Here is a 113,125-nt window from a genome sequence, read left to right as displayed (position 1 = left end):
GTACCTCAGCCTCTGAGTAGCTGAGATTACAGGCATGCACCATTACACCCGGTTCATTTTTTATATTTTTAGTAGAGATGGGGTTTTGCCATGTTGGCCAGGCTGGTCTCGAATTCCTGGCGTGAAGTGAACCACCCCCCTCAGCCTCTCAAAGTGCTGAGATTACAGGCATGAGCCACCACAGCTGGCCTGCATTGTCTTTGTTGTGAGATTTTCTATTAATTCTTACATTAACACATTAATTTTCTACACAAATTTGTCATTTCCTCTATATTTTCATATGTATTGACAAGGTTTTAATGTCTACCACATTTGTAGTGATATCCTCTTTTTTATTCCATTTTTTTACTTTTGAAGAAAAAAACAGGTTTGCTGAGGTATTTACATACCATAAACAATATTTTGGCTGGGCGCGGTGGCTCACACCTGTAGTCCCAAAACTTTGGGAGGCCGAGGCAGGCAGATCACGAGGTCAGGAGTTCAAGACCAGCCTGACCAATATGGTGAAACCCTGTCTCTACTAAAAATACAAAAATCAGCTGGGTGTGGTGGCACGCATCTGTAGCCCCAACTATTCAGGAGGTTGAGACAGGAGAATTGCTTGAATCCAGGAGGTGGAGGTTGCAGTGAACCGAGATGATGCCACTACACTCCAGCCTGGGCGACAGAGCAGGTCTCTGTCTCAAAAAAAAAAAAAAAAAAAAAAAAGATGAGTGCACAGTTCTGAGTCTTTACAAATGTATGTAGCCATGTGACCACCACAATAAACAGACAGGATGGAACGTTCTACCACCCCAAAAGGTTTCATGTGCACTTTGAAATCAACCTGTGAAGACTGGCAACCACAGCTTTTCATTTTTTGAGGCAGATTCTCACTGTCACCCACGCTGGGGTGCAGTGGTACAATCTTGGCTAACTGCATCCTTGGTTTCCCAGGTTCAAGCAATTCTTCCGCCTCAGCCTCCCAGGTAGCTAAGGCTACAAGCTACACGCCACCATGCCAGGCTAATTTTTGTATTTTTACTAGAGACGGGGTTTCATCACACTGGCCAGGCTGGTCTTGAATACCCGACCTCAGGTGATCGCCCACCTTGCCTCCCAAAGTGCTGGGATTACAGGCGTGAGCCATCGTGCCCAGCACAACCAGTTTTGTCCCTGTAGTTGTGCTTTGGAAAAAATGTCACATAAATGAAGTCATGCTGTATGTAGCCTTCTGCGTCTGGCTTGAGAGCATAATATGATTGGGATTCATCTGTGGTTTTCCACGCACCAGTAGCTTGTTCCTTTTCATTGTATGGATGAGCCACAACTTGTGTGTTCACCAGTTGATGGACACTTGGGCTGTTTTGGGTTTTGGCAGATTATAAAGGCTGCCACAAACTTTTCAACAGGTCCTGGTGGGACAGGTATCTTCATTCCTCGAGTACACATCTAGGACTGGGATTGCTGGGTTGTATGGTGCTGAGCAAAACAAGTTCCCTTAGAGACAGGAATTTTTTCACTTTTTATTATTGATTTCTACCTTAACTGTATTATGATCAAGAACATAAAGGTACTGAGGCTTGCTTTATAGTAAAACATAGTCAACTCTATGTTCCACGTGTGTCTGAAGCATTCCCCGGGTGCACTGTTTTATCTATGCTCACAAGGCCAAGGCTGTTGCATATTTTCTTCAAGTCTCCCATATCTGCACTAATTTTCAGTCTGCTTGTCCTCTCATACACAAGTGGTATGTTTAAATCGCTCACTAAGTGGGGATCTGTATTTTCCTATATTCCCATCAATCTTTGCTTTAAATATGCCGAAGCTATTTTGTACATAGGGATGTATAGCTGAGAACTGCTATTTATTTTACGAGTTTTCTCTCATCTCTAGCAATGCTTTTGGCCTTAAAGTTATCTTAATATATTGAAAATATGGCCAGGCACAATGGCTCATGCCTGTAATTCTAGGCATGGGAGGCTGAGGTGGGAGGATCACTTGAGGCCAGGAGTTTGAGACCAGCCTGGGCGAGACTCTGTCTCTACCAAAAACGGGGAAAAAAAAAAAAAAAAATTAGTAAAGCATGGTGATGTGCCTAAGGCAGGAGGACTGTTGGAGACCAGGAGTTTGAGGCTGCAGTGAGCTATGACTGTGCCACTGCACAACAGCTTGAGCAACAGAGCAAGACCCTGTCAAGAAAAAAAAAAAAAAAAAAAGCTACACATTAGCTTTTAGTTAAAATTTGCATGATGTACCTTTTCCCATCTTCTTTTAACCTTTCTCTTGTCTATAAAGACAAAGTTCTAGACTGTTCTCTTGTAAACTACATACAGCTGCTTTTTTAGGAAACTTATTTTAAAAAATTGAGCATGTAATCCAAGTACTTATTGATACATTTGCGTCTAAATCTACCATATTACTACATGTGTTCTGATTGTCACACCTGTGCTATTTCCTGTAGTTTTTTTTTTTTTTTCTGTATTAGCATTTTAAAACCAGCTTTCCTACTATTAGCCTGGAAGTTACAAACGTCACCATGTTTCATGCTTACCTTAGAGACGGCGAGAAGCAATTCTGATTTACCTGTGTGACTGGGACTCCTAACCACTTCCCAGTTAATGTAAGAACCTGAGATCCCTCGATTTACCCCATTCCTAACTTTCTTGCCACTATTTTCTCATATTTTAATTCACTATGTATTTTCAAGTCCATAAGATGTTATAATTGTTTTATACAGGCTATTCATTTGCATTTATCCATACAGCTACCATTTTCATGACTATACATTCCTTTCTACATCAGTATTGTTTAAACACACCTTACGTGAGTCTATTGTATTTCCCTAAAAGGTTGGCCTGCCCCTGGCCCAGATGCCCCTGCCTGCCAATATCTCCTTCCCATAAACCCTGGAGAACACCTAACCTTGTGAGGCCAAGCCTTTCAATGGCTCCTACTGCCTGCCGGATAGGATTTTTAAACTCTTTCCTGACCCATTCCTTACCTGCTTCTGAAACCTGGCCCTTACCAGAGTCCCGCTCCTCACTGGTACTCTGATGTTGCTCAGCTACTTTCCAGTGCACACAACATGCTGTGCCTTGTACTAAGAATGCCTTCTTCTTTCACACTCTGGACAAACTGCTCCAGTCCTTCAGGACCAGTCACTTCCTTGGACGGCTCCTTGTGATCTGTGAGGAGAGGCAGACACCCTTTTGAGAGTGCCCTGCTCCAAACCCACTTGGTTGTCCAGCCTGCTCTGGCTGCTACGTGATGCATGGATGGCCTGAATCATGTGTGTGTCCCCATTTCCGGCCCAATAGGAACACGGGACCTACACTGAGTTCATCTACAATATAGTGATAATAACCCCTGTAATGCTTTTTCCTTGTGTTGCTTTGAAGTTCAAATCCTAGTCTATGTGAAAGAGCTTTAAAAATCGGAGGGAGTATGTACCAGGATTAATGGCTGTTAGTTAGAGACAACTGTTTCATAAGCTTAATGGGAAAAATTTTTACAAAACATGAGTAGCTTTATTTTATTCCCAGATTAATTTAAGCATCAGTGGATAATTCATTTTCTAATCATGTGCCTGATAATAAATTAGCTTTGTAATAAGAAGTCATTGTTAAAAAATTTCTTTGTTGTTGAACTCTTTTAAAATAAAATCTTATATGAGACCCAAATATATGAAATAAATTTAAAATTCACATTGTGGTTGAAGCAGGAGTGAGGCTTTCTCACAGCAGTCATCAGCAGTACAAAATGACCACCCTGCTGTTAAGTCCAGAGAGTCTTAGGCAGGTTTATTACGTTCTTTTCAACTAGAAACTTGAGTAACTGTTTATCATTCCAACAATCCATCTCACACTTCGAAGTACCTTCTTCAGAGTTAAGGAGAGCTGCTTTATAAACAGTGTGGTCAAATATAGCCACATAGGTAACAAACACTCCCGCAGTGTCACTGAGTCCCTCTGTGAACAGTCTGCTCAGCTGGCACTAAGTACTGTGGCGTGCTGGCCTGGCTCTGTACTTCAGGTCACCTACCGTCTAGGACTCCCTGCCTACCAGAACCCGGGTGTCACTGATCTTGCGAAGAAACTTCTGAGCTTGTTCTGTGACACATATAATTTACTGAAGTTTTTAAAGACTGAGAGATATCTATGAATTTCAAATACAAAAATAAAATTTAAAGTGTCCAGATAAATTGTGCTACGCAGTTTTATTTACAACTTGGATGACTTTATGATTGCTCAGAATCTGACACAGACTAATAAGTTTTATTGTCTGAAAATACTCATAAAATACCTCATCTCCAAAATAATTCAAATGAGTAATTAAATGAATGTTTTGAAAATGAGTTTTCAAAAAGGAAAATTAAACACATTTTAGTAAATATACATGTTTTATTTGTCAAGAGTAAATGTCAGTTTTATTTAGAATATTCAAGTACAAAAAATGAAAATTTATATATCTATGACTGTTAAGAAATGTTAGAAATAATTAAAATGTTCTGAGAATACTAGCAAGGCACTGAATGCAAATACCACCTGAAATATGAATTATGTGTATTTTCATATCTTTAATATTCAGATGTTCATAGTTATTTTCTCAAAATGTATTTTTAATAAAATGATTCAACCTTATTATTTTTCCCCTGGAAGACAGAGTTTAAACAAGTATGTAATGAAAAGTTTTCCTAATGAAAGCTGTGATACACTCATACTCAAAGGTACTTTATCATTAGGAAAAAAGAGTTTATATATTTGGATGTTTTAACTTTTAAAGATATTTTGTTCCACCAGAGTAATACATCAGCCATAATAAGGCATAATAAAGCATGAAGTCATATTAAATAATTTGACATAAAAGCTTAAGATCGTATCACCAACTGGGTAACTGTATCAAAAATTTTTAAGTTCTATAACACTATTAAGAGGTTAGAGTTTCAGCTCTATAATACATCCCAAAACATATTCCCCAAAATTTTTAGTATAAAAAAGGTTCATCTTGGAATATAAATGCAATCATATAGTCACGATATTAATGGGTTCTGTATTTTCAATGGCACTGACACTTGGCTCTTTGGTATAATGCACTGCAGTGACAATAGCTTGGGAGCAAGACAAAAGATTTAGATTCATCACAAAACAGCAACTTAAAAATTTCTAACAACAGTGAATATATATGAATATATAGGTACAAGCTGAGTATCCCTTATCTAAAATGCTAGGGACCAGAAGTGTTTTGGATTTCAGATTCTGGAATATCTGCATATACACAATGGGACCTGACTAATTACATAATTCATGTTTCACATCCACCTTATACATATAGCCTGAAAGTAATTTATACAACATTTTTAATAATTTTGTGCAAGAAACAAAATCCGTTTAAACTGAACCATCAGAAAGCAAAGGTGTCAGGTGGGGAATTTTCCGCTTGTGGGGTCAAGTCAGTGCTCAAAAAGATTGAGATTTTGAAGCTTCTGGATTTCAGATTTTTGAATTAGAGATGCTCAACTTGTAGTAGCATTCACTCTGGCTTATGTATTGACCTTGTACTTGAAAGTACTTTTCCATAAATATCAGTAACTGTGGCCGTTCACCAAATACAGAGTGATAAAACAAATAAAAACAGCAAAATCAAAGCACACTTCTAGTTTTTTTTTAATGAAGTTTGCTTGTGATGATGACCTTCTGTGCTCTGGAACTTCTGTTTTACAAAAAATTGGAGCTGGAAAGAAAAAGAACCTTTTGATTGGTACACTTTGAAAGAAAACATTCAACAAGTAAAAATTAGCAAATATGCATCTAGTATATTATAGGATTATCTGGCTATGGGACTTTGAAAAAGCAAAGAAAAAACCAAAAACACTAAACCATATTTTCCTGAAGATAAATTCCTCTAGAGAGCTCTCAAAAAATATGGGTTTGGCCCTGATTTTGCAAACAACAGCAGGGTTCTCAAGTGGAGCAGGGTGATAATTTTTACAAGGTAAATGTAAATTATCTTTCATATAGGCGAAAAAATGGGAAATCTAATTTTAGTAACACTGGGTTAAGATGAAAGGAAAAAAGGTATTAATAAAAGATCCATAAGCTTTAAAATCCAAAGCAGGTTGAAAAGCAGTAATAAATTTATAGTTTATCTTTTGAAATTCAATGCTTGAATAAAATACAGCTTTTATACTACTTATTCTTTAAAAAGTAATTGCATGCCTACTGTGTACCAGACAACTGCTCTAGGCTCTGGGGATGGTTATATCAAGGAACAAGATAAAGATCCATGCCCTTGGAGAGCTTACATTAAAAGATCATACATGCGAATTCCTTCCTCTTTTCCAAAAAAAAAAAAAAAAACCTGTAAAATATATAAGCCAATAAAACCTGCCAAAGTCCTGTGGTTTACTTCTCCATGTTTAAAAAATTGAAAGCCACCAATGGGCCAAGGTTATGTTTTACTATTTTAAAGTTGAGTTGCAATATTCTGAAAATGGGTCTGACATAGATGCAGTGAGAGCATTAAACCAGATGTGTTGCTCTGTGGGGAACATGGGAGCATGAAATGCTGCTAGCACAGAGGCAGCTAGAGTAAACTGAGGGAGAGTCCCCCAAATGAGCATTCTGAGCAGAACAAGGCATGATGAATTTCCTCAACAGCCAAAGAGTTAAACCGACAGGGACATCTTAAGTGGGAGAAATAAAACAAGGGATACAAAGTACAGAAGGAAATTATCAAAAAGGAAAAATAAACTTATTTTCTAAAACTTGGGTAACTGATTTTAACACATACCCCAAACCTACACGCCTTGTGATTATCAGCCACATGCTACTCATGGCCGCCCCCTTGCACTGTGGCCCTCTCTACCTTTCTCTGCATCTTTACGTCCACCACTGTTTTCACAAGTTCTGACATCAACGCACAGGAGTTCGAATCCACAGCCTGGTTCCCTTATTAAAATAAAAATTCTCACAAAATCAGTATCAGTAGAATTTGTTCTAAAAAAATGAACCTAAGAATTAGTTTAATAAAATACTATCTATGTCTCTAATTCCCCAACAAAGGGCACAGCTTCATTTAGACATGAAATTCAAAATAACTCATGGGGTCAGCAGCCATTAGCTGTGTACTAGGGTCACGGCTGGGCTATGAAATAAGAGCAGCCATTTTCCCCCAGCTAACTGATCCTTTCTACACTGTGATGTATTTTTATTTTGTTCATTCATTCATTTTGGCAAACACTGAACACATAACATGTGCCAGGTGCTCTTCTGGATGCTGGGGAAACCGCAGTGGACAAGAGAGACAAGGTCTCTCCTCTCCAAGAGCTGACATTTAGTTGGAGGAGGCAGACAAAGCATAAGGAAGCAGAAGTAAGAAGCGCAAGGAAGATCCGACGGGGCCATGTGACAAGTGCGGGCAGGGCTGCCAAGGAGGGTGGCGGGGTCTCTTACTTCTTACGGTCCTTGTCCTTCCTCAGGTTGCTGCCTGTTGCCAGAAAGGACTGGTTGTGAAATATCTCGGAGGTAGCTTTCTTTTTAGAGAAAGCAATTATTTCTTCTTCCAAAAGTCTTCTCTTTTCTTCAAGCTTCATTCTCTCTTCTTGGTGAACTCTCTTAAGGTGCTCAAATTTGGCCTGTAGCTGGAAACAAAAGTGCAATCCCCACTACTGACACAGCACGGCAGCAGAGGCACGCCCTCCAGCTCAGCAACACAAAGGCAGACCCCACAGCACAACACAGAATAACCTACACAGTCAAAGTCTTCCTAAAGTCTCAGCAGTTCACAGTTCAAGGAAAAGTTTACATATGGAATTCCCTTGGTAACTTTAATTCTAAATGAGTTCCCATGCAAAAAATGCTTAAACTAAATATAATAAAAATCATAGCTTTATGAACAAAACTGTTTTTAAAACACTGTGACCTTTTCCTAGAGTTTTTATTTTCTTGGTGTATATTTTCCCCACAAAACTTCTTAAAGTCTCTTAAGTCCATGCTCAATAAAAATAAGAGATGCAAAGTATAGAAAGAAGTCACCAGAAAGGAAAAAAACAACAACACTATTTTCCAAGTAAAATATGTGCAGTAAACAGTTATTGAAAACTGTACTGGTAAACATCACTGGAAAGCAAGTGTCAACTGTCAACTATGTCAAGAATGTCAAAACTGTATTCTATTTTTCCAGTCTTTCAATGTCTTGAGATCTAGGCTTAAAAAAATCCTAAACTCAGAGAAAGTTTTACATATAAAAATACTCATCATAGTAGAATTTACACTATCCAATAAAGATAAAGTCAAATAATACATTAATGCTAAACACATCTGATGAAGCTGTAGGAGAGCAGAATGTGCAGGACTGTTGAGCTGAGAGCAACTAAGCAGCAGCAGATACAGGAAAGCTCTCTGACCTCCCTTTAGGTGCCTAAAGGCAGGATATAGATATACAAAGACAAAAAGTATCCAGCCCCCTTCCCCAACCAGGGAGAACAAAGGTTAACCACCAAAGGCAACTTCAGACCCTTTTGGGCCTGGAGACTGGAACCAGACAGCTCTACATTAACTAGCTTTGCTGACTAGCCTTCCTCTGCCAGCTACGTGCCTTCCTCCAAGTTGCTGCCCCTAGAGACTCCAAGTCCTTTTCCTTTGTCTTGTCATTTTTGTAAAAATTAACTGTTCTTTGTTGAGGTTGCTATAGAAGGTAGAATGCGTCATCTCTTTGAGAACTACTCATTGACTGTATCACCCATGTATATGTGAAATACACATGTTAATAAACTTGTTTGTTTTTCTTTTGTTAATCTGAGAATAAGGGGTCATTCCAATGAAGAACCTATAGGGGTTATACTTCCCCTATACAACTGTTAAATGAGTTTCACAAAAGTTTATAACATTACAAGAGATTTCTCTTAAGTGAAAAAAGCAGAAAAAATTATTTAAAGAATAAAATTCAGTAGTTTTTCATCTCCTTGGGGCTGGAAATCACTTGATAAACCATACAAAGGGAGCAATGTCACCTTGGATGTCAACTTAGGGGCAGGTCTGTCTTTTACTTTATATTTTTCCACAATTTAAGGAATGCCCTATATGGATCATAGAAGGCATATTTCTCAAAGCTATGAAGGGCATAAAACTCTGGAAACTTACAAATAAAAAGGAAGCTTTAAAACAACTGGGATATACCAAAAGAAAAATTCTATCTAACGTTTTTACCAGGATGGCTGGCATTGAGTAAGCACTCAATAGATATTACCCATTGTTAATAACAAAAAATAGGAAACCTAGCTTGCTCCAACTGCCACCCTGGGTAGTTCTTTGTGCGCCCTGTGCTCTGTTATAGGTGCAAAAAAGAAACCCTTAGCACACATGTGCTGGGCTGTGGGAGCAACGTCTCCCTGAGGATTACTTAGGAGCTATGTCTTTTTTATTTTTATACCCCCAGCACAGCACACAATGCTGCTCATAAAAGAATTCTAAAAGATGTAGAAGAACTAGTAATGAGAAGAAATACAGATGAAAGTTATGTGAAGTTCTGCATGCAAGTTCAAAGAGACAAGGTCCAAGGAAGAATGTAGGTGGTCCTGGTTTAATTGTGGCTTACCTAAAAAAAAAAATCTAGGGTCTTAAGCCAGCTCCATACGAATCAGCTGTGTGCTGTGCCCTCTAACAACACAAACACAGTGTCTAGAATCTACATTTTAAAATATAACCTTATTTTTGGTCCTCTGATCTGGTTAGGTAAATCTAACATTAACGTTTTAGTTTCGGGTAGAAACCTAGCATTCATGCAAACAAAGCAGGACTTGGTGTCTAGAAAAAGATGACATAGCTGGACGTGGTGGCTCATGGAGGTTTACAGGCATGAGCCACCGCACCTGGCTATGTCATTAAGACACCAAGGTGTCTAGAAAGGGGGAGACCTTTGGGAGGTCAAGGCGGGTGGACTGCCTGAGCTCAAGAGTTCAAGACCAGCCTGGGCAACACGGTGAAACCCAGTTTCTACTAATACAAAAAAGTAACCAGGTGTGGCGGTGTGCACCTGTACTCCCAGCTACTCGGGAGGCTGAGATAGGAGAATTGCTTGAACCCGGGAGGCTGAGGTTGCAGTGAGCCAAGATAGCGCCATTATACTCCAGCCTGGGCGACAGAGTGAGGCTCCATCTCAAAAAAAAAAGATGACATACAACATTTGAGGAAATATTTCACTGAAAATCAGAGACTGAGGGAAGAAACCAGAGAGCTAAACTCTGGTCTAATAAAAGTGTTATGTTCCCAACACGGAACAGGTTGTCCTGTGAGCCAGCAAGCACCTGACAGGAGAAGTATTCCAAGGGAAACAAGGTTAAAACAGATAATCGAATAAGGCCCTTCTAACCTAAGATGCTTTTATTCCAGAGGATGTCTTTTCAGAGAAGCATCAGTTCCTTAGTATTTGTTTATTTAAATGGTTCCTGCTTTTAAAAAAGTTATATGCTAGGTACATGTGTGTGTTTCAAGGGCATGCTACCCAGATGTCATTCAAATCGGTGGCACAAACAGAGTGACAGTTTTCTGCACACGTGTGCACCGGTGATGTGGGAGAGGAGCAGGGGTGGGGTAAAGTCTGGAAAGGAAGCGGCAAGGGCAGGTTTCTATCACGTGACTAGAGATAGCTCTCTGGTTACTCAAATGGAGGTTGCGTACCTCATATGCATATTAAATACCTTGAAAGGTCACAGAGCCCTTCATACATCATTCATGAGGTTGACTAAAAATTTCCAGGAAAACTATAAAGAGGGAAACATTAAACAAGATGGTGGGGAGGTGTGAATGTGACTATTATTCACATTGTGTGGCATTTCCAGCTCTGGCTATCAACAACTATTCCATACACATGAAGCATGCATTCTTGGTTCCATTATTCACTATGACAGGCAGTTAATTCAAATACATTTTCAAATTCTCAAAAAATTAAAAACAAGGGATCTTTTGTGCTATCAATAGTCACCAATTCTCTTAAGAAGATTAAGTTATCAATATGGTACGACAGTCTCCCCTTTTCCATGGGGGATATATTCCAAGACTCCAGGAGGATGCCTGAAACCACAGGTAGTACCATACCCTATGTTTTTTCCTCTATATAGACACCTATGGTAAAGTTAAGGCACAGTGTAAGAGACTAAAAATAACAATTAATAATAAAATAGAACAATTATAACAATATATGTAATAAAAGTTATGTGAATGTGGTCTCTTTCTCTTTCTCTCTCAAAATATCTTATAGTAGTATTTTCAGACAGTGGTTGACCACAGGTAACTGAAACCTCAGAAAGCCAAACTGAGGATAAAGGGGGACTACTGTACAATGCTGTATCTTTTGTAAACACTACTTTTAAGGATACTACACATTCTGTCACTCAAAGATCCTTTTAAAAGTATCTTTTTTTCTTTGGGAGGCTGAGGTGGGCGGATCATGTGAGGTCAGGAGTTCGAGACCAGCCTGACCAACATGGAGAAACCCCGTCTCTACTAAAAATACAAAATTAGCCGGGCATGGCAGCGCATGCCTATAATCCCAGCTACTCGGGAGGCTGAGGCAGGAGAATTGCCTGAACACAAGAGGCAGAGGTTGCGGTGAGCCGAGATTGCGCCACTGCACTGTAGCCTGGGCAACAAGAGCGAGACTCCGTCTCAAACTTTTTTTTTTTTTTTTTTTGAGACGGAGTCTCGCTCTTGTTGCCCTAGCTGGAGTGCAGTGGCGCAATCTCGGCTCACTGCAACCTCTGCCTCTTGTGTGGAGTCTCACTCTGTTGCCCAAGCTGGAGTGCAGTGGCATAATCTCGGCTCATCGCAACCTCTGCCTCTTGTGTTCGGGCGATTCTCCTGCCTCAGCCTCCCGAGTAGCTGAGATTACAGGCATGCACCGCCATGCCTGGCTAATTTTTGTATTTTTAGTAGAGATAGGGTTTCACCATATTGGCCAGGTTGGTCTCGAACTCCTGAGCTCAAGTGATCCACCCGCCTTGGCCTCCCAAACTGCTAGGATTATAGGCATGAGCCACCACGCCTGGCCCCATTTTTAGAAATTAGAAATAAATACTAGGGAAAATATTTCTCTCTGCTGAGCTAGCACATGACTTCCATCTAAATTCTGTGTGGTCCCTTCTGCCCTGCCCGCCTAGAAGTTAGAACCTTAGAGCCCAGTCTTCGTGTTCACTTAAAAATTCCCTCGACCAGGGTTCTCAGCTGCCCTCTGTGCAAACCCCTTCTTCATACCCTGTATTATAAGGCTCCTGTTCTCCTCATGTTCATGGTTGTAACGTAGCTGCATTTTTAAATTGCAAATTACCGAGCATATTTTTGGAAATATGAGGGGCATAAATGTTAAATGAAAAAATTATCCCAAGATATAGACTGACATATCAAATTGGGTAGTAATAATAACTTAATGATGGTCATGTAACCTGAGGGATAAATATAAACTGTAGTTTTTCTTAAAGTGGGGAGGGTATATGAGAAATCTGTGTGTCACACGCAACATGCCTCATGAGTTCTTCTAGAATGTTGTCAATAAAGAAATAGGGAAGACAGAACGTCAACGATATTTGGAGACATCATTTGTTCTGTGCATCTCCCCACTCATCTAATGTTCACACACTATTATCTAAGCATACATCATTTTACTAACCTACCTATAAAAATCTAGATTTATACAAAAGATAAGGGATATTTGTTTCACAACAATATTGGCAAGGACATATTTAAATAACAGTCCTTTATTATAGAATTAAATAATGTTTTGAGTGGTATCTTTTTAATAGTGAACTGGTAAAACTAAGAGTCATGCTATATAAGAAACTCTTGAATAAAAGAAACTAAACAAACATAATACCCAAGTACAATATGTAATCAGTGATTGCATCCTGGTTCAAAAACAAAAACAGAAAAATCACCAAATAAAAAGGAACGATTTTGAAAGCCAATCTTGGGACAACTAGGGAAATCTGAATAAGGACTGAAGATTGGGTGAGACTATGGTATTCCTATTTTCTTAGGTAAGGGGAAGGACATAGGTATCCTATACTTTCACTTTTCTGGTGTTTGAACTTTTTCCAAATAAAACATCAAAATTCGAATTACAAATAAATTAGTAAACTATTACTTTTACAAAACCATTTCCTGCACAGCTCACTTACGCAGCAAGTACTATAAGTGTATCTGAAATAATAAACTAGCACAAGTGGATTACAGATTAACTCTTCAAGAAATCACATATTTCCAAGAAAATAGCTTTACTCAAAACCTAAACTGCTGCTTGAGAACTAGAAGCAAACCAAACTACGGAAGTTCAGTGGTGATTTTTTTGGTGCCAGGACTACCCCAAGGTCATCTAGACCAGGGGTCCCCAATCCCCAGGCTGCGGACCAGTACTGGTCCATGGCCTGTTAGGAACCGCTGCACACTATGGGGTGGGTGGTGGGCAAACAAGCAGTATTGCCTGAACTCTGCCTCCTGTTAGATCAGTGGTGGCATGAGATTCCCACAGGAGAGCAAACTGCGCATGTGAGGGATGCAGGTTGTGCGCTCCTTATGAGAATCTGATGCCTGAGGATGTGAGGTGGAACAGTTTCGTTCCGAAACCATCTCCCCTGGTCCGTGAAAAAACTGTCTTCAGGAAACTGGTCCCTGGTGCCAAAAAGATTGGGACCACTGATCTAGATCACCTAACTACACCCTGAGAGACTGAGAGACTGGGTTCAAATGGGAAGTAAAGCTACTTCACAGCCTTCACAAATCCCCATTTCAGGGCAAACAACCACCCCAGTAACACTCAAAAAAGGCTTTATTAAGCCATAGAAAAAATGTTTATGGCTCATGGTTAAGACACTTCTCAGTAACCTAGTCCATTACAAGCCCTTGATAAACTATTTCAAATGGAAGAATATTTGCTCAAAAGGCCAAAATTCTCTTTGGTCTCAGTTAAAGGAGTGAGATGACAAAGGGAAGGTCATTGTTTGGAAAGCATCACAGTAAGACGCATACACTGTGTTGCCACTGTGGCTATGAGGCCTACCACCTTCAGGAGTTGGCCTGTGGCAAATGTGGCTTGCCCTGCCAGGCACAAGAAAACATCCAGTGGTGTTTCTTCTTTTAGCTTTGGCACTAACAAAGACAAACCACCACTGAGACTGGTTCAATGAGGCACCTAAAAATTGTATACTGTGGATTCAAGGCATGATGGATTTCATGAAAGAAAAATGTCTGCACCCAAGAGGGTAGCTGCTGCAGCTTCCAGTTCATTATAAGAATTTCAACGATTAGTCACTCCATAAATGCACTACTTTTAAAAAAAAGAAGGCCAAAGTTTTCATTTAATTTCAGGCTATGATTTTAAGTCAATATTCAAATACTATGTGTTGGAAAAGCTACTCTTTAAAGAACAAATAGCCTACAAAAGCATCTCAAGCGAATTCTTGGAATAAATCCTCCAAATTAATAGGACATCTAAAAAATAAATGCAAATCACATCAAACCAGCATACTTGCCTCTCTCTCAGTTTCTTTCAATATGGCTTCTTTCTCCTTTACTCGCTGCACAAACATCTGCTTCATTTCTTCTTCCTTCCTCTGACGTTCACCATGGAACTCATGTCTTTTGGCTTCATAGGTCTCTTGAAGACTAAAAAGTTATTTGTGTTACTCTCCTGTTAAAAAGTGATATAGGCCGGGTATGGTGGCTAATGCCTGTAATCCCAACACTCTGGGAGGCCAAGGCAGGTGGATCACCTAATGTCAGGAGTTCAAGACCAGCCAGACCAACATGGTGAAACCCTGTCTCTACAAAAATACAAAAATTAGCTGGGCATGATGGCAGGTGCCTGTAATCTCAGCTACTTGGGAGGCTGAGGTGAGAGAATTGCTTGAACCCAGGAGGCAGAGACTGCAGTGAGCCGAGATCACGCCATTGCACTCCAGCCTGGGTGACAAAGCAAGACTCCGTCTCAAAAAAAAAGTGGTATAATTGGCCGGGCCTGGTGACTCACACCTGTAATCCCAACACTTTGGGAGGCTGAGGTGGGAGGATCACCTGAGGTACGGAGTTCAAGACCAGCCTGGCCAACATGGTGAAACCCTGTCTCTATTAAAAATACAAAAAATTAGTCAGGCATGGTGGTGTGCACCTGTAGTCCTAGCTACATGGGAGGCCGAGGCAGGAGAATTGCTTGGGCCCAGGAGGTGGAGGTTGTAGTGAGCCAAGACCATACCACTGCATTCCAGCCTGGGCGACAGAGTAAGACTCCGTTTCAAAAAAAAAAAAAAAGTGATATAATAAACTTTAAAAAATACAAGTGCTCACCTAATGCCATTAACAGGTTCTTGAAAACTGTAACTTTTAAGTGAAGCGACGTATAATTAAACCGATTTTTACCGTAGAGTAATTGATATAAACAAGAATTAAGTTCCTATGGCATATTTCTGGTCACAAAAACACTACCACACTTGTAAGTAAAGACTCAAAACCTTCCTAATATTAAACATAGAAATAAATGTTAGCTATATACACATTTAAGAAAAAAACAAGTAGGACAATTAATTACCCAATTTTTGGTGCATCAGTGAGTGATGGCAGTCATCGTGGTAGAGGCGAAATCAGGGAATAAATGTTTGCAAAGGGAAAACGGTAAAGATCATCTCCTACCACAATGTAATTCAAAAACAAATAACAACAAATACGGCAGGCTCACTGAGTTCTTTCACACCACATTGCTTACTGTCCTACATTTGTGTACTGTATAATTAATAAATTTTTATGTTATAATAATATGTATTCATTCATTCTTTCTCCAACCTGCTTACTCCAGTTCAGGGTCATGGATGGCTGGAGCCTATCCTGGAAGCTAAGTGGGAATCAGCCCTGGACAGCACGCCATTCCATTGCAGGGCACACTCACACCACCCACACCCAACTCAGACTGGGACAATTTAGACATGCCCATGAACTTAACGCTGACAGCTTTGGGATGAAGAACCCAGAGAAAACCTGTAGATACAGGGAGAATGTGCCAACTCTACACAGACAGTGGCCATCACTAGGAATCAATTTTTTTTCTTATCAATGTTATAACAAAATGACATTGAACAAAACATTGCTATTCAAGAACCTGCCATACATCTCATGTTCAGCCTCATATATATAACAGGTACCAATATCTTTTTACACATGGTAACCCAAAACATGAAATTTCCTATAGCATGAAATATGAAGTCACCCGTGTTAGTGCTGATATGGAGTACTAGAGTCCTGAAGTCTCTGCTTAAGCAACTCCTTTACAAGAAATGCCCTCGTTTCAGCCTAAACACGTCCCTCTTTCAATCTCTGTTCACTGGAATCACTGTGTGTAGAAACTTGGAAATCCTGAGTCATCTTTCACTCTTCCCTTACCCTATCTCCCTATCTCATCACCAAGGCCCATTAGTTCAGCTTCTGAAGCTAAGCCTCTTAATATTAGCTTCTTTCCATTTCTACAGATTATCTGATTACAGCCAAACCTGATCTTTGTGATTTTCTGCCTTCACTACTGCAACAATCTCCTAATTCATCTCTGAGCTTCTAGTTCCTCTTTCACTTTGTTCTTGTCACTCTCTAGATTTTCCACCAAAAGCACAGATCTCATTATCTTTTCTCACCACATTAAAGTTATGCTGTCTACAAAATAAGGTCCCACCTCCTTTAAATTGCACTCAAGAAACTTTATATCTGGCCTAATTTTACCTTTCCAGATTGATTTCTCACCAAACAATTCTGACACCCTCAGGTTTCAGTCACACCAATGAACAGCCACACCAGTTCACTGTTCCTAGAATGTACCTGGCATTTCAGGGTTCAATTTGTGGCCACTGTCCACTTTCTACCCCCATGCTGCCCTGCTAATCTTCTGCCCCTCAAGGGCAAATTCACATACAACTTCCTCTGTAAAGTCTTCCCCACTCTCCCCTGTTGCAGGCTGAAAGAATGAGGGTCATGATCAACTCAGTATACCATTGGAGGCTTTGTAAGTAAAGAGCAAACTGTTCTCATAAATCCAGAATGTTACAAACTGACAAACTGCGTCTGCCATCCAGGAGGAATGCTGAGGGCAGTCACAACACAGGCACAAGTGTTTCTTGTGACCATCTACAGGGCACATCTGAAGCCTGTTAGCAATAATAGAAACCTGTGATCAATTAGGCAGCTGACCAATCATTACCTCTTCCTCCCTGTTCTTTCTACCCAATAAATATGAAGGGCTGAAGAAGCTTGGGGTGGCTGCCCTTGCCCACTAGAAGCAGGGTGCTCTCTTCTTCCCCTGGCCCCTTCCTTTAAAACAGTTTAAGTTTTCATTTCTGCGTTTGTCCTCCTTCGTTCAGTCCTGTAGTGACTGCCACACTCCCCAGTTAGAATTAACTGTTCCTTCCAAGCACTGCCATGGCATTTATATCCTGCCTGCCTCTCCTTTCTCATAGGTCAAAAATCTTGAGAACAGAAAATGAATCCTTATTCATCTCTGTGACTGACTATCCAGCAGAACTCTCTAGACATTTCAGTTTCTTTATAAATGTTCATTCCATGACAAATTTCTGGGAGAGGGGAGGCAGACTGAACCAGCATAACCAGCAAAGAAAGGACTATCCTGGAACTCTACTGGTAGCTGCCCTTTCCTATGTGTAGCATTTGGAGGTATAATTAACCTTCCTATATGTCAGAAATGCTGAGCCCTTCCATTTGGGCTTGCTATATCCCAAAGGTTTGACAGAGAACACAAATTCACTTTCCAGCTGCATTAGTGAGAAATTTCTATTGCTTATAAAAATAAATCAATTTCAAAATATGATGAATTAAGAAATCTTATTAATCTTAAATTTTATAACTGGAGACATCAAGCTTTTAAGTATAGAATTCTGTAAGTTCAAAGAAACACAGAGTAAGAAATACTACACAACAGCTACCATGGCTGAGAGGTGAGTGTGAGGCATGCACAGGAGGGGTTCCAAGAAGAAACAGATCCTAAACACTTGCAGAAACAGATATCACATGTCTCACACCCCAAGGAGTTAGTACCAGGCTTTTTGCTTGTTTGTTTTGATCTTTTTTTTTTTTTTTTTTTTTTTTTTGAGACGGAGTCTCGCTCTGTCGCCCAGGCTGGAGTGCAGTGGCCGGATCTCAGCTCACTGCAAGCTCCGCCTCCCGGGTTTACGCCATTCTCTCGCCTCAGCCTCCCGAGTAGCTGGGACTACAGGCGCCCGCCATCTCGCCCGGCTAATTTTTTGTATATTTTAGTAGAGACGGGGTTTCACCGTGTTAGCCAGGATGGTCTCGATCTCCTGACCTCGTGATCCGCCCGTCTCGGCCTCCCAAAGTGCTGGGATTACAGGCTTGAGCCACCGCGCCCGGCCTGATCTTTTTTTTTAAAGAAGCCCCTGTATTTATCAGCTACTTTAATCATCTTTAGAAACTTCACTACATTTCACTAGTCCAACATGACTGATAGTCTTTAAAGACAAGCTTGATGTAAAAATATCTTGAATTCATAACAAACATAAGTTTTTTTTAAAACAATGCTTCATTAATCTATACAAGCATTTGAGTTGTTCACAAGGAAAATACACCTACCCGGTGAAGAGAAGAGACCTAACATTTGCTGAGTATCTGCTACTGGCAGGATACTCTTCTGGACTCCTTTATGTTGACTATTTAATTCCCACAGCAACCCTGAAGAACAAGCCCTGACATTCTAAATAAGAAAACTAAAGCACAGAGAGTAATCTGCCCAGAGAAACACAGCTGAAAAGTAAAAAGCTGGGATTTGAACCAGATTAGACTTGTTCCAAAGTTCATATTCCCAACTACCACAAATCGGATTGCCCCAATGTGATGTCTCAGCAGAAGAAAGTGATGGACTGCTTCCGCATATTTTGCATCTTACTGTGCTGCTTTCCAACTTCTGACAATGTAAATTTACAAGGCCAATTTCAAGTAAAGAAACTTGTACTATTTTTCAAAAGGTGGTAAAGAGTCAGATCTAGAAGACAATGGTCTATAAAGTTAGTATTCTAAAACTAATGCAATCATTGTTTCTTATAGATTTATTAAATAAAAATAAAAACATTTTCTTGCTATACTATTCCCTTTTCTAGCATAAAAGTAGCTTGCTGTCATAATTTTTTTTTTTTTTTTTTGAGATGAGCTCTCACTCTGTCATCCAGGCTGGAGAGCAGTGGTGCAATTATAGCTCACTGTAGCCTCTACCTCCTGGGCTCAAGCAATCATCCTGCCTCTATCACGCAAGTAGCTGGGACTGTATAAGCATGCCACCACAGCTGGTTCATTTCTGTATTCTTTGTAGAGATGGAGCTTTGTCATGTTACCTAGGCTGGTCTCAAACTCCAAAGCTTAAGTGATGCACCTGTCTGGCCTCCCAAAGTGTTGGGATTACAGGCGTAAACCACTGCATCTGGCCTGTCATGAATATTTAATGCCAACATACTACCATTGTTGCAAATCTCACTGATTTAAAGTTGAAAACCAAAGAGAAAGAAAGAAAAAAATCTCAGATGCTCATGTCATCAAGAAAAGTCCTTTCCTTCAACTGGGACATGTTTGTGTTTCAAGCACAGTTCCAATAAGCCTAGTGAACTTTTTCCAAGTCTACTATGGACTACCTGAAGAACTATTTAGTTCTTGAGAGTTCCAAAGACATTAAGTTTTACTAAAATTACGTCAAACACTTAAGCAACTCTAAACTACTATGCATAAATCTTCCTTTCAAAGCTACAGGTCCCACAGTACTTCAATGACAGTGATTTTGTGCTAAAAAGTTAAAGGTGATTAACTGTGGGAAAGAGATTAGTTAGGTTAATCTTTATTAAACTTCGGGATTTAAAAAGTTTTATAAAGGCATGTTTCCAATGGTTGAAATAATTAATATAAAATGTTAAGATCAGTTCATTAAACTATAAGACTATAATGCTATTTACGTGGGGCTCGTGACAAGCCTACAATTGGTGCTGGCAGATTAGGATACCCACTATGACTCAGCATACACACTCAATAAAACGTAAGTGGAAAAACAAACGGAAGTTCTGGCAACAAAGAGGGCCAGGAAGTACAGTGACATAAAGGTCACCCAATAGGTTCGCATCACTTGTCTTTATTGCTAGACAGATGTAATACTGGGGGACAGATTTTACATGCCAACCAAATTACAACAACTACCAAATTAAATGGGAAAAGACTCCCCAGAAAACAGACATAAATTCTTTTTTTTTTTTTTTTTTTTTTTGAGATACAGTCTCACTCTGCTGCCCAGGCTGGAGTGCAGTGGTGTGATCTCAGCTCACTGCAGCCTCCACCTCCCAGGTTCAAGCAATTCTCCTGCCTCAGCATCCCACATAGCTGGGATTACAGGTGTCTGCCACCACGCCCAGCTAATTTTTGTATTTTTACTACAGACAGGGTTTCACCATGTTGGCCAGGCTGGTCTTGAACTCCTGACCTCAGGTGATCCACCTGCCTCGGCCTCCCAAAGTACTGAGATTACAGGCATAAGCTACCGTGCCTGGCCAGATATAACTTCTTGAAACTATAAAAAACAGAAGTTTCCTAATACATCAGACTATAATGAGCTACAAAAGCCTTATCAAGTCAATCACATACGACAAAGCACCAGAAGAGACATTTTGCCTCAACTTTACCCAAGTGATCCAGAAATACCGTAGAAAGGTCTACTCTCTAGAAGACAATACTGAGCTACTGCTCCCACTAGCTCTGTAGCCTGACCTAAACTTACTGAGTTTCTTCCAGCCGCTGCTCCCACCCAGTCCATAGCCTGACCTAAGCTGAAGAACCTCCCTTTCTAATTTCCCCTTCTTTGTGTGATCAGTGAGCAGATGCTTCCCAACCTGAAGAAATGCTCAGTAAATGGATGTGATGGGCAATCTATGATTCCTGACTGCCTATCATTGAGCCCTTTCCTCTTGGTAGCATTATCCTCATTACCTTTTCGGGGGTTACCTGTCCCCCATGGGATGCAGTCTTGTGGGACAATTAATCAGGTTCATACTCACTCCTAAACAAGATATGGGAACATGACCTACATTGGGCCTACTGGACTTTCTTTCCCTGGATATGAATTGTGAGCAGTGAACAAACAAGGCTGGCAATGGTTTCAGTTCATCCATTCTACTCCCAGAGCTAGAACGAAAATGGTTTCTTCCTGTTGTACGCCTTCCCTTCAAATCTGCAAGTCCAGACCTATGCAGCCTTCCAACCACTGCCTTTTTTTTCTTTTTTTGTTTTTTTGAGAGGGAATCTCGCTGTCACCCAGGCAGGAGTGCAGTGGCATGATCTCGGCTCACTGCAAGTTCCACCTCGTGGGTTCATGCCATTCTCCTGCCTCAGCCTCCCGAGTAGCTGGGACTACATGTGCCCACTACCACGCCGGCTAATTTTCTCTATTTTTAGTAGAGATGGGGTTTCACCGTGTTAGCCAGGATGGTCTCGATCTCCTGACCTCGTGATCTGCCTGCCTCAGCCTCCCAAAGTGCTCGGATTACAGGCGTGAGCCACTGCGCCCGGCCCCAACCACTGCCTTTTTGAACTGAACACAAAGTGGTCTTCATTATTCTCCGAGAATTGTCAAGGAAGCACCTCTGTACTTGTGCAGCATAAACTTGGCCCTCAACTTTGACACAGCAGCACACTCTCTCTTTCTTGATCCCCTCTGTCAAGTTTCAAGACGTGACACTGCTGGTTTTCCTCCTCCTCCCTTCTCATGCTCTCCTATCTGCTCCTCCAGCTGACAAATACTAAAGTGACTCAAGGCTGTTTCCGAGTCAACTTTCTTTCTAGATGTACTTCTCTCTAAAGGCAGTCTTATCTCTGGTCACACTTAGAATTAATCATTTAAATGCCCATGACTCTTAAGCATATTTCTTTGGCCCAGCCCTTCTCTGACCTCCAGAAAGATACCCCAAAGTGTTTACTTGTAATTGTCACTTTGCTGTTTCAGAGGAAACTCAAAGTCAACAGGTCCCAAACTGTGACCTCCACTGTGCCTACCACTGCTGCCTCACACACACAAAAAAGCTAGTCCTCCTTCAGCCATACCTATCTAGATGAATGCAGTAACTATCCACCTAACCATGAAACCACAAATTCAGGAGACTAGGAGTCTCCTTCTAGCCTCCTGCTTTCTCAGTTTATTAATATCCAAACAACCACTAAGTTCTTCCAATTTTACCTTCTAGTCATCTCTCAAATACGTCCAGCTCTTTATTGTCATTGATCTCACTTTAGTCAAAGAAACGCTCTCCTAACTGGCCTCTCCTAAGCATCTCTGCACACCCCTTCAATACCTCCTTCACATTAGAGCAAAGAATAATTTTTAAAATGCAAATATTATTCCTAAAATAAAGTTGCCTTCCCCTTAGGACAAAGATCAAAATCCTCCCCAGGGCCTCCATAGCTGCTGCCTGCCTGTTCTCTCCTCTCATCTGATGCGCGCCCAGACCTGCCTCATCTGTCCTGCTGTACTGCAGTGCACTGATCTTCTTCCAGAGTCTTACAGATGCCATTCTCTCTCCATCTTCAGCCCTCTGTATATGTCTTGCTCTGTTTTCCCCAAGTTATTACAGCTCAAAATAGTCACTGCCTCAAGAAAGTCTTCCCAAATTTCCCAGCTTAAATTTGGAACCCCCCCACCCACACCACCCATTTTACACTGTCTACCTCTCCTTTAGTGCTTATATCACAGCTACAATGTACTGTGCAATTAGGTGTTTAATTTTTGAACTCCCCTGCGAGAACGTAAACTCCATGAGAAATAATAGTAATCTCTAGCATTTAGCAGAACCTTTCAAAAAATACTTAAGATTTTACCCAGTATTATTCACTGTTGACTCCCAAATTACTATGGCAGCCCTAACTTCTCCCTCGCTCCAGATTCATGTTTGTAATAACCTACTCAAACTCTTCAACTGAATATTTAACAAGCAGCTTAAATGTAACATTTCTGAAACCTCTGAATTACCAACTACACCCCTAAGCTCTCCGATTTCCATCCTGCTCTGGTCAATAAAGATCACCACCAGTCACCCCACTTTCTAGGTCAAAACGGTGACAGTTATCCTTGATTCCTCTCTTTCCTTCAAATCCCATATCCAAAAATAATTTATCAGTGGGTCCTCCTCTTTTTCCTTCAAATCCCATATCTAAACTTAATTTATCAGTGGGTCCCACAGACTTTAAATTACATATCCTCAGCCAGGTGTGGTGGCTCACGTCAGTAATCCCATCACTTCAGGAACCCGAGGGCAGGCAGATCACTTGAGGCCAGGAATTCAAGACCAGCCTGGCCAACATGGTGAAACCCTGTCTCTACTATAAACACAAAAATTAGCCAGGGGTGGTGGTGCATGCCTGTAGTCCCAGCTACTCAGGAGGCTGAGGCATGAGAATCACTTGAACCTGGGAGGTGGAGGTTGCAGTGAGCCGAGATCACGCCACTGAACTCCAGCCTGGGCAACACAGTGAGATTCCATCTCAAAAAAAAAAATAATAAAATTAAATTTAAAAAAAAGTACATGTCCTAAGCATACTTCTCACCCCTCTGTCACTACCACTCTCTTTCATGCCTCCATCTTCTCATGGCAACCTCCTAACTTGGTCTCCCCACTTCTGCCTCCCTCCCCCCAACTCTCTTCTTCACATAGGGGTCCTCCTCCCAGCCCACAATACAGACTCTACACAGACAGGGTCTCTTGTTTGATCCCACAGTGCACATATACCCAATGACTAGCATTTGGCTGAGCAGACAGCAGACAAACTAATTATTTGCTGAATGACTAAGAATTCTGACTGCAGATTTCTAGGCTTCATCCCTGGAAATTCTGACCCTGAATTTCTTAATCATCCACAGGTGACTGATAATGACTCCACCAGACACCCAGGCCCATCTCCTCAGGGAGGACTTCAAAGCTGTCCCTGCATGCTCTTACTCAGGATCCCTTCCACCTCAGTGCACAGAGGCCTCTGAAGTGACCCTGACACTTGGAAGAAATGAGAAGAGAGCCTCCTCTGAGAAACACTAGGGAAGCTAACTCAAGATGATTAATCTTTAGTGAAGACAGTATCATAAGAAAACTGTCAGTTTACCAGAATGACTGGCCCACAACCAGAAGCATCCTATGCCTGAATTTGGTGAGGGTGAGTTAAGTACATACAATGTTTTTTTTTTTTTCTTTGAGATGGGAGTTTCGCTCTGTCGCCCAGGTTGGAGTGCAGTGGCACGATCTCAGTTCACTGTAAACTCTGCCTCCCAGGTTCAAGAGATTCTCCCACTTCAGCCTCCTGAGTAGCTGGTTTTACAGGAGTATGCCACCACACCCAGCTAATTTGTGTAATTTTAGTAGAGACAGGGTTTCACCATGTTGGCCAGGCTGGTCTCGAACTCCTGACCTCAAGTGGTCTGCCCGCCTTGGCCTCCCAAAGTGCTGGGATTACAGGCATGAATCACCACGCCCGGCCGTAAGTATACACAATTCTTAATTCACTATGCTACCAGAAGTGAAAACATTAATTAACTCCATAGACTGAAGAAATTTAAAATTTTAACTTCATCTAAGATTAAGTCTTCCAAAAGCTTATATGCAACAGCAGCACTGATTTGATGCACTCCTCCTCCTTTCTTTTGTGTTTACTCTGGTGCAGGTGCTAAGAATCAGGGAAATAACAAATGCAAACAATGCAACGGAAAAGGAATCCTCAGTCTCATAAGAGAGTTTAAAATAGCATTTGTCCCAAGGATCTCATGCTTTCCTCCATGCAAACACTGTTCTGGAATGCTACATCAAATCGATTTGATTCAGTACACTAAGGATTCGAGTTTCATAAAGTCTGGGATACAGCACCATATGAAATTACCAAGGAAGTTTCTACAACTTTTAATGCTTTATATTACTGAGCAAGGAGGTGTTCAGATTCTAAAATTCTTATAACTACGCTGTAATATGGCAAGAAACAATCTACTCTCCGACTCCCTACAAGCACTCTCATTCTTCCTCTATAATACGTTTTGCTAAGCTTCACTCATTCCAAAACCTTTACAGAAGAAAAACCAACAGAAAATGTTTTAGTTTATTTTAAATGATTCCTGAGGACTGGTATGGAGGCTCACATTTTTAATCCCAAAGCTTTGGGAGGCTGATGTAGGAGGATCACTTGAGGCCAGGAGTTTGAGACCAGCCTGGACAGCATAGTAAGACCCTGTCTCTACAAAAAATAAACAAATAAAAATAAGAAAATGATTTGTGTTCCAACTTACCTTTATGAAAACAGTTAAATATATCATCTGTCTCAGATAAATACAAAAATAAATCAAATAATGAGGGTATTTTCCTTCAGTTACTCATGTCAGCATGAACTGAAACAGCGGGCCTCTGTCGTACATTCTTCATTGTATTTAACTCTTTCTGAGTCAGACAAGGATTAAAAAGCAAGACTCTTCAAAAGCAAGAAGGAGTCAAGTGATTCAAGAAGCACAATAATTAGTCATTACCAAATGATTCTATATCGTGGTTTTGGGAGATTCTAAACAACACATGCCCCATCACCCTGGATATATAAAAATATGCAATCCTTTCTAACTTCCTCTTTGGTTGGCTTCCCAAGAACCCAACCCTACCTGACCGGCTTGTTTTCTGGGCCCACATCTGTAAAGCCCATTTCCTCCAGTTTGCAGCGCCTGTACAGCTCATAGTGCCTGGTATGGGTCTGCTCTCGCAGGTCCTCCATGTTTGTACAAATGAGCATTTCCCGCAGCTTTACAAAGTCACAGTGGTTTTCATTTTCCACTAGCCAAAAAAAAAAAAAAGAAAAGAGCAACACTGGATTTTAATTCCTGGCACACAATTAAGTGTTTGCTGAATGAACAAAGAAATGAAAACATGTAAAATAACAAATAGCAAAATGATCAGTTTGTTTAATTGCTACGATTATTTTATACAGGCAACCAAGGAAGAAACTCTTGCAGTATAAACACTGTATCATAGGCACTGTGAATTAACAGACCAGGAGATTTACTTTAAATTTAGTAGCCAATGGACCACCAGGAAATAGCAAAAGAGACAGAACTTATTGTTAACCAACTGTTCTAGTTATTTCACACTAATATTTTGTTAGCAGTTTACAAACTATCCTGAAGACGTTTCACATAATGTTTAAAAAGAGTATGTAATATTAGTTCACTAAAACTTCAAAGTAGTAAATTCTACAAACTCAAGAATACTATCTATCCATGCTATAATTATCAAATTCTTTTTATACAATACATTTATGATCCTGTGTTAGACACTATTCAAAATTAGTGAACACACTTACATGATCCTTCTTCTATGTTTACGGTGACTAGAGTACTACAAATAAATATATGTTATTGTGACCAACACTCTTTAGTATAATTATTACTTTTATATTTTTTATAAAATTAAAAACGTTACATTTTCTCGATATTTTTCATTAATTACAAAATTTATCAATTAAGAAAAAAATCAGCATTTGGAAATCTATACTAGTAAAGGTTATCTATTCACCATTAATTAGCACTATAAGTAAATGAACCATACAGTACTACTTACTTACTCATTATAATGTCAGATAAATAATCTAAATGTCAAGTGGATTTAAGTTGGCTGACTGGTTTATTCTGGAAATAGCTGGCAATACTTTTATCAGTAAAAATAAATAAATTTATAAGATGGTTGACCGTCCTCATAGTTAAGTGGTAATTAGTGATGTTTTATGTCTTAACCCTAGTTTCTACATTCACATTTTGGTCAGAGTGCCCCACTGTTGTTTCCCACCTAACAGGGTACCGCGGGGAGGTAATGTTTGTGTGGCATAATGAGAAGGGGGAGGCTCTACATGGCCTCCAGACTTTGGCTAAAATAGTACACAGCCAACTCCTCTGACAACCAATCACACCCAAACTAAGCATCACCCCAAAGAAGGCATGAAAGGCAGCTTTGAGATTACTAGATACTATTTCTATTCATCCTTTGTCTCATTTACCTTGTACAACACCCCAAGGGTACTGGCGAGCTTTGACCACCTTGTTTCCAACTTTCACCTCATCCATACTTCCCACAACAGCAAACGGCAACAGTCCCTAAAAAAGAATAACAAACACATCTCATACCAGTGTGATAACTGACTAGATAAAAGACATTTTATGTAAGAGAGAAGAGAATAATTTATTAAATAACAAACCTATTAAAATCAAATGGTCAGCTATGCCTCAGATTTTAAAACCTGCCAGTGAATATGTGTTAACTGTTCTACAAGAGTCATCTTGGCCGGGCGCGGTGGCTCACGCCTGTAATCCCAGTGCTTTGGGAGGCCGAGGTGGGTGGATCACGAGGTCAGGAGATCAAGATCACAGTGAAACCCCATCTCTACTAAAAATACAAAAAATTAGCCGGGGGCGGTGGCGGGCGCCTGTAGTCCCAGCTACTTGGGAGGCTGAGGCAGGAGAACGGTGTGAACCCGGGGGGTGGAGCTTGCAGTGATCCGAGATCACACCACTGCACTCCAGCCTGGGCGACAGAGCTAGACTCCATCCCCGCACCCCAAAAAAAAAAAAAGAGTCATCTTTGGGCCCCATAAAGAAAAGTATTTACATGCAAGGCATTATGCTATTGGGAATACACACAAACAAAAAATATCTTATTTATTTTTATTTTTTTGAGACAGTCTTGCTCTGTCGCCCAAGCTGAAGTGCAGTGACATGATCTCAGCTCACTGCAGCCTCCGCCTCCTGGGTTTCAGTGATTCTCCTGCCTCAGCCTCCCGAGTAGCTGGGATTACAGTTGTCCGCCACAACACCCAGCTTATTTTTGTATTTTTAGTAGAGACGGGGTTTCACCATGTTGGCCAGGCTGGTCTCAAACTCCTGACCTCAGGTGATCCGCCTGTCTTGGGATTATAGGTGTGAGCCATCTATAATCCCAAAATGCTGGGATTATAGGTGTCAGCCACTACACCTGGCCGAAAAACAATTTTCCCCTAAAAGACAAAGATAATGTTGAGGAAATTACACATATACACACCCACAGTATACATATTGTATATGTGACTATACAATAGTGTATTCCTATTGTGTGTGTGTGTACAGTGTGTGTGTATAGATATGATACTAATATAAAGTAGTATACAAAGTCCCAAATTAATGTCAATATAGTAAATGTCCTAGAAATTGAAAGGAGTGAGAGATCACTGGGAGCAGGAAGATACAAGCTAAGCCAGATCAAGAAGAACAAGATTTAGATGGATGAGCAAAGTGGGAAGAAATGGCTTAGAAAAGGAAAAGATTCTGAACAAAATGCAATAGCTAGGTTCAGGGGCAGGAGTAGACTGGTCTGTCTGAAGTTGAGGATTAATACAGGGGAAAAGTCTAATGTAAAAAGTATTAATTACTATGTTTAATATTTTTAAATTGACATATTTAGTTTCTTAATGGTGGCTTTCTGAATATTCTAGGTGAGCACAAGAAATAAAATTAGATGTAAAGACAATTTAACATACAGGAATTAAGATCACCTCATTTACATTAGTCAGTTTTTTTATAGACTTAGTTTAGGTACATTAATATAAAAGTGGTATGAAAAATCAGAAAAGGAAAATAGAAGAAATGGAATGAACAATTATTCAAAGTCACTGGTAGGCGCTTAACAAAGGTGACATCATTTATCCCTCACAACCACCCTTAAGATGGGCAGTATTAACCTAACTCTGTAGATATGTTAAGTCTCAGGGAGGTTAATAACTCCAATGAACATATGGCCAAGCCTGTCGGATTTCAAAATCCATGATCCTACAAAACATAACCAGGTGTTTTAAAAATGTGTTAGCTTCAAGAAAGTAAAATAAAGAACCTAGTAACCTTCCATTGTATTAAACTAAAAGTTACATGAATGTAACTTGGCACTATAACAGAGGAGGAGCGTAAATACTAGCTTTAAGAGGCCTCCTTAAAGATTTTAAGATTCTACAGCATGCAAAGAGAGGCTACAAAGTCTTCTCATGTTTATAAAGACAGGGTAGGAAGGTGTCATCTTTCTAAGGCAATTACATATGGTTCCACAAAAGGTATATCCCAGCCTCACAAATGTATCACTTTATTTTGGTGAAAGCAGGGTGAAAGAAAGAAAAATATGCTTAAAAATAAATTCTCCTTACACTTTTTCCAACTTAAAAAATAAAACAATTTCTCATACTGGACTTTTTGAAAATTCACCTTGTTTGAAGTCTTTTTGGAAGACACAAGTGAAAGTATATTAGTAGCAATATTACTAATATACTATATTAGTTACAGTATTATTTTCACATGGAAAACAGAATTAACATTCAATCAGGAGCTCACATTCATCGCAGCATTGTCCTTAGCGATAGTGTCATCATCCGTTGGGAACTGGTATATCTGGACGCCATTGCTGACCAATTCACTCATAAGCTTGATCTTAAACTCTTGTAATTCAGTTTTAGAAACCGTATCTGCTTTGGCAATCACAGGTATAATGTTTACCTATTAAGAATAAAGAAAAACAAAATCTTATTGAGGATTTTTTTTTAATCCTGTAGCTGTTTTTTCACTCAAAACCGTTCATTCTTTCCCTAAACCTAGATTGGAAGGCTGGCAAACTACGGTCCATCTCGCTGTTGATTTTTATACATAAAGATTTACAGGAACACTGCCATGCCCATTTGCTTGTGTACTGTCTACAGTTGCATTCACACTACAACAGCAGAGATGAGTTACTGCTGCCAGAAACCATAGGGCCTATGAAGCCCGGTGTATTCACAGCCTAGCCCTCTGCAGAAAAGGCATGCCAACCCAGACCTAGATGGCCACTCTCCTGTATATATACACCCCTTACACGTTCATTCCTACAGATGCTGGCCACACAATCTTTTTTTTTTTGAGATGGAGTCTCGCTCTAATCCAGGCTGGTGTGCAGTGGTGCAATCTCAACTCACTGCAACCACTGCGTTCCGGGTTTAAGTGATTCTCTTCCCTCAACCTCCCAAGTAGCAGGGATTCCAGGCACCTCAATCAATGCTTTCAGAAAGCAGAACTCTTGTAAGATTAATCTTTCATTTGAATTTAGGTTTAGAAATCTCACATTTTCTTTTAAAATCTTGCAATTTCATCATATACTTAAAAAGTAAAATGTGATAAAAGGTAAACTGAATTGGCTCCTTAATTCACTAAGAATTTCTATTTTTTAATAATCTAAGCACTAAGTAACCAGGGTGATTGATCCCTCAGCAAAACTAAAAGACAGGTGAAGCTTCTCTTTCTGCCTCTTGTTTCAGGACTGACTCCATGCCTACCTGTGCCCCATTGTCACAGACTTACTTAGACAGCAGAGGAAGGAAACCGTACATACTAATACCAATTAAAAGTGTTCATGATGCAAAGGAGTAACTTCCTCAATATTATTTAAAGTCCTATCACTGACAGAGGGGAAGAGATTTGAGATTGTGAAGACTGAGTAACTTGTAAATTTAGTTCTATAAGATTAATATCCCCACAAAAGACTGATAGCTCCACAAATTTGTGACTGGTGGTTAAGTTTTTTAGTTTGTTTTTCATCAAAAACCTCAGGCTAATCAGTCATATGTATCAAGAGAGTAAAACCACAATGTAATTTTCAGATTAAAAGTAAAAAATTAGCCAGGCATGGTGGCTCACGCCTGTAATTCCAGCACTTTGGGAGGCTGAGGCAGGTGGATCACCTGAGGTCGGGAGTTCGAGACCAGCCTGACCAACATGTACAAACCCCATCTCTACTAAAAATACAAAAAACTTAGGTGGGCATGGTGGTGCATGCCTGTAATCCCAGCTACTCGGTAGGCTGCGGCAGGAGAATCGCTTGAACCTAGGAGGCAGAGGCTGCAGTGAGCCAAGATCACGTCATTGCATTCCACACTTCAGCCTGGGCAACAAGAGTGAAGAAAATGTGGCACATATACACCATGGAATACCATGCAGCCATAAAAAAGGATGAGTTCATGTCCTTTGTAGGGACACAGATGCAGCTGGAAACCATCATTCTCAGCAAACTATCACAAGAACGGAAAACCAAACACCGCATGTTCTCACTTATAGGTGGGATCGATCAATGAGAACACTTGGACACAGGAAGGGGAACATCACACACTGGGGCCTGTTGTGGGGTGGGGGAGCGGGGAGGGATAGCATTAGGAGATACACTTAATGCAAATGACGAGTTAATGGGTGCGGCACACCAACATGCCACATGTATACATATGTAACAAACCTGCACGTTGTGCACATGTACCCTAGAACTTAAAGTATAATAAAAAATAAATTAAAAAGAGGAAAAAATTATAATTCCTATCTATTCTTAATTTTTTTCTCTTCTCAAATTTCACATTGATGCCAAGTATATATCTGAATGTATCAGTCTTCCATATGCTCCAAAGGAGAGAAATGTTTTCTATCTATCTATGAAATTAATGGCAGAAAACTTTCTAGCAATCCTAAGTAAACAACTCTCCTGTTAAATTAGTCAAAGTACATAAACATTTTGATGCCAGGTCCTTAGTTTCAATATTATATACTTAGGTATTCAACAAATTATGCCAAGTTAATAACTTAGAATTGCTTGCACAATAAACTGCAGTAGACTGAATACTAAACATCAATGTTTACATGACTATTAGAAGGAAGGAAAGTAACAGATATTGCCCAAAGAGGGTCACTTGCCACCAATGGCATAAGAGAAGATAACTTTCCATGTCAAGCAGTTGAGTGTTCTGATTTTGAGGAAAAGAAGACAACTATCCGGCGGCAGCCTGGGGAGTGGAGATGAGGTCAGCAAGCACACCTCTCATCTTTATGTAGTGCCCTTGTGTAAGTTAGAATTTCCCTACACCCGCCAGCTGCCCCTACAAAAAATCTGTGTATTGCTATTTCCAATGGGCCAAATCAAGTATTTTAAGCATATCCTGGTTTTTCCTTTAAACTTATAACAAAGCTTAGGTGTTAACTTCCTGTCTAGTTTGTACAATAGAAAGATAAAGGCAGGATTTTGATAAGGGAGTCCCAATTTTAGAATTCGTCTCTCATCAACTGAATAAGGCAGAAATGGGTAGTGACAATCTTTAAATGAGTGCATGATACCCGTGACCTTTACTGTTACCATAAAAGATTTCATATTGGTTTGAGTGAAATAAGGTATTGGTCAAAAGGTAGTATTGTAAAGCTCATCAATGTCTTTACAGCTGCCCCCCCATCATCTGTGGGTTCTGCATCCACAGATTCAACCGAGGATCAAAAATATTAGGGGAAAAATTTTTTTTAATGACAATACAATAAAAATAATACAAATTTAAAAATACAGTATAACAACTATTCACATAGCATTTACATTGTATTAGATTTGTTTTTTTCAAGATGGAGTCTAGCTGTCACCCAGGCTGGAGTGCTGTCACGTGATCTCGGCTCACTGCAACCTCCGCCTTCCAGGTTCAAATGATTCTCCTGCCTCAGCCTCCCCAGTAGCTGGGATTACAGGTGCCTGCTACCATGCCCAGCTTTTAGTATTTTTATTTATTTATTTATTTATTTTTTGAGACGGAGTCTCGCTCTGTCGCCCAGGCTGGAGTGCAGTGGGCGATCCCAGCTCACTGCAAGCTCCGCCTCCCGGGTTCATGCCATTCTCCTGCCTCAGCCTTCTGAGTAGCTGGGACTACAGGCGCCCGCCACCTCGCCCTGCTAATTTTTTGTATTTTTAGTAGAGACGGGGTTTCACCGTGTTAGCCAGGATGGTCTCGATCTCCTGACCTCATGATCCGCCTGCCTCAGCCTCCCAAAGTGCTGGGATTACAGGCGTGAGCCACCACGCCCAGCCAATTTTTTGTGTTTTTAATAGAGACGGAGTTTCACTATGTTGGCCAGGCTGGTCTCGAACTCCTGACCTCATGATCCGCCCTCCTCAGCCTCCGAAAGTGCTGGGATTACAACCATGGGCCACCACACCTGGCCTGTAGTAGGGATTATAATGAGTAATCTAGAGATTATTTAAAGTATATGCAAGGATACAAGTATGTTATATACAGTCATGTGCTACTTAACCATGGTGACATGGTTTGGATGTGTGTCTTCGCCCAAAATCTCATGTAAAATTGTAATCCCCAGTGTTGGCGGGGTCTGGTGAGAGGGACTGGATCATGGGGACAGAGTTGCCCCTTGCTATTCTTGTGGTAGTGAGCAAGTTCTCACGAGATCTGGTTGTTCAAAAGTGTGTAGCACCTCCCCCTGCTCTCTCTTCCTCCTTCTCAGGTCATGTAAGACATGCCTGCTTTCCCTTCACCTTCCGCCACGGTTTTAAGTTTCCTGAGGCCTCCCCATCCAGGCTTCTTGTACAGCCTAAGGAACTGTAAGTCAATTAAACCTCTTTTCTTCATAAATTACCCAGTCTCAGATAGTTCTTTATAGCAATGCAAGAACAGACTAATACACATGTTGACAGGAATGCGAATATGACCTTAGGTGATTTTGATGTTGTGTGAACATCACAGAGTATACTCTCACAAACCTTGATGTTATAGCCTATGACACACCTAGGCTGTATAGTATGGCTCATTGTTTCTAGACTAGAAGCCTGTATAGCATGTAATTACACTGGATACTGTAGACAACTATAATACAATGGTAAGTATGTGTATATGTAGGCAACTATAATACAATGGTATGTGTGTATCTAAACATATCTAAATACAGAAACATATAATACAGTACAGTAAAAATAAGGTATAATCTTATGGGACCACTATTCCATATTTGGTCCCTTGTTGACTAAAATATAGTTTTGCACTGCAAGACTGTCCTACACTATTTTATATAAGGAATTTCAGCATCCTCAGGGTATTGAAACCAATCCCCCTTGGATACCAAGGGATGACTAGGAAGCATCTAGAATTAGTTATTACAAGAGTTTGCAGGTTGAACTGCTGGTTCAAGGTGGACTGCCTCTGAACAAGTGCTCATTAGCTCTTCCATTTATTCCTGAAAATCCACTAAGGGAATACATCAATATAAATTGTTAGAAGTACCATATGACCCAGCCATCCCATTACTGGGTACATACCCAAAGGATTATAAATCATGCTGCTATAAAGACACATGCACATGTATGTTTATTGCGGCACTATTCACAATAGCAAAGACTTGGAATCAACCCAAATGTCCATCAGTGACAGACTGGATTAAGAAAATGTGGTACATATACACCATGGAATACTATGCAGCCATAAAAAAGGATGAGTTTGTGTCCTTTGTAGGGACATGGATGCAGCTGGAAACCATCATTCTCAGCAAACTATCACAAGAACAGAAAACCAAACACCGCATGTTCTCACTCATAGGTGGGAACTGAACAATAAGATTACTTGGACTCGGGAAGGGGAACATCACACACTAGGGCCTATCATGGGGAGGGGGAAGGAGGGAGGGATTGCATTGGGAGTTATACCTAACGTAAATGACGAGTTGATGGGTGCAGCACACCAACATGGCACAAGTATACATATGTAACAAACCTGCACGTTATGCACATGTACCCTAGAACTTAAAGTATAATAATAATAATAAAATAAATAAATAAATAAATAAAATTGCTCCTGGCTAACACTTCTTAAAGACTTCTGATGACTCAAAGGTGGGTAGGTTGGCCAGTACCTCGAATACCAATACATAAATATCCTCAATAAACTGTGCCTGTTAATTTTTAAATAAGTTTTAAATAACAATAAATAACAGAGGTCCTTCATATATGCCAGGCATTGTGCTAAATGCTTTGTAATGTTCATCTCAGCTAATCTTCCCAAACGTCTTAGAGTGAGCTCTCCCTAGCCCTTTTTTTTTTTGAGATGGAGTCTCGTTCTGTTGCCCAGGCTGGAGTGCAGTGTCGTGAATTCAGCTCATTGCAAGCTCCACCTCCCGGGTTCACCACATTCTTCTGCCTCAGCCACCCGAGTAGCTGGGACTACAGGCGCACGCCACCACACCCTGCTGATTTTTTTTTGTATTTTTAGTAGAGACAGGGTTTTACAGTGTTAGCCAGGATGGTCTCGATATCCTGACCTCGTGATTCGCCCGCCTCAGCCTCCCAAAGTACTGGGATTACAAGCATGAGCCACCGCGCCTGGCCTCTAGCCCTATTTTACACATGAAAAATTGAATCTGAGCTCATCCAGGGCCACAGAGCTGCTAAGTGGTGGGGCTGAAGCAGAATCCAAGCAGTTCAGCATGACGGCCATGTCCTAACCCCTCTTGACTGCCTGTTTTATACCCGGATGGGGAGACCTCAGCTAACTTTTAAGACAATCTTCTTTTTTTTTTTTTTTCCAGATGGAGTTTCACTCTGTTGCCCAGGCTGGAGTGCAGTGGTGCAATCTCGGCTTACTACAACCTCCACCTCCTGGGTTCAAGCGATTCTCCTGCCTCAGTCTCCCGAGTAGCTAGGGCTACAGGCGTGTGCCATCATGCCCGGCTAATTTTTGTGTTTTTAGTAGAGACAGGGTTTCACTATGTTGGCCAGGCTGGTCTCGAATTCCTGACCTTGTGATCCACCCACCTTGGCCTCCCAAAGTGCTGGGATTACAGGCATGAGCCACCATGTCCAGCCCAACAACCTTCTTATGTAAAATAAGAGGCAGGTAGTTTTACAGGGTAGTTTACACTTTTATCATAAAAAATAAAGAATATATTTAAATCACCAAAGTTGGAAAAGATTAGATAATATATACTTACACAGTATACTAAAGCAAACTTCTATGGCAGATAGGCTCTTACTGAGCATGCCTATTTGCTAAACCCTCTATTTACATGGATCAATTTAATTAATTCTCATATCTGCCTCTTGAGGTAGTTCTTCTCCCTAGTTTTTATTTAAAAGTGGAAGACACTGAAAATCACTTAAGTTCACTGAGGCTCAGAGGGCTAAAGAAACTTGCAAGATCAGACAGCTAGTAAATGACAGAGCCAATATTTAGAGCCATCCTCCACTGACACCAGCTTCTACAAATCTTTATACAAACTACCTCATGTTGCTCCACTCTAGCTAAGACAAAACTGCACACTCTTGTTTTTATGTTCCTTTAACAAATATGAATTTCCATATAATCAGACTCAACTATGAAAACAACTGGTTAAATGGTTAGAACATCTGATCACATGTGATCAGGTGAACAGACTGTCATATAAGCTACATCAATTTTTGCTAAAACCAGGGGACCAAGTGATTAGTCAAAAGTAAATCGACTGATGTGCCAAAGCTTCACTAGGCAGGCCTTCAGGCTTTCCATACAGGTTTCTGCAGAGAAAGAAGCAGCACCCAGAACCTTGGATTTTGAATTCAACTTACACAGTTAGTAACCAGGATCATGAAAGCTTCATTTTGCATACCATTTGAGATTACGGAAAATTCTAATGTTTCTTTAATATAAGATTACTGTCTTTAGCCATCTTTTAAACAAATATAAAAATCTGAAGTGAGTTAGTTTATGAATTTTTCTATAGCTCCCCTAAATTTATATATAGCTCCTTGACTCAGAAATTCAAAAATAGGTTTTCTCAGTATGGTCCAAATTAAAATGTATTTTATGACAATATCTTTTTTTTTTTTTTTGAGACGGAGTCTCGCTCTATCGCCCAGGCTGGAGTGCAGTGGCCAGATCTCAGCTCACTGCAAGCTCCGCCTCCCGGGTTTACGCCATTCTCCTGCCTCAGCCTCCCGAGTAGCTGGGACTACAGGCGCCAGCCACCTCGCCCGGCTAGTTTTTTGTGTTTTTTAGTAGAGACGGGGTTTCACCGTGTTAGCCAGGATGGTCTCGATCTCCTGACCTCGTGATCCACCCGTCTCGGCCTCCCAAAGTGCTGGGATTACAGGCTTGAGCCACCGCGCCCGGCCATTTTATGACAATATCTAATGAAACATTAGACCTTAATCCTTGTTAATGAAGTTCTTCTCACTTAATAGTTTCATAAAGTAAAATTAGTATCAACTAAATTCTGCATTAAAAATGTAGAGAATACCAATGTTCTGGCATGCAATTTAATCACTAAAAAGGGAACTACAATTTTATTGCAATATTCCTTCTTTGCATCTCATCTTCCAAATTGAATTTCTCTGAAAAAATAAGCTAGATGGAAATATAAAATGTTTTAAAGATTTCCAGGCACTGGGCATGGTGGCTCATGCCTGTAGTTCTAGCACTTGAAGAGACCAAGGAAGGAAAATCACTTAAGTCCAGGAGTTTGAGACCAACTGGGCAACACTGCAAGACACCCAACTCTATATAAAAAAAAAATTTTAAAAGTTAGCTGGTGTGGTAGTACACGCCTACAGTCCCAGCTACCTGGGAGGCTGAGGCAGGAAGATCATTTGAGCCCACAAGTTTGAGGCTGCAGTAAGCCACGATCTCACAACTACCTCCAGTCTGGGTGACAGAGTGACTCTATGTCTAAAAAAAAATAATTAAAAAAAGATGCACAGGATAAAAGTTACAGTACATACCCATATTAAAAATATTTTAATAGTTCAAAATAAATATGAAAGTATGGTAAGTTGATTCCTTTCCTCAACCCACCTTGCTGTCAAGGTTCTTCATGGTTAAAAGATCAAGTGTCTTCAGAGAGTGGCCTGTTGGTGAAATGAAGTAGAGGCACACATGGATGCGAGAATCATGGTAGGTAAAGAGAGAACGCTTAATCTTCAGCTCTTCTTGGAGATAGGCCTCAAACTGAGCATCTATGTAGTCAACTATTGGTTGGTAGCTGAAAAATTATTTAAATGTTTAATACAACATTATTTGTGCTACCTTACGGTATCTGTGCAACTCTTAGAAGTCTGAGGTCTATATTTTCATTGATTAATAAACAGTTAATATCTATGCTCAATAGATAACTGTAGTGATAAAAAAATGTGCAGAACATGCACAAAAGCTATACAAATGCTTCTCAACTTACAATGGTGTTACATCATGATAAATCCATCACATAAGCTGAAAATATTAGCTGAAAGGCATTTAATATCCAAATAAACCTATCATAAAGTTGAGAAATCATTAAGTCAAACTATCCTAAATTCAGTATCATTTGTACTTCCAAAACCGTCAGGGTAATCTGTGCTTGAAACGGTATTGAATTTACATTGATTCATTCTCATAGTCACTCACACACTGAGTCCCTTTCTGACACAGCTTCCCACACTTACCAGACTGCTGAAAGAGGCTGGCAGCAGTCTAATTTGTAATCAGATTGGTACATGGCTTATTATTTACCTAATTGAGAAAATGCATAGATATCAATACTCAAAAGATATTTAAGCAAATGCATAGATATCAATACTCAAAAGATATTTAAGTCAAAGTCCATGACTCCTTGCCTCTTAGATTTACAGGGCACGAAAAGCGTAAGTAAAGAAGAAAGGCATACATCAGCTGAAAGTATCTAACTAGTAATGCTGGCATGTTTTTATTTTTATTTAATTATAAATAAAGGAAAGGCCAATTACATCCTCTGCTCAGATAACTCCTCCCTGGAAATGCAGTCTTCCTTCTGGCTGTCTCATGTTATTCAGCCTTCAAGATGCAAATCAAATCACCGTGCATGTGCAGAGCAGTGTGCTAATGCTGTTCCAAGAATAGTCTGTGAGCATTCCAAGTTCTGATATTGCAGAACTTGTCTTTGCAACTTACTTTTCTACTCTTAACTATTCTCATTAAACAAATCTGGGTTTCCAAGTGAAAATAACAGCAAACAGTTCCCATGTCAAATTCCCTGGAAACCTTTGTAATTATCCTTCTAGCCCTATAATGAACCAGTACCTTGAGCAGCTGAGGTACTTAATAAATGTGTACAGAATTAAATTCTTCTATAAAGTTGCCTGACCTTCTAGTCCTTGAGGATCATCACTTCTTTTAAAATTATAGAATACACATTGTTCTCCCTATGCAAATGGTAAACAACGTGAGGACTGAGACAGTATCTTATACATCTGTGTTTTCCACTAGAACTAGCATAGGCTAGGCTCAGTGGCTCACATCTGTAATCCCAATGGTTTGGGAGACCAAGGCAGGAGGATCACTTGAGGCCAGGAGTTCAAGAACAGCCTGAGCAACAACACAGCAAGACCCCCTAAAAAATTTTAAAAATCAGCCAGGCATTGTGAGGTGCCTATAGTCCTAGCTACTTGGGAGGCTGAGACGGGAGATCCCTTAAGCCCAGAAATTCAAAGCTGCAGTGAGCTGTGATTGTGCCACTGCACACCAGCCTAGGTGACAAAGCAAGATTCTGTTTTAAATGAATGTTTTAAAAAAAATTCATTTAAACACAGGGTCTCGCTGTGTTGCCCCGGGCTGGTCTTGAACTCCTAGCCTGAAGCAATCATCCTGCCTTGGCCTCCTAAAGCACTGGGATGACAGGCATGAGCCACCACACCTGGCCTCAAAAAATGATATATTTTTTAATAAGTAAATAAATTAAATAAATAGCATAAAACCTTGAACATTACAAGAATTCAATTCATCATCAGAGTGATTATTATAACAACAGTAAGTGGTCCTTCGGAAAGTGGTCTAAACGTGACCCAATAGGATTCACTTCCCAAAACAATAAAATGGGAAAAATGAATATGTTAAGTATATATTTCAAATAAACATTCTAAAGAAGCTTTTATTAATGACCTGAAATAGGTCAGTAAGAGGACCTATTATATGACCTAAATAAATAACCATAAATATTCCTCTATCTGAATGTTTTGTCTTATGCTATTCAAGAATGAAAACCGTCAAGATTTTCTGCTAAATAAATAATATGCCATTCTTTCATAATCTGGACAAAAAGATAAAAATATGAATCAGAGAGATTAAAAGACACAAGATATAATGAGAAGATCTAACATAAATTTCATCAGTTTTCAAAGAAAAAAACAGAAAAAGGGGCAGAGGCAATATTTACAGAAGAAATGTCTGAGATTTTTTAAAAAGAACTGACAGACACTATTCAGAGTCAAGAACTCAAACATATCACAAGCAGGGTAAATTAGAAATAAAAAAAACCCAGATACAGCATAGCAAAATTGGAGAACAATAAAAACAAAGATCTTAAAAGCACTGGAGGAAAAAAAGGAGAGGATCCTTAAGGGAGACTCCTTAATAGCAAAGATAGAAGCCAGGAGAGACTGGAATGATATTTCCAATGGAAGAGAACTGGCAACCCAGAATTGTATATCCAACTAAAATTTCAAGTATGTGAGCAAAACAGAAATTTTTGGTTAATAAATGGTAATAAACATATACTGGTCATATAATAATACCTTGTGTAGTTAAAAAACAGAGAACTCGGCCAGGCATGGTTGCTCACTGTAATTCTAGCACTTTGGGAGGCCAAGGCTGGAAGATTACCTGAGGTCAGGAGTTCAAGACCAGCCTGGCCAACACGGTGAAACCCTGTCACTACAAAAATACAAAAATTAGCCAGGCATGATGGCGGGTGCCTGTAATCCCAGGTACTCAGGAGGCTGAGGCAGGAGAACTGCTGGAGTGCAGGAGGTAGAAGTTGCAGTGAGCCAAGATCGCTTCATTGTACTCTAGCCTGGGTGACAATGAGACTCCACCTCAAAATTAAAAAAAAAAAATAGAAAGAGAGAGAACTCGGTCAGGTAGTGGCTCACGCCTGCAATCTCAGCACTTTGGGAGGCCAAGGCAAGAAGATCGCTTGAGGCCAGGAGTTTGAAATCAGCCTGGCCAACATGGCAAAATCCCACCTCCACTAAAAATACAAAAATTAGCTGGTGGGGTGGCGTGTGCCTGCAGTCCCAGCTACACAGGAGGCTGAGGCTTAAGAATCACTTGAACCCAGGAGGGGGAGGCTACAGTAAGCCGAGATCGCACCACTGCACTTCAGCCTGGGTGATGGAGTGAGACTGTCTCAAAAAAAATAAAATAAAAAGAGAGAGAGAGAGTTAATATATAATAGTAATCAGGAAAAGAGATTAACAAAATTTAACTGTTCTAAATTTAATTTCATTGTCTATTTGTATTATCAAGGAGAAGTATACACACTCATCTTCAACCTTAAGTGAAAGATCATATGTGATAATGTGTAAGAGAACCACTATAAACATAGAAATCAGGCAAGAAAGGAAAAATAAATATAGAACTGGCAGGACAAATGGGAAACACAAAAAAAGATGGTAGATTTAAACCTAAATTTATCGGTAATTACATTAATTGTGAAGGAACTACACGATCAAATAAAGGGTAAGCATTTTCAGATTGGGCTTTAAAAGGACAATATACTCAATAAGAAACATGTCTAAAGCACAAGGGCACAGAAAGGTTCAAAGTGAAGGGACTGAAAAACTACACCAAACATACATAAGAAAGCTGCACACAACACAGACATGGAAGCATTACAAGAGAAAAACGGTCACTACATAACAATAAAAGTGTCAATGCTTCAGGATAAAATAAAAATGGAGATTAGAAATCTACTGAAGTTGGCCGGGCACGGTGGCTCAAGCCTGTAATCCCAGCACTTTGGGAGGCCGAGACGGGTGGATCACGAGGTCAGGAGATCGAGACCATCCTGGTCTACAAGGTGAAACCCCGTCTCTACTAAAAAATACAAAAACTAGCCAGGCGAGGTGGCGGGCGCCTGTAGTCCCAGCTACTCGGGAGGCTGAGGCAGGAGAATGGCGTAAACCTGGGAGGCGGAGCTTGCAGTGAGCTGAGATCCGGCCACTGCACTCCAGTCCGGGCGACAGAGCGAGACTCCGCCTCAAAAAAAAAAAAAAGAAATCTACTGAAGTTGTTGGCCGGGCGTGGTGACTCATGCCTGTAATCCCAGCACTTTGGGAGGCTGAGAAGGGTAGATCGCCCGAGGTCAGGAGTTCGAGGCCAGCCTGGTCAACATGGTGAAACCCCATCTCTACTAAAAATACAAAAATTAGCTGCGTGTGCTGGTGGGCACCTGTAATCCCAGGTACTTGGAAGGCTGAGGCAGGAGAATCGCTTGAACCCGGGAGGCGTGGTTACAGTGAGCCGAGATCACGCCACTGCACTCTATCCTGAGCAACGGAGTGAGACTCTACCTCAAAAAAGAAAAACACATCTGGAGAAAGCACCCAAGTTCCTGGCTAAAGATTGATATGTACATGCAGGACAGCAAAATACCCATGACCATGGCCATTTCCTATATTAGAGCTATGCTAGTGGTTACAACATGCTATACACTTCTGAAAATTCATTTTGAATGTACACTTAAAATCAGTAAAGTTAGGCCGGGAGAGGTGGCTCACGCCTGTAATCCCAGCACTTTGGGAGACCAAGGCAAGCAGATCACTTGAGGTTAGGAGTTTGAGACCAGCCTGACCAACATTGTGAAACCCTGTCTCTACTGTTTCAAAAATTAGCCAGGTATCATGGCGGGCACCTGTAATCCCAGCTGTTCGGGAGGCTGAGGCATGAGAATCACCTGAACCCGGGAGGTGGAAGTTGCAGTGAGCTGAGATTGTGCCACTGCACTCTGGCCTAGGTGACAAAGCGAGACCCTGCCTCAAAAAAAAAAAAATCAGTAAAGTTTATTCTATGTATACATTAATAAAGCTTATTTAAAAAGAACTAAACAAAGGTCTGGGGAAAAAAAAGCCTATTTCAGAGCAGTGGCTCCTCTGGAGGAAGAAATGGGACTGAACACACGGGAATGGCTAAAGTGTGTTCCAACTGATCTACACCATTTGATATTTTCACAGAATCATATTTATATATTGCTTTGGTAATTGATAGAATACAAACAATCCAACAAATAAGTTAATGAGAAAAAACAAGTTATAAAATGGGCAAAAGAAGAAAGCATTCCCCTTGAGAACTGAAACAAGATAAGGATGCCTGCGCTCACCACTCTTATTTCACACAGTACTTGAAGTCCTGGTCAGAGAAATCAGGCAAGAGACAGAAATAAAAGGCATCCAAATAGGAAAGAAAAAGGCAAATTATATCTTTGCAGACAATATAATTTCATGCCTAGAAAACTCCAAAGACTCCGCCAAATGGCTCCTGAACTGATAAACAACTTCAGTGAAGTTTCAAGATACAAAATCAATATACAAAAAATCAGCAGCATTTCTGTATATCAATAATGGTCAAGCTGAGAGCCAAATCAAGAATACAATGCCATGTACAAGAGACACACACACACACACACTCAGTCACTCACTCATGCAAAAGCCTAGGAATATATCTAACCAAGGAGGTGAAAGATATCTGCAAAGAGAACTACAAAACACTGCTAGAAGAAATCACAGATGACACCAACAAACTAAAAAACATTCCATGCTCATGGAATCAATATAGTTGGAAGAATCAATAGTTAAAATGGCCATACTGCCCAAAGCAATCTGCAGACTCAACGCTAACGCTGTTTTTTTGTTTTGTTTTTGAGACAGGTATCACTCTGTCCACCCAGGCTGGAAGGGCAGTGGCATGATCACGGCTCACTGCAGCTTCGACTTCCCAGGCTCAGGTGATAGTCCCACTTCGGCCTCCCAAGTAGCTGGCAGTATAGGTGCCCACCAACATGTCTGGTTAATTTTTTAACATTTTTTGTAGAGACAGGGTCCCACCATGTTGCCCAGGCTAATATCAAGACTCCTGAGCCAGCGATCCTCTCCTTGACCTCCCAAAGTGCTAGGATTACAGGCATAAGGTACCACAACTGGCCTCAACGCTATTTCTATCAAACTACCAATGTCATTTTTCACAGAATTAGAAAAAACTATTCTAAAATTCATAATAGCCAAAGCAATACTAAGCAAAAGAACAAAGCCTGAGGAATCACATTACTTGACTTCAAACTATAAGGCTACAATAACCAAAACAGTATGGTTGTGGTACAAAAACAGAGAAATAGACCAATGGAAGAGAATAGAGAACCTAGAAATAAAGCCGCACACCTACAGGCATCTGATCTTCAACAAAGCTGACAAAAATAAGCAATGGGGAAAGGACTCTCTATTCAATAAATGGTGCTAGGACAACTGGCTAGCCATATGCAGAAGAATGAAACTGGACCCCTACGTTTGACCATAAACAAAAATTAACTCAAGATGGATTAAAGACTTAAATGTAAGACCTCAAACAATAAGAATCCTGGCAGAAAACCTAGAAAACCCCATGCTGGACATTGGCCTTGGAAAAGAATTTATGATTAAGTTCTCAAAAGCAAATGCAACAAAAACAAAAATTGTTGAGTGGGACCTAATTACACTAAAGAGCTTCTACATAGCAAAACAAACCATCATCAGAGTAAACACACAACCTACACAATGGGAGAAAATTTTTACAAACTATACATCCAACTATAGTCTAGCAGCCAGAATCTGTAAGAAACTAACAATTAAACAAGGAAAAAACAACCCCATTAAAAAGTGGCCAAAAGACATGGACATACAAGCAGCAACAAACATGAAAAAAAGCTCAACATAACTCATCAGAGAAATGCAAATCAAAACCACAATGAGATACCATCTTACAACAGTCAGAATGGCTATTATTAAAAAGTCAAAACAAAACAGATACTGGCGAGACTGTAGAGAAAAGGAAATGCTTGTACCCTGTTGGTGGGAATGTAAATTAATGCAGCCACTGTGGAAAGCAGTTTGGAGTATTCTCAAAGAACTTAAAACAGAACTACGATTCGACCCAGCTATTCCAACTTAGAATATATCCAAAAGAAAATACATCGTTCTACCAAAAAGACACATGTACTCGTATGTTCATCATAGCTCTGTTTACAATAGCAAAGACCTGGAATCAACCTAGCTGCCCATTAATGTGGACTGGATAAAGCAAATGTGGTACACACATACCATGGACTCCTACACAGCCATAAAAAAAACTAAAATCAAGTCTTTTGTAGCAACATGGATGAAGCTGGAGGCCGTTATCCTAAGCAAATTAACTCAGGAACAAAAAACCAAATACCATATGTTCTCACTTGTAAGTAAGTGGGATCTAAACATTGGGTACACATGGATATAAAGATGGCAATAACAGACACTGGGGACTACTAGAGTGGGAAGGGAGAAGTGGGGTAAAGGCTGAAAAATTAACTATTGGTACTATGCTCACTACCTGGGTAATTGGATCACTTGTACCCCAAACCTCAGCATCACACAATATACCCATGTAACAAACCTGCAATTGTACCCCAAATCTAAACAAAAATTTGAAATTGCTTTTTAAAAGGAAAAAAAAAGATACTTATAAAAATGGAAATAAGACTGGGAGCAGTTGCTCACGCCTGTAATCCCAGCACTTTGGGAGGCCGAGGCTGGTGGATTGCCTGAGGTCAGGAGTTCGAGACCAGCCTGGCCAACGTGGTGAAACCCCCGTCTCTACTAAAAACACAAAAAAATTAAGTGTGGTGCCAGGTGCCTGTAATCCCAGCTACTTGGAAGGCTGAGGCAGGATAATCCCTTGAACTGAGGAGGTGGAAGTTGTAGTGAGTTAAAATCACGCCACTGCACTCCAGACTGGGTGACAGAGCGAGACTCCTCAAAAAAAAAAAAAAAAAAAAATTGAAATACATTTCAAAAAAGAAAATGAAACAAAAAGTTATTGCTTTACCAATCCTTTTCCCCCTTTTATAGTTTAAATTTGATACAGAATCTCTACTCAATCTTTATACGAGCTTAGGAGAAATATGAAAAGAAATAGAGACATCAGGTAAAATATAAACTAAAATTTCACTATCAAAACTTTCCTGCAATGATTAATAATTTAACTGGCTAATTTGATTAGAATTTTACAAAAAATTCACGCATCAGGTATTTGGCCATTGTCTATAATTGTTCTTGTATGTCTTATATTTTTTTTCTTCAAGGAGATAAGCCCTGCCTGAAAATTAGTATAATTAATATATACTGAATTTGCATGTCATGAAATAATTAAAGCTACTTTCACTGAAATGCACATTTTAATAAGGTGATTCAAATTATTCTAAAGAAATTAGACAAATGGATAGAAAAATGTCAATGTGCTAATAAGAACAAAATATTGCTTAATTATTTTATTGTTAAAAATCAATGTATGGAAGGAAAGGTATGGATTACCATAGGAGAACATCAAATCATAGTTCACAGGGCTATAAGGCAAATGTCTTGAAATAAGAAAAACTTGTTTTATTACAAGAAGAAAACACGTACCTCTCTTCTTTATTTATTTGGTCACCAAATCCCACTGTATTCACAATGGTCAATTTCAATCGAACATTACTTTCCTGGAGTTCATATGTCTGAGCTTTAAGTTTAACATTTGGGCAAAAATGTGAGGATTCATAGTCTTCAAAATTCGTATTAAACAATGTGTCAATCAGTGTTGATTTTCCAATTCCAGTTTCCCCTGAAACACACAAAGGTACATCTTTATGGTTGTATGAATGGCTGAAAAGAAATATAACTGTAAATGCCTAGAGTGGTTTCAAAGATCTCAAGTATTTCAAAGGCCAGGGTGCGCATGAAAGAAATACACACTATGGCTGGTCCCCCAAGTCATTAGCAGAGCACAGAGTAAGTGTGCCAAGCTACTCAGGACTCTGACAACAACACTGAAATGTTTATAGAACAAGCCAAAAGTTTAAAGCTAAGAAAAACAAAACTAACAGAATCTAAACAACTGAAGAGAATCCCTGGGATCATGATTTCAAATTGATAACATAAGCATCGTTCTGCCCATGACAAGAATGAAGTGAGTACAAGGAATATGAAGGAACCACTTAGAGGAAGATAAGGTGGCACGTACCCACACAGAGAATATTAAAGCAGAAACCTTGCTGAATGGATCTGTTCACCAGCTGATCAGGCAAACTCTCAAAACCAACATGGCCAGACATAGTCAAGGAACGAATGTTTTCTCTTTTCTGAAGGAAAATAAGAACAAAAACAACAGCAATAATAATAGTAATAAAAAACTTGGACTTAAATAGGATGCAGGCACACTTGAAAGGATAAATATATCAAATAAATGAAAAATTTTATAATCATTATACCTCATCTAAGATACAAGTGATTAAGTAAATTTTCAGGAAAAGAAACCTGTGTTCAGATCCTCAAAATACACATTACTTATCCCTTTCATACAACGAGAGTCTAGCACTATGTGTAACATTAAAACATTCGATTTCCAAAATAGGAAAATATCCAACTATGGCATATTCACTTACAAAATAAAAAGTTAAAGTCCATTTGTTTATAAATTTTTAACAACTTAGAAAATTCTTACATTAAAATGTCAAGTGAAAAAAAATACAAAACAAAAGTACAGATACAGGTTCAGCTCCTGGTAATGGCAGAGTAACTTAGGTCAAACTTACCCGCCTACTGACATTACTATTACAAGCAACCCTTTTAAGTCACTAGAGTGCAACCAAAGGCAGACAGACACTGGACAGAATAAGACTAGAGGGAAGAAAACTTATCAGGTGAGATGAGTTTATCTAGCTTTTTCCCTGAAGACACTCCCTAGTCATTATGGCAAAAGGAAGACAGAGCTCAGGAGGGAAGTTATAGTCTTCATGGGTTAAGATGTCCATTGGAGATTGGGGCAAGCAGATTGGTTGGAAATTCAGGGAGAAAATTCCAGAAAGAAGGGAGTCCAAAATCTACTAACACACTGCACTCAAATCCATGGCTGATGGCCAAACTGCACACATATAGAGGGAATACAAAGATCCCAGAAGGGGGAAAATGGAAATTGGGAGGAGTTATGCAGAGTTTTCAAGTGCCATCTTGAGGAGATGAACAGAGTTTAAATTTTAAGCCTGTAAGTTAAAGGGTTTCCTGTAAACACCCTAGCCTTCTACTGAAACCCTAGGAGTAAGGTCCATAACTCAGCAATCAGAAAGCATAGCTGAAGCAGACATGCCTTAACAAAGCCTTTAACAAGGCTCAACATGATCAATGTGATCAGTAAGCAATTTAATTACCTGTTAGAACAAAGTTCAACATTCTGCAGAAGAAAACAGAATCTAGCATCTCCATAGTATCTACTATACAATAAAAAATATTATGACAGGGAAAAAAACAGAAAAATGTGATTCATGGTCAAGAAATGGTCATGGTCAAGTCAACAGAAAGAGATCCACAATGAACCAGATGTTTAATTAGCAGGTAAGAACTTCAAATAATGACAACAAATATGCTAAAGAATCTACAGGAAAAAGATGGCTATCATGGGTGGCATGACAGGGGATTACAGAAAGATATGAAAGAGCTTGCAACAGCAAAAAGCAGCAGACAATTTCTAGAATGTAAAAATGCAACATCTGAAATAAAAAATATATTTAGTACTAACAGCAGATCAAATAATGGAAGAGACATTTGTTCAACAGTTATTATCCAAGCTAAAAATCTCACAGAAAGAAAAAAGATAAAACCATGCCAGTCTTAAAAACTTGTGTGAGAGTATCAAATGGTCTAACATACCAGTAATTGGAATACAAGGAGAAAAGTTAGAGAAAGAGGAGAGAAGGTGAAAGTGTGGGGTAGGAGGGAGGGAAAAAACTATCTAAGTAATAGTGACTGAAAACTTTCTAATTCTCTAAACTTGAACTCAGAACAAGAATTTTAGCTAACTACAAAGAGGAAATATCCAAAGGAACCCACATCTAGGGACATCACAGCAAACTGCTAAAAAACAAAGATAATGAAAACTTTAGGCCCAGCGTGGTGGCTCATGCCTGTAATTCCATCACTTTGGGAGGCTGAGGCAGGTGGATCATGAGGTCAGGAGATTGAGACCATCCTGGCTAACATGGTGAAACCCTGTCTCTACTAAAAATACAAAAAATTAGCCAGGCATGGTGGCGCACACCTGTAGTCCCAAGCTACTCAGAAGGCTGAGGCAGGAGAATCGCTTGAACCTGGGAGGTGGAGGTTGCAGTGAGCCGAGATTGCACCACTGCACTCCAGCCTGGGTGACAGAGCGAGACTCCATCTCAAAAAACAACAACGACAACAAAAACACGAAAATTACCCGGGCGTGGTGGTGCCTATAATCCCAGCTACTCAGGAGGCTGAGGTGGGAGGATCACTTAAACTCGGGAGGTGGACATTGCAGTAAGCTACAGATGTTGTTTAAGAAACAATGCAAACCAGAAGACAAAACAATGACCCCTACAAAATGCCAAAAAAAAAAAAAAGACAACGTAGAATTCTAGAGCCAACGAAAACATCCTTCAAAAATGAAGGCAAAATGAAGACAACTTCAGATAAATAAAATCTGAGAAAATCCACTGCTCGTTGGCCCACGGTATAAGAAATGATAAAAGCTCTTCAAGAGAAAGGAAAATGACAACAGATCTACAAAAAGGAATGAAGATCATCAGAAAGGTAAATATGTGGGTAAATGTAAGAGAGGTTTTTTTTTAGCTTCTTGAAAATAGAAATGTTTAAAGCAGTAACAAAAACAATGTGTTACAGGTTACATGCACAAGTAAAATGTATAAGAAACACAAAATACAGGAGGAGGACTGAAGGAATATTGTTATAAGGTTTCCACAGTACACATAAAGTGTTACATACATACATTTTTTTTTGAGATGGAGTTTTGCTTTTTTGCCCAGACTGGAGTAAAGTGGTGTCATCTTGGCTCACTGCAACCTCCAATCACCAGGTTCAAGGGATTCTCCTGCCTCAGCCTCTCAAGTAGCTGGAATAACAGGCGCCCACCACCATGCCTAGGTAATCTTTGTATTTTTAGTAGAGATGGGGTTTCACCATGTTGGCCAGGCTGGTCTCAAACTCCCGACCTCAGGTGATCCATTCACTTCAGCTTCTCAAAGTGCTAGGATTACAGGCGTGAGCCACTGTGCTGGGCTAAAATTTTATATTGTTTGAAGGTTGGGTGTGGTAAATTAGAGCCTAGGTCAATTACTATCAAAAAAAAAAAAAAAAGCCAAAGAGGTATAGCTAATAAGCCAAAAGCAGAAATGAAATGGAGTCATAAAAATTCTCTATTAATCCAAAAGAAGGTAGGAAAGAAGAAAACGAAAGGACAATGGCACATATAGAAAACTAGTTATCAAGAAAATGTACAACGTCTGCCTCCTGAGTTTAAGTGATCCTCCCACCTCAGCCTCCCGAGTAGTTGGGATTATAGGCGCCACCACACCCGGGTAATTTTCGTGGTTTTGTTTTGTTTATCTGTTTTTGTTGTTTGTTTGTTTTGTGTTTTGTTTTTTGTTTTTGAGATGGAGTCTTGCTCTGTCACCCAGGCTGGAGTGCAGTGGTGTGATCTCGGCTCACTGCAACCTCCACCTCCCAGGTTCAAGCAGTCAGGTCAGGCGCGATGGCTCACGCCTATAACCTCAGCACTTTGGGAGGCCAAGGCAGGCAGGTTACTTGAGGTCAGGAGTTTGAGACCAACCGGACCAGCATGGCAAAACCCCATCTCTACTAAAGATACAAAAATTAGCTGGGCATGGTGGTGCATGCCTGTAGTCCAGCTACTCAGGAGGCTACAGAATGAGAACCGCTTGAACCTAAGGCGGAAGCTGCAGTGAGCCAAGATCCTGCCACTGTGCTCCAGCCTGTGCGACTGAGCAAGACTCTGTCTCAAAAAAATTCATAAAAATAAAAATAAATAAAAAGTAAACTGAATATCCAAAAAAGCAGCTAAAATAAAAAGGCTGAACATGTCAAGTGATGGAGATAACGAAGAACTGGAATGCTGATAAATTTGCTAGTCTGAATGCAAAATGGTACAGTTGCTTTGGAAACTAGCTTGGCAGTTTCTTATGAAGTTAAAAACATGCTATCATATAGCCAAAAAAAAAAAAACCCGCTTGGAGGTATCCAAAATAATGAAAATGTATGTCCACACAAGAACTTATGCATCAATGTTCACAGCAGTTTTATTCCCAATGGTCAAAAACTGGAAACATCCCAAATATCAAACAAGTGGTGAATAGATAAATTGTAGTATACTAGACTACTGATATATGTCACAACATGGATGATGAGCTAGGTATCCCGACAGTGATTTATTTACTGAGGTTTGAGTTTTTAAAAATATGCATTATGTGCATTTTTCACATAATCATATATTCATACGTATATATACACACACACACACACATACACACACACACACACACACAGATGTAAATGTCTCAAAGGGTGATGACAGACTATTGAGAGTGGTTACCAGTCAGCAGTAGACTAACAGGCTGGGGTGAGAAAAAATTGCTATTTATTATATATAGTGGGCAGAATTCTAAGATGGTCGCTAATACTGATGCCCCTGGTGCACACAAACTTTCTCCCAGTTATTAAATCAAACGCTAACCTAGGTGTCACTGAGAAGAGATTTTACAGAGTGATTAAGTTCCCAAACCAGGCAGTCAGCCTTCGAAAGGGAGATTATCCTGGGTGGGCCAGACCTAATGAGGTAAATCGTTTTTCTTGTTTTTTTTTTCTTTTGAGACAGAGTTTTTGCTCTGTTGCCCAGGCTGGAGTGCAATGACGTGGTCTCAGCTCACTGCAACCTCCGCCTCCTAGGTTCAAACAATTCTCCTGCCTCAGCCTCTCAAGCAGCTGGGATTATAGGTGCTTGCCACCACGCTCGCCTAATTTTCATATTTTTAGTAGAGACAAGGTTTCACCATGTTGGTCAAGCAGGTCTCAAACTCTTGACCTCAGGTGATCCACTCATCTGGGCCTCCCAAAGTGTTAGGATTACATGGGTGAGACACTCTGCCCGGCCATGAGGTAAATCCTTAACAGGGCCTGGACACTTCCTGGCCAAAGACCTGAAGCATGAAGGGAATGCCACCTGCCAGTTCTCCCTTGCTGGCTTTCAGAATGGAGTGGTCTCTAGGAGCTGACAACAACCCCCAGCCACTAGGGAACTGAATTCTGCCAACAACCGGAAAGAGTATGGAAGGAAAGCCTCCAGATAAGAACTCAGCAGCTGACCTCGTGAGCATCAAACCCAGAGCAGAGAAGGCAGATGGGTCACATCTGGCCTTTGACCTACAGAACTGTGAGCTAACAAACAGATGCTGTTTTAAGCAGCTAAATTTGTGACGATTTCTTATGCAGCAACAGAAAACTAGTATACTAGATTCTCTTTTGTGCCGTTTGAATCATTTTTAGTCATGTAAGCATGTTATCTTCATATATTTTTAAAGAGCGCTGAAGAAGCACTAGGCTTCTTCCTCGTGAAAGTGTTCAAGATGATAAGAACTTCATAACTTGTTAAAGTTGCTATCTGATAGGCATATGCTTATTACATAGAAGTTGAACTAAATGGCCTCCAGGATTCCTTCTAGTTCTACAACGACAGGATTTTAATGCCACCGGAAAAAAGAAGTATTTCAAAAATGAGGGTGTGGTCCCCATGATGTAACACAGAAGAGGGGCCAGGGAAAAAGAAACTAAGCCAACAGTCACTGGATGGACTAGTCACTAAAGATTACTAGTGACTCTGACAGTAATCTCTGGAGGATTAAACATCATTCAAAAAGTCTGTGAGGAAGATGGAACAGACTGTTAGTACCACTGATATATGGAGAAAGAGGGAAAAACAAGAAGAGACTACAGTTATCGGAGCACAGAACTAAAGAAAATTATTTAATCTTATTGAATTACTGGCCAGGCGTGGTGGCTCACGCCTGTAATCCAAGCGCTTTGGGAGGCAGAGGCAGATGGATCACTTGAGGCCAGGAGTTCGAGACCAGCCTAGCCAACATGAGCGAAACCCCGTCTCTAATAACAATACAAAAATTGGCCGAGTGTGGTGGCACATGCCTATAATTATAGCTATTTCGGGGGCTGAGGCATGAGAATTGCTTGAACCTGGGAGGTGGAGGTTGAGTGAGCTGAGATTGCACTACTGCAGTCCAGACTGGGCAACAGAGTGAGCGAGACTCTGTCTCAAAAACAAACAAATAAAAAACAACTTACTGAATTACCCATGTTTGTATCTGCAATTTTCTTTCTAGCTAAAGTTTAAAACGCTCCTCTTTCACCAAATTAAATTTACTTCCTATTTTTAAATACAAATTTCAATATGAATTACCAAACCCCTCCCTGCAGATCCTTAGAAGCATCAGGTCTAATCTTGCATCAGGGAGGCATCTGGCAGGACCACCCAAGGGCTCCCTAAACTCTGCCATTCACAGGAGTTCTATGCACCCACCACATTCTGCAGTGTGCTCAAAAAAGAAATAACAGCCAGGCGTGGTGGCTCACACCTGTAATCCCAGCACTTTGGGAGGCTGAGGTAGGCAAATCACTTGAGGCCAGGAGTTCGAGACCAGACTGGGCAAACTGGCAAAACCTCATCTGTACTAAAAACACAAAAATCAGCCAGGTGTGGTGGCACACACCTGTAATCCCAGCTACTTGAAAGCCTGAGTCATGAGAATTTCTTGAACCCAGGAGGCAGAGGTTGCAGTAACCTGAGATTGCACCATTGCATTCCAGCCTGGGCAAGAGAGAAAGGCTCTGTCTCAAAAAAGAAAAACAAACAACGAATGAAAAATGAGCCGGGCGCGTGGCTCAAGCCTGTAATCCCAGCACTTTGGGAGGCTGAGACAGGCGGATCACGAGGTCAGGAGATCGAGACCATCCTGGCGAACACGGTGAAACCCCGTCTCTACTAAAAAATACAAAAAACTAGCCAGGCGAGGTGGCGGGCGCCTGTAGTCCCAGCTACTCGGAGGCTGAGGCAGGAGAAAGGCATAAACCGGGGAGGCGGAGCTTGCAGTGAGCTGAGATCCGGCCACTGCACTCCAGCCTGGGCGACAGAGCCAGACTCCGTCTCAAAAAAAAAAAAAAGAAAAGAAAAATGAAACAGGGCTGGGTGCGGTGGCTCATGCCTATAATCCTAGCACTTTGGGAGGCTGAGGTGGGCAGATCACTTAAGGTTAGGAGTTCAAAACTAGTCTACCAACGTGGTGAAACCCCATCTCTACTAAAATACAAAAAAAATTAGCTGGACGTGGTGGCAGTCACCTGTGATCCCAGCTACTCGGGAGGCTGAGGCAGGAGAATTGCTTGAACCCAGGAGGCAGAGGCTGCAGTGAGCCGAGATCACACCACCCCACTCCAGCCTGGGTGACAGAGTAAGACTCCGTCTAAAAACAAAAAACAGAAAAAAAAATGTCCTTAATGTCAGAATATTGTGTATACTCAATTATTCAATCCATCACTGACTTTTCACTTGAATCAACAGAAAAATTAATTCATGTTGGAGGTGAGTACAAACAGAAGTCTCTATCACAAGAGTCTATGAGCACTCCAAGTAGTTATTTTAAAATCACAGAAGCATTTACAGTACAATATGGTATCTATTTAAAAGACATACTCACTCTTTGTTCATCATCAGATCCTTGTGAAGACATACAAGTTGTTTTCGTTGCCATGTGAGACTGAAAGAGCTAAAAAAGGAATACAAAGGCTTAAAAGGAAACAGAAACATTACTCCCCAAAACCCAATATCTAAATAATATATTTACATGAATAAGGTGTTATAATACTGTTGTTATCACCAAGTTTTGAAGTGTAGTCTACATTACTGAATCACGTTTGAAATTGTGGCTTTCTTGCTGGATAGGTATCTACATAAGTAAATTACATATAATATTCAACACATATGATAATATACTTAGACACAAAAAAATTGTAAGAAATTAGTAAACTTCCATTTACAAGTAGGGAGACAAAGAACTTTTTTTTTTTTTTTTTGAGACGGTGTCTTGATCTGTCACCCAGGCTGGAGTGCAGTGGCGTGATCTTGGATCACTGCAACCTCTGTCTCCTGGGTTTAAGTGATTCTCCTGCCTCAGCCTCCTGAGTAGCTGGATCACATGCGTGCGCCACCATGCCTGGCTAATTTTTGTGTTTTTAGTAGAGACAGGGTTTCACCATGTTGGTCAGGCTGGTCCCGAACTTCTGACTTCATGATCTGCCCGCCTCGGCCTCCGGAGCACTCCCTGCTCGGATTACAGGCGTGAGCCACCACACCCTGCCTTTTCATTTTTAAAGATACTCTAAGAGCCATGAAGTCCCTCAAAATTAGGTATGTTCCACTGTAGCGTGTCAGAGGAAATATAAATGTCAAGAATGCTACAATTGCAGTGTGGTGGGGAAAGCAGGGATTTTATAATTTGAACAACTACCTTTGTCACTAAAATAATCATTTATAGAACTCATATTACACGTCCATATCACTATGCTAGCTCGTTAAGTTCATTTTCTTATTTAATCCTTACATCTGAGCTATACATATTATCATTCCCACAGTCTAGATGAAAAAATTTGAATTCTGAAAGGTTGAGTAATTTACCCAAAATCATACAAGCCAGTAGGGTGTAGACACAGGTCTGATTTGACTGCCAAACTGGTGTTCCTTCTACTGCCCCAAGTTGTAAACCAAATGGATATTCACTGTTCCCAACAACAGAGAATGAGGGAAGAGAGGTACAAAAAAACTGTACTAATTCCAAGGTACTGCTATCCTACTTCTGAATACAGCACAAGATACTGAGGAAAGTCACATTATTTAAAAAGTAATATTAATATGTATGTGGTTAAAAAAAATTGCAAATGGTATCAATGAGAATACCGCGCACATTACTCCATTCCCACTCTTGATTCTCTAGCAGCTCAGCGCTCTTCCCGAGAGGCACCAGACCCTTACGCATTCTTCCAGAGAGAGACTGTGCATGTCTAAGCAGGCCTCCTTTGTTTATATAAATAGTAGCTGTCTACTGCTCTGTGCTGTGGTTTTTTTTTTGCTGAATCTTTCCTGAGACTGTTTCGCAGTACTATTTAGATCTACCTCATTCTTTCTACAGCATAGTGTTCTCCTCTGTATACTACAGTGTGGTATATATACGGACGCTCTTCATTGAGACTGTCCTCTCCTCTGTACTTACAATGAACCATGCTGCAACAAATGGCACTGCAATGAAAGACAGAACTTGGGTGCTCCCACCATCTCACCCTGATCCTCTGCGTGCGCACACACAGTGAATGAATCCTACACAGACAAAATAGTGCACATCGTGACTGACAACAATCTTTTGCTGGTACATTTTGATAAAACAGGCTGACCTTGTAACTGAACACTCCGAATAACAGTGTTTTTTTTGTTTTGTTTTGTTTTGAGACAGAGTCTCGCTCTGTTACCCAGGCTGGAGTGCAGTGGCGCAATCTCAGCCACTGCAACCTCTGCCTCCTGGGTTCAAGCGATCCTCCTGCCTCAGACTCCCAAGCAGCTGGAATTACCGGCAAGTGCCACCATGCCTGGCTTATGTTTGTATTTTTAGTAGAGATGGGGTTTTCACCACGTTGGCCAGGGTGGTCTCAAACTCCTGACCTCAAGTGATCCTACCGCCTTGGCCTCCCAAAGTGTTGGGATTATAGGCCTGAGCCCCCGCGCCCAGCCAACAGTGTTTTCAAATACTAAGTTTTTCCAACACAAAATGATGCTTGTCACTTGGAAGATGCTCCTGTGTAAAAGTATGCAAAAGCTCATTGAGGGACACAATGGTCCTGGTTGTGTTTTCACAATCTGAAAAGTGAAAAGTATGTAATGATACAAAGCACATCAGAGACTAGCCTGATTTTAATACCTGGCCTCAGGCTTTAACTTTTAACTACACATATACTTCACTTACACCCTGCCATTCTGAAAGGCCCCCCAATCCCAGTCACCATGTGGTACCTAAGCAGTATCACATCCCTCTAGTCTGTAGAATACAAGCAAAGTGAGGAGCCCCTGGAAACAAACAGTGGTAGTTACAGAAATTTGGAGAAATTAGACATCATTGAAGGCAGGAGTCAAAGAAGAAAATGACTTTGAAGCAAGTCAGGAAAGAGGTAAAGATCTAGATGAGACATTTAAGGTAGAAAAAAAAATCCCTAAATACCACAAGGCAGAATTTCGTACTTGAAGAAAGCACAGTAAGTGTAAGAATTGGAGGGAAAAAAAGGAACAGATTAGGGACAATACCTGAGTGGCAGACTGAGTAAACCGGAAGTGTCCATTTAGAGTCTGACTTTCTGCTAAAGGCTAAGAAGTGCCACAGATAATATGTGGCTAGGGGCCCTGTTCAGAGCCCTGCACTAGACACAATGAGGAGTAGGGTAGAACATTCCATGCTTGTCATTAATTCCAGACCTAACATACTACCTGCTTGCCTCTCAGCATCTGTCTCTACTATAAGGATGCAGTACACATATAATTCACTGAGGCTGTATTATTTTCACTTGTCAAGTATAGAACTTTAGGGAAAAGTTTAATTTTTATTTTATTTTAGAGACAAGATCTCCCTCTGTTGCTTAAGCTGGAGTGCAGTGGTGCAATCACAGCTCGCTGCAGCCTCAACATCCTGGGCTAATAAGGCAATCCTCCCACATCAGTCTCCCAAATAGCTGGGACTACAGGCACGCACCACCACACCCGGCTGAAAATCAAACTTTAAAAATTACTGGTAAAAAAGTGGTTTTTAGTTTTTAATATAGTGATGCTATATGATCAGCATATGATGAGTTCTGGTAAAATGTTGCTTAGTGTTGATAAGTAAAATTTGCTTAGAAAAAAATTAGAGGCTTTAAGGCCAGGCGCGGTGGCTCACGCCTGTAATCCCAGCACTTTGGGAGGCCGAGGCAGGTGGATCACGAGGTCAGAAGATCGAGACCATTCTGGCTAACATGTGAAACCCTATCTCTACTAAAAATACAAAAAATTAGCCAGGTGTGCTGGCAGGCACCTGTAGTCCCAGCTACTTGGGAGGCTGAGGCAGGAGAACGGCATGAACCCAGGAGGCGGAACTTGCAGTGAGCTGAGATCACGCCATTGCACACCAGCCTGGCAGACAGCGAGACTCCGTCTCAAAAAAAAAAAAGAGAAAAAAGAAAAAAATTAGAGGCTTTATACTCATTTACCATTAAATTTAACTAAAATGCAGGTTAAATTTCTGTCATTTATGTAAGTTCATATCAAATATCTGCTTTTGTTTATTCATTTACTGTGTTTCTGAACATCTGCCAAAAAGCCTACATAAAATCTCAGTGGATGAATGTTTTGCTCAGGAAGTTTAAATGAGTCACATTAAAGTAATATGAATCATTATTTCAAATATTTTCCACTAGTACTACTTGGTCAGTTAAATTTCCAAAACAAGTTTAATACTGGAAAAGGTTTTAATTTTTTAAAATTTATTAATTTAGTTATTTTTGAAACAAGTTCTGGCTCTGTCACCCAAGCTGGAGTGCAGTGGCACGGTCCCGGCTCACTGCTGAGATTCTCCGCCTCCCAGGCTCAAGCTATCCTCCTGCCTCAGCCTCCTGAGTAGATGGGACCACCGGCACATCCCAGTATGCCTGGCTAATTTTTTTGTAGAGACGAGGACTCACTCTGTTGCCCAGGCTGTTCTCGAACTCCTGAGCTCAAGCAACTTGTCTGCCTCAGCCTCCCAAAGTGCTAGGATTATAGGCATGAGCCACCGTGCCCGGCTGGAAAAGGTTTTTAATAAATTAGCAGGAAAAATAACAATAGGACAAGTGTTGGCTGAATCCCTCTAATGGCAAACAGAGCTCTGTGTAGGGCTAAGAAACACTAAATTAGAAAAAAATTAAAAACCTGCAAGAGGAATTCTGGCCTGCTCTACCGCTGACCACTACTTAGTATGTGTAAACCACTCAGCTAGGCTCTGCAGTCTCAACAGTAGTAAGATATGGCCCTTGACCTTGTGACTGTGTCTCAGAGAAACATGAATGTACAACAGGCAACCACAATCTTGTTTCAGCGTACAAGGGGGCAAGGAGACTAACCATCTCAACCCACCTTTGACTACATAGTCAATTTGCTTTTCCTGTAGCTTCTATTTCAAAGATACATATATCACACACACAACCATATATAAATCTACACACCTACTTCCCAAAAGGAAAAATCCCATATAGTAACTTAACTCCTAGCAAAGTCTACCATATACTTTCTAAAAAGTTGTATTATCTATGAGTCCTAGAAAGAAGTGCCAAACGTGGGACAGCTGGAGGAAGGTCAGGTGCTCCACCTTCTTTAAAATCTCAGTTTGTGGGATACAGGCAATGTGAGAGACACACAATTCATCCTGGGGCCCTTGGGAGACATGGCCTTTTCCTATCCGCCAATTACAGATAAACTTATGATGGTTCTTTCACAACAGGCCTCTAGATAACAATTTTCCTTACCCTGCTGGGAAACATTTCTGAAAATGCCTTACAGCCGCCCCTTAAGCAGAACAATGAGGTTCAGGCAACAGAATCCTAATTTAGCTTTATAATCTTCACTTTGTTTTTGTTTTGTTTTGTTTTTTTGAGATGGAATCTTGTTCTTGTTGCCCAGGCTGGAGTGCAATGGCATGATCTCAGCTCACTGCAACCTCTGCCTCCCCGGGTTCAAGCTATTTGTCTACCTCAGCCTCCCAAGTAGAGAAGCTGGGATTACAGGCATGCACCACCACACCCAGCTAATTTTTGTATTTTTACTAGAGACAGGGTTTCTCCATGTTGGTCAGGCTAATCTCAAACTCCCGACCTCAGGTGATCTGCCCACCTCAGCCTCCCAAAGTGCTGTAATTACAGGCGTGAGTCACCGCGCCTGGCCTTATAATCGCTTCCCTTTAACTTCACTTTTCCAAAATGTTTTATTATTATAAAGTTAGTCCAAAACATAGAACCAAAGTTTTTAAACCGTCCCTTGGGATTCTATGAGCTGTTTCTTGGCATTCTTTAGGACAATACAAGCAAGAGTGAGAGAGAGAACAAAAAGCAAAAAGTGGCCTAAATAATTATCATCTGGAGGCTGGGAGTGGTGGCTCACGCTTGTAATCTCAGCACTTTGGGAGGCTGAGGCGGGTAGATCACTTGAGGTCAGGAGTTCAAGACCAGCCTGGCCAATATGATGAAACCCCGTCTCTACTAAAAATACAAAAATTAGCCAGGCGTGGCAGTGCATGCCTGTAATCCCAGCTACTCAGGAGGCTGGGTTCAATTAATTTGCTCATTTGCTCCATTTACCAGGAGGCAGGAGAACTGCTTGAACCTGGAAGGCTGAGGTTGCAGTGAGTCAAGATCACACCACTGCACTCCAGCCTGGGCGACACAGCGAGACTCGGTCTCAAAAAAAATAAAAATTAAAAAAAAAATTATTATCTGGGCCTATTTTATGAGTTTCAGGAGGGTGGGGTATTTGGCTTGAAACAATACTTCGAAAGATTCTGTTTGGACGAACGGAGGCAAGATGGTGCACTTCCGGGTTCTTCATCCCCCCCCCGCCCAACTTTTCCCGCGCGCGCAAAAATGCAGCCTGCGCCTGGGAAGGTGCAGACCAACTAGGCATGCGCCAGGTGACGTCAATCCTAAGAGACCAAGATTTACCTGGTCGCACCTGTGGAACGCCCCCTGACACGCCCGTGCCCCGCCTATTGCCCGCCCACTCCTACAAAAGCCGCTCCAGAGGGATGCCACGGGCGGCCTTCTCACAGCCCCACTCCTGTCGGGATGTCTGGACTGTGGGAACAGCGTCCGAGAGCCCCACCGGGGGACTCTGTCAGCCTTCTTTGCCGGAGGCCGACAGACCTCTTCCCCACACCTTAGGTGACCAAAATAAACTTGCAGTTTTGCTCCTACACTTGCCTAGTCGCTGGTTCTTTTGTGCCCACTCTGGTGGTCTTAGAAAAACAAATCAGATTCCACAGACTCATTATTTAAAATCATTTTATAAAATCTTCAGGTTATGGGAAAATTCAAGTTAAAATAAAGTTACAGATTAACAGTGATCCAAAATTTTCCTAAAACAAGTAGTAACATTAAGTTATTCAAGTTAATGCAGACCATACTGCTAGAAGGGGATGCTAATTACAGCCCAGAAAAAAAAAAGAACTCAAGTGGAGGCCGGGCTCGGTGGCTCACACCTGTAATCCCAGCACTCTGGGAAGCCAAGACCAGCAGATCACCTGAGGTCAGGAGTTTGAGACCAGCCTGGCCAACATGGTGAAACCCTCTCTCTACTAAAAATACAAAAATTAGCCAGGCTTGGTGGTGTGTGCCTGTAATCCCAATTACTTGGGAGGCTGAGGCAAGAGAACTGCTTGAACCCGGGAGGCGGAGGTTGCAGTGAGCCAAGATCGCGCCACTGCACTCCAGCCTGGGCAACAGAGCAAGACTCAGTCTCAAAATAAATAAATAAATAAATAAAATAAAAGAACTCAAGTGAAATTACCAAGAGTGAGCAACATAAGATAGCAGCAAGTTGGCCTCCAGTGTGCGTGGCCTGTTTGCATATCCCTGGGAGGATGTCAGTACAGAAAGGCTTAGAGTTGTCCAATCTCATCAAAATAGCACCTCCATTATACCATCCAACTCCAACAAATACATCAAAAGTTAAAGGATAACTGCAAATTCTACTTTTTAATCTCAAAAGATCATCAAGATGGGGAAATTCTTGAAGCAGTTCATATAAAAGTTAAGAGTCTCAAGCTTAACAAAAGCTTGCACTACAACAATAACAGTTGAAAATACAAATGCAATTTTATTTTTAAATTACTCCTCCTAATTAGAAAAGTATTTATTATAGAAAAAATATCATTTCTAATTTGTGCTGTTTTAGTAACATTGTAATGAATGTTCCAATTTGTGCTATTTTACTAACACTACAACGAACTTCCTCTCATGGCAGCCAAAGAGGTGTGCCATTCCGATTCTCCCTTCAAGCAATACCTAGTCCTGTGCCTACAAAGATTGCAGCTCGCTGACCGTCTCCACCTGCAGAGCCTTCGGAATCTGCTGCAGTATAGACCCAAGACCACTTTCTCCCTAGGCAGCTGGTAGGTGAAGACTGGGCACCGTAAGGATGTCAGGGCTGCCTGGCCCAGACTTTGTCAGATCCACACTGTTTTGCAGCTCTCACTGCCCAACTGGGCTTCCTCCCTTCTTTCCTTGCATGGCTATCAAGATCTGGATCAGGGTCTGAAGGCTTCCTCCCCAACACCCACATGTCCTGCTTTCTTCCCTCTTCAACTTTCACAGGCAATATTCCCCTGTCCCTCATCTCCAAGAAATCTCCTACACTGCTAGCTAGCTCCTCCTACATGTCTGCTTCCAGAATTCCACCCAACTCACCAGTATAACCATCAATTATTCTGTGCATCTGACAATATCTTCGTGATAAATTCCTAGAATATCATTCCTGTTCCAAGAAAACTGCCAAACTGCCCCTCAAAAAGACTGGACCTCCTTATATTTCTAATATTAGCAATGAGTTAAAAAAAAAAAAACACACAAACTCTTCTTCGTCTGCTCTCACACAACACAGGCTAATTTTGTGACCAAATGTGGGAAGTTTTTCCCACCCACCAAGCAAGAATCAGTTTTGCAGTGGACACTAGCTGGGTGCCCTCTAATTTAATTCTGACACTATCCACTTGGCAATAGAGTTAGATCCCACAGACTGAGGGCTCGTCCCCAAGACTGCCCCATCCCTACTCGACTTCTGCTCATTGCAAGTAACAAATGGCTAGAAATCAGGATTCCCACAACCCCCATCTCAGGTTCAATTAATTTGCTCATTTGCTCCATTTACCAGTTTATTACAAAGAATATTTTAAAGGATACAAATAAACAGCCAGATAAAGAGATACAAAGCTCAAGATCTGAAAAAGTCCCAAGCCCAGGGGCTTCTGTCCCCATGGAGGGGGGTGTGCTACCCTCCCAACACATGGATGTGTGTAAGTAAGCCTCCACGTCTTTGGCTATCTGCAAGCTCTCTGAACCTAGTCCTTTGTTCTTAAGGAGCCTCCATTATACAGGCATGGTTGATTAACCACTGGCCACTGGTGATCAATTAACTCTCAGCCTCTCTCCCTTTCCTAGAAACTGCGGGATGAAGCTGAAAGTCCCAATATTCTAATCTTGCCTTGTTCTTTCTGGTGACCAGCCCCATCCTGAAGCTACCTAGGGGCTGCCAGCCACCAGTCATCTCATTAGCATACAAAAGACATCACTTTGGAAGTTTTAAGGATTTCAGGAGTTGTATGTCAGGGGGTCAAAGACCAAATACGTATTTCACAATAATCACAAATGTATAAAAGGGTCCATTTCATTATATATTAATCAGTACAGGGTATTAACAATTTTTAAATTTTTGTAAATTTGACAGGCAAAACTGACATCTTAATTTGACTTCTGGTATTTTAAACATTTTTTGGCTTACTGGCCATTTCTACTATATTTCCATAAATCACCAATTCATGTTTTCCCACCTGCCTATCAGGGTACTCCTTTGTTTCTCTTACTAGTAAGAGCTACTGAGTAGTGTAACTCTTTGCTTGTCATGTGTATCATAAATATCTTTTCCTGATTTATTACTGATCTTTCCAGTTTTCATAAAGTCTAATGTATAAATCTTTTCTTTATGGCTTCTTCCTTAAATATAAAGCTTAAAATATCTTTCTACACCCTGAAGTTAAAAAAAAAAAAAAGTAACTAAATTTTATTTTATGATGTCTTACAGATTAACTTTTATAATACTCTACGAGTTACTTTCTAGTACTATATGAGTCAAGGAAACATGACTTTTTCCCCAATATTGTTAGCCTATTGCAGCATAAGAGGATTAAGGGACAGCAAAGTCTGTCATATGGAAATGAGCTTCCCAAGGGAAAAACCAGGACCCATGAATAGACTAGTGAGGCAGATTTTGACACAAGGAAGGGAAATGACTGAAGAACTCAAGTTGTCTAACAGAAATGAGCTGCCAAGGAAGCACTGAGCTCAGGCCCTGGAAGGGTTCCAACAGCGGCACAGTAACCCCTATCAATACTACAGAGCTGATTTCTGTACTATGTGGGTAACAAAGGTAACAATTTTCTAAGATCCCTTTCAACTCAGATTTTATGACTATAACTTGGAACAAGCAATGAGAGAAAGTATGTGATGTGAAGAATGAAAACAACTTACAGAAACTGCATGAACAGAAAGGGAGATTCAGGACGATAAGATTAAGACAATAAATTGATGTGAAAAGACCCTGTGGAACTAAATCTCAAGGCTTATTTAAATAAAAAGTAGGCCGGGCACGGTGGCTCACGCCTGTAATGCCAGCACTTTGGGAGGCCAAGGCGGGTGGATCACCTGAGGTCAGGAGTTCGAGACCAGCCTGACTAAAATGGTGAAACCCCGTCTCCACTAAAAGTACAAACTTAGCTGAGTATGGTGGCGCATGTCTATAACCCCAGCTACTCAGGAGGCTGAGGCAGGAGAATCGCTTGAACCTGAGAGGCAGAGGTTGCAGTGAGCCAAGATCACACCATTGCACTCCAGCCTGGGCAACAAAAGCGAAACTCCGTCTCAAATTTAAAAAAAAAAAAAAGGTTACTAGATGGCTTGAATTCCTTCAAAAGAGAGCATGTTCCATGCAGGCTAGGTGACAGAAAAGCCAATGAAATTTGAGAAGGCATTAATTTAGCCCAGGAAAAGCAAATGAGACAGGAGCTGAAGAAAAGAGGAAGGAAGACAAATAGATACACATTAAAAGGACTTAAAGCCTGAACAACACGGGCAGATCCTGTCTCAAAAAAAAAAAAAATTGAGCCAGGCACAGTGGTGCGTACCTGTAGAAACAGATACTTGGGAGGCTGAGGCAGGAGGATCATCTACGCCTGGGAGGTCAAGGCTGCAGTAAGCTGTGACTGTGCCACTATACTCTGGCCTGGGCAACAGAGCATGGCACTGTCTCAAAAATAAAAACAAAAAACAAAATGAAAAAGCATTAAAAGGACTTAGAGTTGACAGGAACATTTGAGGAAAAAAAGAATACTTAGGAATCAGTGAGAAGTCTATCAATGCTTTTCACTTATTCCACAAATGTATACAATATTATCATTATTATTATTATTTTGAAACAAAGTCTTACTCTGTCACCTAGGCTGGAGTATAGTGGCGCAATCTCGGCTCACTGCAAGCCCCACCTCCTGGGTTCACACCATTCTCCGGCCTCAGTCTCCTCAGCAGCTGGGACTACAGGCACATACCGCCATGCCTGGCTAATTTTTTGTTTGCATTTTTAGTAGAGACGGGGTTTCACCGTGTTAGCCCAGATGGTCTCAATCTCCTGACCTCGTGATCCGCCTGCCTCGGCCTCCCAAAGTGCTGGGATTACAACCGTGAGACACCGTGCAGTGCCTCACAATTTAAAGCCTTACATTTTAAGGACAGAGTAACAGACCCCAGGCATTGTGGATCAAAGCTGTATAAATCAATATTCTTGCAATTTAAATCTTAGTACAATTGGGAGACATACATACAACTAAAAATATGGAAAAGACACTCAGGGTATAACGAAATCTGCATAGTCAGAGAAGGCACTGGCAAGAAAAGGCTTGAACAGAGACTTGAAGAAACAGGAAATTTCCTAGCAAATAAAGACAAGACTGGCTGGGCGTGGTGGGTCCTGAGGTCAGGAGTTCGAGACCAGCCTGGCCAATATGGTGAAACCCCATCTCTGCTAAAAATTTTTAAAATAATTAGCCAGGTGTGGTGGCAGGTGCCTGTAATCCCAGCAACTTGGGAGGCTGACACAGAAGAATTGCTTGAACCTAGGAGGCGGAGGTTGCAGTGGTTGAGATTGTGCCACTGCACTCCACCCTGGGTAACAGAGCAGGACTCCATCTTAAAAAAAAAAAAAAAAGAAAGAAAGAGGCCAGGCGCAGTGGCTCATGCCTGTAATCCCAGCACTTTGGGAGGTCAAGGCAGGTGGATCACAAGGTCAAGGAGATCGAGACCATCCTTGCTAACATGGTGAAACCCCGAATCTACTAAAATATAAAAAATTAGCCAGACATGGTGGCGTGCGCCTGTAGTCCCAACTACTTGAGAGGCTGAGGCAGCAGAATGGCATGAACCGGGGAGGTGGAGCTTGCAGTGAGCCAAGACTGTGCCTCTCCAAGCTTGGGCGACAGAGCAAGACTCTATCAATAAAATAAAAGACAAGGGGAGAGGAGGGATGGGGAGGGATGGGGAGGGGTGGGGGGGGAGGGGAGGGGAGGGGAGGGATGGGGGGGTGAGGAAGGGGAGGGGAGGTGAGGGGTGGGGAAGGGGAGGGAAGGAGAGGGGAGGTGAGGGGTGGGGAAGGGGAGGGAAGGAGAGGGGAGGTGAGGGGTGGGGAAGGGGAGGGAAGGAGAGGGGAGGTGAGGGGTGGGGAAGGGGAGGGAAGGAGGGGAGGTGAGGGGTGGGGAAGGGGAGGGAAGGAGAGGGGAGGGGAGGGGACGGGTGGGGAATGGGAGGGGAGGGGAGGGGTGGGGAATGGGAGGGGAGGGGAGGGGTGGGGAATGGGAGGGGAGGGGGGGGAGGGGAGGGGAGGAACATACAGCAGTGGAATCAGCATGTGCCAAGGGTACAAATATAACTGGTATGGGTGGAAAATCACAGTGAGTTCATCATTGAAACCCAAGGAGGCTTACATGTAAATGCAAGGACAGCAGAAAAGGTGAGGCTGCAAGAGGCCAGGAGTCCCTTATGACTCAGTGACTTCATGATTCTGAGTTCAAGTGACTCAAACTAAGGTCACTTGGAGAGACGTCACTGTGAAGCAGGAAAGAGAATAGGAGAGGAATCAGCACAGGTTTGATGCAATTTTGGAACTACTGAGTTTATGGTTCCTATGAGCACCCTGGATCCCTCAAAGAACTTTTATGTAATCACCCAAATCTTTAGTCAAGCATATATACAATTAGGGTAAATTTTACATTATCAAAAACAAATATACGTGGCCCAGTGGTAATTCTCACTTCTCTTGAAGTTTCCACTGATTCCTTCAGACTGGAATTGTTCTATACTGATAAGAGCACTAAAGATTCAGCTTAATTCATCAAGCCAGTTAGGCTTAGTTTTTAGGCTGAATATAATTATACCATATTACTAGTATCAGGCAGCAGTTTATAAAATATTATCTCATTTTTATAGTCAAAAAAAATCGTCAAAGGAAGAAAAAAGTTGCATATATTGAAATGGGGGAATTATTACTACAATGGGCAATTACTACTACAAAGATTAGAGAAATAATTAATAAAATTGAGAGAAATGGATATGTGACATTAAGCAGTAGAAGAATACAAGTTTGTGCTGTATTAACACCATGGTTAAAAGTAAAAATGACTTCTGCATATGAACAAGTATTATGAAGTCTGATTCTTGGAGGGGGAATAAATATTTCCCTTTCTTTTTGATATCTATTAATATTATTACTTATGTGAATTTAACAAAGACTAATACAGAAAAAAGCCTACAGGTCTTCCTCAACTATCTATAAAAATGCATTTAATCAGCAGCTATGTATTGAGTGCCTACTATGTTGCAGAAACTGTCTTAAGTACTGGGGATGCATAAGTTAAAAAATAGAAAAATCTCTGCTCTTACACGGCTCCTATTCCAGTTAGGGAAAGACAGACAAAAATCTAAGTAAAGCATACACTTGCTAGAGGATGATAAATGAAATAAAGAAAAATAAGGCAGGGAAAGCGGATAGGAACTGTGGAGGTGGCATGAGCAAGGGATGGGCACCTCTACCCTGTGTGTTTACCCGCTTAGGGGGGCACAAGGAGAAGGGCAGAAAACTGAAAAGGTGGGGACTGAAAGGATAATCTATGCAGATGCTGAAATCATCCAGAATTCTGACAGGTCTAATGTTAGAGAATTATAGGCAGTCAGTAGCTAAACCATCAGGCACCAGGAGAGGTGGTATTTCAGATATGACTGCAACAAAGGCATGTGGTTAGCAGACAGTATGACAGCTGAGTGAGGGTCGGAACTGTTAGCGGGCAGAAGAGGAGGATCTGGAAATTGACGTGAGGAATGTGATAATCAACTGTTCCATCTACAGATTCTAGGGTACAAGGTGAATCCATTAATGACAGAAAGTTTCCAGACATTCCCTCTGGGAAAAAGTTCAGTCAACATAAAATTAGTCAGATATTTCTGTATTCTGACTAAAATCACGAATACATAAAGGAAGGCATGGCCTACTTAACCAAGAGTAGCAGCGGGCAAAACTTCCTAGGAAGCTGTGGAACAAGACACAGGTAATAACGAATTGAAAACCGTCACTGATGATCCCTCTTTCAGCTATGCTGACAAACACATGATTCCTGTTCCCGCTCAGAGGCAATCCTTTTGTCCTCAGTCATAGCCTCTGGTTACTCCAGCTGCACCCAAGCCCTGCGGGATCTGGCCCCATCTAGTCTCCAGCTTCATCTTGCTCCTGATGTCCTCCTCTGGCATGTTTCAGACACACCAAAGCTCCACTCACCACCAGCCCTTTGCAATGCCATTCCGTCTACCTGGATGCCCTTCCCATCCTTTGTCCCACACAAAGGTTCTTCCCCTCAAGTGGCTTACATTATAGTGAGGAGACAGAGTTAAACAAGAAAACAAACCATGTAAGTGCTGTGAAAGAAAGAAGTAATGTGATAAGAGTGTAACTGAGGTGGTAGCAGGAAGATTTTCACAAAGGCCCAAATGCAACTCAATGGAGAAAGTAGAGTTTAAAAACAAAAACAACAACAAAAAAAACAGTGCTGGAACAATTGGACGCCCATATGCTAAAATGAGCAAAAAGAACCTCGATTCATTTCTGGTACCACATATAAAAATTCATGCAAAATGGAGTGCTGAACTAAAAACTTCTAGAAGAAAAGGTATAAAATCTTCGTGACTTTGGGTTAAGTAAATACTTTTTAGCTACAACACCAGAAGCACAATCTACAAAAGAAAAAATAAACTGGACTTAAATAAAAAACTTCTGCTCTTCAAAAGATGTAGTTAAGAGAATGAGCTGGGCACGGTGGCTCACAACTGTAATCCCAACACTTTGGGAGGCCCAAACAGGTGGATGGCTTGAGTTCAGGAGTTCAAGACCAGTTGGGCAACATGGTGAAACCCCGTCTCTACAAAAAATTTAAAATATTAGCTAGGTGTGGTGACGCATACCTATAGTCCCAGCTATTCAAGAGACTGAGGCAAGGGGATCAGCCGAGCTGAGAAGGTCGAGGCTACAGTGAGCCATGATCATGCACCCTGCCCTCACTTCAGCCTGGGAGATAGAGGGAGACCCTGTCTCAAAAGAAAAAAGGGACTGAAAAGACAAGAAAGACAAGACACAGACTGAGATAAAACAGCTGTAAATTATCTGTCTCATAAAGGACTTATACAAGAAATACATATATGTATATGTATTTTTAAACTTGTACAACTCAATATTTAGATACTAACCCAATTAAAAATTGGGAAAAGATGGAACACTTGACCAAGGATGTACAGATGGCCAATAAGCACATGACAGTCATTAGGGAAATGCAAACTAAAACCACAGTGAGATATCACTACATACCTATCAGAATGACTAACAAACAAACAAAAAAAACCCCAAAAAACTGACAATATAAAGTACTAGCAAGGACGCAGAGCAACACACTCTCATTCATCACTAGTAGGAATACAAAATGGTACAACTAACTTGTAAAACAGTATGACAGTTTCTTATTAAGTTAAACCCACACTTACTATACCACTCAGCAATCCTACTCCTAGACACTGACCAAAGTGAAATGAAAATTTACATTCAGCTGGGCGTGGTGGCTCACGCCTATAATCCCAGCACTTTGGGAGGCTGAGGCAGGTGCATCAACTGGAGGTCAGGATTTCGAGACCAGCCTGGCCAACATGGTGAAACCCTGTCTCTACTAAAAACACATAAATCAGCCGGTCATGGTGGCCCGCACCTCTAATCCCAGCTACTCGGGAGGCTGAGGTAGGAGAATCACTTGAACCCAGGAGGCGGAAGTTGCAGTGAGCTGAAATCATGCCACTGCACTCCAGCCTAGGCGACAGAGTGAGACTCCATCTCAAAAACAAAAATCACATTCAAACAAAAACCTGTAAGTAAAGGTATACAGTATCCTCATTCATAATTGCCAAAAACTGGAAACAGCCCATATGCTCTTTAAATGGAGAAAGGATGAATAAACTAAATTGCGGCACATCAATATAATGGAATATGACTCAGTGATAAACATGGATGAATCTTAAAGCATGGCATTGAGTGAAAGAAGCCAGTGCAAAGGCTATGAAAATTCCATACAACTGACACTGCGGAAGACAAAACAATAGAGGCAGAAAACTGGTCAGTGGCTGTCAGAGGAGGGTGGGATAAGAGATTGACTACCAATAGCACAAGGACATTTTCAGGGGTTATGGAACTAGCTTAAATAGCTGGTGGTTACACAACTGTATGCCTTCACCAAAACTCAATGAACCTTATACTAAAAAGGGTAAATTTACTGTATATAAATTGTACTTGAGGCCGGGCGCAGTGGCTCATGCCTATAATCCCAGCACTTTGGGAGGCCAAGACGGGCAGATCATCTGAGGTCAGGAGTTTGAGACCAGCCTGCCCATGCTACTAAAAACACAAAAATTAGCCGGGCATGGTGGCGGGTGCCTGTAATCCTAGCTATTCAGGAGGCTGAGGCAGGAGAATCGCTTGAACCTGGGAAACGGAGGTTGAAGTGAGCTGAGATTGCACCACTGGCCCCCTAGTCTGAGCCACAAGAGTGAAACTCCATCTCAAAAAATAATAAATAAATAAATAAATTGTACTTGTGTAACAAAGTTAATTCATAAAAGTATAACAATTTTCTGACTAAAAGGTAGGTAAATGGCAAAGTATAGCTAAAAAAACTAATCAGAATATCTGAGGATAAAACTAAATAATATCTGTATAATTTTTGTAATCAATGAAAAAGAAAATATATAGCAAAATATGCAAATATAAAGCAAAATTAAAATATTTTCTCCAACTGTTCAAATTATAATGCTGTCTTAGGTTCTTTGGTCCTCAGAGTTACACAGAAACTGTAAATTATAATTCTTTTCTATACAACAGAATTTCTGTTACTATATGACAAGCAGCCTATCTTCTACCAAAACAGAGAGCCCCTAGAAATTCTCTCAATGACCCATGTCACAAAGGAGAAGAGTTAACATGACATCAGTATAAATGTATGTTAAGAAGGCTGTTAGAATTAACTGTTTATAGTAGCAACAGATGCAAAATGCTGCATCATTAAGAACTGCCAAAGCCTGGAATGAAGTCTGGGGCAAGGAGGTACAAAGACAACATGGAGGAAACAAGAGACATTTTGTGCAAGGATGTGTGAAAGTTGCATCTCATCCAAAAAACTGGAGATAACAGTACTCAGCTCATGGGCTGGGAGAATAAAATGCGATAACACAGGCCGGGCACACTGGCTCACGACTGTAATCCCAGCACTTTGGGAGACCAAACAGGGTAGATTACAAAGTCAAGAGATTGAGACCATCCTGGCCAACATGGTGAATCCCCGTCTCCACTAAAACTACAAAAATTAGCTGGGTGCGGTGGCACATGCCTGTAATCCCAGCTACTCAGGAGGCTGAGGCAGGAGAGTTGTTTGAACCCAGCAGGCAGAGGTTGCAATAAGCCGACATTGCACCACCGCACTCCAGTCTGGCGACAAAGTGAGACTCTGTCTCAAAAACCAAAAAATAAAAAATAAAATGTGATAACACAAGGGAAGTACTTGCCATGGTGAATGCACTTCAGCATCTGGTAGCATTCAATTACCACAGTGGACATAGTTATAGCCACAAAGAACAAGTCCACAGAAAAATATATCTTAACTACTTTATTACCTGCAAAGATCTTCAGAGATTACTGGTCCACTAAAAGTTGAAAATAATAGCTAAAAAGTTCCCTTTTATTAAAAAAAAAAAAAATTGCACTAAAAATTTTAAAGCTTTTTTTTTTTTTTTTTTTGAGATGGAGTCTCACTCTGTCACCCAAGCTGGAGTGCAGTGGCATGATGTCAGCTCACTGCAACCTCTGTCTCACAGGTTCAAGCGATTCTCCTGCCTCAGCCTCCCAAGTAGCTGGGACAACAGGCACGCACCACCACGACAGGCTAATTTTTGTATTTTTAGTAGAGACAAGGTTTCACCATGTTGGCCAGGCTGGTCTCGAACTCCTGACCTGAGGTGATCCACCCACCTCAGCCTCCCAAAGTGCTGGGATTACAGGCATGAGCCCCTGTGCCCAGCAAAGCTATTTCTTTCAGGAATAGTGAAGAAGTGAAAGGCTTCTCATGTTATCTTAAGGCTGAGCATATAAACAGTGTCAGACAGTGAATATTCTTCCTGTCTAAAATGTCTAGCCTGATCTTCTCTGCTAATCCGTGCCCATGTCTTCCTTTACTATTTAGCTCAATATTGAGCTTTTATAAAAAGCTTTAAAGGTAGTATAAATCATAATCACACAAATAATTTGTATTTTCCAAAAATTCCTATTAGTAAGCTGCTTGCAGTAAGAATACAGTCTCCATAGAACAATATTACAAACAGCTAAGGTCCTGAGTAGGTTCTCAAATGCCTCATTTAACTTATAATGTACAGAGTATTTAGTCTTAGACTGTTTTCAAATCTAGTAGCAGACTAAGAAGAAAAAACATATGTTGCCCTATTGCTAGGATGGCTAACTATAGATCATGCATTCTCAATGGGGGCAGTACCTGTATTATCTCTCCCACTAAAGAGAGCAGAAATTGTTTCTTGGGAGGACATAAATAAATAAATAAATAAATAAATAAATAAATAAATAGTCTGTGGCCTTCACCAAAGCTCAACCTTATCTGAAAAATGTATATGCTTTAGTACTGGATTCCTCCCACTAGGGAGAACTTAATTACTTGGATTAATTTAATAAAAATCAAATGTTATTAATTAATTACATTTTATTTAAACTTAATTTTTCTCCTGAGGGAACAATAATGAAAAAAATGTTGAGAAACACTGTTCTAGACAAACCTGGAAAAAGGCAAAGTTTAGATTTAGTCTTTTCCCACCTCCCTTTTTGCAGCCCTCCCCTCCCCGACTCCTCACCCAACTTGCCCTAAATCAAAACTACTTACCTGTGTTCACCCTTAGGGAAACTCTGACTTCCTTGATTCCCAGGATCTCCCTAGGCATTAGGAAAGTCACCCACTGACTAACCTCCCTGGAAGTATCTATACTTTTGTAAGATGACAAAAGGACTTTCTTTAAAGTAGATTTCATGCAGTGCAAACGGGAAAAAAAAACTGAAGATTATGCTGGAGATGGAGAAAAGTTCAATGTCTGTTTCTGAAGCCGTGACTCATTCCGAGTGAGCAGAACTAGCTACTAATTTGTCAATGAGAACATTTCTCATCTATTCACATAGAATTACCTTAGTCAACTATTCCTCTTAAAGGTCCTTTATAACAAAAGCAGTTTTTTATTTTAATTTTCAAAAATCATTTGAGTTAATTCTGGCCTAACTTAAGAGCTCAAGGTAATGTTCCTGCCAAATAGTATATATGCAGCTAAGGGAAAATGTCACCATGCACAGCTTCTATTTGTCTATGAGAAAAATGGATAGTTTTCTCATGGACATTCACTAAACATTCAAGGTATCCATCAATATACTCCCTACCTAATACTTCACAATTTGTGAACTCTTTCTATGTAACAGACACTCTAAGACAATAGGACTTTCTTGCTATCCCCATAAATACAGACTACACAGAGGGCAGGATAAATTTGACCTGATTCTTAAGGGAGGAAGGTAAAGGAAATCAGAGAATAGCCACATTTCCACCTTATCTTTGATAAGCTCCTTGGTCATGTGAAGTTAGGCTGAAACTAGTGTGGAGGGGCTGGGGACCCCATCCTACTTGGCACAGACCGGGTAGCCTATTTACTAAAAATAATACCAACAAAGTATAAGTGCTATATCCCAAGCTATTAAATCGTATTTGCTTTAAGGTGTTTAACATTAGAATTTAAAATAGTTTACTTTTGTCATTATGACTATGAGATACGTGATTCCTTCTCCATAATCCTTAAATCAGTAGTAGATACAAATCCTAAAAAGTATTAAATTTTCTAAATAAAGCATTATCTAAATCAACCTTCCAGATGTAATCAGAAGAAAGTGTAAGAATTTAAGTTCTCATTACAAAAGCTTTGCGCATCAGGCATTTTATACTAGGAATGCCCAAAATCTAAAGCAGAGACAAATTACATTAATATGGTTGAAAACAAGGGTCCTGTACGTATTCTTGAAGAAGGAATCTATCCTGCAGTAGATTATAAAAATTTAAGAGCATCCTTCTCCTTCATTCCCACACATCAAAATATATCAATCAATCAATCAATCAATTAATCCAAACAGAATCTGGGACTATGTTATAAGGAAAATCAGTCTGGGAATATCTGAAAAGCATGAGACTATCAGTGTTACAGCCTAGGGAAGGTGGGGCTTCATTAGAACATACATGTAGATGAACAAACAGCTCCTGGTTGCCTGCAAGCATTTATAATTTATTTATTTAACATTCAGCAAGAATAAAATTGTCCAAGATAACATACTTTCCATATAAAAAAAAAATCAACACCTGTCCTCAAAGACATATGAGTATGGCTATGGAGGATACAAAGAATAACACAGATTGCTCTTCCTGAAGGCAGATAATTAAGGACGAAAAAATGCAGAACTTACTTGATGTAAAAGGTTAACAATACAAAAACATAAATTAGGAGGTACTGCAAGGTAGCATATGACCAAATGCCAAATGAGAAGTAGCCTGGCTGCCAGGGGCTGGAGTTCTCTGGGAAAGCTTCAGAGGAAGTAGCACGGGAACTGAGTCTTTCATTATACTACAATGATTATAGGATCTCCAGATGAAGAGATGGGAATATCCGAAGGCGCGGAGATGGTAATTAACAGGACATGAAAGAAAAGAATTAAGAATCACAACTTCAAGACAGAAAGTAAAACAAATGAGAGAAGCCTCTGAGATACAAAAATTATCCTCACTGAAGCCTCTTAGATACAAAAATTATCCTCACTGAAGAATAACTGAGAAGGAATGAGAAAAAAAGTTCAGAAGCATTGTAGCTAAAATAGAAAACGACAAATGTGGACAGGAATTGCAAAGATGTAGACACCACTTAAAAGGTAAGGATAACTGAAGAAGTGGAAAATTACGGCTGTTTCTCCAGTGAGGAAAAGGCAGTCAGTGGACTGTACTCAACACTGTTTCAAGATCCACTATCTCAGTCAGCAATAACTAATTATACAGTCAGGATCTCCTGAATCATAAAATGATGCAATTCCCTAATAAGGGGCATGGTGGAGATAATGGCAGGGACAATATGACACAGAGTAATCTCACGATCACTAGCTGTAATTCCTTGAGCGAGACACTAAACTTACCTGAGGTGTTTTTTTTTTTTTTTAAAGACAGAGTCTCGCTCTGTCACCAGACTGCAGTGCAGTAGTGCGATCTCAGCTTACCGCAACCTCCACCTCCCAGGTTCAAGCAATCCTCCTGTCTCAGCCTCCTGAGTAGCTGGGACTACAGGTGCACGCAACCACGCCCAGCTAATTGTTTTATTTTTAGTACAGATGGGGTTTCACCATGTTGGCCAGGATGGTCTTGATCTCTTGACCTTGTGATCTGTCTGTCTGGGTCTTCCAAAGTGCTGGGATTACAGGTGTGAGCCACTGTGCCCAGCTACTTCCCTGAGTTGTAATATCCTCTTCTATTAATAAAAGGTCTGGGCTGGGCACGGTGGCTCATGCCTGTAATCCCAACACTTGGGGAGACTGAGACAGGTGGATCACCTGAGGTTGGGAGTTCAAGACCAGCTTGACCTACATGGAGAAACCCCGTGTCTACTAAAATTACAAAAAATTAGCCAGGCGTCGTGGCGCATGCCTGTAATCCCAGCTATTCGGGAGACTGGGGTATGAGAATTGCTTGAACCAGGAGGTGGAGGTTGCAGTGAGCTTAGATCACACTCTTGAACTCCAGCCTGGGTGACAGAGCAACACTCCGTCTCCAAAACAACAAGAGAGAGAAATGAAGAGAAATACTATGTACATGAGTTAGAAGATTCAACATAATAAAGCTATCAATTCTCCCTAAATTGATATAAACATTTAATGTAATTCCTCTCAAAATTCCAGCAAAATTATTTGTAAATATAGGTAAGATGATTCTAAAACTTACACAAAAAGGAACAGAACTAGAGTAGCTAAAAATCTGGGGGAGAGGGGAATCAAGTGGGAGAAATCAGTCTACCTTATTTCAGACGTACACAGCTACAGGAATCAAGACCGTGTACTAATGGAGAACCCAGAAACAGACTGAAATAGACCCACACAAATATGCTCAACTGACTTTTGACAAAAGTGCATCAACAATTAAATAATTGAAAGTGAGTCTAGTCAACAAACGGTGCTGGAGCAACTGGACATCCATAGGCCAAAAAATGGCCCTCAACTTAAGTCTGACACCTAACAGAAAAATTAGCTCAAAATGGGTCATAACATAAATATGAAATATAAACTATAAAACTTTTAGGAAAAAAATAAGAGAAAATCTTTGGGATCTAAGGTTAGGCAAAGAGTTCTTAAACTTGACACTAAAAGCACAGTCCATAAAAGGAAAAAATGACAAATTTCAACAAAATTTTAAAATTTTGCTTTGCAAAAGACCCTATTAGAAGATGAAAAGATAAACTACAGACTGAGAGAAAACATTTGCAGATGACATATCTGAGAAAGGACTGGAATCTAGTACACCTGAAAAACTTTAAACCCAACAGAAAAAAAAAAAAAAATCTAACCAGAAAATAGGCAACATGTTGGGAGGCTGAGACTGGACGATCACTTGAGCCCAGGAGTTTGAGACCAGCCAGGGCAACATGGTCACACTCCTGCCTCTATAAAAAATACAAAAATTAGCCGGGTGTGGTGGTGCACACCTATAGTCCTAGCTACTTGGGGTGGCTGAGGCAGGAGGATCGCTTGAGCCCAGGAGGTCGAGGCTGAGATTGAAGTGAGCCATGTTGGCACCACAGCACTCTAGCCTGGGTGACAATGTGAGAAATGCAAGTTAAAATCACCATGAGGTGTCACTATACACCTATAAGAATGGCTAAATTAAAAACAGGGACAACACCAAATGCTGGTGAGGATGTGCAGAAACTGGACCTCTCATACTCTTCTGGTGGGGATGGAAAATAATATAGCCATTCTGAGAAAGTTTGGCAGTTTCTTATAAAACTAAGCATGCAATTACCATATGACCCAACAACTGTATTCCTGGGCATCTATCCCAGAGAACTGAAGACTTATGCTTACATTATGAGTTACTGGACATGAATGTTTATAGCAGCTTTATTCCCAATAGCCAAAAACTGAAAACAACCTAGATGTCCTTCAAACTGTGGCACAATCATACCATGAAATACTACGTCAGCAAACTACAGATACATGCAACAACCTGTATGAATCTCCAGAACTTTGCTGAGTAAAAAAAAAATCCAATCTCAAAAGGTTACTAACTGGGTAATTCCATTATATAAGTCTTGGAATGACAAAATTACAGGAATAAAAACGAATCACTGATTGTCTGGGGTTAAGAGGAGGCAGGGCAGGAAAGAAGTGAGTGTGGTTATAAAAAGGCATTATGGGATCCTCCTGGTCCTGGGAACATCGTTTATCTTCACTGTATCAATTAATGACAGTATCTTGGTTGTGATATCATACTATGGGTTTGCCAGATATTACTGTGGAAAGCTGGGTAAGGGGTGCTCTCTATATTGCATTATTTCTTACAACTGCATACGAATCTACAATTAATGTAAAATAAAGTTTAATTCGAAAATAAGTTAGTCTCAAAGCAAATTAAGTACAATTAAAAACAAATCTAACATCAGCTAAATGAAGTGCTGTCTTCTGCTCAAGCTTGTCTGGATACGTACTCTACGAATCAAAAAGTTTATAAAACACATTTTCCTTGCCAGGACCCCTCAGTTTTCCCTCACTCACACATGCACACAAACACAGCAACTGAGACAAGGGGGTCCAAACAGAAAATTTGAGATTTTTAAAAAATACGCGATAGAATGAAGAGACCTGGGCTGAATCGGGGAGAAAAATCTTTGTCCACGTTTTATAAAACAAACCAACGGTGTCACTTTGGACGGATCCTCTAATCTCTCAGCCTACAATCTGAACTCTTTCTACAATTTAAACTTGTAGAAGTTTAAGTAGAAGAAGTAGGAGGCTGCTTAGGAGAGTAGTTCTCAAACTTTTTGGTCTCCAGCCTCCAAAGGGCTTTTGTTTACCTAGATAAAACCACTAATGTTTACTATCAGAAGTTAAAAGGGAGAATTTGTTTTTAAGAATACACAGACTGGGCCCGGTGCGGTGGCTCAAGCCTGTAATCCCAGCACTTTGGGAGGCCGAGACGGGCGGATCACGAGGTCAGGAGATCGAGACCATCCTGGCTAACACGGTGAAACCCCGTCTCTACCAAAAATACAAAAAAATTAGCCGGGCGAGGTGGCGGGCGCCTGTGGTCCCAGCTACTCGGGAGGCTGAGGCAGGAGAATGGCGTGAACCCGGGAGGCGGAGGTTGCAGTGAGCTGAGATCCGGCCACTGCACTCCAGCCCGGGCGACAGAGCGAGACTCCGTCTCAAAAGAAAAAAAGAAAAAAAAGAATACACAGACATCGGCCCTCCAAACGGTGGTATCATTCCATATTATGTAGCCTTTGGAAAACTCGATGTACAGGTAGGTCCTTGGTACTATTACGAAAATAGTTGTAACCACACTTTGAAAACCGCTGGCTTACTAACAAGCGAAATAAATATACAAAAGTAACTGGAAAGGTTCAAAACAATGAACAAACGCGTTCTTTTAGAGTACAAAAGAGTCAAGGCGGGAAAAAAAACGGTTCAAAATCCTAATGGAGGAAAACTTGGACGACCACACCATTGGGTAAAACGGGAAAGCTTTTGAAAAGCCAGGGAAGCCGGGCTTTCTCCCGGGGGCAGGGAGGCTGGGAAGTGCTCACGGCTGTAAAAGATGACCGCTATTCAATCAGTCCGCACTGCGCCCTCAACACCGTTACAGCCATGAGAGACCCACAATCACCGCTGCGGATTTAACTTTTGGCAAAGACCGGGAAGTCGTTCAAGAAGAACTCTCCCACCGTCCCGACGCTGGCACCGTGCCCCGCGAGCCGGGGTCCGGCCGCGCCCAGGTTCCGCAGGGGCTCCTCTCCCGCCCCAGGCGCCCGGCCGCCGCGGAAGCCGGGAAGAACTGGGCGGGCGGGGCGCGAGGGGGCGCGGGTCACAATCCCGGGCCGGGCCAGGGGGCCGGCGGGCTGGGGTCGCGGTCCGGGAAGTCCCGCGGGGGCCGAGGGGCTCGGGGCTGGGGCCCCGGCGTCGGCGGGACTCACCAGGTGCCGCACTACCTCGGAGGAAGCCATGGTCGCGGGCAGGGGCGTGGTGAAGCGGCCGTATCAGCCCGGCCCCGAGCGGCTGGTCCCAACAACGGCGGCGGGAAGGCGGGAGCGCTGCAGTAACGGGCAGGGCGCGAGGCGAGGCGGCTCCGCCACAGGGAAGGGACAGAGGCGGGGCCGAGCTGGAGGCCTCAGGGGACGGTGGACGGGGGGCGGAGTCGGGGCGGACGCCCTGTGGTGCGCGCTGAGCGTTTTGAGTGCGCCAAACGAGCCCCTCGCGGGAGCTGCCCTCGACGACTGAGGACTGAGTGTCAGTGTTGGGGCGGGCTGAAGGAGAGCCGGGACTCCAGAAAGAGGGCGCGAGGAATGCAGGCGGGAACTGCGGAACAGTGATTGCGGCCCTCGCGAGGCCGGAAGTGGGCGGGCCCTGAGGCGAGGCCGCCCTAGGTGGGTGTGGCTGATACGGCGGGGAGCGGAAGTGGGCGTGGCCTGTTGGCGTGGGCGCGGGGCGGGGATGCGGGGGGCGTGTCCCCCCGGGCGCGGCCCAGTGAGGCGGTGGCCGAGGTCTCCGGCCTGTGACGCCTAGGCTGGCAGCCCGCTGAGCCCGCCAGACTCCGCCGTCGTCGGGAGACGGCCGCTGGGAGTCCGCCGCGATGGGACCGCGCTGAGCCGCCCGCTGGCGGGGGAGCAGCGCGGTCTAGGATGGAGGGGTCGGCAGAGTGGGGCCCCGAGGCAGTGCTGGGCCCCGAGGCGGTGCTGCGCTTCCTAGCGGAGCGCGGGGGCCGGGCCCTGCATGCGGAGCTGGTGCAGCACTTCAGGGGCGCACTGGGCGGCGAACCCGAGCAGCGCGCCCGCGCCCGCGCGCACTTCAAGGAGCTCGTGAACGCCGTGGCCACGGTGCGCGTCGATCCCGCCGACGGCGCCAAGTACGTGCACCTCAAGAAGAGGTTCTGTGAGGGGCCGTCCGAGCCCTCCGGGGAACCGCCGCGAATCCAGGTAACCGCCGAGCCCGAGGCCCCCGACTGCCCGGCCGGGCTGGAGGTGCGCGATCGGCTCCCCGACGCAGCGGCCCCGGAGGCGCTCCCTGGACAGGGCCACGAGCTGGGCGAGGGAGAGCCCCACGCCGCCGCTCACGGGCCACCCCTGAGCGCCGGGGCTCGCAGGAAGAACTCGCGACGCGAAGTGCAGCCCCTGCCCCGGACTCCGGCCCCGGGACCCAGTGAGGACCTGGAACCCCCGCCCCGTGGCTGCGAGGAGGCGGACAGGAGCAGCTCCCTTGGGGGGGCCACCGCACAGAGGCCGGCCCGCCAGAACTTCCGCGACCTGGTGATGGGCAGCTCCCCGCAGCTGAAGAGGAGCGTGTGTCCCGGGGGTAGCAGCCCGGGCAGCTCCTCCGGGGGAGGACGCGGCAGAGGCGGGGGCGACTCAGACAGCGCATCGGTGGCCTCGTCGTCCGCGGAGGAGGAGAGCAGCGGCGGAGGCTCCGTGACGCTGGACCCCCTGGAGCACGCCTGGATGCTCTCTGCCTCCGATGGCAAGTGGGACAGCCTGGAGGGCTTGCTGACGTGCGAGCCCGGCCTGCTGGTCAAGCGGGACTTCATTACCGGCTTCACTTGCCTGCATTGGGCCGCCAAGCACGGAAGGCAGGAGCTTCTGGCCATGCTAGTCAACTTCGCCAACAAACACCAGCTGCCGGTGAACATCAACGCCAGGACGAGCGGGGGTTACACCGCCCTGCACTTGGCAGCCATGCACGGGCACGTGGAGGTCGTGAAGCTGCTGGTGGGGGCCTACGACGCCGATGTGGACATCCGGGACTACAGTGGGAAAAAGGCCTCCCAGTACCTGAGTCAGAGCATCGCCGAGGAGATCAAGAACCTGGTGGGAGCCCTGGACGAGGGTGACGGGGAAAGCTCCGCGGGTAGCGGCGGTGGGCGCTGGAGGCTTTCAAAGGTGCTTCCCTCGCATCTCATCACCTACAAACTCTCACACGTCCTAGATGATGGAGGAGACCATCACTACCATCACCATCACCAGCATCACCACTTGGCTGAGGGGTGGGTGGGAGGCAAAGCCAAGGACCCAGGGCGCAAAGCCTCAGGCAGCTCTAGTGGACGTATAAAACCCAGACTCAACAAAATCCGCTTCAGAACCCAGATTGTCCACACCACACCCTCTTTCAGGGACCCAGAACAGCCACTGGAGGGTGGGGGGGAGGAGGAAGTGGAGGAGGAACGGTCTGTTAAAGGCCACTCGTCCTCCTTCAAATTGAGACCAAAGTCCAATGTATTTGGGTAAAAATTGTTTCTTTTAGAAAATGCAAAGGGTTGTCTTAGGAAATTGAATACTAGTTGCTGTAAGGAAATGAGAGCAGAAAGACACGCTAAATTATGTATTCTTACTTGAGGGACTGGAATGGATGGGGCGGAGTTCCCTTCAGGTTAGCCTTCTGGAGAAAGTGGATTTCTTTTTAAGAGATTCATCATACTTTGACCTTTGCCTCTTTTCTGCCCTCCACTTCCCTGCCCTGGAGCCCGTTTCTGGAGACTAGAAATGTATCTAAATTGGGGGAACAGAATGAATGAATGAGAGTTCCTTTGCTTTAACCGTTCCTGGATGTCTGCAAAGTAAGGAATAGTGCACTTTTTATGTATCTGATTTTATAAGGGGTTACTCTTTCAAGAGCAACAAAAAAATGCAAATTGTAATGAAACGTAGTATTTCTGAGTGTGGAAACGACAGGCTGCCCCATTTTTTACTAATTGCATTTGCGTTTTAAGGTACTACTGAAGGTCAGATCGAAGTTGAAATGCAAAAATACTAATTAGATAATGATAGGAATAAAATGGGAATCCTCTTAGTATTTTATGTGTATTGTAAGTAGTAGTTAAATTATTTTTTTAAAAGCAATTTCAGTTTTAATCACTGAACAAAAGAAACAGGCAACATTCACTTCTGTAGTATGGTTTCCAGCTATCTCAAACACCACTATTAAGGTACACCAGTGTTAAGATATATTAATAACTACACAAAATTTTATTTAAAGAGGGCACTTAGCAGCCTATGATAGTTTTAAATAAAATGTTGCCTCTCCTTCGGATCCTCACTAACTTGTGTTACTATTCTAAAAGTTTGCATTTGCTGGGGTGTTTATTCTGAGGATCATATAACCATTGTTCTACTTGGCATAACCCTGTTTAATGGTGCTTAGAGCTAAATTACCTACAGAAACTGTTTCTGGTTTAAATAATTAGCACAAATTGGCTCTTGAGCCCATGTTTCTGTGAAGTAATTATTAAACCAACTTAATGATCCTCAGGTAAGGTACACTTTATTTTACTACATTGGTAGTCTCTATGACTTGTAGCAATGTTTTACAAATGTTTAAAATGCTAAACTTAATTTTCCAACCTTTTCTTGACAATTAGATACCTATCCTGTAGTTACTGAAAATCTGGGTAGTAAATCTACCCAGTTAAAATGGCACTTTATAAAAGGGAATAGAGAAGAGATGGGACTATTTCTATATTTAAATGCTGCTGGCTATTAAATTCCTTTGTATATAAATGAAAAATACCAATCATTAAAATTAAGGACTTAAGTGTGGTTCTTAATTATATTTCATTCATTTATATTAGAGTAAATGGCTTCATAATTACTTTAAAATTTAACCCACAAGCATATGAAATCTGTCATAAAATTGGAAAAAATTTTCGAGAGGGACTAATTTAAACAAGTCCTTCTCCTTTAGTCTTTTGGGTCACGTAATTGCTGAAACCTAAGTACCTACAGACTACAGGATAATGAAGTTCACAGCCTGCAGGGTGAATGAACCCATGTGTGCACTGCACAAAACAATTCATAGAAAATGCATAGAAATTTGTAACACTTTTGTCACATCTGTCTCTAGATGCTCATTGAATTTGTTTAAAGATGGATGAAAGGCCGGGTATAGTGGCTCATGCTTGTGATCCCAGCATTTTGGAAGGCCGAGGCAGGTGGATCACTTGAGGCCAGGAGTTTGAAACCATCCTGGCCAACATGGTAAAAACTTGTCTCTTCTAAAAATACAAAAATTAGCTGGCGTGGTGATGCGTTCCTATAGTCCCAGCTATTTAGGAGGCTGAGGCATGAGAATCACTTAAACCTGAGAGACGAAAGTTGCAGTGAGCCAAGATCATGCCACTGTATTCCAGCCTGGGCAACGGAGACTCTGTCTCAAAAAAAAAGAAAAAAGATGAATGAAAATATGAAATATCTTAACTATTATCCATTCATTTGCCTTTTGTTGTGGGATTTTAGATATGAACTGTGTACATTTGAGAAGCACTTACGCATACACGTGGGTGAAAAATCAATCTAATTTTGTATAAATAAAAATAGGCTCCTGGAAGGTAAGAAGTAGTCATTTGTGCTAAATCTATACATATTGCCTGTATCTAGTGCGGAATAAGCTATGACGTCCCATCGAGGAATCTTAAATTTCATAGACATGTAAAGCTGAAATAACTCTAAAGAGTAGATGTTTCAGAACCATCAGAAGGTTCTGGTGAACAGTCAGTATTATTTCTTAAATGTATATGTTGGTCACTAATTACACAAAATCTATAATTTGCTAGGGCTTTAGAGATTGAGTCAATATGTCATTTACCGTGGTTTTCCCCCTAAAGGCTTTAACTTTTCTGATAAAATAATATTTTAAATTTTCAAAAACCAATTTCTGAGGTTTTGCTAGCATTCCTTTTCATGATGTGCTTGTTTATGCAGTAAGTAGCATTTTTGGCTACTTAACTCTACATTCCTCTTATTTTTCAGTTTCCAGTCAAGATTATAAAAAGCAAGATTATAATTTGATATTCATAGAGTTGTGCCTACCTTTCATGGAAAAATGTATGTCAGATACTTAGATGTTTATTGATATGAGACCATGTGGTTAAAAAACCAAAGTATGTCCATGTGTTTCTTATAAGGTACACTTGAAACTAGTGAGTGTTTGTCACATTCCACTTTCATGGTATGTAAAATGCAGTTCACATACATAACTTGAATATCTGGTACTAGTTTTTTCATGCCTGAAATCTTGGAGTCTAGGTTACCTTGTCTCTCCTTTTTTTAAATAAGTGAAATTTGGGAGATTGTAAAATCTGTAAAGTTTGTTTTGTCAAAATAAAATATTCACAGTAGAATTTTTCTCTGAATGGTTTTAAGTTTCTGTCGTCCTTTAGACTTTTTACATATACTGTGTTTTACAGTTCACAAAATGCTTTTTGAAGTTTCAGTTTATTTGACCCTTTTCCTATCCCTTAAGATTATGGGCCATATGTTCTTGACTTACAGATAAGAAAATAAAGGTTAATGGTTGTTCAGGGTCACACAGTAAAAAGCTGTTAGTAAGATCTTAAGAGTCAGTGCTTTCCCACAATGTTACCTTTTCTGCACGTTGAATTGCCACATTTTTAGCAAAACAGCTGTAGTTTGGCACCAGTGATGGAGGAATCAACTAGGAGAGAAGGTAATACCTCCACCACTACCTAAAAAAAAGCTGTATAGGTTTTGCACACACCATCCGCCATAAACCCTCCCTACCCAGGGCTGACTTCAAGACAGGTGTAGGAATACTGTTTTTCATTTTTCAACCTCTGTCAAGCATTGAGAGTTAATTAATTACCTCATCAAGGCTGCCTGTGATCTGTATTTTTAGCAAAATTCAACTCTGTTGAATGGCAAAGGGATGTGGTACTCCTTGGTGTAATCGCCCACTATTGCTCTCTCCAGGAGATCCCACTATTATGGCTGCTGGGGTTTTTGTTGTTTTATGACAACCCATAAAATATGGGATAAGTGAAAGACTAGATAAGTAGTTTCTTTTTCTAGAATAACTTCTTTCCTTAGAAGTACATGTCTTAAAAGGATTTATTAACCAGTTCACTTAAAGATATTTTTGAAATTTTCCTAGTAAAAATTATTTTTATTTTGCTAAGTAAATAGCATTATTTGGAGTTTCTTACATGATTAATTCCAGTATTAAATACTTGGAATTTGCTGTAAACCAGCATTCCTTCAATGATGACCCAGGTCTTCATAAATCACTGAATATTAGAGGGTTGGAAGATGACTCTACAGGAACTTGTTTCTCAAGATACGAAAGTCATATGGTTCGCATAACTACCTGCTTTTTCCCTGAGGAACACTATACTTTTTTTCTCGATCTTCTCTTTAAATGTCAGTTTCACCTCAGTAAGTAGCTTTCCTATTCTGTTAACTAATAGCCTATTTTTCCACATCGATGCATTGGTAAGGAATGTGTGACAAATGTTCCCACCCTTGCACAGTACCTGGCAAGTTGAAGGTACTCAGTAAGGGTCTTTTAAAGGAAAACATTAAATATTTTATAATGTTACATAATATGGAAAATTCAATAACATGCGTTCATGCTATGCAAATAAAGTTATTTTTTATGTAACATGGCTCTTAAATGCCAGCCTACCAGTTCATCTGCAGCTCAGCCAAAAGAACAGCAAGTTATTCCAATCCTGAAGATAAAAATCAACTTTATTAGAATTGGACTTCATGAGCGACTTAACAGATTTTCAAGAGTAAATTTGCTTATAAGAAAGTTTTGCTGTATGTGGTGGCTCACGCATGTAATCCCAGCACTTTGGGAGGCTGAGGTGGGAGCATCGCCTGAGGTCAGGAGTTCAAGACCAGCCTGGCCAACATGGCAAAACCCCATCTCTACTAAAAATACAAAAATTAGCTGAACATAGTGGTATATACCTGTAATCCCAGCTACTTGGGAGGCTGAGGCAGGAGAATCACTTGAACCAGGGAGGCGGAGGTTGCAGTGAGCCGAGATTGTGCCATTGCACTCCAGCCTGGGCATCATAGCGACTCTGTCTCAAAAAAAAAAAGTTTCCTTACAAGCTGACTCAGGTCCATGACCTGTAGGAGAATCTATTCTAACTGGCTTTAAATCGTCTTTAAAGTATTGTCAGTTACACAAATGACTACTTATTCTGTGAAATCCCAAAGAACAGATGAATAGGGAAATGAAGTTTAGTTTAGCATAGAGAACTTTCTAATAATCATTTGAAACATACCATGGACTGCCTTGTGAGATAGAACATTCAGCCTTTGGAGATAATGTGTCAGAGGTTGCATGAGCACCTGAAAATTTAAAATAGATCATTTTAAAGCACACTTGTGACCAGTTCTGTCTCAAGAAACACTGCTCTAAACCATATTCATTCTGACCAAAACTTTGGCCAAAAGCAGCCTGACTTAGGATAAAGTTAACCAGTACTTTGCCAGTGGTATAAAGTATGATCATGTAAGTTGTTGGTTTGTTATTGTTGTTTTCTGTTTGAGATGGAGTCTTGCTCTGTTGCCAGGCTGGAGTGCAGTGGCGTGATCTCGGCTCACTGCAAACCTCTGCCTCCCGGAGTCAAGTGATTCCCCTACCTCAGCCTCCCGAGTAGCTGGGACTACAGTTGCGTGCCACTATGCCCAGATAATTTTCTGTATTTTAATAGAGACAGGTTTCACCATGTTGGCCAGGATGGTCTCGATCTCCTGACCTCGTGATCCGCCTGCCTCGGCTTCCTAAAAGTGCTGAGATTACATGCGTAAGCCACTTTTTGTTTTAAGTCAACTTTATGCTATTCTGATCAAAGAACCTGGGGGCCCTCCATTAGAATAGTCTTCTGGGTCTCTAAGAAACTTTGAATATAATAGTTCAGAAACGTAGTTGAGCATTCTGGAGATTTGTCCAGAAATTTCTGATATTGATGTGGGATCTTGGAAATTTGCATTTAAGAGACAATTACGGCGAGGGTAGTGGCCCACACCTGTAATCCCAGCACTTTGGGAGGCCAAGGCAGACGAATCACAAGGTTAGGAGTTCGAGACCAGCCTGGCCAACATGGTGAAACCCGGTCTCTACTAAAAATACAAAATATTAGCTAGGCATAGTGGTAGGCACGTGTAATCCCAGCTACTTGGGAGGCTGAGGCAGGAGAATCGCTGGGAGGCAGAGGTTGCAGTGAGCTGAGATCGTGCCACTGCACTCCAGCCTGGTCGACAGAGTGAGACTCCGTCTCAAAAAATAAATAGATAAACAAAGAAATAGGGAATTATTTGGTTGTGGTCAGTTCAGTACTATTGAGCAAAGAATCACCTTTGGCTTAGTCAGGTTTAGAATCACCTAAGTGCTGACTTGGCAGTAAGACTAAGGTTAAGACTAAATGGCTAAGACTTTCAGGAAGCTTACTGTATATACCCGATGAGGTTTCAAGTACTTTATAAAAAGCAAGCTGTTTAACCCTCATAATACCCCTTCCCTGATTCTAGTAGCCTCACTTCTATTGATGGAGAACTGAAGTACAAAAACCCAAGTAGCTGCTACTTGCCCAAGGTCACAAAGCTAGTTCTTAGCAGTTCAGCTTTGCGCTCAGGCAGATTGGCTCGAAGGTTTGTGGGAAGCGCTAGTGGTATAGGAAATACCACTTCTTTGGGAACGTAAGAGACAGTCAACTGGCCTGAAGTTTATGGGGCTAGCACCTAACGAAGTACAAATGATATAGGAAATTCATACTATTGCAGAAGAGAGCAAACTAAGAACCAAAAACAAGCACTAATGATTGAGACAGATAATGACTTTAACACTCTGTTATCACTGCACAGCAGCAGGGTTAGAACTGGATTTTTAGGAGTTTGCATTTTCTGGTGTCACCTAGGATCAGGAAAGAATATTTGGGTCAGGAAAGAGTATTTCTTTAGCTCAGAATGGTGGAGCTGCTAAAATATTTGAGGTGTAGTTATACTTCTTTCTTTAGGCTCACCTCCCCTCTGTCCAGCCCCCTTTCACTTGTCTGAGTACTTAAGCATTAACGGAAGGGCTTAGCCCACTTCCACATAATAATGAGATTAAAGGCCAGTGTAGAAGAAAACCAGCATCTGGAAGAAAACACGGCATCTGGTTTTCGTACTATACATTTATAAATTTGCAGCCCACTAAAATAATTCTGATAGTTCATTTTGAGACCGGGCGTGGTGGCTCATGCCTGTAATCTCAGCACTTTGGGAGGCTGAGATGGGCAGATCACCTGAGGTCAGTAGTCTGAGACCAGCTGGCCAACATGGTAAAACCCTGTCTTTACTAAAACTACAAAAATTAGCCAGGTGTGGTGGCACATGCCTGTAATCCCAGCTACTCGGGAGGCTGAGGCAGGAGAATCACTTGAACCCTGGAGGCAGAGCTTGCAGTGAGCCGAGATTATGCCATTGTACTCCAGCCTGGGCATGATGAAACTCTGTCTCAAAAAAGAAAAAAAAAGTTCATTTTGGCACAGGCAGAAGTGTTATGTTTGTTCTATCGGAATCTATTACAAAGGGTGCTATTTTCCCTGCATGTAAATCCCTGGTGGCTTCTTCCTTGAGCCCATACCCATACCCAGCCACTCGTCATTGTCCTCGTCTGCACCCCTGCATGTCCCTCTCCGGTGCACCACCAGTTTTCTTGCCCACTGTGCAACCGCTCTCCAGAGTGGATGTCTCAGCCACACAGCCATCCTGAGCAGGCTTGTACTCGGGGGCTGTTTATGGGTTAACAGAATGAATGGCTCTTCTTGCCAGCTGGCCTCCGGCGGTCCGGACTCTGCCCCACTGTTCTTGGATCTCTAAGAGGGTGACCTATCTGGAGCTTCCCCTAACCAAAACCCAGAGTGACTCTCATGGACGGCTGTTGGCAGGCGACTCCAGTTTCTGTGTGGTCAGATGGAATTTGCCTAAAAGCTATCCTACCCTGATTATTCTTCCCAATGTCTGACACCTTGAAATGGCACATGGCTTAAGGTGTGCACCCAGGTAGGTGCTGTGAGAGAATTCTGTCCAGGAAAGAGAATGCTCTGGTCCATAATCAACCTCTAGAAAACCATGATGCCTTTATCAAGAAGGTGGATACCCCCATGGAAGCGAAATCAGTCTCCTAAAAGAACTCCAAAAACAAGGTTGGTAGGTTTGGGGTGGGGAGAGGAAAGGAGAAGGGAGAGGACCCAGGAGAGCCTAGGATGGACAGCCAAGAGGTGCTCCTGGGAGTCTTTGGCAAACCACAGGGGTCTTCTTCTATGTCGTCTTTGTGCCCATTTAATTTTAAAACAATGTGATGGGTGCCTTCTGTGCACTGCACAGCTCGGGAAGGAGCTGGGTCTGCTGTTGATTCAGAGCTTTGCAAGCCCACTTCTTCAAAAGAGGCCAACGGAGCATGGAGGGTGGCCTGAGGCTAAGACAAAAATAAACACCAAAGTTCAGCCCATCTTACAAAATTGTTTTGAGATAACCTTCACTCAGGTGGTGCTCCAGGGAGGGGTAGCAGGAGGCAAGCACATTGGAGCAGGTAGGGGCCATCTGGAAGAGTACTTTGAAAGCTAGCCTGAGAAATTCATACAGAAAGAGGCTCTGGGAAGCTTTTTGAGCAGGAAGGTAACATGATGCATATTGTATTTTAAGAAATTCGGGCCGGGCGCGGTGGCTCAAGCCTGTAATCCCAGCACTTTGGGAGGCCGAGACGGGCGAATCACAAGGTCAGGAGATCGAGACCATCCTGGCTAACCCGGTGAAACCCCGTCTCTACTAAAAAAGTATAAAAAACTAGCCGGGCGAGGTGGCGGGTGCCTGTGGTCCCAGCTACTCGGAAGGCTGAGGCAGGAGAATGGCGTAAACCCGGGAGGCGGAGCTTGCAGTGAGCTGAGATCCGGCCACTGCACTCCAGCCTGGGCGACAGAGCGAGACTCCGCCTCAAAAAAAAAAAAAAAAAAAAAAAGAAATTCATCTGAAAGAATCAACTGCTTTTACTATTCTGACCATTATTCTGAACCATGACACATGCTTTCAACGGAACTTGCCCATCTCACAAACATGATTTCACTCCTAGACTGTTCTTCAGGTTTCCATCTACAGCCATCTGTGAGTTGTCTGGGGAATGTTGCTGGAGGTCTGCTTCTCTTTTTCTTTCCTTGTACGGAGGTAATGAATAGTCTAGATATCTGAGAATCTTGTGATTGTGGTCTGATCATACCAAATGCTGCTAAAAATGTGGTGCAACGAGAACTCTCATACGCAGAAAGGGTGTAATTAGTGCCACCGTGGAGGGCAATGTGGAAAAACTACATGGAAACGTAGTTGAAGACACACATACCCTTTAACTCAACTATTTCACTTCTCATCACATATGCTGCACCAGTGGTGCCCTTGGGACCAGCAGCATCCTCTTCTTAGACATGCAGAATCTAGCCGGGCATGGTGGCTCATGCCTGTAATCCAAGCACTTCAGGAGGCCAAGGTGGGCAGATCACCTGAGGTCAGGAGTTCGAGACCAGCCTTGCCAACGTGGCAAAACCCCTTCTCTACTAAAGATACAAAAATTAGCCTGGAATGGTGGTGGGTGCCAGTAATCCCAGCTACTTGGGAGGCTGAGGCAGGAGAATTGCCTGAACCCAGGAGGCAGAGCTTGTAGTGAGTGGAGATGGCACCACTGCACTCCAGCTCTGGTGATGTGAAAAAAAAGCGGGGGGAAGGGAAGGGAAGGGAAGGGGAGGGGAGGGGAAGGGAGGGAAGGGAAGGGAAAAGGAAGGGAAAGGAAGGGAAAAGAAAGGCAAGGCAAGACAGAATCTCAGGCCCCTCCCAGTCCTACTAAACTGGAATCTGCATTTTAGACCCTGGGAACTCCCAGGCAATGGCCTGGAGATCTCAAATATATGTGCATATGTCTTTGTTGCAGCATTGTTTGTAATAACAGTAGAAAAGAGAACAACCCGAATAGCCAACATATGGAGAACAGATAAATTGTGATGCTGTCATACAATGACATGCATAAAGCAGTTAAAAATAAATGAAGTAGGCCAGGCACAGTGGCTCATGCCTGTAATCCCAGCACTTTGGGAGGCCAAGGCAGGTGGATCGCGAGGTCAGGAGATCAAGACCACCCTGACTAAGATGGTGAAACCCCGTCTCTACTAAAAACACACACAAAAAAAGAAAAAATTAGCTGGGCATGATGGCACATGCCTGTAGTCCCAGCTACTCGGAAGGTTGAGGAAGGAGAATTGCTCGAACTCGGGAGGTGGAGGTTGCAGTGAGCCGAGATCACGCCACTGCACTCCAGCCTGGGCAACAGAGTAAGATGCCATCTCAAAGAAAATAAAATAAAAATGCACATAAATGAAGTAGAGCCATATATGCCAGCATGGGTTGCATCCAAAATCATAATATGAAGGGAAAGAAAAGCAAATTGCAGACTGAAATGTAGAGTAGGATACACTGTATACAAAATGTAAAAACAAAACAATATTCTGTTTCATCTGGGTATACAAGCATGCTTAGTCAGAGTACTGACCACAAAGACCAAATTAAAGACATGGTTACCTCCGGGAGAAGGGGAGTGAAGTGGAGAAACTGAACTAGATCTGCAGTGTTCCCTTTAAGAAAAAAATTAGAATGAAACATAGCAAGATGTTTAAATATGATAAAGCTAGGGTGTATATTTGTCTACTACATTTTTCTGTGTTAGAAATATGGTATAAGGGGAAAAAAGAACTAAAATGACAGATGGACCTTGGTCTCCCTTGCCATAACCTTCCTGTTCTTCCTTATTTTGTTGTTTCTTGAACTCATTGACAGTAACATCTAGATGATAACATCCAAATGCCCCTGAGAAGGGCCGGGCGCAGTGGCTTACACCTGTAATCTCTGCACTTTGAGAGGCCGAGGTGGGTGGATCATTTGAGGTCTGGAGTTAGAGACCAGCTGGACCGACATGGTGAAACCCCGTCTCTACCAAAAATACAAAAAATTAGCCATGTCCCTATAGTCCCAGCTACTCGGGAGGATGAGGCAGGAGAATCACTTGAACCCAGGAGGCAGAGGTTACAGTGAGCTGAGATTGTGCCACTGCACTCCAGCATGGGCAAAAGAGTGAGACTCCATCTCAAAACAAAAAATAAAACAAACAAACAAACAGACAAACAAAATGCCCCTGAAAAGGTTGTCTTTCCATTCTTAACACACCAGACAGAACTGAACTGAAGAGGTGGACATCAGCAACATCAGCCAGTTGATGGGGAGGTGAGTTGATGAGGAGGTTAGGCTGCTGTGCAGAGTGGCCACTTGATTCCATTCCAGCCCACTTGCCCAGGGCCCCATTCCAGAAGCTGGTACGTTTCTTAGGCTCGCTAGGACATTGCTCAGACCTGCACTTCTGAGGATTTTCAGTAGATTGGCTTCTGCCAAGCTGCCTTGCAGATGAGGAAGGTAAAAGTAAAGCGCAGGCTGTTTTTCTGCCATTGTCACTCTTGCAGGCAAGCCGGCAATAGGGCCTTTCCTGGGCAGGGGAGCCGTTGTTGGGACTTTGGCTTTGTGGGTGTCCAGAGCGGTGTGCAGGTGTCCAGTCTGCTGGAGTGGACTGCGGCTGGGTGGTGTGTGCCCAGACCCATGGTGGAGGCAGTAGTTAAGGAGTAGTTGTGACTTAAAAGCAAACGAACAGGGCTGGGTGTAGTGGCACACATCTGTAATCCAAGCTATTTGGGAGGCTGAGCCCAGGAGTCCAGGAGTTCCAAGCTATAGTGTGCAATGATCACACATCTGTGAATACTCACTGCACTCCAGCCTGAGCAATATAGCAAGACATCAGATTACAAAAACAAAAACAAAACAATTATTTGTGTATTTATTTATTTTGAGATGGGGTCTCACTCTGTCACCCAGGGTAGAGTGCATGAATATATACATATATTTTTTTCATTTTCCTGGGCCTCATTTTCACAAGCTTGAAAAATGGTAAATCTCCACCTTAATATAACAATTAACTTACAAATATTTACTAAGTTGAGAATTGATTTTTAAATCTCAACACCATGCTGTACTAATTTGAATAGTAAGTATGAAAATGTGTGTATGAGGTCAGGCACAGTGGCTCACACCTGTAATCCCAGCACTTTGGGAGGCCGAGGCAGGTGGATCATGAGGTCAGGAGTTCGAGATCAGCCTGGCTAATATGGTGAAACCCCGTCTCTACTAAAAATACAAAACTTAGCCAGACATGGTGGTGCATGCCTGTAGTCCCAACTACTCAGGAGGCTGAGGCAGAAGAATTGCTTGAACCCGGGAGGCAGAGGTTGCAGTGAGCCATGATCACACCACTGCACTCCAGCCTGGGCAATACAGCGAGACTGTTTAAAATAAAAAAAAAGAAAATATGTGTATAAGTATGGCTTGGTAAAGACACATATATGTTATGTACCCTGCTGATATTTATTCATTAAAAAGCAATTCTAGAGCTCATACTGGGAGCAGCAGTGCCTCTGCTGTGGAGAACACAGTGAGCTAGATGTCCCAGGCTCTGCCCTGAAGGGACTCACAGTCAGAAGTAAAACACAACACACCCACACATCACTGAAGGGCAAGAAAGAATGAGAAGAAAATCCATGTGGGCTAGACAAACAAGGCTACACTAAGGTTTACCAGACAGGAGGAATTCCAGCTGGAGGACTGCATATATTATGTGTGTGCATGTGTGTATAATTACAGTCCTCTAGCTGGAGTACATATATGTGCATATATGCACATATTTATGTATATTATGATGTTTTGACATCTTTAAAAAAAAACCCTCCCTGGGGCAGCCAATTCTTGGAGATAAGAAACAGGCTCAGGTTGGAGCATGCCTTTGATAGGCAAACAAACGACCCAGAGCCAGCACTCCTCTAGCTGGCCTGCAAACCCTAGCAGACAGCTCCTCTACCTCAATCATCCCAAGGCCAGGTAGTACCCCAGGCAACAGGGGACCATCCCTAGAGTCCAGAGCCCACCAGAATTTTCTGCACTAGCCAATCCTATACTGTCCACTCTGCCCTGCCTTGCCGTTCCTGTGGAAACCACCATAAAGGCCGTGGCCTGACCCTTCCCTGACTCTCGTCTTCCACCTCCTGGCCACCCTGGTGTCTGCTGTGTGGCCTGTGTAGCGAGGCATGCCTCCTTTCTCCAGGACCGATGAGTATAACGCACTTTGCTCTCCCTAGTCACTCCTTTGTTGCCTCTCATAGCCACACCTGATTGATGATTTCCTAAACTAGTACAAAACAAGGATCAGGAAAGGCTTTGTGGAGGTAATGTTGAGGGATGTATAGCACAAGTATGGAAAGTTTTCAAGATTGAGGCTGGGTGCAGTGGCTCATGCCTGTAATCCCATCAGTTTGGTAGGCCAAGACAAGTTACCTGAGGTCAGAAGTTTGAGACCAGCCTGGCCAACATGGTGAAACCCCATCTCTACTGAAAATACAAAAATTAACCAAGCGTGGAGACAGGCACCTGTAATCCCAGCTACTTGGGAGGCTGAGGCAGGAGAACCACTTGAACCCAGGAGGCGGAGGTTGCAGTGAGCCAAGGTCACAGCACTGAACTCCAGCCTGGGCGATAGCGAGACTCCATCTCAAAAACCAAAAACAATGAACAAACAGAAAACAAAAAGAAACTATCCAACATTAATAACTAGAAAAGCAAAAAGGGCTAGCTATTGATGATTAAACAGACATGGCATCATTGCTATGTGACCTGGATGCTGACTGTGCCAGTCACAGGATTGCAGATGTCGTCTCATTCACCTCCGAGATAAGGGATAAGTCACCTTGTGGTAGAGCCAGGACTTGGACATACAACTGCGGATGCTCGGCCCTACATTCCTGCTTCCATGTAGACTCTTTCCTATGAATTGGACAAATTATACTTTCTTGTCATATGGAATATTTTGAAAAGAAGTCTTATTTGTAATTCCAAGTCTTTTTGGAAAGTGAGTTAAGTATATAGAAATCAATTAACAGATTGAATTATGACATCTATAATAATTTGTCAAATTCTGGCCGGGTGCAGGGGCTCACACCTGTAATCCCAGCATTTTGGGAGGCCAAGGCGGGCAGATCAACTGAGGTCAGGAGTTCGAAACCAACTTGGCCAACATGGTGAAACCCCATCTCTACTAAAAATACAAAAATTAGTGGGGCACGATGGCGGGCACCTGTAATCCCAGCTACTCAGGAGGCTGAGGCAGGGGAATCGCTTGAACCCAGGGGGTGGAGTTTGCAGTGAACCGAGATTGTGCCTCTGCACTCCAGCCTGGGTAACGAGCGAAACTCAGTCTAAAAAAAAAGAAAGAAAAAGAAATATCATTATCTCTGTTGTATAACAAAGAATTTATATTTTTGTATAACAAAGAATTTGTATCTTTTTATAACAAAGATATAATTCCTGAATTCCCAGTAGGGAGCTCTAAAAATCCTTGGGGTTTTCTGAGTGGTAGGGCTTTGCTATGCTACTGAGGCAATGGTGGACGCCTAGACAGCCTCAAGATGGGTGCTGGTTACCAAAAGAGCAGCCCAGCTTGGTGATTAGAGGGTTGGGGAATTTGAGTCACCTGACCTTGAAGAGAGGAGGGGGTCTGGAGGTTGAGATTAATCTCAGGTTCGGTGGTTTAATCACTTGTGCCTACAAAATAAAACTCCAGTAAAAGCTCTGGAACCAGAGGCTTCCAGGGCCTCCTGGTCGGTGAATATGTTGATGTGCCAGGACAGTGATGTGCCCTGATTCCACAAGGAAAGGCCACTGAAGCTCTGCATTTGGGACCCTCCCATATTTGTGTGCTTTACAGTGAAACTAATCATGAGTGTCATGCTTTCCTGGGTCTGCCAGTTGTGCTAGCAAATGATCAAACCTAAGGGGGTCATGGGAACTCCCGAATTTGCAGCCATTCAGAGTACAATTGTCCTGATGACCCTGTGAGATTTGTGGCTGGTGTCTGAAGGGGACTGGTGGTCTGTGGTGAACTTTGCCCTCAATCTGTGGCATCTGCGCCAGCTCCAGGAAGTTAGTGTCAGAACTAAATCGCTGTACACCCAGCTGGTCAGGTCAGTTTGGGTGGAAACAGAATGTCATATTATCCATTTAAAACTTGACGTCCAGCCAGGCGTGGTGGCTCATGCCTATAATCCCAGGACTTTGGGAGGCCGAGGCAGGCGGATCACAAGGTCAGAAGTTCGAGGCCAGCCTAGCCAATATGGTGAAACCCCGTTTCTACTAAAAATACAAAAATTATCCAAGTGTGGTGGTGGGTGCCTGTAGTCCCAGTACTCAGGAGGCTGAAGCAGGAGAATCGCTTGAACCCGGGAGGCGGAGGTTGCAGTGAACGGAGATCACACCACTGCACTCCAGCCTGGGCAACAGAGCGAGACTCTGTCTCAAAAAAAAAAAAAAAAAAAAAAAAATGACGTCTAAGATGAAATACACAATAATCATTTTAGATTTGTTTCCCTTCAAATTATTTCAGTTCCCAACTTTTATGAGTTACCACAAATGTGATGCCTTCTTTGTACTGTACTCATGCTCTGTGGAGAACAGCATGGCTTGGGGAAGGGGAACTGCGTTAGGCAGGGTTTTGATGGGAAATAGAAGGCACACCCACTGGAATTTCTTTTTTTTTTAAAAAGTTTTGAATGAAGACGTGATTTTAAAAAGAACAGACAGGGACGGTCGTGGTGGCTCACACCTGTAATCCCAGCACTTTGGGAGGCCAAGCGATGGAATCACCTGAGGTCCGGAGTTTAAGACCAGCCTGCCAACGTGGTGAAACCTCGTCTTTACTAAAGATACACAGATTAGCCTGGCGTGGTGGCACTCACCTGTAGTCCCAGTTACTCAGGAGGCTGAGGCAGGAGAATCACTTGAACCCAGGAGGCGGAGGTTGTAGTGAGCCGAGATCGTGCCACTGCCCTCCAGCCTGGGTGACAGAACGAACGAGACTCTGTCTCAAAAAACAAAACAAAACAACAGACAGAATGAAGGGAACAGGCGGGAAATGATGCTGAGGCGCCCAGGGAAGCAGCTACTACCCTCACGCCTGAGGTATCATCAGTGCCTGGGTGGTAGAGGACCTCAAGAAGGGGCCATCCAGCAGGACCTGCCATTGCAGAATGACACAGCCCTGCAGCGCCACCACCAAGTGGGAAGGGACAACCCCAACCTCTCTATTCTCTCCTCTCCCAAAATAAAACCAAGATAAAATGGAAACCCAGATGACTCACCTCCCAGGTAGAGGATGAAGCTGGGAGAAATGAATGATTTAGTGTTGAAATGAGCATAGGTCATTGTAAGAGACTGCTAGATTCCAGGACTATCACAGATGGGTTGATGTTCAAAAAGCCAGCCTGACGCGGTGGCTTACACCTGTAATCCCAGCACTTTAGGGAGGCCGAGGTGGGTGGATCACGAGGTCAGGAGTTCGAGACCAGCCTGGCCAATATGGTGAAACCCCGTCTCTACTAAATATACAAAAATTAGCCGGGTATGGTGGCGGGCACTTGTAGTCCCAGCTACTCAGGAGGCTGAGGCAGGAGAATCACTTGAACCCAGGAAGTGGAGGTTACACTGAGCTGAGATTGTGCCACTGCACTCCAGCCTGAGCGACAGAGTGAGACTGTCTCAAAAAAAAAAAAGATACAATAACTTTGTTTGAATGTATTCGAAGATATAATATCCAGGAATATTTCCCAGTTGATGAAAAACAACAGTTACTGATCAGGAAGTCCAACAAATTGCAAGTAGAATAAATAAATAGACCAGGAGGCCGGGGAATGAGAGCTTCAGAGCACGCACAGAAGTAGCTCTCAGCTGTTGCAGAAGGTGGAGCTTCCAGGACTTTCTAGATGGAGGGCAAAATAAAGATATCTTTCAAACAAATAAAAATGGAGAGAGTTTGCCTCCAACACAGTTACTCATTAAAGAACTATACTGGGGCTGAACTAAAGTAATCCCAGATGGAAATCCTGAGATTCAAATGGTGATGTGTATATTGGTGCATATATGTAGAAAAATCAAAAGAATATTGACTGCATAATACAATAATAACAATGACTCATAAGAGAACGAATATGGGAAGGAGGCTTAGATTAGCATAAAGACTATAACCAGTATTCACTATAACACTAATTATTTGCACGTAACACAAAGTCACAACCACGAATGCATATTCATGAAGAAATGAAAGAATAAGTAAACAAGTATGATTGTCCCTTTATGATTAAATATTCCTTTGCTGACATATTTACTTATTTTGTCATCTACCAGCAATCATTCACAAATAGGCTGTGGCAAAAGTCTAAGTGATAGCACACATTGATGGAGAAACTTGAAACTAATGATACTCTAACATTTTCTGTAAATTGCAAAAATAAGGTTTTGTCGCTGACCTAGGTGTTTAATCTACTGTGTAAAACTCCAGTGTTAAAAAAAAAAAAAAAAAGGAAACTCCAGTGTTCAGCAGAAGTGAAAGAACTCCTTGGCATATATGATTTTGTTTGTTTGTTTATTTATTTATTTATTTATTTTGGGACGGAGTCTCACTCTGTTGCCCAGGCTGGAGTGCAGTGGTACCATCTTGGCTAACTGCAACCTCTGCCTCCCAGGTTTAAGTAATTCTCCTGCCTTAGCCTTATGAGTAGCTGGAATTACAGGTGCTTGCCACCATGCCCAACTAATTATTGTATTTTTAGTAGAGATGGGGTTTCACAATGTTGGCCAGGCTGGCCTCGAACTCCTGACCTCAGGTAATCTGCCCGCCTCAGCCCTCCAAAGTGCTGGGATTACAGGTGTGAGCCATTGCACCCAGCTAACATATTGTATTTTAAGCAGGCATTTGTTCAATAATCCAACACCTATCAAGTACTGGAGTGAGCGCCAGATCCTCACTGTGAGAGCATTTTCTTAGTTCATGAGGAGAGCCAGATGCTACATCCAAAAAGAGAGCTGAGCCCTAAGTGGGTTGTCTGACCCTACCTCGTCTCAGATGGTCGGTAGGGGATACAGAGCAGAAGTCAGAAAGCTGGACTGTGCAGATGAAGTGAGAGTACTCTCTCCCTCAAAAAGCATTCACTCAAAATATATTATTGGATACCAAATAGATGCCATGCACTTTGCTGGGTGCTAAGTTGTAAACATGAAAAAGATATGCTGTCTAACTTTTCCCACTACTGGAAAGTGGTAAGTAAACACAGAATTGTATTATGGTTATTAAGTGCTATGGCATGAATGTTGGTGTACCTCCAGAATTCCTGTGTTGAAATCTTCACTCCAACATGATGGTGTTAGGAGATGGGGTCTTTGGGAGGTGATTAGGTCACAAGGGAGCCCTCATGACTAGAATTAGTGACCCTACAGAAGAGGCCCCAAGAACTCCCTCTCCCATTCCTCCACGTGAGGACACAGAGAGAAGGCACCATCTGTGAACCAGGAAGTGAGCCCTTACCAGACACTGAACCTGCTGGCACCTTGATCTTGGACTTCCAGCCTCCAAAACTGTGAGAAATAAATGTCTGTTGTCTATAAGCCACCAAGTCTGTGACAATTTGTTCTAGCAGCCCAAATGGACTAGGACATTAAGAATCTGATGATGGTTTAGAACTCTCATGGTTTTTTTCACTGAGAAGAGCATACCAAGATATATTTTTTCTATTAAAAATAATATGCCTTCTGATAGGATACATATTACTTCTATGAAAAGAAGAACACACTACTTCTATGAAATCTTTGCCAAAAGTGCATAACCCAAAGGAGACAGTGAGGAACACTTGACAAACCCAGATAGAGGAACTTTCCTAATCCTGGCATGTAGTCTTCAAAATGTCAATATTGTAGAGGACAGAGAGACTGTGGAGCTCTTCCAGATTAAAGGAGACCCAAGAAATATAACAACAGAATGCAACATGTGACTCAGACTTCTGCTATGAAGGACATTATTAAGATAATGGCAAAATCTGAATAAGATCCGAAGATTAAAACAGTGTTGGCCGGGCACAGTGGATGACACCTGCAATCCCAGCACTTTGGGAGGTTGAGGTGGGCAGATCACCAGAGGTCAGAAGTTCAAGACCAGCCTGGCCAACATGACGAAACCCCATCTCTACTAAAAATATAAAAATTTGCCGGGCGTGTTGGTGGGCACCTATAATCCCAGCTACTCAAGAGGCTGAGGCGGGAGAATCGCTTGAACCCGGGAGGCGGAGGTTGCAGTGAGCCGAGATCGCACTACTGCACTCCAATCTGGGTGACAGAGCAAGATTCCATCTCAAAAACAAACAAACAAACAAACAAAAAATAGTGTTACAACGATGCTAGCTTCCTTATTCTGATCATTGTTCTGTGATTGTGTAAGAGGATATCCTTGCTGCTAGGAAATGCATGCTAACTGTCTGGGCTAAACAGCATCATGACTATACATGACTGTACTTTCAAAATACAAGCAAGAGATAGAGAAGGATAAAGTAAATGTGGCAAAATGTTAACATTTGGAAGCAAGATGAAAGATAACACGGGAGGTCTTTGTAAGCTTATTAGAACTTATATTTAAAAAGGTAAAAGAACAAGAGTTAAGAGTTAGGCTTTTCAAGGATTCCTAGCACTCATTAGAAGCAAAATGAGGTTCGTTTAAAGAAAGGGGTAAACACTACGTTTGCTCTCTGAAAATAGTTTCAAATGAGGCATAACTACTCCCTGAAACTTTCATTTTCATGTTCCATCAAAGCAAGCTCAAGTTCCAAATTCCCCACCAGGTGTGCATGTTATGTGTTTGGATGGGTGTGGGGTTGCTTTGTTTTTCCTGAAGGTGAGTTCCAAAGTGGAGCTGAGCCATCTACAAAAAGATAGCAGTGATCTAATTGCTGGTCTCCTGCATGACGTCTTCCCATTGACTAGCTTAAAAATCAGTTAGATTTAGCTTTCAAGCATGTGTCAATAAAATAAATTCCAGATTTCCCAGGTAATATATTTCCAAATAGTAGGTTTGCACAGTAGTACAAAAACAAAAATTGTTTTTGAATGAAGTCTCAGTAATAGTCTCAGTAATAGGGAGCCTGTTTTTCAATTCTCTTTTCGATTCTGTTAATGGCTCATTCATGGGGGCTTGATCTCAGCTGCAAACACTGAAAAAAAAGAAACAGCCCCATAGCTCTAAATGGCTAGGAAATTGCATTGCTGAAGTGATTCTCTTGTAACACTCTCTGGTTCTTTTGCCGACCCCCTGAGATGATGCTTTTTGGCATACATAGAGACTGGAGACTTTTTTCCTGCTTCCAGTAGAGGTCTGGCCTTACTCCAAAACAAAGCCTGCACCCAGTAGATGTTGCTGCTAAGAGACGTCGCCTGGAATTCCTACCCAATCTTCTTTGACAGAAGGGGCTAGTTGACTGACACTTAGAATGATTTTTGTCATTGTATATTCCTTTCACATGTCAAGGTAGTTTGCTCTCCAGCACCTACTCATTTGCAGATATTCACTCATATTTTTCCTTCTGAATTGAGAAATTGATAGTAATCAGCAATGGATTTAGCATTAGGCCAAATCTACCCTAAGAAAATAAGCAGGTGTTTCTCTCCCTCAGTGGATAGTGTGGAAAAAAGAATTCCTCTAAAATATTCTACAGGCTTTAATAAGTGTTTATTGGACCCCAGAAATCATATAAGAAATATTGGCTCAGCCGGGTACGGTGGTTCATGCCTGTAATCCCAGCATTTTGGGAGGCCGAGGTGGGCAGATCACGAGGTCAAGAGATCTAGACCATCCTGGTCAACATGGTGAAACCCCGTCTCTACTTAAAATACAAAAATCAGCTGGGTGTGGTGGCACACACCTGTAATCCCAGCTACTCAGGAGGCTGAGGCAGGAGAATTGCTTGAACCCAGGAGGTGCTGGTTGCAGTGAGCCAAGATTGTGCCACCACACTCTAGCCTGGCAACAGACTGAGACTCCATTTCAAAAAAAAAAAAATTGGCTGTAATCTCAAGGCTTTTTATAAAAGCCTGTTAACAGGTCATTTATGTTTTCTAACAATACTAGATTTTTTTTTTTTTTTGAGACGGAGTCTTGCTGTGTCACCCAGGCTGGAGTGCAGTAGTGATCTTGGCTCATGGCAACCTCCACCTCCTGGGTTCAAGCGAGTCTCCTGCCTCAGCATCCTCAGTAGGTGGGAATACAGGCGCGTTCCACGATGCCTGGCTAATTTTTGTAATTTTAGTAGAGATGGGGTTTCACCTTATTGGTCAGGCTGGTCTTGAACTCCTGACCTCAGGTGATCCACCCACCTCGGCCTCCCAGAGTGTTGGGATTACAGGCGTGAGCCACTGCACCTGGCCACAATGCTAGATTAAGGTCAGAAAAGAACCCAAGTAACTTCCTTCTCCGCAAAGCTGTGAATATCTCTTTCCTTCTTCTTCTATTTTTTTATTTCTGAAAGCATGCACTAAGCAGAATAGAGGAGTCCCACGAATGCTTTGAAATGATATGATTCCAGCCCAGCATGGTGGCTCACGCCTGTAATCCCAACACTGTGGGAGGCCAAGGCAGGCGGATCACCTGAGGTCAGGAGTTTGAGACCAGTTGGGCCTACATGGCAAAACTCTGCCTCTACTAAAAATACAAAAAGTAGCCAGGCATGCTAGTGCATGCCTGTAATCCCAGCTACTTGGGAGGCTGAGACAGGAGAATCGCTTGAACCCGGGAGGCAGAGGTTGCAGTGAGCCAAGATCGCGCCACTGCACTCCAGCCTGGGCAACAGAGCGATACTCCATCTTAAATAAATAAATAAAACCATTCCTTTTGTTTCCAAAACCCAAGTCTCCTTTAATATTTCATCTTTCCTCACAATCAGTTTGACCAGTAAGCATGTGTTTCAGGATCCCTTTTCTGAACAGACTTAAGCCTGGTGGAGAAGCTTATTCTCCAAGGGCCTTGTGGGACTGCAGCATGGCAGCAGGGTTCACTGTTCTCAGCTCCGGACAGTGCCTTCCAATTGCTCTTAGGAGTCCTGGCCACACTCAATCATAAAGTAGAAGGCTCAGATTCTTGGGCTCTGTCTTCCTCCCGTCTGACCGCTGTTTACTGAACAGTCATACTAAGTCCCTAAGCCTGGAGACTGAGCATCTGCTGTTCTCAGTCAGGCCCAGGTGTAGCAGGAAGGACTGAATTCTATGACTGAGTGCCTATCCACAACCCCAGCCCTTCCTCCAAATCGACTCTTAAAACCTCCTGACACTTAGAGGCTGTGGCTTTTAGGTGGGGCTTACTAAAGGATAGAAATGGAGGGTAGATCTTCGAGAATTAAAGTGGGGAAAAAAAGTGATATTTGGGATGTCTAAAAAGTACATAACTACAAATAATGGCCTCCAAACATAGACTGGGCTCAGTATATACCAAAATAATTGAAAGCAGACTTGGGTTTTGAAAACAAAAGGAATGGTTTTATTTATTTAATTGTTTGTTTGTTTGAGATGGAGTATCGCTCTGTTGCCCAGGCTGGAGTGCAGTGGCGCGATCTTGGCTCACTGCAACCTCTACCTCCTGGGTTCAAACAATTCTCCTGTCTCAGCCTCCCAAGTAGCTGGGATTACAGGCGCGCACCAGCGTGCGCATTCATCGCAGCATTATTCACGGTAACTAAAAGACAGAAACAACCCAGAGGGATGGATGAATGGATAAGCAAAATGTGGTCCACACACACAATGGAATGTTATTCAGCCTAAAAGAGAAGGACCTGTCACATGCCACAACATGGGTGACCCTTGAAGGCATGATGCTGAGCTAATAAGTCAGTCACAAAAAGGCAAGCACTGCTTGATTGCACTTATATGAGGAGCCTAGAGTAGTCAAATTCATAGAGACAGAAAGCACAATGATGGTTGCCAGGGGCTGGGAGGAAGGGGCAAAAAGGAGTTATTTTTAATGAGTGAAGAGTTTCAGTTTGGAAGGATGGAAAAGTTCTCCAGATGCATGAATCCAAATTAGGTTCCTGTATTGCATCTGGCTGATGTATCCCTTAAATCACTTTTAATTTATAGTTCTTGCTCCACCCCATCACCATCTTTTTTTTAATACCTTGCATTGTACTGTGACAGTTGCACAATGTGAGTGTATTTTATTTTATTTTATTTTGATATGAAGTTTCACTCTTGTTGCCCAGGCTGGAGTACAATGGCATGATCTCCATTCACTGCAATTTACGCCTGCCAGGTTCAAGCCATTTTCCTGCCTCACCCTCCCCAGTAGCTGGGATTACAGGTGCCCGCCACCACACCTGGCTAATTTTTGGGTTTTTAGTAGAAACGGGTTTTCACCATGTTGGCCAGGCTGGTCTCAAACTCCTGACCTCAGGTGATCCACCCTCCTGTGCCTCCCAGAGTGCTGAGATTACAGGCGTGAGCCACAGTGCCTGGCCATGAATGTATTTTATATCACTGAACTATGCACTTAAAAATGGTTAAAGAGGCCGGGCTCAGTGGCTCAAGCCTGTAATCCCAGCACTTTGGGAGGCCGAGACGGGCGGATCACGAGGTCAGGAGATCAAGACCATCCTGGCTAACACGGTGAAACTCCGTCTCTACTAAAAAATACAAAAAAAACTAGCCGCGAGGTGGCGGGCGCCTGTAGTCCCAGCTACTCGGGAGGCTGAGGCAGGAGAATGGCGTAAACCCGGGAGGCGGAGCTTGCAGTGAGCTGAGATCCGGCCACTACACTCCGGGCGACAGAGCCAGACTCCGTCTCAAAAAAAAAAAAAAAAAAAAATGGTTAAAGAGGGCTGGGCGCGGTGGCTCATGCCTATAATCCCAGAACTTTGGGAGGCCGAAGCGGGTGGATCACAAGGTCAGGAGTTTGAGACCGGCCTGGCCAAGATAGTAAAACTCCGTCTCTACTAAAAATACAAAAATTAGCTGAGCACGGTAGTGGGCACCTGTAATCCCAGCTACTCGGGAGGCTGGGGTAGGAGAATCTCCTGAACCTGGGAGGCGGAGGTTGCAGTGAGCCAAGATCACGGCATTGCACTCTAGCCTGGGTGATGGAGCAAGACTCCATCTCAAAGGGGAAAAAAAGAAAAAAACTGGTTAAAGAGACTGGGCACGGTGTCTCACACCTGTATTCTCAGCCCTTTGGGAGGCCGAGGCGGGCAGACGGCAGATTACCTGAGGTCAGGAGTTCAAGACCAGCCTGGCCAACATGGTGAAACTCTATCGCTACAAAAATTAGCCAGGTGAAGTGGCACACCTGTAATCCCAGCTACTCAGGAGGCTGAGGTAGGAAAATAGCTTGAACCTGGGAGGCGGAGGCGGGTTGATCACCTGAGGTCAGGAGTTCTAGACCAGCCTGACATAGATGGTGAAACCCCATCTCTACTAAAATACAAAAAAATTAGCTGGGCGTGGTGGCAGGTGCCTGTAATCCCAGCTACTCAGGAGGCTGAGGCAGGAGAATCACTTGAACCTGGGAAGCAGAGGTTGCAGTGAGCCAAAATCGTGCCAATACTCTCCAGCCTGGTGGAGTGAAACTCCATCTCAAAAAAAAAAAAAAAAAAAAAAAAAAAAAAGAAAAGAAAAGAAAAGAAAAAAATGGTTTAAATGGGTAAATGTTATACTAAATATACTTTATCACATTTGGAAAAAGCCATGTGGATTGGAGAATAAAGGAAGAGTATTCTAGCCAGTCATGGAAATGGCAGAGATAGACTCTTCGTTTCTCCAATAATCGTTCCCCTTTCTCCTTTGGCTATTCGAAACGCATTACAGGAATTAGGGTTAAAAAAAGAAAGCCGCTGAGTGGAGCAGTTCAGGTATTTCAGCAGATGGTGTGCTGGGCCACTGACCATTGGCCGCAGAATGCCTACTGCAGGCAGGAAATAAAAGTCCCTTCCATATGCAGGAAATGACAGTTGGTTTAGAGTCCAGGAGGAAATCTGCTCATATCTGTTAGATTCTGCTTTAGGGTCATAAGGCAGAATCTTCCCAAACTAAGCTCAAAGTATTCAGAAAGCTGTCACCAGGTAATGGTGACATTCCTCTAAGCTTTCAGTTTTCCTTTTTTTTTTCCTTTTGTCTTTTGTTTGTTGTTGTTGTTGTTGAGACGGAGTCTGGCTGTCGCAAGGCTGGAGTGCAGTGGTGTGATCTCAGCTCACTGCAACCTCCACCTCCCAGGTTCAAGTGATTCCCCTGCCTCAGCTCCCGAGTAGCTGGGACTACAGGCACACACCACCACGCCCAGCTAACTGGTTTTGTTTGTTTGTTTGTTTGAAATGGAGTCTTGCTCTGTCACCCCACCCAGGCTAGAGTGCAGTGGAATGATCTCAGCTCACTGCAACCTCTGCCTCTTGGGTTCAAGTGATTCCCCTGCCTCAGCCTCCAGAGTAGCTGGGACTACAGGCATGTACCACCACGCCTGGCTGAGTTTTTGTATTTTTTTTTTTTGAGATGGAGTCTCACTCTGTCGCCCAGGCTGGAGTGCAGTGGTGCGATCTCAGCTCACTGCAACCTCCGCCTCCCAGGTTCAAGCGATTCTCCTGCCTCAGCCTCCCGAGTAGCTGGGATTACAGGCGCCTGCCACCACATCTGGCTAATTTTTGTATTTTTAGTAGAGATGGGGTTTCACCATGTTGACCAGGCTGATCTTGAACTCCTCACCTCGTGATCTGCCCGCCTTGGCCTCCCAAAGTGCTGGGATTGCAGGTGTGAGCCAATTTTTGTGTGTGTGTTTTAATAAAGACAGGGTTTGACCATGTTGGCCAGGCTGGTCTCGAACTCCTGACCATGTGATCCACCTGCCTTGGTCTCCCAAAGTGCTGGGATTATAAGTGTGAGCCACTGTGCCTGGCCACTTTCAGCTTTATTTTTCCTAACTTTACTTTCAGGTGTCATCATCTTTTTCCTTCCAAGCTTTCAAAGTTCTACCACTAGCATTTAACTGATTATTAACATTTAAGTCAACCAGATTCATTGACCACTTACTCTGGACTGTAGTGCTGTGTGTGCCAAAAAGTGCCAAAGTTCTTGGTCTCGGTAATTTATAACCTAGATGGATAGGAAAGTCATATGTACATAGAAAGGTAACGAACAAGGCCAGGAGCAGTGGCTAACGCCTTAGGCTAAGTCATGTGATGACTTAGACTTAGGCTACATCATGTGATGACTGAACGCTTGGTTCCAGCATAAGACGGTACGATGTATGTACTCAAAGTCTGGAATCTGCATCTTATATTGGAAGATAAAGAATAGTCTTGGCCGGGTGTGGTGGCTCACGTCTGTAATCCCAACACTCCGGGAGGCTGAGGCAGGTGAACTGCTTGAGCTCAGGAGTTTGAGATAAGCCTGGGCAACACAGTGAGACCCTGTCTGTACTAAAAATTTTTTTTAATTAGCTGGGTGTGATGGCTCACACCTATAGTCCCAGCTACTCAGGAAGCTGAGGTGGGAAGATTGCTTGAACTCAGGAATTTGAGGCTGCAGTGAGCCGTGATTGTGCCACTGCATTCCAGCATTTTAGCCTGGGTGACAGAGCGAAACTCTTTTTCGAAAGAAAGAAAAAGAAAAAGGTCGTCTCCCAGCTTGGCTAGAAAAGCATGTACTACTATATAAATGTTCCATAAACATAACATAAACTCCAGTTCAATTGTCAGAGGCGTTTGAATCAGAGCAACTCCATCTTGAAGAGGGGCTGGGTAAAATGAGGCTGAAACCTCCTGGGCTATTTTCCCAGACAGTTAAGCATTATAAGTCACAGGCTGACATAGGAGATCGGCACAAGATACAGGTCTTAAAGACCTTGCTGATAAAGCAGGTTGCAGTAAAGAAGCCCACCAAAGGCCGGGCACGGTGGCTCACACCTGTAATCCCAGCACTTTGGGAGGCCAAGGTGGGTGGATCACCTGAGGACAGGAGTTTCAGACCAGCCTGGCCAATGTGGTGAAACCCCATCTCTACTAAACATACAAAAAAAATTAGCCAGGCATGGTGGCACGTGCCTGTGGTCCCAGCTGCTCGGGAGGCTGAGGCAGGAGAATCACTTGAACCCAGGAGGTGGAGGTTGCAGTGAGCTGAGATCGCACCATTGCACTCCAGCCTGGGCAACGGAGCGAGACTCTGCCTCAAAAAAAAAAAAAAAAAAAAAAGAATTCCAGTCCCCTGCACAGCTGACTCTGCATGAATTTCTCTTTCACTATTGCAATTTCCCTGTGTTGATGAATCTACTCTGTCTAAGCAGCTTGCGAGGTGAACGGCTTGGGCAGTTACAATGGTATTGAAAACCATGGCCTCTTATCAGATCACTAAGGGAGAGAATTTGGTTAAAGAAAAGTAGTTTGAGTTAGAGTTGGGGTTTTTCAGAATCTAAGGAAAAATTGCTTAATAACTGCAAAATAGCTCCAAGGCAAAAAGAGAAAAGAAAGTGGGCTTTTGTATTAACCGCTGTGAACTGTGAACTGGCTCCTGTTTTCCTTTTACCCCCAAGGGCATGTGAAACACTGTTTCCCAGGCAGTCACAGCAAGGCTGCCTGGATGCGGCCACTGTGACTGGAATTTCAGCCTGCAGCCTGCCCTCCGCTTTTCTTAGCCGAGCTGTCATCTAAACCTCGACCTTGTTTTCTGCCCTGCTTCCCCCAGCTGCTTGTCAATATTTGCTTTCTACATCACAAGATCCTAAGCCTCAAGGCCTATCGCTTTAAACGAACAGAAGAGGAAGTCAGCAATAACCACTCTGGTGAAGCTGTCTACTTTAGGGACGTTTCCCTAGTTGGTTTGCTCCTGCCAGTTCCCACTCCCAGGAAAAGCACTGCAGTGCTAACTGAGCAGCTTTGTCTGCCTTCCAACTGTGTGGCCTCCAGCAACTATGCCAGGATTCGCAAGCCAGCAGGATCCTAAATGTCTGTGTGCATGGCGGCAAGGTTGCTCTTCAGTCTGTTGGCAAAATTCTTCCACAGCACTTTTATTTCTCAGCCACGCCTTCATGGACCCCAGAACTTAATTCCTTGACGGCTGTTGTGGAGCCTTGGTTACCAGCAAGTGGCAACCAAGGTTAAAATGTAAATTAGCTTACAGAGTGAAGGGAGGTTGCAAATACCCCTCCATTTAGTATGTAAATTCAGCAACCTTGGTCTAGAACAGCAAGGAGTATTAGAATTGGCAGAGTGGGCACCCAGCCCCTTCTGGCCAAATCCCTGACGAGAGATGCCTGAAATTCACCCTTTCAGCCTGAGATTTTGTTCTCTGTGTAAAGCCAATTGTTGCTGTCATTAATAAGCGAAACTACGCCTTACAAAAGTAAATGCGGGTCCTCCTAAGTTTGCATCTGAAAGAAGGCTTTCCAGGAGGGGAAGGTGTGCTAAACAAAGCCTGGCTGTACCCGCAAGCTCAGGCTGCCACATGGTCTGAAGCTTGGATTCCTGAGAGGTGGGACAGGCTCAGGGTTCCCTGACTGGACTCAAGAGTCAGCCTGTCTAGATAGGAATTCCCGATCCATCACTTAAATATGTAGACAAACCTCTTTCTGCCTCAATTTCCTCATCAGTCAAAAATAATTATTTCTAGTGCCTACCTCCTAGAGCTGCTTAGAGGTTAGAATTTGTGAACATAGATGAAGCTCCTAGACCTGTGTCTATATCCAGTAAGTCCAGCATGAGTGTTCATTTTTTGATTATGGCTGTCACCCACATATTGGCTCTCAGGGGTGTGCCATTCCCATTTCCAACTCTATGCTCAGAGTGTGGACAGAACTCTCAACACAGCCAGAAAAGACTGAAATGCTCATGAAAACTTCACAGACACCAGGGAGAACTCCAGGGAGCTAAAGTCAAAGGAAACGTGAAGCCTGACACCAGTTGAGCTCTACTAGCTAGGGCTGGAATGCTGTCCCCAACCTTCCCTCCTCCGGCATTTGGTCCTTCTGAGGCAACCTACCATGCTGTCACCCTAGGCTATGTTCTGTTAGTTGGTTTTATTTCTGGTCTTCTCCCAGGTGACTGGCCCTTATCCGGAAGGCGAGAGCTGACCTACTTCACCCAGAAAGTGGCCGTGGCTTCAGACCAGGACCAGGGTCAGGTGTGTGAGTGAGATGCTCACCTCGGGTGCAAAATGTAAGGGGGCAAAAAGTCATCCAGATAAATGATATTTTGATGCAATATTTTTAAAAATTAAATGAATTTTTAAAAAACCATCACAAATGAAATATTACTATTTTAAATACAGACAGTCTCTGACTATGTCATGCCCAACCACATTGGAGCCTGGGGCAAAAGGAGTAATGCTCTCCCCTGTATTCATGTTTGCATGTATTTGTAAACAGCTAATAATTTTTTTTTTTTTTGGATGGAGTCTCACTCTGTTGCCCAGGTTGGAGTGCAATGGCACAATCTCGACTCACTGCAACCTCTATCTTCTGGGTTCAAGTGATTCTCCTGCCTCAGCCTCCTGAGTAGCTGGGATTACAGGTGCCTGCCACCATGCCTGGATAATTTTTTTTTTTTTTTTTTTTTTTTGTATTTTTTGTAGAGATAGGGTTTCACCATGTTGCCCAGGCTGGTCTTGAACTCCTGTCTTCAAATGATCCACCCACCTCGGCCTCCGAAAGTGCTGGGATTACAAGTGTGAGCCACTGCGCCCGGCCATAAATGGCTAATAATTTTAAGAAAATATTGTTGTGAAGGGTTTGCTTCCGTCAAAGCCAGGAAGGTAAAATGGTAATTCTATTTTGGGTGTAAGCAAAATGTTTACATTGAAAACAATACTAGGAGTTTTAATAAACTTGCTTTTCAAATTTTCAGTATTTTTTCACTACTTCAACATTCTATGGAAGTTTTTAAAATCGTGGAAGAAATACATAAAATACCTGTAGATGAGATGAAGTTTTTCGCTTTGCCTGACCCACAGGGCAGGGTGCTGGGCTCAGCTTTCCAGCCCAGACCTTCCTTCGCGTGACCCTTTTGGGAAGTGTCAGCCAGTCAATGACTCTCCTAACTTTTTTATTTTTTTATTATTTTTTGAGATGGAGTCTCGCTGTGTCACCCAGGCTGGAGTGCAATGGCACGATCTCGGCTCACTGCAACCTCCGCCTCCCAGGTTTAAGCGATTCTCCTGTCCCAGCCTCCCTAGTAACTGAGATTACAGGTGACCACCAGCACACCCAGCTAATTTTTTGTATATTTGGTAGAGACGGGATTTCACTATGTCGGCCGGGCTGTTCTCAAACTCCTGACCTCAGGCAATCCACTCGCCTCAGCCTCCCAAAGTGCTGGGATTACAGGCATGAGCCACCACGCCCGGCTCGGCTCTCCTCACTTAAACACCCTTCCTTCATCCCAGCATGGCCCTGGAGGTCCCATCTGCAGTTGTAATCCTACTGAGGACTGAACTTCTAACTCTGGATGTTCCAAGCAGAGTAGATCTCGTTTGAGAATTGGGAACTGGGACCAGAGAAGCCAGTCCATACTGGAGACATGTTGGCTTGGAAGCAAGGGCACAGCTGTAACCACTTGTGTGAACAGTCTCAAGGACAACAGGGGCAGATGTGCAGAGGAGAATGGAGATGAGGCCATGGGATCGGGAGCAGAAGCTGGAAACAACTTCCTAGGTCCTGTTTGTTTTCTCACGAGATGGCTGCACAGCTGGCATGGGTAGATTTCTTACACCGGCTATTACTTAGAGTAAAAAATCCTTGAGGCAAATTTGGTGAGTCAAATAGGATAGTCGTGGCCTAATAGCAGGGCTACAACTTGTAGGCCTGTCACTGACAATGACCAGATTCTACATGAATCTAGACAATGTATGCAAAAGGTCAGAGAAGGCAGATGCTAATAGACTGATTTGCAGGTGTAAAGTAACAAGGGCTGTATCGAGGTGGCCATTCCAAGCAACTGCAAAAAGCCTGATGGACTAACCCTTAGGTTGCAATTTAAACACTACTTCTTCAGGGGATCCTTCCTTGACCCCCAGACAGAAGTGAGTTCCCCCCAAATTAGGTAAATATGTATAAGGCTGTGAGGGATGGCTCCTGCCTGTAATCCACTTTGAGAGGCTGAAGGGAATGGATTACCTGAGGTCAGGAGTTTGAGACCAGCCTGGCTAACATGGTGAAACCCCATCTCTACCAAAAATACAAAAATTTAGCCAGGCATGGTGGCATGTGCCTGTAATCCCAGGTACTTGGGAGGCTGAGGCAGGAGAATCGCTTGAACCCAGGAGGCAAAGGTTGCAGTGAGCCAAGATTGTGCCATTGCACTCCAGCCTCCGTTTAAATAAAACAAAAAGTGTAAGAATGTTTTAACTTCTGTCTTCTCTGCTAGAATGGAAGCTCCCTGAGGGTGGGCACCTGTGTCTGTTTGCTAGTAATTTCACTACCCCCAGGACCTGGACAGTGGGGAGAGGGGGCATGTCAGGTGCTTAATAAATACTAGTTTACTAATAATATAGGTTAACAAATACTTTGGATAAGACAGTATCTTACTGCAATATCATGACCCCCAAAGCAATCCTATAAGTTACAAATCCATGTTATAAGAGAGTCTCATTTATTACAAATAAATATTTGTTTTTAGATTGAATAGAAACAGCTAGTGCTTAAGTAGTACTTTTTCTGTGCCAGTACTATTAAAAACACTTACAAAGTTAGCATTTTAATCCTTACAACAGCTCTACTGGAGAGCCGAGCAGGGCCAGGGTTTGGATCAGCTCCTCCAGCTTCAGAGACTACATCACCTCTCTCTTTTTTTTTTTTTTTTTTTT

At 42.3% G+C, this 113,125-nt stretch overlaps 2 protein-coding genes across 10 annotated transcripts; one reads left to right on the top strand and one right to left on the bottom strand.

Moving 5' to 3' along the window:
* Positions 1 to 4,362: 4,362 nt before the first annotated feature.
* SEPTIN10 (septin 10) lies at positions 4,363 to 79,966 on the bottom strand. 9 transcript variants are annotated; one of them, XM_033175494.1, is made up of 13 exons: positions 79,505 to 79,966; positions 66,598 to 66,718; positions 54,457 to 54,525; positions 46,884 to 47,001; positions 46,289 to 46,484; positions 37,668 to 37,854; positions 29,410 to 29,571; positions 27,060 to 27,156; positions 25,675 to 25,843; positions 14,501 to 14,633; positions 7,434 to 7,621; positions 6,847 to 6,929; positions 5,564 to 5,712 (listed from the first exon to the last, which is right to left on the bottom strand). In XM_033175494.1, the coding sequence occupies exons 3-13, from the start codon at positions 54,508 to 54,510 to the stop codon at positions 5,564 to 5,566; spliced, it is 1,536 nt and encodes a 511-aa protein (XP_033031385.1). In that variant the 5' UTR covers positions 54,511 to 54,525; positions 66,598 to 66,718; positions 79,505 to 79,966. The 9 variants fall into 9 exon arrangements, with proteins under 9 accessions (XP_033031383.1, XP_033031390.1, XP_033031392.1 ...); XM_033175493.1 differs by lacking the exon at positions 79,505 to 79,966 and adding an exon at positions 79,118 to 79,216; XM_033175492.1 differs by lacking the exon at positions 66,598 to 66,718 and having other exon boundaries at positions 4,363 to 5,712; positions 79,505 to 79,672.
* A 48-nt stretch (positions 79,967 to 80,014) lies between these two features.
* SOWAHC (sosondowah ankyrin repeat domain family member C) lies at positions 80,015 to 84,705 on the top strand. Its single transcript, XM_033175491.1, has one exon. The coding sequence runs from the start codon at positions 80,210 to 80,212 to the stop codon at positions 81,803 to 81,805; it is 1,596 nt and encodes a 531-aa protein (XP_033031382.1). The 5' UTR covers positions 80,015 to 80,209; the 3' UTR covers positions 81,806 to 84,705.
* The last annotated feature ends 28,420 nt before the right edge of the window (positions 84,706 to 113,125 follow it).

The sequence above is a fragment of the Trachypithecus francoisi genome, unplaced genomic scaffold (genome assembly GCF_009764315.1).
Source record: "Trachypithecus francoisi isolate TF-2019V2 unplaced genomic scaffold, Tfra_2.0 Lachesis_group17, whole genome shotgun sequence".
NCBI classification, from domain to species: Eukaryota; Metazoa; Chordata; class Mammalia; order Primates; family Cercopithecidae; genus Trachypithecus; species Trachypithecus francoisi.
The sequence above is the reverse complement of the archived record's forward strand: the minus strand, read 5'-3'. Positions and strand labels throughout refer to the sequence as shown.

What these genes read in the sequence shown, in the direction of transcription:
- SEPTIN10 (XM_033175492.1), bottom strand. Translation starts at nt 79,534, where the DNA reads ATGGCTTCCTCCGAGGTAGTGCGGCACCTG. An exon ending in CAAATAAATAAAGAAGAGAG is followed by an intron (nt 37,855 to 46,288) that starts GTACGTGTTTTC and finishes ATAATTTTTCAG; the next exon opens with CTACCAACCAATAGTTGACT. An exon ending in AGGACAATGCTGCGATGAAT is followed by an intron (nt 27,157 to 29,409) that starts GTGAGCTCCTGA and finishes ATTCTTTTTTAG; the next exon opens with GGACTGTTGCCGTTTGCTGT.
- SOWAHC (XM_033175491.1), top strand. Translation starts at nt 80,210, where the DNA reads ATGGAGGGGTCGGCAGAGTGGGGCCCCGAGGCAGTGCTGGGCCCCGAG.